The 120,410-nt window shown below is 33.6% G+C and overlaps 7 protein-coding genes across 17 annotated transcripts; 4 read left to right on the forward strand and 3 right to left on the reverse strand.

Moving 5' to 3' along the window:
* Positions 1–12,930: 12,930 nt before the first annotated feature.
* On the forward strand, positions 12,931–55,289 carry kcc (solute carrier family 12 member kcc). 5 transcript variants are annotated; one of them, XM_074143097.1, is made up of 24 exons: positions 12,931–13,067; positions 13,311–13,403; positions 15,099–15,249; positions 18,270–18,341; positions 42,752–42,831; positions 43,750–44,013; positions 44,125–44,310; positions 44,723–44,958; positions 45,039–45,229; positions 45,316–45,477; positions 45,569–45,725; positions 45,813–45,951; positions 47,389–47,642; positions 48,566–48,685; positions 48,761–48,954; positions 49,041–49,209; positions 49,591–49,780; positions 49,881–50,096; positions 51,948–52,055; positions 53,221–53,262; positions 53,502–53,606; positions 53,699–53,817; positions 53,892–54,031; positions 54,634–55,289. In XM_074143097.1, the coding sequence occupies exons 3-24, from the start codon at positions 15,192–15,194 to the stop codon at positions 54,723–54,725; spliced, it is 3,294 nt and encodes a 1,097-aa protein (XP_073999198.1). In that variant the 5' UTR covers positions 12,931–13,067; positions 13,311–13,403; positions 15,099–15,191; the 3' UTR covers positions 54,726–55,289. The 5 variants fall into 5 exon arrangements, with proteins under 5 accessions (XP_073999198.1, XP_073999201.1, XP_073999199.1 ...); XM_074143100.1 differs by lacking the exon at positions 53,221–53,262; XM_074143099.1 differs by lacking the exons at positions 12,931–13,067; positions 13,311–13,403; positions 15,099–15,249; positions 18,270–18,341 and adding exons at positions 28,779–28,920; positions 29,013–29,243.
* An 8,980-nt stretch (positions 55,290–64,269) lies between these two features.
* On the forward strand, positions 64,270–77,072 carry LOC141461779 (protein shifted-like). 2 transcript variants are annotated; one of them, XM_074143103.1, is made up of 8 exons: positions 64,270–64,520; positions 65,301–65,398; positions 65,494–65,638; positions 67,108–67,251; positions 70,949–71,149; positions 72,714–72,809; positions 76,370–76,585; positions 76,883–77,072. In XM_074143103.1, exons 1-8 carry the CDS (start codon positions 64,412–64,414, stop codon positions 76,939–76,941), a joined length of 1,068 nt encoding a protein of 355 aa, XP_073999204.1. In that variant the 5' UTR covers positions 64,270–64,411; the 3' UTR covers positions 76,942–77,072. The 2 variants fall into 2 exon arrangements, with proteins under 2 accessions (XP_073999204.1, XP_073999205.1); XM_074143104.1 differs by lacking the exon at positions 67,108–67,251.
* Coq7 (ubiquinone biosynthesis protein COQ7, mitochondrial) lies at positions 71,759–78,657 on the reverse strand. Of its 2 annotated transcripts, none has more exons than XM_074143106.1 (4): positions 78,498–78,657; positions 72,239–72,508; positions 72,028–72,158; positions 71,759–71,929 (listed from the first exon to the last, which is right to left on the reverse strand). In XM_074143106.1, the coding sequence occupies exons 1-4, from the start codon at positions 78,538–78,540 to the stop codon at positions 71,783–71,785; spliced, it is 591 nt and encodes a 196-aa protein (XP_073999207.1). In that variant the 5' UTR covers positions 78,541–78,657; the 3' UTR covers positions 71,759–71,782. The 2 variants fall into 2 exon arrangements, with proteins under 2 accessions (XP_073999207.1, XP_073999206.1); XM_074143105.1 differs by having other exon boundaries at positions 72,233–72,508.
* A 64-nt stretch (positions 78,658–78,721) lies between these two features.
* Positions 78,722–79,470, reverse strand: LOC141461781 (cytochrome c oxidase subunit 5A, mitochondrial-like). Its single transcript, XM_074143107.1, has one exon. It carries the CDS (start codon positions 79,334–79,336, stop codon positions 78,866–78,868), a length of 471 nt encoding a protein of 156 aa, XP_073999208.1. The 5' UTR covers positions 79,337–79,470; the 3' UTR covers positions 78,722–78,865.
* A 2,815-nt stretch (positions 79,471–82,285) lies between these two features.
* Positions 82,286–94,546, forward strand: LOC141461783 (casein kinase II subunit alpha). Of its 3 annotated transcripts, none has more exons than XM_074143110.1 (9): positions 82,286–82,595; positions 84,150–84,339; positions 86,020–86,131; positions 87,102–87,314; positions 88,363–88,557; positions 90,003–90,205; positions 91,874–92,022; positions 93,263–93,337; positions 94,324–94,546. In XM_074143110.1, exons 2-9 carry the CDS (start codon positions 84,245–84,247, stop codon positions 94,347–94,349), a joined length of 1,068 nt encoding a protein of 355 aa, XP_073999211.1. In that variant the 5' UTR covers positions 82,286–82,595; positions 84,150–84,244; the 3' UTR covers positions 94,350–94,546. The 3 variants fall into 3 exon arrangements, with proteins under 3 accessions (XP_073999211.1, XP_073999212.1, XP_073999213.1); XM_074143111.1 differs by lacking the exon at positions 82,286–82,595 and adding an exon at positions 82,880–83,033; XM_074143112.1 differs by lacking the exon at positions 82,286–82,595 and adding an exon at positions 83,025–83,199.
* A 139-nt stretch (positions 94,547–94,685) lies between these two features.
* On the forward strand, positions 94,686–98,374 carry LOC141461785 (leucine-rich repeat-containing protein 56). Of its 2 annotated transcripts, none has more exons than XM_074143113.1 (7): positions 94,686–95,828; positions 95,905–96,053; positions 96,128–96,307; positions 96,946–97,106; positions 97,879–97,956; positions 98,058–98,158; positions 98,240–98,374. In XM_074143113.1, exons 1-7 carry the CDS (start codon positions 95,727–95,729, stop codon positions 98,360–98,362), a joined length of 894 nt encoding a protein of 297 aa, XP_073999214.1. In that variant the 5' UTR covers positions 94,686–95,726; the 3' UTR covers positions 98,363–98,374. The 2 variants fall into 2 exon arrangements, with proteins under 2 accessions (XP_073999214.1, XP_073999215.1); XM_074143114.1 differs by having other exon boundaries at positions 97,915–97,956.
* A 671-nt stretch (positions 98,375–99,045) lies between these two features.
* On the reverse strand, positions 99,046–112,270 carry S1P (membrane-bound transcription factor site-1 protease). 2 transcript variants are annotated; one of them, XM_074143108.1, is made up of 18 exons: positions 111,916–112,270; positions 111,323–111,474; positions 108,879–109,149; positions 107,774–107,994; positions 107,086–107,270; positions 106,544–106,660; positions 105,762–105,899; positions 105,505–105,681; positions 105,258–105,435; positions 104,935–105,149; positions 104,724–104,850; positions 102,930–103,171; positions 102,638–102,840; positions 102,417–102,557; positions 101,879–102,017; positions 101,229–101,348; positions 100,931–101,134; positions 99,046–100,830 (listed from the first exon to the last, which is right to left on the reverse strand). In XM_074143108.1, exons 1-18 carry the CDS (start codon positions 112,082–112,084, stop codon positions 100,764–100,766), a joined length of 3,066 nt encoding a protein of 1,021 aa, XP_073999209.1. In that variant the 5' UTR covers positions 112,085–112,270; the 3' UTR covers positions 99,046–100,763. The 2 variants fall into 2 exon arrangements, with proteins under 2 accessions (XP_073999209.1, XP_073999210.1); XM_074143109.1 differs by having other exon boundaries at positions 112,115–112,262.
* Positions 112,271–120,410: the final 8,140 nt, after the last annotated feature.

The raw sequence follows: 120,410 nt of genomic DNA on the forward strand, positions 1-120,410 counted from the left end.
TGAAATATAGTGAGTCCAAAAAAAATGGTTGTTTTTAAGTTTTAAGATCTTTAATGACCTCTGAACGGAGTTTACTTAGCAGAGAAAGATAATATCTTCATCCTTTTAACTTTTATAAATTACTATTAACGAATAATTAAAAAAAAATTCTAATCAGTCAGTTTTGCATTTTCTGTTTGTACTCGGAAATTCTATGAAAAGAAATGTTAGTGTTTTTCCAAGACTGTTGGAAAAGGAATGATCTACTGGAGAACAATTCAATAAAATTTGTTAAATTAACGGGAAAGAGATGTTAAAAAAAAAAACTGTTGATGATGATGTCCTGAACTTCCGTTTCGAGGAAGCGAGTATGTAAGATAAAAAAGGTTTAGTAGTTAGTAAAAGTATGCTACATGCTTTAAATAACATCATGCAAAGTATTTTTATTTTTTTATTTTTTCACCTGTTATTACTTGGATTTATTACTAAACAACTAATTTTAATTAATAAATGAAACACAGGGGAGGGATTAGCTATGTGGTTAGCATACTCGATTCCCACGCGGAGGTCCCGGGTTCGAATCCAGCTGCTAACCCTTAGATTTTCTCTTCCTAGGAGCTTCTTACAGCTCACTGTCCGGTGATGGACAGTGTTGTCTGTAACGAGAGAACACTGTCCGGAGGCCGGCAGTGCACTGAAAAAAGCTCCGAGCGCTAATAACCTCAGCTGTTGATGCGCTAAAAAAAAAAAAATAGAAAAATAAATGAAACAGATGAGTGAAAGAATAAAATAAAACTATAATATAGTATTATAAGTAATAAAAAACGGTAATAATGAAATATATTATGTCAATAAAAAGTAGTAATATAAAAGCAAATAATTATCCCGGTGAGTCCATTTTTTATTGAAATCAAGGTAACGACAGCTTAGTATTCTACAACTGTTTTGTTTAGAGTGACAATGCAGTAAGTTCTTAGTGCACTTATTGGCCATCAGGAGAAGCACAAAGTTTTAGTACTTAATCAAAAGCTCATACTGTTGAGAATGACAGTGGCGTAAGTCCACCAGATTGTTTATTTCTTTATGACTGTTTTCTTGGTGAAGTTTATTGTCGTGTGGTGTTAATTAGTAAATTGTTATATGATTTTAGTTAACTAAAAATTAAAAATAAGCCTTAGTGTTGGTGTTATTAGTTAAATTTTAATTTTAATTTTTTTTTTTTACTTTATTTACTTTCACAACTGCAGTATATTTCTGCAATAAGTGAAGCTGATACAACATGATAATAGATAAGTACATGAATAGCATAAGGGGAGAATTCACTCATTCCCAAAGAAAACTCCCAAAGAGGAGTTCACTATTGTGCACTGGCACTTACTTCATTTAGAAGATCGCGTGGCCACCTGAGCTTAAGCCGTCTTTGAGAATATTCAGGCAATGCAGTAAGTTGGGATACTAGTGGATTAGGATGTGAGGTGATTAACGTGTGGAATTTAATAAAACGGGTTCTTACAGCTTTTGAAACATAGGGTAACACAGGAGATCTCGGTGCAAGGTAGAGTTAAGGACATAGTAAGGAGTGTTTTGACTGGAAGGATTGGATTCTTGTAGTTATTGGAAGCTTTGGCTAAGCCCCAAAGTTCCATTCCATAAGTCCAGGGGCAGGTTTCAGTATCATTGTATAGGATAAATCGTTTATTCTGTAATATGAGTTTACATCGCATGTCCGAGAAGTCTAAAGAGAAGTTTGAATCGTCTGTTCAGTTTATTGGGAGAGAGATGACTGTTGATTGAAGAGAATTGGTAGGATTAGTTAGGATCAGATTGTGTTGAAGGCAGTTTTTTATTAGAATTGCAGTGACCCCTATGGGCAGCATCATCAGGGTGATCAGTTCTGTGGATAGTGTAGTCGGTTATGTTGAAATAAGATCTACTAGTAAAATGAGTCTCTGTGATGAGTCTTCTGCATTTTGAAGCATTAGTTTATGAAATAAAACCCTTAAAATTGGTTTTAAATGCCGTTTTGTTTAACCTTACGCCAGATATGTTGAGAATGACAATGAAGTAATTCAGATTTTTGCATTTTCTAAAATAATTTAAATTCTCATTACATTCTAATATGCAACAATAAAATTTAATTCTATGTAATAATAATAAAGACAAAAACAATAAAGCTATTTTTATTATCTGCATTTTTTTTACAGAGCATAACACAAAACTCGTTTTATCTCAAACTGCTCAAAATGGACTTAGGCCACTTTCATTCTCACCGGGACAATTTATAAGTTATTAATAATAAAAATATAAATAGTCTAGAAAGAAATGTGATCATATAGAAATGAAAACAAATAATAAAATGCACCGAAGCAGTAACGATATAGAAAATTAATAAATTTTTAATTTTGTTTCTAATATTGTACCATCGCTTATTATGAGACCATATTTTTGGAGTAAAACGGTATTATGAACAATCTGATCTATTTAATTTACTTTTAATCGAAGTAGCTACGATATTTTCCCGTGGCCTATGAGTGTCATGGTTAATATAAAGGATGACCCTTGATTAAAAGTTTTCCATTAGGTTAATTTCCATTAATTAATTCTTACACTCATTTTTCCGAGTTAGTGGACTATGCTTGGCTATTTCTCCTGAAACATAACAAAGAGGCACTGTTGAGAACCAAACTGATACACATATCAGTAATCAAAGTTTATTTCTTCGCAAGCTTATCCATAAGTTCACGGCTTTTTTTCTTTTCAGAAATGTGTCTTTATCCACTGCAGATTTAACTTTTGACCCGTTTCTGTCTTTAAACTCTTTAGTTTCAATCTGCTTTCATTGGCAGTCCGGCTTTTGATTGGGATGGTTTCTTTACAATTACAGAGACACTTCTCTATCAGTATTAATAACAGTAATCTTAACTTCTTTATTTCTAACTTCTCTAGCCATTCTACAACCTTAAGAATAGCAAGAACTTTAGCCTGGTTATTCTCAAACCGGTCAGCAAGATTGAATTTTGTTTTATATGCTGGAATCTCCTCTTCTCTGTACCAGATTAATGCTAAATCAACACAGCCATCAATTCCGCTATCATTCGTGTACAACCTATATGTTACAATTTTTATGTCTATTTTTTTGCATATTAATGGTCATAGTTACCAGATATAGTTTTATTATTTTAATATCGAAATATAACAATTAATAGGGTCGATTCCAGCCACTAACATCGCAGATTAAAATGATGTGACATGAAAAATCTTAATGATCCTTACAGCCATTTTTCTTTGAACACTTCTATGCTTCAGTATATTTAATGGACGAGGTCTTAAATTAAGTAGAGACTGATTTTTTAAAATTGTTTTATTCAAAAAGAATTACAATTCTATATTGTCACCTTCAAAATAACTTCCTTCTGAAGTCACACAGCGCTGGAGACGTTTCTTCCACTCCTCATAGCAGTGCTCGAACTCCGATACTGGAATAGCCTTCAGCTGGTCGGTTACAGCCGTTTGAATGTTTTCAACTGTCCAAAAATGAGTTCCCTTAAGGTGATTTTTCAACTTCGGGAAGAGAAAATAGTCACAAGGACTCAAGTCAGACGAATAAGGAGGCTGAGGAGCCACAGGAATGTTTTTACTGGCCAAAAACTCGTTTATTGAAATTGCTGTGTGACAAGGAGCATTATCGTGATGCAACACCCACTTGTTCTTGATGTTTGGTCTCACACGAATGACCCTTTTTCGAAGTTTTTCAAGAACCTCTCGGTAAAAGAGTTTGATTGGCCGTTTGACTTTGAGGTAGAAACTCTTTGTGGACGATTCCGTGGTTATCGAAAAAACAAATCAGCAAGCATTTGATCTTCGACTTCGCCATCCTTGCTTTTTTGGGCCTTGGAGAGGTTGAAGTGTGCCACTCCATGCTCTGGCGCTTGGAGTTCTTGCAAATTTGGTTGACTGGTGTGACATTTTTAATTAACGTATCCAAATATATGTATATATGTATATTTTAAATTAAAGCTGAAGTTGAAAAATCACCTTAAGGGAACTCATTTTTGGACAGTTGAAAACATTCAAACGGCTGTAACCGACCAGCTGAAGGCTATTCCAGTATCGGAGTTCGAGCACTGCTATGAGGAGTGGAAGAAACGTCTCCAGCGCTGTGTGGCTTCAGAAGGAAGTTATTTTGAAGGTGACAATATAGAATTGTAATTCTTTTTGAATAAACAAATTTAAAAAATCAGTCTCATTACTTAATTTACAGACCTCGTAATAGCGAAGAATTTAATTGGAACAACAAAGGTTAAAATAGGTAATAATTCAGAATGAACGTCCAACGCTTCCCTATTTCGCCACCTAGTTCGCTAGTTTCGAGCCAGTGCACGAATGAAGTTAAATGTCTCTTTCTCTTCACAATTCATAACTACTCCAGGTTAACACAATTGAAAACGTTTACAAATCAATGCAATTTCATACTTCATAAACGTTTACAGCTTTGTTTCCAATACCCATTCCTTTAATGGCTGGCGAGCTTTCTTAGCCAAAGACTGTACTATGTCAAAGTCAAGTTATCTCTCTAACTGTGTATTTTGAAGCTAAATCAGGGTTCACGTTTAGGTCCAATACTATTTAATCTGTTTATACATAACATTTAATCTGTTCTTCCTGTACACAGTTGACGTTGAAATATTTAAAGCTTTTGCAATGAATAATAATTGTGACATTGTGCAACAGAATCTTGCAAATTTGGTTGACTGGTGTGACATTTTTTATTAACGTATCCAAATATATGTATATATGTATATTTTAAATTAAATTCAATTTCGGAATGAGTGCTATTGATCTAGATTACGGCAACCTTAGAAATTTTCTAAAAATAATCCCAATAGATGGATAGAAACAGATATTTTTTGCCTTTCAATAAAATTTTTCATCTTTCAACAATGAAATTTGAAATTATATTACGCATTAATTTTTTTGAGCTTAATATAATGGTTGGAATAACATAAATTTAAGGTGAATTTTGAAAGATAAAATTGCATAAAACATTCAAATATATGAATAAATTTTAACAAATTTATTAACGAAATTTTTACATGAAAACGAATCCTCTTTATAAACTGATATTTAAAAGTAATTTATGATATTTTATTGTTGACTACATTAGTTCCTTTTAATTATAGCTATCACCATATTGTACATAATCATTGTTTTCTATATTTTATAATTAAGTTTCTATGATTACTTTTTGTCAAAGTCTTAATTTTATTGTAAAGTAATGATTTTAATGGGCGATTGCTATTATGCATGAATGAATGAAACGTCTATCGAACCACATCCAAGTAAGTTTCGATTCTTGTCTAAACGGGATAGATTTATCCGCAAGGTAAACACGAATTGGATTTACACCTATATAATGAGTAATATGTAGTAACTGCGATTTCTCAACCGTTGAACTGTAATTTGTTTTAATTGGACCTTTTTTCTGCTAGATTCATAGTTTGATTTGAACAAAATTAAAATCACCAAATCATAGTGCAAGTGAATGTGAAAATTACATATTGATAAACGTACATAGTTTATACATAAATTGCCCGGAGCCCTGCTTTGGGGTCTCGAAATGTGTTAAGTCTGCGGCCATTAACTTATGGGTGCAGAGTAGGGCTCAGGAGTGATGGCTTGCCACCACTGGGCAGAGACAGGTGAAGGAGTTTATTAAAGGCTATTCGCCGAGGCTGACTGCAGAATTAGCCCGTCAAGGCCGTGGGGCTACAAGGATAATTGTAGGCCTATTAACTGGCCACTGCAGGCTCAGAAAACACATGCATCACAGGGGCCTGGCGGATGATAGCCTCTATAGGTTCTGTCAGGAAGAGGAGGAAACGGCACTGCACGTGTTGTGTCAGAGTGAGGGGCTTGTCCTGGCTAAGGATGTTACTTCTCGGGGAGGAAAAACCAAGGCCCGAGAGCTTTACCCAGGAGTCACTCACCAGAATTAAGAGTCTGATTAGACGGACGGGTCTAAAGGGTGAGCTCTAAAGTCGGGGAGCCACAATAGATCCAAAGGGGTCGCAGTAGCGTAGGCCTTGGTTTAATCTAATCTATTTCTATTTTTATACATATACATAAATTTGTATTTAGCAACACTAAAATTTTCTACTTATTTTGAAAAAAATAAAAAACAAACAACTTTTTATCAAGTAAATTTATTTTATAGATAGATAGATAGATAGATATATAGATAGATAGATAATGTCTTTAATAATAACTGAAATTTGGGAACATATGTATATACAAACAAACATATTAACAAAGACCTACGCTTGGTCACTGTCCGTCAGCGGAGTTTGTGTGAAAAATAAATAAACTAATCAAATATAAATGTGGAGTAAAGAATTTAATTAAGTATAGCAAACAAACAAAATATTTAATATATATACTCATAAAAAAAATATATATATGTTTTTAGATTTATTTTATAGTAAAGTGATTAATAAGCCATTTCACACCCTAGATCCAGTTCAGACTTTTCTAGAATTTGTTCTTTGACAGCGTTTAGATACCCTAACAGACAATGGACTTCAAAACATTCGGAAAAATTCGTAAAACAAATGATTAATCATATTTTATTTTTTTTTTTTTAAAAAAATACAAATTGTTATTTGGATGCATCCCGATTCTGTTTGGAAAAATGCCGATTGCGCAGAATGCCAGAAATATAAGAACAAGTTTTGAGCTACTTTTAAATCGGGTTTAATTCGAGAAAGAGGTTGTGTCTTACAGCTGCTATAAATGAATTATTTGACATTCTAATAAAAATAAAATATATTAATTATGTTGAATTCATAAAACATAGATTAGTGACAAAAATATATAATTAACAGCTTCTAATTCAAAAATTTGTAAAGGGTTGTCTAAAACGTTAGGACAATGTTGACAAGTTAGAATGTACTGGGTGTGATTTAGATTAATGAGGGAACAAACATTAATGATTGGGAATATTTTATTAGCAACAAGATTCAGTATTAAGCATATGTTAGTGAAAAATCATTTTGTTTTTTATTGTATACTGGTTCCTATGCTAATTCGAACCAAATGTTTAGCTGAGTGTCTTCCGGTTATGATCTGTTATAATCTGTTACGATAGAATTTGATTAGTATTAATAATGGTATAATTTCATTAAGTTTTAGTGTAAGTTTATGCTGATACATCCTATTTGACTGTTTCGATACAAGAGTAATTTTGCTCAATTCTTTTGATTCTAGCATCGGAACATTCACCTTAGAAATACAAAGCCGTGTAGTTTATTAAATTAACTGATCTATGAAAAATAAATGTACTTTCTATTATCTTTATTTCATCAAAATGGAAAAACAAAATGTTTTGACTTGTTTGGGGGTGGGCGCTTGCCCTACTGGAACTACCAGAATGTGTTTGCATCATGCAAAAGTACCCACCAATAACATCTAAACTGGGTGATCCCAATTTTCTACAAAATTTCTTCACATCATGGGTAAAGAAAAAAGATAGGTGTATACAATTTCTTTACGAATTACTGCAGCACTAGCTATGCGATATTTAGATTGCTGAAAGCTACTTGTAAATCCACTAGGTGAGAGTTATATCAATCGAATTGCCACTTAAGATGTAAAGTGGCGTAATCGAGATTGTTTAAGACGTGGCCAATGAGCTCAGACCGTTTGAAAACATTGTCATGTGAAAAAAAAAAATCGCAATGAGAATTATTCATTTAAGAGTATAACAGGTGGGAAAACCATTGTTTTACTCATTAATTGTAAATAACTAGAACATATTTCTGCAGCTTTGGCACAGAAATATCCAACAGCTCATAGAAAGATGAGTAACAGCAGTAAAGATGAGCTAAGATTTATTTTAACTTGAGCATTAACTTGTTATTGATTGGTTTTATAAAAAAGTAACATTTCTATAGTAAAACGATCATTTTTTTTTGCTCCTCAATTATTTTAATTAACATTGAAAACAAAAGCAGGTGTTCCGAAAATGATGACCCTGTGGTTAATTTGTTTACACAACAAAAAAAGCAAACAATATTAATTTAAAAAAAGATAATATATCTTTTTTCTTTATATGTTTTTTATATGTTCGAAAAATAATGAAAAGATAAAGTATAATAATTATATCAATTATTTCATTCGTTATAGTTTGCTGTTTATTGCTTTCTGGTTGGTTTGAAAAGAGGTATTAATACTTTTGTGTTGCAGGCCTTTGCCACCTATCGGAATTACGAGGAAGTAAGCGCTCACAGTAGTAAGTCGTGCAATAATTGGGAAGAGAATAAATTTACTTTTTACAGTGAAAACGATCGGTTGTGTGCTAGCGTTTTGCCGTTTCTGTGAAAGGTGCCAATTGTTCGATCATGTCTGAATTTCAGGACAAGAGAAGAGTCATCTCTTACTGTTCCAGATTATTAAATGGCAGAATGTTATCACACCGTTTCGAAAGAAGAGTAACCGTTCTATTTGATATTAAAAAGAAAACGGCATTTACACCTATATCGTAATTACTGACCACTCCTAGGTTAGAATAGCTTCTAAATCTAAAAGTCCCTCAGGCAGTTAGCACGATGGTATCTCCGATTATAGCACGAACGAATTCACCGTAGATGGTCAATTTTCTTCTCACTAATTTGGTGATCCAATCTGTGATGTTGGATTATAATCCAAAACCGGTCAAAGTGGCAGTGATAAAGATATGAAGATATAGGAGTAGGAGAAGCTTAGGCCCCCAAATTTAGCATGGTTACTTTTATTAATTATTTAGCTTTCATTTTCAGCTATCTCATTAATGAGTATAGGATGTAAATTGTATAATATTGAATTAAAACTTAATAATACCAATTAAGTATTACAATATTTTCTTTTTAAAAATTAAAGTTTCTTTACACTTAAACCATGCATTTTTACTCTTCATCTTATACACATATAAATTCAACTATAATAACTTTATTTCTTTTAAATTCGTTTTGTTTTTATACTCTCACCTTCATATACGTAGTTTTATGCTACACTTGGAGAGGCTGCGGAATTCAAACCAGAAACAATGCCTAAAGAAAAGAAGATTTTTTTCCAAACTGCGGAAGAATATTCTTTAATTTGTTTTGTAAAATATCTGCTTAGAAATCAAAGGGCAAACAAAGGAAAAGAATGACATCAGGAAAGTGTAGTGCTGAAAGATTGTTTGGTATTCTCAATTTAACCTCGGTGTAAATAGAAGGAAAATTAACCCTGAGTGATCAGTCAATTGGAAGAAAACGTATTGGTTAAATGATTTTTGGGAATATCGAGGTGCGGTCATCAATAAATACAACTTTTTTGGTTTATACCAATGTTTCGGTAATTTTTACTACCTTCTTCAGGTCTGTACGAAAGGAATATTACACTAATGTAGATATAAATTGAAAACCATAAAAAAATAATAAATAACTAAAAAATATTTCTAAAACGAAATTAAATCGATTAATAAATATTTAGAATGATTTTCATTATAAAAAAGTTTGTGAAGTTTAATGTAGAGCTGTGTTGGTTAAAGTTATTTTGACAGGAAGAATTAATACCACATTAATTGAAAGCTATCCTTGTGTATTTAAAATTGTAACGGTACACCTTAATTGAAATGTGAGAAAACACTAGATTAATACAAAAATATTTTGAGTCTAAGAAAAATAGATAAAACCTTGTAAAAAAAAGAAGAAATGTTAGCTCTCAAAATCCTTTTTTGATGACAAAACCTTATTTTCGGGCCAACATGGGGTTCTAACAGTTTTCCCGCTAATTTTCTTTTATATACTATATAATAAAGGGGAGCACTCAAAAATTGTATTCGGGGTGTTTTGGCACGAGAAGTAAATGCATTACTTTTTCATTTTAATTTAGGATAAAACCAAAAAGATAACTTCTGAGAATAGGAGGTCTATAAACTGGGTAATGAGACTGATTTTTTAAAAAAAATGTATTCAAAAAGAATTACAATTCTATATTGTCACCTTCAAAATAACTTCCTTCTGAAGCCACACAGCGCTGGAGACGTTTCTTCCACTCCTCATAGCAGAGCTCGAACTCCAATACTGGAATAGCCTTCAGCTGTTCGGTTACAGCCGTTTGAATGTTTTCGACTGTCCCAAAATGAGTATGTCCTCGTATGTCACTTCTCTTCTTTGATATATTTTTACAAACACCTTAAGACCTTTCTGATGATGGACGTAAAGAGCGAAACGTTCTATAGACGTTTGTAAAAATAAGTTTAAATAGGGTCTATTGATGTTCAAATTAAATTTTTCTGAAACTTGAAATTTTAAAAATGATTCAATAACTAGTAACAATCTGATACAGGTGATATCCGAATAATAATGTCGCTTACTTGTTGATCTTATGTTTTCCTTGTTTTTACTTTGAACTCTGGTTTTTGGGAGTAGGCCTTTCTTCTTTCTATATTAGCGAAATTTTCAGCGCCGGGCGTGTGATCTGATCAGTGGCTGATATGATATGGAAATGGTCTAAGTGAGAAGATTATGATGAATTTTGTGGTTATATATTCTTTTAGTTACAACTAGATGAATGTGATAGCGTTAATTGTCGATGTCTTCTTGTTTGAGATTAGATTAAATGGTTTTTGACAAAGATGTTTCTTTTCCAACTCTTTTTTTACTTTTGGTTTAAGGTGTCAATGGAACCTGGAGCCTTGTTATTCTTTAAGCACTACTGGCCTCCGTTCAATGTTCTCTTGCTGTGGAGAACACTGTCCATCACCGCACAATAAGCTCCTGAGAAAATCTAAGAGCAGCAGTCCTGGGTTTGAACTAGTGTTCCTCTAACGTGGTAGTCCATCGCTCTACCATCTGAACAAATTTCCTTTACAGTTTTTGTTAAATAAGACAAAGTTTTATGTTGATAGAAATATTTTATAGGATGCATTATATTTATTATTAATTACTTATATGAAAACATGTTATCAAACACTAATTTAGAAAATTATTAATAGAGTAAAACCCAGCTGACTCTAAAAATTATTTGGTGATACCTTTTCATGTCGCTTAATTTTCATAGGGATCGGGATTTAATTTTTTTTATACAATCCAAATGTTATTAATTTTCCCACTCTCAGATGTTAAATAATCTGGCTCCACAATCACAAGAAAATGTTTCTACAATTTTCGAGATTCTCGCTTAACCAATTTTTCAAACTTTTAATTGTTAAACATATTTAATTTTTTCTGACACTATCCGGATTCTAAAATATCTGAAATAATGCTTTTTATATAATTCACACTCCTCAAAATGCCCTAAAACGAATTCCCTTCGAAAAGCTATTAAAATAAATGTTATAGATCAGCGTGTATATATATTATATATGAATTTTAGTTAAGGACGTTGCAGTCATTAACAAATACTTAGAAAAACGAGAAAGCTTCTTTCAATAAAGTTTTAGAACAAAAGTTGACCAATTAGTGTTCAAAATTGAAGTAAAATCTTTGGAGCTATTTTTAAGAAAATCTCAAAAAAAATTCTAGTAAAGTAATATTTTTGATTGAGATTTTTGTTAACAAAGTAACAGTCGGGTCCTCTGGTCAGACCCAATCTCAAATCTTTCTTAATGAACTTAAAGACGGGTATTTACAATGACAATTTAATTTCAGGAGTTTAGCATGATTGTTAAACTTCAGATGTTATAAGTAAGAGAAGTGCAGCGATAGTCGTCATTCTAAAGAACCAAGTTGGAACAGTGCTCGATTTTACCACCTATATAACAACATTAGGGCAGAATTTGTCTAAAAGCAAGGGTAGAATTCTAAATTTGAAAAAATCAGTTGGCCGGTAGATCACCTTTACAGAATAGATTTATGAGATTTATTTTTTGAAAATAGGACCAACAGTATATAATAAACTTTTGTTTATATAATAAGCTACCACTTTTATTTAAAACATTTTTTGAAGATAAGTTGGTTCAAGGTCGTAGTCAACATATTTTCCTAATTTTTTCTATATCTACATTTTTTTTCTATTTGTAGGCTATAGAAACTGAATCAAAATTTATTTTAAAACTATTGAGGAAAAAATATATATTTTTGCCTTTATTTCTTAAGTGTAAAGACGTATTTAATTTTATTTTATCTTATACACTAAAAATGTTTTTGGACATACGACGGTAATTTTGAAGATAATTTTTTTTACGTTTTTGCATTTATGAATATTGTTCAATAATAAACATTTTTACCTAAATCGTTCCTCTTATTTGTAATCTACATATATTATATTTATTTACACTAAATTCATACGAGCTCCGTTTGGCGTGTTAAATTTTTTCAAGGTTTATTCTACATTGCGACTTTTATTAGATATATTTTGCCCTTCTCTAGACCCAAGTAATGAAACAACTCAGCCAAGTGCTTTTAGCGAAAATTTATAAGAGGAGAAATGGGAGCCAGCAAGGATAACTACACCTTGGAGCCGAATCACTCTTCCTCTACATTCCCTTCCTTAAATATTCTGAAGAAAGCTTCCCCAAGAGGACTCTAGGCAGCGTATATTTCTTTTAACAACTACATATATCCTAAATAACTCCCTAGTTTCCCTAATCATGGGCATTCCTTCGCTGCGTTCCTTTCATAATAGAAGCTGTCAGTCTGTACAATGTAACACCTAGTACCTTTAGTAAAATAAGATGAGCATTGTAAAATTGGATTTCCATCTATGGCGAAATAATGTAGCGCTTACGCTTCCTGGAAAGGGGTACCGAAGTGACTTTTGAGTTAGTTTTTCTGAAGCAAAGAAATTTGTTATACTGACAGAAATGGAATGATAAGAGAAATGTCGAGTAAAGTCCTCTTTAGTAGTACCGGAGGAAGAAAGTTAATGAGTAATAGCTCTTTTCTAGAATTAAAATTGGTCTCAAACTAAAAATAACGCATGCGCAAGAGTCACGCTAACCTAGTCTGTATTTTATTTATTATTTGGGCCAATGTTGAGGTTACACTTTCATAATATTTTTTGTTTTTATTTACCTAATTTTGATTTTTATTAATATTTACTAGGTATATTTAATTCTTCAAAAGGTAATTTTTTTTTGTTTTTGTTTTTTCGTATTTAAAAAAATTCACCCGAAAAATACAATCATTTTCATAAAACTGATGAGATCCAGTTTTAAATAGGGTTTCTAGCAAAAATTAATGCCCTAAAATTTAAGACTACATATTTAGGCAACTAAATAACTTAAAATTTCTATATTTATAAATAACCTTGAGTATTACTATTTTTATTTAATGTAATTAATGAAGTAAAAAAAAAAAAATTTGCAGTGCCTAAATTTAGAATAAATGTTACAAAAGTGTTATAAAGAAATTATTTAAAGGAATAACGGAAAGTTACTAACAAGAGTATTGGTCCTAAAGGTATGTACATTTTTTTTATTCATATAATACTAGGGTGTAAGAGAAGTTCGTTCGTTTTTTTACTCTTACACTAGTTCACGAATGGCTTTTTTACACACCTATTGAGCTTATTGCAAGAAATATAGGCTTTTTATTTACTGTTATTAGAACCTTACATGATCTTTTACCCTTAGGTATCTTTGCTAGCGAAAAGTGCTGTGAAAACAGCATTAAAATTGGGTCAGAGAGAAGCTTAAAATTAAAATTTTTCAACACGTATTTACGAGAGTGTTTGACCTTTTTAGGGCTTTACGAGTTGTTGACACAGTCTCTTATTTAACCGAAACGGAATAATTTTTCAGGCTGAAATCTTTTTGCAGTGGTATAAATATATAGTTTTTGAGAAAGCGATCATTCGACCATTTTTTTAATCTTTCAAATTAACGGCATTAACTCCCGATGGGTTAAAAGCCTTAGCAAATTTAATTACACCAATCGAAAGAACGTATAGTTATCCATAAAATGATATCATTTTGCCCTTTATGATAAGAGAAGGTATCATTGAGAGATAAAAATAAAAAAATATCAAAATTTGAAATAATTTTTTTTTTTTAAATAAAAGTATTTCGGACTCAAGTGATTTCCAAACTCGATATCGAAAATTTGACCAGTTCGCAATACTTTCCCTCTTTCTAATGAGGGAAGAGAAAGAAATTATAAATAATTTATTATATATATAGAAGTTAGAGACAATATCCATTGGACGGAGGCAATGGCAATAATCAAACAATATTTAAAAGGATGAAATATGTATTCTTAAGTAGTGAATTAAGAGGAAAAAGTGTAAAATAAATATTAAAAATAAAACTAAACTTCAACCGATAAGATAGAAACACATGTCATTCAAATATTGAAGCATTTATTTATTTATTTACACATTATTCATACTGTTGCGCATTAAAAGTAGGAAAGTTGAATCTTCTCAAACTTTTTTTAAAAAAGGTTCTTATTAGAAAAAATATACACTTTTTTGAAATAACATCTGCTATTTACTTATATATAAAAAAACGAGTGAATTACTATTGTTGTCTGTGAATACAACTTTACTTAGTGATTTTTCAGTTATTCCCTATTTTCTGAAATATCCCCTACAATTTTCTCTATTCTTCTAGTCCAACAAGAGTTAATACAATAAACCACTTTATCTAAATTGCCTGGGGTACAGTACCCGTCTCTCTTATCTGTTCTAATCTAATCTAATCTAAATGTTATGCACCTGTGCTTTGATGCACTTGTGACATATTTTGTAGTGTCATAAAAGGTTGAGGACATAAGATTATCCAGAGCCAGGCTCTCTACCGCTCACCCGTGTGTCTGAATGTCCGCAAGACCTTGTTTTGGTAGTCAGTGCACATTCGGATTATGACACTACCTATGAAATTTCCTCGAAGTACTTGATAACCGATAAACTTCTTATGTGCAGCTGAGGACTCTCGAAGAATTGCCCTGTTATAAACATGCTCCGAAAAGTGTTACTTTAGTCTGAAGAAAAATACGATTTTACATAAAATATTTAAGCGATTTTAAGCGCCACAGTAGCGAGCGTTTGAGGGGGGATTTAACTGGGGGGGCTTTAAAACAAAACTTAATTAATGTTTATACATTTTTAAAATATTATGTTACATTTTTAAAAAAATATTTTGTTTTATGTTTCAGTGCTAAAAAAGACTTTTTTATTGAAAATACATTTGATGATTATTGAGGAGGAAAAAATCATAAATAAAACACTAATTTTGGTGCAGCAAAAAAATGTCCGAGAAACGTTTGAAGAGAGCTGAACTGTATTCCTCAGATGATGAACAAGTTTGTAAGTATTATTTTTTGGGTAAAAAAAATCAGTAATGAGTTGTATAAAAAAAATTATGGCTTTTCTTCTGCAGATGTTTCACGATCCTCAAAATTAATGCGTTTCTACATTCTATGAGGCCATTTGCGAAATGAAAAAGAATAACCCCTGAGAGCTGAAAGTTTCTAACAATAAAGAAAATTTTAAAAGGAAGAATATCTTGTTAATTAAATAAATAAGGCCCTTAATCTGATTACAAATGTCACTTTAATTTATATAATTTAATCATCTACTCACCTTAAAAAAATATTTAAATATTCAATAGGACGCTAATATAATACATCGGAAAAATTTTTGTTTCTCTCAGTTTATTAATTAATAAATAAAATAATATTAATTAATTTATTGTTTCTCTCGGGACTGCTTGAGGTCCAAGGCTCCAACGGCGATTTCCCCCTAAAAAGTCGTTGCTAACCAGCCGTCAGACTTGCAGATGAGAAAATTTGCGCTGAATACACCCACCCCAGCGTCTCCACCTGCATTGAATGCAGCACCGTAGGTGTAAATGTGGTGTAAAGGGGGATACATTCTTTTTTTTTTTTTCACTGAAGTTCTTATACCGTAGTCAGGAGTATTGCTCCTCTGAGATACATTTTCTATCAGCTTAAGGCGTCCTTCAGCTTGGAGAATTTTGGGTTCATAATTGTCAGTTTCGGCAAGAGCTTCCGTCAGCCTCCTTCCAGCTTGTATTTTTTGAGAAATTCATTTACTTTGTCTGTAAAGCTGGGTTGATTTTTTAGGCGCTGCTTTTTTAGCTTTTAGGCGGGTATTTACGTTGTCAAGCAGTCATTGCCTAGTCATTATATCATCCAATTTAGTGCAATCACAGCCACGTTTCTCCTTCCACGAGTTGAACGTCGGGCATCTAATTAAAATCACCTCTTGGCTAACTGTGAGGTCTATTAAGGGATCTGGAGATTGATAATGTTGGCAACAGAATTATTAATTTCTTGAAGAAAGTAATTTACCTGGAGAATAGTCGGTGAAGAAAATGATACCATTCTGCCAGGCCTATAAAGATTACATTTCACGATGATAGTCTTTGCGTCTTTTTTGTTTTGCTTGGTAATGAATCCTCTAATTTTGATGTTACATAAATCTAGTCATGGGCTCACGCTGAATGGCGTTAGAGAACCAAAAATCTCCTTGGTTTTTACTACGATGATTTCAAATTGTACGCCAATTCACAAGTGCAATAAAAGAATATTTATGCTTTAGTTTCAACCTTCAGTGAATAAATCAGAATGACTTTGACAAAGCATTATGTCCGGAGGAATTGATGTTGAGTTGCACGGCAGTATATCCTAAGTTTAAGAGAATCTGAAATATGTAAATATCTGGTGGGATTTTTTTCTGAATCTCGGAACCGTAGATGGTAACATTTTCAGTAAATTAAAAACGGAGAGTCAGTCTCTTATTGAAAAAGAAACTCATCGGAATGGCGTGCATAAAGACAATAAATGCATGGGCTATTTCAATTTAGATTCATAGACTTGCAGCCTCAGAACTCTGAACTGGTTAAGTAAACAACTGGAAGGGTTGCGCCGCCCGTTTGTTAGGACAAAAATAACGTGACCGAATGGATCGCCCTGATACTTGCTGTAAAAATAGTATTTGCCTCGGAAGGTAGGGAGGACGGATAATAAAAAATCGACTGTCTGTGTAGGAAGTAGGATACTTGATTCAAAAAGTATTTTAGAAGTCCTGAATCTCTTTTGATGAAGGCAATCTATCGATTTGATGAGAAATTCTCAGCGTTGGACTTTTAAGAATAACAGTAGGGCTGTTGTAATAGGAAATGTGAAACTCAGCAAGCTTCTACCATTGAGATGTGCTTATTAAGATTGTAACTTGTCGCTGAAATGATGGACTTAGCCAAGCTGCATCCTGAAACTAATGGCTTTTTATTGGTAAGGAAGTTTTGTATGAAGTACTCCTTCGAGATGACAACGCCGCACGCGTCACCCAAACGTGCTCACTATCATATTTATATTTTGATCATCCCCTTGACTAACTTACTGCCTGGTTTCCTATGTTTACTCCTTTGTACATTCCATTTTTTACGAATATTTAATTTCTTTTTTAGTATTTTCTCTGCAAATTATAGGTATAGTGGTATAGAAAAGGCCATGGAACTATTGACTCAAAGATGGGTGGGTTCAAGTTTTGAAAACGGGTGTCTATATTTCCAAAAAGAAGCTTAATAAATAGTTAAAAAAATTTTTGATTTGTGAATAACCCCTTTTTTTCAATCTGAATTGCTTAATCCGAATATTACACTTTAGGTACTTAGCACATTTTCTTTCGGTTGTCACTGCTGGCAGAATGCTAGCTTTCTACTGTCGTTCACAATAAACCAGCAGTAATACAATATTCATAAAAGGGCATAAAATATGTTTTTCTATTGAAGATCGGCCATTATAATTTTTTTTATACATCCCATTATTGTATGTATTTATTTGTTTACATCTTGTTGAACAATTAGTATATAACTGCAACTTCTACCCTACGAAAGTTATTGTGGTTTCAATTAAGAGATAAATGGAATAAAAAGTCATATTCCACCCAATCCGACAATCTGTTGCTAAGTATCTGGGTATAAATATTTTACTCAGAAAATATTTCAGGGATACCCTTATTATTGCCGTGGGGAAATGTATCTTCTTAATTGAATAACATTTGCGTCTTGTCCCATTTCCAAGGAATTATTCATGAATCTCAGATCTTGAACATGTCAGGTACCAATCAAAAGGTTAATTCTTAAGAACATTTGACGTCCCTTTGGGCTAATTTTTGCGCCATGCAGACGTTGTTCATTCTCATTTAGACAAGGGACAAAGAAAGGGTGCGATACGTCCAATCCAAAACAAATATAGGGCTTTTGGTGGAAACTACTTAATATATTATCGTAGATCCATAGACATAGGCACTTTGTTCTACTTCAAAATTATAGGCGCATTCTGCTTTTTGGCCCTTTTCAGGTGATGCAATGCTGAAAAAGCATGATCGTAACGAGGAACCCTCAAGTTGCAGTCCATCTTGCTATAGATCAGGTATGTCGAAACTAAATATTTGTCTACCATTATCTGAATGCGAATGAAATCGTCTATGACAATTTTGGTCATATCCAAAATAGATGAAAGGATTTGCATTCTACCTTATCCCAAGTTTGGTTAAAATAATTCTTAAATCGTTTAAGGTGCAATGGGTAATGCAAATTCTTTCTGCTTAACTAAGCCATTATTATGGGACAGAATTGGTGATTTGGGATATCTCTTTACAAAATGAGCTTGAGGACTACCATAAATACTCTACCAGTACGTGTAATATTGCTGTAGCTTGACTAAACACTCTTAGTATCTTTTTCAGACTATGAATGTGGTCTCAGTTCCTTCTCATACAAAACATGTGACTATGTGCTGTAGTTCAGAGAAGTGTGACACTACTTACTATAAACCCAACCAGTTAGATAGAGATGGTGTAAATACTCTTTCGGACCGTTCAGACGTCTGAATGTGGTTCTTTTAGATAAAACATATGATGTAGTCTATAAAATAGTGACCACTAATAAATTTTTACTTACTATTAACTCCACCAGTTTGGAGGAACATTGGTAGAGCTGGATTGGACACTCCTTTAAGGACAGTTCAGACGTTTGAATGTGGTCAAAATTCCTTCTCGTATAAAACATGCAACCATTTGCTGTAGTCAGAGAAATTTCATTTCACTACTAAATCTCTAATTTCCATAAACTCGACCTGTTTGAAAAGCATTGATAGAGCAGTGTAAATACTCTTTTTAGGACTGTTCAAACCTTTGAATGTGGTCCCAATTTTTTCTCAGACAGAACATGTAATCATATCCTAGATTCCAGAGAAGTGCGAGCTTAATAACTAAATCACCTCTTAACTAATAAATTCGAAACTAGTTTAAGGAACATTGATTAGAGTTACACTAAACACTTTGTTAGGCTTCTGTGAGACAGAATGATATATTTGGTTAGCATTTATAGATTTACAATGGATTGCATGATATATGTTATGTGACTAACTCAAATTTTACTTTCTTACTGTGTGGGAATACTTTGGTTAACAAGGATGTTTTCTGTTTTAATGTATATCTGGTGTTGGGACATTTTTGGTGCATTTCAGGATTGACTTTTCGATATTTTTGGGTTTATAATGCTACTGTTTGAAGCTTTGGTACTTAAGGTTAATTTGGATTTACTTTTGCAAGGGAGATTCCTTGGAGATCTAAAAATAGGCGAAGTAAGAATCGTGAAGATTGGATTGCTTCTTCTCAGAGACTTCTAAATTAAGAGCCTTTAACTTATCCTACTGAGCCTTTCTCACTCGGCACAGAGTTGTTTGCTAGCCACTAAACTAAGGCAATCCAGATTCCTTGTGTTTGCAATCTTGGTCATTAACTCAATATGCAGCTACAGAATGGCCTAGAATGCACAGCCGTATTTTTCTGTGGACTACACTAGCCTTTTTTCTTATTCCTTGAAGTATGGATCACTCTTAACCACAGTGCATTTGTAAAGTTGCCCTATTAACGCACAGACACATTGCCACGCACACTTGCCATAAAGGCCCATTTACTGGCCACACATCTAGTCATAGCACTTGCGAAGTAAGCAATTCTGGGCCAGTGAATAACTGTCTAGTTGAAGAGTAAGAACCTACCACCACACTGCCTTGCAAACTGGTCAGTGTTATTGCTGGATTCTTGCTTTCCAGATATTTTCTAAGATCTCCTTGGAATTTTCTGTATTATCTGTCTTGTGTTATTTATTTTATTTATTTATTATTTTTTGATTCGATTTGTTTGTTTGTTTGAAGGAAATCAATTTTTGTGTGGATTATTTTTTTGGAATTTGGCTGTGGAATCTGTTGTATACTTGGAGCACAAATTTCTGCCAGACACTTCTTTAGTTTATTTGATGCGTTGTTTTCTGATGCGACTCATGGTGAGGCTCAAGCTACATTGTGGTTGTTTTGTATTCATAGATGTTTTTTGAATGTGCTGAAAAAAATATGACAATTTTTTGGTTTCATTTCTTACAAAACAGAACTTTTAAGAAATGGTTTCGTATTCTTTTGAAGCCAATCCTAAGAAAGTGAAATTGGTGAGCTAGATCCAGATCTCTTTCTTATTGAAAGGACGTATTAGAGAGCGAGGGCAAAAAATCAAAAGTTTTGGACTTGAATAAAAAAATCAATATTTGATTAATTTTTTATAAATGTTATAGTGTTAGAAGCTATTCTTCTGGGGTTGTTGGATCCCTCGCTGATGCCATTCCTAGGCTTTGCTGTTTTTTTTTTTCCTAAAAAGAAAAGAAGTTCGCATTGTGGTGACACAGCCTATTAAGGTGAAAACTCTGCACCACGATCCTTAAATTTCATACTAAGTACTCCTGTCACTCTTTAAAAGTAAAACTCGTTGAGTACCGTTGAGTATTCCAGTTCTTGTCGAATTAGCTCCAGTGGTTAATAGATAAGGAGCGCGAATTACCTAGAAGTTAAGGTCACTCCCCTCAAAAATACTCCAAACATCTCTTTCCATTTATTCTGTATTTTTAAATTTTTATGTAAGGTTAAAAATCGGTAATGGTGCGGAAGAAGTGTTAAGCAATTCATTGATAAACCCACGAGCCAGGAAATGGACGCTATTCAGTTACCCCATCTTTGGTTCGTTTGAAAAACTCTTTAAAACCCATAACAGAATTTTGAACCAGATTCATAGATCTCCAACAACTCTAGCAGCTTTTTATTTGATTGTGACTTCTTAGCTTGGTGGTGCCATTTTTGTTTTTTCATTGTTGGATTTTTAATCTTTTCTCAAATCAGCTTAGGTTTCTCAACCACACAAATTTTTTTAGCAGCACGCAGTGTGTACTTAAAGCTAATTTTATGTATCTCAAGTGATTACAAATAAACAATTTTTGAAATTCTGTCTCATTTATTTATTACAATAAATTGGGTCATAAGACTATTTTTAAGGCAACATTTGCCCTATTCAAAGAGTTGGTAATAATGTTTGCCAAATTAAGCTAGTTTTACTCGTAAGTTTTCTGCAGTAAGTTTGTGACTCAGCAATATTTAAATATTATGGCAAATTTTACTAGTCCATAAAGAGGTTTTATTTTAAAGAAAACCTTTCTCTAGTCTAAGTATACATTTCAACTTTTTATACAATAATTTTACATACCGTTTCGATCATTTTCAAATTCTGCAACATACTAAACCTATGTTTGAGACTGATTTTTTTTTATTTTAAAATTTTAAATTGTTCTTCTTATTGGTTTTCAAATTAAAAATAAATTTGCAGTGCAAAATTTACAGAAACTACTTGAAAAACTTTTTTTTTTCAGCCAAACCTACTTTTTTAAGATCATTATCCACAGTGAAAATTTATATATGCTTCAAATCTAACCATCTATAGAACATATGTCAATAACTCTTTAAATAATCTGTTCAGTAAATTTTATTATTGTTATTATTTTAAATACTCAAGTTATTCTTCGTTGCATCGTTCTAAACAACTTTTTTATTCAGGTATAGTAGCGTAAGGTTGTTAATTTAGTTCGAATAGTCCGAGGTATTAGGGTATAATTACGTTCCAATATTATACAGTAAAACTTCTTCTGAGAGACAACTCTAATATCGGACTCACTGTAATTTAAAACTGTACTTTTAACATTTTTTGACATAATTGCTAGCTTTTACTAACTTTTAAGGCTACTACTCTTTTAGGTCTTCAAAAAATGAGCTAGTACAGTTTTAAATTATGCAATCGAACTAATGAGAAATTGTAATTAACCAATTTAAGCCATGTGGATGACCTGGTCCCTAGTAGAAAGCTTGGCTAAAATAAATAATAAGTAACTGAAATTGGCAATAATTTCTCTAGTTTGGATGAATCAGACACCAATAAAGATGAATCGTATTCAACAATGTGCACAATTTATTATAGAGGACCTATTACGAAAATAGCATCTAATTTTATTCTTAAAGAAAAGTGTCAATTGGCAAATAATTCTCAACTTGACGATGCTAGTCCTGAACCGGAGATAATCTTCTCCCAAGCCCAAAGTACTAATAGATTTGTACAGTAAAATATACCGCGATTATGTTACTGCGGCACCTGAGTTGTAGAGGAGTCTAATCCACCCCTTCTTTTTACAGAACTGCCCTAAAATGCATCTTGCTGGGTATATGTTCTAAACTTAAGGAAAAAAACGAAATTTAATGTTGTAGGTATAAGAAGTTGAAACGAAATAGTTCGAGCCCTAATCAAGAAACTAGAAAATCCGTTCAGTAAAATGGTACTTCTAGTCGAAGATTTTGATAATTAACACGAAGTTAGAGAGTTTATTCTCATATTATGTTAATTAGTTCTTACGATATTTTTCTGATATTGTTTTTCTTGATATTAAGACAAGAAATGAAGATTGAAGCTAGGATTCTGCCACGGTCTTTTGTTTACAAGCGAAATAAATAAAGTATATAGTTGAATAAAGAATCTGGAATTACTCTTTTTTTACAGGCACGATCGGCTCAGAATAAACTCCAGCCATCCGTGCGCAGGCTGTTACAGCCTGAGAAAACTGTCTTATATCAGGATTAATTGCGCGCACCGTTAATTCTCGATATGAGATACCCTAAAAGATCCCTCAGAATATTGCCCAAATCTCCCAGACAAACAATCAAAGTATTTAAGTCCGTGTATACGCTCTCTTTCACCAGGATATTCATCTCATCGTTGGCTCTACCCTATTCCCTCTCATCTCTCTCTCTACCCCTCTTTCAGCATTCTCCAACCTACTTAGTATTTCTAAGATGAACGGTCTGTTACATCATCTGGAAATCTTAACCTTTAAAATGCACATCTTGCATCGACCTTTTCTGCCTGGCCTAAATCGTTTCAGGTAGCTCCCTCCTGCGCATATACACTAAAGCAATATCTGGTTGCCTGTACTCTTAAAAGATAGCGAATAGATCATGGTGCAGCCAACTCCTTATATGAAATAAATGTACGTGATGGCTAGGTGTTCTCTGATCCCTTTGTTCGCAAAATTTTTCTGTTCGTCTTTTATTTTATCATATATATCTAAATGAACAAAATGAGACATTGTAAAGGCTATCTTGAAAGGTAGCAATCATCTCGACATCACACGCAAAGCTGTCAGACTAGAATGTCTAGACCTAGATAGATGATTTTCTTGTTAAGTTACTGTAGCGAATTGAAGAAAAACTAAGTCTACTTCAATCACATGTTTTTTCGAAGTTACTTAATTCTAGCTGGCTTCGGTAGACAATTAGACAATATCTGAAAGCTAAAAAAGGAACTTTCAAGAAATTTACTCTTCCAGTCAAGAAACTCTCTTTAAACCCAGAATTTCTTCAAAATATTTAATTTCCACCAATATTACTTGGGTGGTAGTACCATACAATTCATGAAATGACACTTTAGAAGAAAGTCTACCCCTACCCGCCTCGCGGAATTACACAATAATTAATTTTCCTGGGAAAAACGTTCCAAACAAAAGTTATATGCCTTTCGAATGAGTGATTAATGTCTCAGTTTAAGACTTCAGATGCAGGAGCATATTTGAGAAAAGTGAAAACTCTTCTGGAAGTTCGCACATCCGTGCACGCTAGTTTTTCATCGCTGGAATTTGAGCAGAATATTTTAATTTTGTAAGTAGAAAGTAATGCCGTAAATTGAACGTGTAGGAAAGGAAATATGTCTAGTGACACTACTCATTCTTATGAAAACTGTCGGAAGCAGTTTTTTTAAAAGAAAATTTCGAAAATTCAGAAACTTATTCTATAAGGTCAAATTTCCAGGGTTTACCGATTTCTTGTAAATTTTTGAAGTTTATCATTACTTTTAGCGCTCCTTTAATTTCATATAGCTTGTAAAACTATACTATATACTTGAGTATGAGTTCCTTGACTTGAGAATCCTAAAGTAATTTTCCGTTGTTGCTGTTGTTAGCAAATGTTTCAAATAAAAATGGTAGACTTTAGCAGGGCAAAAAATAATTGATGAAAATCGTTCCACATTTGTTAAAATGGGCTCTTGCGGTTGACGAATTTCGGTCAAAACCTTATTATCCGAAACGACAATAGAATGTACTTCCTGAGATTTTTAGTTTTTTATATTCTGTTTCTATATACTGTGCGCAAATTTTTACATAATTCAGTGGTGTCCAAAACATGTATTTCCAGTAAATACTTATCTTCGAAAATTTGGCCAGCTCGCAGTAACCTTTACTAGGATTAAAGTAAAGTAAAAAGTCTAGCTCGAATGCCTACTTGATTTTATCCTGCCACAGTTTAGGTAATCTTTTTTTTTTTTTGAAACTTAGAATTTATACTACCAAATTTTAAGCTTCTTTTAAGTTAATAAAGTAAAGTAATGCCTAAATTTTCAGGCACTTTACGTCCAACTACCAAGTTAGGCTTTGTGGACGGAGGCGACTAGCAAACATACTTTGTACAACATACTATGCAAACATACTATAAATTTTTTATATTAAACCATTAAATAAAATGAAGACCTAGTCGGGAATCGAACCTAGTCTTACAATACTTCTTGGCTTTGAGTGTCTCGCCTCCAACCTCTCGGCTATCGTGGTGACTTATTTAAACATCTGTATTATACATTTTCAGTGAGATCTCACCAAGAGATTATGTCATGGAATATACTCTGTGGTTATAAAACAGCTTATTGTGTGCGGCGATAGTTTACTAGCAGATTATTGAGGTAAGGGTGTGCTAGACAGCTAAATGAGCGCTTTTACCGCTTGGATGAGTCGTGGTCACCGGTCAAACCAAGCCCCGGTGCTACCGTGGAAACTTTATTGAGAATTTCATTACTTTTTGCAATGTGAAAAACCTGGCGGTGAACGTCTGTTACTAGAATGAACGGACAGTTTTGGGCGATGTGGATGTGGTCATTCTACTGTCTACGCGAGATGATTTTAAAAGTTCCAAATTCAAATTTACTTTCTGACAGTGATGTTTGGTTTTGATATTTTTGGCAACGTTAGGTTGCCTTCAAGCGAGATCTGATTAACGATGGGTCCGTGTGGTGTACCTGATGTTTACAATTACAGAAAACTCGAGAAGGTAGTAATGGAAATTCATTCATTTATTACTTCGGAATTTTGTCTCTCATAAATCTGTAAGAACCGTAGAAATATACAGCACTATAGAGCTGAATTAAACTTCTCCAAATATTAGTTCTGGCCAAATGGGAAGGCTTTACTAACTAGAGATTCAGGGAGACGGTACAATTAGCCACTGTGGCTGTAGTGCCTTGGTGGAACAGGTCCCTACCCGTGTTCTAATCTAATAATCTATCTACTACGTACAGTTAGGGTCTCTCGCTTTCGTACAGTGCTGTTTAAAAAAAAAAACATGAAAATTTTTTTGGTTAAAAACTACTTGGTTCTGTATAATTACTTCAAAAATATAGCAGACTATTGGGATATGAAGATATTGTAATCAATATCTAATGATAATAAAAATTCATACTTTTACTAGATTAATATTGTAAACTCTAAATATTAAGAGGTATCCTTATTTATTTTTGTTGTATCTATGGTCTTTAGTGCAGTCAAAAATTATTATGAGAAAATGAGCCTACAGGGTTAAGAACTGGGTGTTTCTTAATTCAAGTGAGAAACGTTATAATTGCCAACATGAAAAATTTTCACTTGAAATAACAAAACTAAAAACAACAATCGAATAGCAAAAAAATAGCAATATTAAAATATAAATTATAAAAGAATGGAAGACATTCTATAAGTATAATAAAATGCAAAAAACGTATCAAAAGTAAAAACAAGATTTTTGTTTTTAAACGAAATATTTTTTTAACATTTATTTTTTTCTAAATAAGCTTAACAATATGAGCAGAAGGGTGTGCAGTCAAACTAGCGAGCATTATTAATTTATAAAGTTTTATCGAATCCGGCAAAATGCTCTAGAATTAGCATCGATGGATGGCTTCTAGCAAGAGAAGAAATGTACCTTCGATAACGATACACAGTAAGCTCACTCTGGGAGCCAGGATACAATGGTATGTGGGGAATGAGGAGGTGGACTAATTGGACAGGAAGATTCCATACATGGACTCTTTCTAAAGTTAACGGCGAATCTGCTCAGCCAGGGCTTAGGAGCTCTAACAGACAGTGCGTTTGCTAAACCTCTCATAGGCCAGGAACGTTTTGCAGGCGTGCCTAGGCCTGTAACCAAATTAGACTAAAAGTCCTGAATTTGAGGCCTGTGCTACAATACCAATGGCCAGAGACATGCGAAAGAGTTAATACATGGACTCTTTCTAGGGCTGAGGGGCTCTGACAGACAGTATGTTTGCTAATTGGCACTACTGGCTAAGAAGACAAATGAAGCTGCTAAGCCTGATCGACAGGCCAACAGTGGTCATTATAGATTTTGCTTTGCTGAGGAAAAAAACCGCACCAAATCCAGTGCTATTAGGAGAGTATGGCAGGAGTTTGGTTCTGTAAACTGGGTTAGAAACGCCCACGGTATCACGCTATACGGAGTCTCCACACTGCATTTTGAAAGCTTAAGGTTTGCGTTTAAGCGCTGACCTACCGGGATTTTACATTTACGTCTTATTGGTACGTTATGGTTCATGGCGACTCTTGGGCCACTGGTCCACTTTCTGTCTTAGTTAATCTATTTTAACAATACATAGAGCTCTCAAAAAAAGAGTATTAAAACACAGAGAAACAAAAAATTTTTTTGGGCAGAGTAAATGAGAAAGGAGTTTTTTGATTTTCTTTCAGTTTTATTTCTTCCATTCAGATGTTTTAGTTCTGCCAACAAAATTCCTTTCCAAAATTAAAATCATAGGTAATAAATTTTTTATTAGACTCCAGATTCCATTACTCTGTTCTCAAGTGATTTTTTCAAAGCGGACGTACAACTTAACCCAGCTTAGAAGACGTTTGCGACGCTAATTCTATAGCCTTTGAACCCGAATTCATTAAACTTTTATAATCAAATACCGCATGTCAGTTTCACTGAACACCCTTCTGTGCATAATTGGTAGACTCTTTTTTTCTCTTCAGATGCGTTTTATCATACTGCGAATTGTATAATAACTCCTGTTTACCTTTTGCTATTTTTTGTTTTGTTTTTTTGCTCCATTTTCCTGTTTGCCAATAATAATTTTCTCATTTGAACTGAAATTTCCCTTCCAACTTGTTCTCTACACATAATTTTTGGATGTACTACGAAGTTAGAAATTACACTAAATTTTGCCCATTTTCCGTCTTCTACAGATTCTATTAAATTTTATAGAAACAATATCTCATATTTTTCTATTTAATTACTATTTCTTAGTTTTAGGACGTGTTGAAACATGTACCATATTTAAGGAATTAGTAGCATTTTAAATATTAGCACATTTAAATGATCAGTTTTTTTCGGGCGCATCAACTGCTAAGGTTATTAGCGCTTTTATGCCTTAGGCACCAAGCTGATGTGAGTTATCAGTTTTACTTGAAATTATTAAATTCGTTTAGCACTACAATAATATTGGATGAAGCTGTTTGAAACGCAACGTTTGTCCTATTTAAAGGACGTAGTCATTTATAAATATTACAACAAATTAAATACGTTTGCTTCAGGATTTTTCTTCAGTAATTATACAATAACTCGAGCCATTAAGCAATTTTAAATTCCACCCTATTTAATGATTGTCATATCAAATTATTAGGGCAAATTAAGTTAGTTTTACGTTTAATGTATATATATATATATATTTTTTAACTTAATTCATTAATTCTATGATGAAGGGGCCATAAGGCAATTTTAAAGTCCATTGTCCTAAATTTAATTTTAATATCTAAACCGTATTTTAAATATTACAGCTAATTAATCGAATTTTACTTGAAGTTTTCTTTAGTAAGCTTATTCTGTTCTAAAATGACGTGATATATAAGTCAGTTTTTAAGGAAATTTTAGTTTAAACTTTAAATACTTGGTCATATTTTAAATATTAGGGCAGAAATTAAAGGGTGGACTGCTTTTTTAAAGAGATACATAGGTGTATTTGCACCATTACAGTGTCTCTGCCAACTGTGTTTGTGTCTGTGTGGTGGGTGGTACTTTTGTAAGGAGGTCTGTATTGAACCACCCCCTATTTCTGGGTGGCTAGCGTTTGTGGGGTGGCGCTTGTATAGCCTGGCAGCTAGGCTCTGATCAAATCCCCAGCATCCTTTGGTCCAGGTCTCTGCTAGTTTTCAATCCAAAACTGCCACAGTCCAGTCCTTCTACTTTAGGGGTCTTACATTTATTATCATTTCGTTTTAGATTTTTAAATGCTATCCAGTGTTATAGTGCTTTATTGAAGTCTACGGTTATTGACATATATTTTTTTCTATGTGTGTGTGAGTGTATGTGTGTGTGGTGTGTGTGCGTGTGTGTGCTTGCTCGCTCGTGTGTGCGGGTTTTACAAAATTATACGCGAGTGATTTTGAGTGCGTAAAGGCTAAAATTCCTGACTAAGCCTAATTACAAGTAGGTAACTCAGCAGCTTTTATCCTTTTAGCTGGACCAAGGTGTTAAGTGTGTGGATTCTAAGGTATAATAATTCACCTATACCCATTTAAAAAAACTAAGCACCGTTAATTTTTTGGTGCTCACTGGCGCGCTTGCCCTTTTTTCAACCCTCAGATACCCCGGGCACACATAGACACACACAGTCACACGCTCACACACACACAAACTGAGAGAGAGTTATTCAGTGGAATATCTATAGCATTTCCTAGTAATTACCGCAGCCTTTAAATCTTACGATGGAAGGGACAAATGAGGATACAACAACACAAGATGGTACTGCACCGTCAGCACCACCAGCTAACAACGACTCATCACAAACGCCTGTCACGAATACAACAAAAGAAGGTAAGACTATTTTAAATATTTGCAAAAAAAAAAAAATTGGCGAGGTATGTGGTTTAAAAATTTTGAATAAGTTTGGCACTGAATATTACTATATAAAAATAGGAGAATTAAACCATTTTGATAGCCTAGCAGGAAGTTAGTTTAAGCCTAAATAATTCTTGGCAAATACAGAAATGATATTTCTGCTTCAGACTCCTGTCCTAATATTCCAACAGGATTGGTGTAAATCAGAATTATCTTGTATTAGCCTAGGTATTACTCTTACCTTCAAATACTACTCTTAGAAATGTATCAGAACTAGTACAGATCATAATAATTGCCTTAATCTATTTTGCAGAGCTAGAATAAGCCTAGTATAAGCCAATTACTATCTAGTGTAAAGCTCAGTTAGTCCTAGTCCAAATCTAGAAATGTTTTTGGGATATGAACTCCATGAAGAAACATCCAGAATAATCCTTCAGTAGTTTTCGTCGAAAGCTAGGAAAAATAATATTCCGCTAGGTTTTTTCTTTAAAGCTGTAGTATTAACCAAGTAATATCCTGTAAAAGCCTGATAGATCTTATCAACTCTAGAAATGTAAACCTGGCTTAAAATATGCCCTGTATCTGTAGCAGAACTAGTATCATTCACAGCTATGTACGTGCCTTGTATTTAGCAAGACCAGAGTAGATATAGTTTAAGACTAGCAGTTTCAATATAAGGCTAGTAGGCGTGGTAGTTATCGTCCAAATCTGGGAAATGTAATCTAGCCCTAGATTTCTGCCCTAATAAGGGTCAGAGCAACTGTAGTAGAGTCAGAAGGAGGCTAGACTAAGCCTAGTAGTTCTTGTCTAACTCTTGAAAATCTACTCCTAAGCTTTCTAAGCTCTGGCCGTAGAACTAGTACATATCAAAATTAGTCTAGTAGTAACAGAACAAGGTTAGTAGTTATCGTTTCCCAATAGATTTTCTCTACCCATAAATTCCTAATAAAAATTAAAATTACTGTCAGGGAACAGTAACTCAAATGTTGAACATTATTAGCCCGTGTTCAGTCCCTAGTGGGAGCCGTTCTCTTGCGCGGTCTATCTGTCTAGAATAAGACTATTAGTTCGTGGCCAAATCTAGCAAAACTACTCTTGGGCCCCTAGAATAATCTCATGTTCTAGAATTGTAGCTCTTGTACAGATTTAAGTTACTTTCTTAGGTCTTTAGCTGGGCTAGATTAAGGCTTGTAATTATCTTGGTAATATGCAGTGTAAGCCTTATTATATTTAATAAATTAAGGTCTTCATTGACATAAATGAAATTTTACACAAATATAAAAAGTTAAAAAAATAGACTTTATTAAAAACCAACCTAAGAAACAAAAATTCTGGTACTACAAAAGGGAAGGGATTAGCTCAGTTGGTAGCCAGGTTGACTTGCAATCGGGAGGTCCGGGGTTTACTTCCAGAGTTGCTAGCTTCCTCTACTAGCCTTTACTTTCCCAGCTCGGTTGTGGGTACAGTTATCTGAAAAAGAGAACTTAGATATAGACCCCCCTACCCAAAATTTAAATTAATAAATAAATTATATATATATATATTATATAAAATCGGGTGTGCACATAATTCGCATTTTTTTTCGAACTTTGAAATTAATTTTTGAAAGTAACTACTAAATATTCACTATAATACTGGGACTTATGAAGGTATCACGGCATCTAAGGGTACCCTCCTTAATATCAATTTAAAAAAAATAATAAACATAGCAACAAGCTTTTAAAATACAAATTTTAGCAACCTATTCAATTTTCACATTGTATGACAGGATTGCGTCCAGTACGGAGTTTCTGTTTTTTCCATCTTTGACTACCGGTTTCCTATCTTATTTTTCGTTATTTTGGGGAGCCATCATCAGAATATCTGGAGAGTGGTTACCAGGTTTTTTTAAAAGGAAATTTATCGTGCCTGGAATCCTCTTCTTCCGTTGTATGGAAGGCTCTGGTGGTAAGATAATAGGGCCAATGACCTTAGGCGATGGCATCCTTAAATTAAAAAACAAAATAATAAAGTTGGAGGTAGTATTGAACAAGTGAGTAAAAAATAACGTTAAAGTGAAGCCTAGCCACCCTCGGATAAAAGTTATTATTCAGTAGATAAAGTACTAGGTATAGCTGAAACGGTTTTTTTTTGTTTTTTTTTTAAAGAAATCAGGAAAATGTATCAAAAACGTTTGGGAAATTCGTATTTTCTTCCGGTCCTATCATTTTCTTAAAACTCGTCCGAATTTTAACACGTCATTCTTAAAATAAAATTTAGGAGCAAATGGCGACAATGTGCAAAATAAAATTATTGAAACTAAAGAACTTGATTTTTTGGTCTGGGGATAACTGTGGAGAAGGGTTTGTGGGCACAGCCAGTAGTGATTCCTGACTGCCCTACTTAGAATTGCCCAGAATAACTCGGTAAGTGGTCAAGTGAGTCTAGGGTCTAATAGATATATTTTGGTCATAATGCAGCACGCCTCGTTTATGAAAAAAACCAAAACATAAAAGCGTTGATGGAAAGAGTACCAAATCATGTTTGCAACACTTCTGCTTTAATAAAACAGAATATAGTGCTACTGAAACTTATACTGAAGCTTATGCTTCCTTTCCTGTCTACGACAGTTTGGTAGAATAGAACGTTAAGCTCCGGCTAAAAAATTGACAATTACTTTAATTTGTGGTGTGCCAGTCTGAATGTCACATAGAATTTGGTGAGCGGCCGTTTGAAAACGTTGCGCAACATTTGTCTAGGGGGCAACCTAACCACGCCTCTCCTTCCTCAGAAGATCCTTTATTCGAATTTCCTTTACAGTGGTTTCGAATAAAAGTTATAATATGTATTAAGGATCTATAAAGAATAAATTAAATAGTAAGAGCCATTTTTAAAAAGCAAAAAGGTATTCAGAAAAAGGAAATTTCCGGGTGTGATTGATTTTGACAAAAAAAAAAATTGGATCAAAACAAAATATCAAATTACTTTTGATTAAAATTTGTTTTTTGTTTTTATTTATTAAAATAACCGCTGTCAGCAAACACCTTAATGTACAATATAACACTCAGAAAAATGGGTACTTACCAAAGACAAGAAAAATAAAAAATAACTTTTTGTTTTATTTAACGATATCTCACAATCTTACTTACATCGAAAGATGTCTCACTTGTTCATTCAAATTGTTATTTTTTTTTTATAAGGACAATTATTGATACAGTTATTCCTTAACTGTAAAATAAAATAACCGGTGTGAACACTCACACGTCTGTCTACTGCTGCAAGTTACGTAATTGAATTTTTCTCGCAATTCAACAAAAATTTTTCAGTAAAATATTTTGTTAACTTTAATGTACAAGTTTACTGCAACTAAATATTATTAGTAAACGAAGCACGATGTCAAATTCCTCCTGAGTTCTGTTCACATCAAGATTTTTATTTAATCAACTTTTACATAGATCCAGTATTGTTTGTAAACCAGTTTCCAGTTTACTAATTGTAATAAGACATTTTATGAATAGAGGCATTCTGCATACACCAAAGATTAATTTAATATGGTGCATATATGTAAATACCAGACGCCTATGCAACAGTTTTAAAGTCCCATGGAACTTTTTAAATTCTGAAGAAAATAAAAGGCTTATATAAATACTTCTTAACAAAAACTTACAGTTTAAAATGTTAAGTATACATAAGTATAATGGTTGATTAAACGCCAAAAGGTACACAAATCACCATGTACCAATTTCATTAATACTTCACTGATATCATTTTAGTAATTTTACTGCATTAACTTTTCATTAATATTTTTTAGAATTTATTAGATCCTTATGCTGGCCAGTTCACTCATAATATTTTTTTTTGTTATAAAAATGATAAAATGTAAATTACAACTTCATAAATAAATAGGGACTTTATTTTAACTCAATTCCAAATGATTCTTCTGATATATCTTTATTTTACCCTTTATTCTCAGTCATGCACGTTAAAGTAGAAAAAGACAAAGTTAAGAGTTGTTTACTGTTGAAATTCGAATCATGGAGTTAAAACAAAATTTGAATCTTGAATTCGTCTTACAAAAGTATTCGTGAGCACAAATAATACAGAGCTATTATACAAATAAATTATTCAACAATAATTATTCATTTCTCAATTGTACTTTAATGTAGTCCCTTTAATTTTACTTGTAGTAAAATATTTGAATAATTAGCTCTCCTAAAAATATGCATATCTTATCTATTTTATATTCCAAATATATAACATTGTGGGAAGAACACCTAGATTAAGAATGTAATTGAAGAAAACTATATTATTTAATATAAAGCCAAATTAATTATTACGTATTTTTAATGCTTGACTACTACATCAAGTAGAGTAACAATCAATTTAATCGGAGAATGAACTTAAATTGGACGATTTTCATTTAAAAAAAATGAACAAAATCATTGATATATGTTGGTGTAAGCACTTTTTAAAAAACGGTTTTTGAATTTTTTAGCCTCACAATATTTTTGATTTTTTATAAAGTTTTTCTTGTTAACCTGTGATTAATAGCTTGATTATTATAGATCATTAGATATTACAGTCAGTCTAAGTTAAATGGTGTGCTTCTTGATCAAATATTCTTTCTTGAAAAAGAAAAATTAAGGTGCGTTTACAATACTTCTCCCTTAAAGGCAAAGAGAAGTTCAAACATCAAATACGTACAATTGCAATAGCTCCCTTTAGCAGCTGTAAGAGTAGGATGGCGCAATAATGTCACGCAGTAAAACCGAACCACTTCTTCCTGCCAAATTTTATCAAAATTGATCGTAGTTATTGATTATTAAGACGGGCCTTACTTAAGTGGAGCAAACTCCATTTGTAATTTTAAAGACGACGAGATCCACAAAAGCTATGTCCACATGAATTTTGATTCGAATAAAAAATAAAATAAAGGTTCAAATTCATTGACGTAAATCAGTACACGCGTCGATTATTCGAAAGATTGCAGTACTTTCCTTTTGTGCGTGTAAGAGCATGATGGCACTTAAGAGTCACGAAGGGAAGCTTCAATCACTTCTTCGAGCTGAAGTTTAACAAAATCGGACTAAGTGTATTAAAAATATTAGTAATAATAGTTTTAGAGAGGGCCTTACTTGCGTGGGGCAAACTCCCTTCGTTATGAGGCACAAGGTCGAGATTTCTAAAATGCAAATTTGTACAAGATTTCGATTCGAATGACGCTAATAATTTTGGAGCGGCCTTACACACATGGGACTAACTCCTCTACGCACTTTTAGGCGCTATGTTGTTTACGAAAAATGTAACAAGAAAAAGAAGGAAGAACAATAATTTTTGAAAATGCAGTTTATGCTCATTTTCAGCAACTTTTTTTATCGAAATCTACTAGATCTGGGTTGTTGCAAAAAAAAAAAAAAAAAAATACAGTTACAAAGGAGGATTTGCCCTATATTTTGAAGGAAATTTGGAAATTTTATCTTTTATAGAAAAAGAGAAAAAAAAATATTTAAGTTGGGTGTTTTCCTACCGGGCAGTTTTAATTATACTCCCCATTAATATAAATTAAAATAATAAATATAAATACTCTTTAACAAATATAAAATAATACTATCTATTTTTGCTCTTCTATCTTGCAGTGTCGAGGAGTATTCAACATTAAATTATATGCAGACAAATTACACGCACATATGATACATTATGAGTACATTTATGTATGAAAAACTTTTTCTATGCAACATATGTTGTATAGAACAATAATTCGATTTATACAACTTTCTCTGTACTACAAAACGTTAATTATATCTGAATATTATATACTCGTACTTATCAATTTGTTATATACCTATTTAAGGCCTTACTGACTAGAGTACAAGTTCAAATAATATTAAATAAAATTGCATCTTTTTAAATGATAAAGAAAGTATTGCGATAAAATTTTCCACCGGATTTTGAGGTTCCTTAGTTAGAAAAAATTGCTGAAAACCAAAAATTGCTGGAAGATACTTATATATTTCGATTTGGCCCTTTTAGGAGAGCCGACTATAGCTTAGCGATCAAAATCACTCAACTTACGATTAGTGCAGTGGTTATGAAGCGTAAGTAAGAGATTCCTAGCTCAAATCCCGCGTTTAGACTTTTTTTTTGTTTGAAAAAATTTTAATGGTAAAGCATGTACGTACTTCTGTCCCCGTCCACCAACACCTAAGTACCACTTTGCTGTATAGATTTTTCAATTTTTTTTTGATATTCTCGAAAATGGTTTCAAGGATTTTCTAAAAACTGTTTATTATACAGGTCTCTCTTACTTTTTATTTTAAAAATTTCCCTGAAAAATTCTATTAAAAGCTTTTCTAAGAGTATTAGACCACCTCATCCATCAGTTGGCTTTCCTTTAAAGTGCATTTCAATGTAATGTACGGTTCTACTAGTTATCTCAAGCCTAATAAACTCAAATTCTATTTAAAGGTGATAAATGAAATTCTGAGTTCAAAGAAAATCCTTTGTATTGGAAGTACGACTTTACTTAGTGAATTTTTCACTTTTTTTTTTATTTTCATGAAAATGGCTTCTTAGATTTTCTTCAATTTTCGTATCTAAATTTCACGTATGGATCCGTATCTTTTATTTAAATAATTTTTCATATGAATGCGGTTTTGGTCAATTCTGGTGAGGGATGGGTTGACCTTGGTCTACTGTCCAAACTTCGTACGTGAATAAAATTTGAAGGTTTGAACTACCTTTTTGAAATACCTTTAAGTCGCGTTCAATTTTTAATCATATTAAAGTATCAAAGATAAGTATAACTTTGCGTGAACAAGATCTTTTTCTATGTAGTCAGTGTGTGGTCTAGTGGTCAAGAGTGTGGCTTTGCAAGTGGGAGATCCTCAATTCGAATCCCGCGTATAACTACTTTTTATTTGTTTGAGAAGATTTTTTAATAGTAAAGTACGAGCTTCTGTCCCCGTCCACAACACCTAGTTGGTAGTTGGACGTTAAGCCCCGCCTGAAAAAATAGGCGATTACTTTACTTTATATAATTGAATCGCAGTACAACTTCCTAGAAATATGTTGGTTTTCACAGCAAAAAAGTTGAGAAACGCTGGGTTAATGATCATTTCTCCCAGAAGTAGCCAAATTAACTGAAACAGTCATTAAAAAGGGTTTTAATAGTCACTGATAATGTCTTCGAAACAGCATTATGCCCTGAGTTGTTGTGATAACCGGTAGAAAAGTAACAAGAAAAAAAAAAAATAAAAACAATAATAGCAGGCTTTTATCATAATGAAAGCCATAATGCGTTTAAATATTCATAAAAATATATATTTATTTATTCATATATATTATGTATGCATGTGTGTGTGTTTTCTTTGACTTTAGTGTGTTGAATTAGTGAAAATTGACAATGAGGTTGGTGTTAATTTTGCATTATTGATTATTTATAATTTATTGAATGTAATGGATAGAGAAAACAATTTAACAATTATAAGAGAGACCATTCCGAATTAGCACAATACCAAAGAAACGAATTATTTATGCCATATTAAATTCTTTCAAGTTTTCACTTCGAGCATTATTAAATTCATTCATCCTGAGGTGCTTCTTTTTGTAGTTTGTATGTGCAGTTTAGTGCGACGAAACTAGTTTTTATTTAAAGAATAGAACTTAATCATATTTAAATTAATTCATATGAATAGATTTGATGTGTGAAGAGTACCTCACAGTTGCCGTGCGATCAACCGAGTCGGAAAATCCATTACTAACAATGAGGCGTTAAAGAAAGACCTAGTCATAGTGCTTAAATTGTCCAGTTTTTTAAATCTAGTGACTTTTTTTCCTGTTTTCATCTGTGGCTTTATTACTTGGATCCGTAATAGCAAAAGTGAAAAAAACCTTCTCAAGAATACCAATAATATTGGATTAATTATTCCATATTCTTCCAATATTGGATTTAAAACATGACAGTTCTTTCAGTTGGGCTAAAATTGTTTATGTCTTGCGTTTATGCAGAACTGGAAGGACGAGAACACTTTAAGTAAAACTATGTTAATCTCCTGTAAAGTTGCCTTATGCTGAGTTTTTGCGGTAGTTTTTCTTGAAAACATCCATGTAAAACAAGTTTAATGTAATTGTTCTTTACAAAAGAAATATATAATTTTGATAAATTAATTCGGCTGAAGTTGCGTTTAACGCAGCCTAAGGCATTATTGTACATTTTGTTATTTCGTACATTGTACATTTCGTTATTGTACATTTCTCCTCCCTTGTGAAAACTTGTTAGTAAAATTAGTTGAATTTACAGTAACTTTTATAAGTTCTGCTCGTCTGTAAAAAAAAAAAAAAAACCTATCTTACCTTTAAAATAGCTGTATGGCCGAAAGATGTGGAGAATGTGATTTTTCTTACGGGTAGTAGTCTGGGTGTGAGATTGTCTAGAATTCAAAATATCAAGTCACTAGAGATTAGGTGTCTGTTAGTGTACTCGTCAGATGTCGAATTAAAGTTTCATTTTCATCGACTTGTGCCAACTTACCTCCTGGGAGATCTATTTTGTTTAGTATTTAATTCCATGGATTAAAGCTATTTCTAGATGTACTACTTTATTTACAATTCAAACTATAGAATTCTATCGTCAGCAGGTTAGGAGATAAAAGCTCATCCAATTACGGGATTTGCACAAGCTAGACTATACACTCCTTTAAAATTTTTCACAGTGTCATTATGGCGACAATCCTCTTCCTCCAAATTTGTGACCATACTATTGTCCAGTACAATGTGAGCACACTAACTAAATCTTCATCTAACTAGTAGACTTAAACGCAGTTCAGGAAATTTTCAGTTTGAGGCATATTGCTGGCGCCGGACTAAACTTTCTTTTAAGGGATGTCACTGGCTGTGAAAGTGATCTCAAATGTCTCTCAAAAAACTTGTGAGCATATACTTTAGTCCAGAGTAGTTGATCTCACTAACTATAAATTCATCTAACTGATAGGGTCAACCAGTTTGAGAAACATTGCTTGAGCTACACTAAACACTCTTTTAATGACTGACACTGACTGTGAATAGGCCTCAGTCCACCATTAATGTTATTTTGGATTATTATATTGTTATTGTTAAATTATTTATTATGATTTTAAACTTACAATTTTTTTTGTGTAAAAATGTTTCAGATAACGTTTGTCAGTGAACCAGTTTGAATCTATATGAATTGTTTTTGGGATTATGGGTGGATTAAATTTATGAGAAAGATTTTCATAAGATTTTTGTGTGGGATTTAATATTTAATAAGATTTGTTGGGTTAATATGTTATTTTAGGAAATTTATTAAATTGGGAGAAAAAAATTTGATTTGACATTTATATAGTGTACGTAGAAGAAAGGAACAATTTAGCGTCATGGAGCCTGAAAATTTATCGATGTCTCGATAAATTAAAATTGACAACCTTTAAAATTTGGTATATTTAATAAGGGATGATGCCTAAATTCACTAAAGGTTGGTATTTGGTAGGTTCATTTTTTCATTATTGTTTCTTTCATTTTGCTGTTATTTTAATTTTAAGAACTGTGTTATGCAGAGGAAGATCTAGCCAATTAATCCATATTTTCACCTTGGCACATCTTAGGAAACTGCTTACATACATATTGTAGGAACTTAGCTTATGGAACAGGGGAAGAAGCTAAGGGTTTATCTTTGCTGTCCTATTTGTGTTCTGATGAAACAGACTGAAATAGATCTGCACTGACATTTATCAATAAAAAGCGCCTGATAGCTCAGAAGGCAATCTTGAACCTGCTGAAATTAAGATAAAAAATGGAATATAATTGAAGTTCGTATGCCATGCTAATCCATAGAAAGGTTGGTAGACCTTTTTTCAGCAGGAGAAAACTACTTATCAAAATGAAAATGGTTTTGAATCAAATTACGATACCGCCAACTCCAAAATACTTAGATAAGGCTTTGCAGGTGGGAGAAATTGTAGGCCTCGTAAGCTATTTACTTGAGGTCTAACCAAATGTCATGCAAAGAACCGTGGTTTGAGCTTCCGGTGATTCATGATTTTTTGAGACATGGTTACTTACGAGGGTCGTTTGAAAAGTCCGTGCAAAAATAAAAACTACTTAATTTTTTGGGGTAAACCTTTTTTATTTTTCAACATAGTCTCCTTTTAGGCTTATACACTTCGTCCAACGCTGCTCTAGTTTGTTGATCCCTTCCGATTTGTCCAAGTCTGAAAAATAGCCATTCGTTTCTGCAATCACCTCCTCGTTTGAATAAAATCTTTTTCCCGCCAGCCATTTCTTCATATTGGGGAACAAATAGTAGTCCGGAGAATAGGGGGGATGTGAAACGAGTTGGAACCCTATTTCCATTAATTTTGCGACCACAACTGCTGAGGTGTGAGCTGGTGCGTTGTCGTGATGGAAAAGGACTTTTTTGTGGGCCAATCGTGGGCGTTTTTCTTGCAGCTCTGTTTTCAAACGGTCCAATAACGATGAATAATATGCACCTGTAATAGTTTTACCCTTTTCCAGATAGTCGATGAGGATTATTCCTTGCGAATCCCAAAAGACAGTCGCCATAATCTTTCCGGCCGAAGGAACGGTCTTCGCCTTTTTTGGCGCAGATTCCCCCTTGGTAACCCATTGTTTAGATTGTTCTTTGGTCTCAGGAGTGTAGTGATGTATCCATGTTTCATCCACAGTGACGAAACGACGCTTAAAGTCCTGCGGATTCTTCTGGAACAGCTGCAAACCGTCTTTGCAACACTTCACACGATTTCGTTTTTGGTCAAGCGTGAGCAATCGCGGCACCCATCTTGCTGATAGCTTTGTCATGTCCAAATGTTAATGCAAAATATTATGTACCCGTTCATTCGAGATGCCCACAGCACTAGCAATCTCACGCACCTTCACTCTTCTGTCATCCATCACCATATCATGGATTTTATCAATGATTTCTGGAGTAGTAACCTCAACAGGGCGTCCAGAACGTTCAGCGTCACTTGTGCCCATTTGGCCACTCCGAAAATTTTGAATCCACTTATAAACTGTTCTAATCGAAGGTGCAGAGTCACCATAATGTTTATCAAGCTTCTCTTTAGTCTCCTGAGGCGTTTTGCCTTTCATAAAGTAGTGTTTAATCAACACACGAAATTCTTTTTCGTCCATTTTTTGAAAATCACTCGACTTCCTCGATTCAAACGAATGCCAAACACAAAGAAATAGACCGATCTGGCTGAAACTTGGTGTGTGTTCTTCCAAGAGATGCTACTAACTAAACATAACCTCGATACGCGCCAGTAGTGCTATCTCTCTGACTTTGCACGGACTTTTCAAACGACCCTCGTACCTACAGATGGACGCCATTATTGTGATGATTACTCAATATTTATTTTTTCTTATCTTTGTAAGTAATTAAAAATATCGAACGAAAAGAGAAATCCAAGAGCAGTTGGGAGGGATTATCACTCTACAACTTGTAAAGTCCTTGAAGTGCTCTAGTGGCACTCTTAGCTACCATTGTCTTCTCGTGCTTCAATTCCAAACAATAGCACTATCATGCCTATGTATTATTTTGGATTTCTCTTATAATAGAAAGCAGATTTTCTCTTACGGGAATATACTTTCTTTAACGCCATTATAGTAAGTATAGTTTTGAAAAAAATGACGTTTTACATTTTTAAAAAAGACAATTTTTTGCCTTTTGTGAATGTTTTAATGTTAAAAATATCCAATGTGCTTGATTGTTGTATAGGCATCTTTCTGTAAGCTGTAGGAAATTCCTCGCTTATCCCCATGCCTAGGTCAGACAAAGAACAAACTGCACGTCAGTTTCAAGAATCCATGTAATCATTGTGTTATTTTAATCCTACTGTCTCAGTATATCCTCTTCAATCATGTTGTTGATAAGTAAATGGGCTTCGGAAGAATTTTAAAGTTTTCATTGGATCAAAATATAAGCAAAAATTGCTTAAATCTTAGTTTGGATGTGTTGAACAACAAAATTTCCTTCATTTTGATAACATTGAAGATGATTAGGTTGGTTTTCGTGGTATGCAGCTCATAAAGCTTTTAGTAAGACTTAAGAAAGTATTATCTAAAATAAAAATGAAGTCTTACTTACTAAAGTCGAAAATGTTGAGGTTTAGAAGGAATAGAGGGACAAATGAGATTGTAATGAATATTGCAAACGTTGGGGTGAGTTGCTTCAAATACTTTGATGTTCACTTAGAGATGATAGCACAATAAATTCAAAGAAGTAAAAGAAAATATGTGTGTAATTGAAGTTTAAACTTCGTTATTATAAAAGAAGTGTTCTAGAACATCAAAAAAGTAGGTGCAGAAGCAATGTTTGTTCTCACCGTCACGTTTCCAGCGAGTCATAGATGTGGGCAGCTATCTAAAGCCCCATATAGCTTAGCAAAGAAATAAATAAATCCCACCCACATGAGTCCTCACTAAGTTCTAAGACTCATTGGTATTCGAGTGAAACAGACAGCAATTGCGGGAAAAAGAATAAGCTGTTTAAAGGACTACCAGATCCTGACCACCCATGCCCATGGCGGACCCAAACATAAGCATGAGAGAGGTTAAAGCAAGACCAAAGAACAGAGTTCCAGACAGTCTCCTATCAGAATCTTGCTGGCAACCCACTGATCTTATCCACAAGAATTATTGCGGCAAAACTATCCCGGTTGCTCGACGTACTTGTGTGGGTAATGACACACCAATAGCATGCTTGGATCAGTGAAAGGAAATGAAGTGCTTTATTGGCCAACCTATCCACTTCCTCATTATCTGCAATCGCTATATGATGTGGCACTCCAATTAGAAAAACATTTTAAATGCAATATAGTTTTCCAGTCCTTTAATTAATACCACTTTAGAGGCGTCGACACAGAAATTCAGTGCGATCAACGCTATTTTGTGATTTATTTTTCTATTTATGATTTTGAGTTAACTAGGTGTTAAGGTTTACATGAAAAGCGTGCGCAGCAAAGAAGTTCTGAAAAGTAGGCTTGTTCAGAAGAATTGGTTGGAAGAGCAAGAAGGATGGGTCAGGCACTGTAAGAAGCAACACTTTTATCTTCCCAGCAGTAGATTACGAAATAGATGTAGTAGACTCTCATTATATGTCACTGTTCTTGTATAGAAGAGCGGTGCTAAATGGATTGTTTACCCTACATCTCATTTCTACTTATCTACAGTATTGAGACGGCCAGCTAACCTTGTATTTAATCACGCCAGTTCTACAGCAATTGCACCAATACTTTTGTATTGGGTGTTGGGTTTTGCCCTTTCGAAAGTCTTATCTTCAGTATTAAAGTTTTGAAACCAACTCCAAGAGTTTTTAAAAGGAAGCGATTTATATAATTTCTAAGGTTTTGAAAAACTGTCATTTTTTTTATAGATCCTACACACAAAAGTTCATCAAGTGTATTTGAGTGCATAAAAGTTCATGAAAAAAAAAATTAATGCAATGTTTAAGTGATTTTTTTTTTTTTCAGGTGATAGTGGAGATGCCCAACCATTTGTACCTTCGAAGGACATTCTGTCCGGCTATGAGACCAATCTCTTCCTATATTCGGTTAGTCTTTATTTGTGAAGTTTATTTCCTGAGTAAAAGAATTCTTTCAGAGTAATTGCTTTGTAGCTTCAAAGCATTTAGGGATTATTATTTGTTTAATATTGTGCATCAAGCTCTGAAATGTTCTGAAAATTTGGAACTACATAAAATCTGAGTATGTGTTACTTTTTTTTGTGGCTCGGGTTCGCTGATAATATTTTGAGAGAAAACAAAATCTGACAATCATAAAAATCTAAAGGTCATTTTCAGTGAGAATCCAATTATTTAGAGTTTGTTGCGTTTAGCTTCAGCTCAAAGCAGGCATTATTCGAGAACTTGATGTGATTTTAGAGTACGGCTCTGAAAGTATTGAAACCGTGATAAAAAATGTTGAAAGTACCTTGGCTTAGAAAAATCTCAAAGGCAAGACAAATCTATTATTATTTTTTTATAATTGCTCGTAGTTATTGCAAATATTTTTCAGAGCTGAAAATTTACCGATTACAACTAACTCCGAGAAAGTTTTTTGATTGAACATGTTTCTTCAAATTCAATTTCAAAGTATTTGTTGGTATTTTTATGTACCTGGTTGTAGAGCTCATAGGATTTTTTTAAATTCCGGTCTATTTAATTCAAAGAACGGCTCAAAATATATGCTATACAAAAAATGCCATGGCTTATAAAATCTGAAAATATTTTTCGGTTTTTCTGGGCACTGAAAATATTTCAGCTCCGAAAAATGTATTTTCTTAGTTAATATTTTAATCTTTGTGAAGGGTTCATTTCTGGTTCTAGGAATACGCTCGTTTGGAATAGTACTTACTTTTGTTGAAATTCCCAACTGCTTTGTTTGATTTGTAAATACTTTATGTGAGATCAGCTCAGCTTGGTATGTGTTTGTTACGTTGATCATCTCTCTCTCTGCTTTATATTTCACAGGAAGAAATGGAAGACCGTCCAAGAATATCCACGCTTATTAGCTCGTTGGCCAACTATTCCAATACAATCCCACCGGCGTCCAGCGATCCGGATGCTAAGCCAACTGATACAAAAGGTGGTGCCTCGATGGGAACATTGGTTGGCGTCTATCTACCATGTATCCAGAACATTTTCGGCGTCATCCTATTCATAAGACTTACTTGGGTGGTTGGTACAGCTGGTGCTGTTCAAGGATTCCTGATAGTGCTCTGTTGTTGTTGTGTGGTAAGTTCAAGTAATAAATCCTTGCATGTTCTTGCATTGATGCTTATTCCATGGTTTCTCCAATAAATGTGTCATCTTTTTTTTCCTTGTTACGTTCTAAAACTCTTAAAGACAATGTTAACGGCTATCTCCATGAGTGCTATAGCTACAAATGGTGTCGTACCAGCTGGTGGATCTTATTTCATGATCTCGAGATCTCTTGGGCCAGAATTTGGCGGCGCTGTGGGAATGCTATTTTACACTGGTACTACCTTAGCGGCAGCCATGTACATTATTGGAGCTGTAGAAATTGTTTTGGTAAGTACTGCAAATTAATCCTTAACTAAGCAAAGCCTGGCTTTTTCCAGGCTAGATTAAAACCATAACATATAACATAGCTATTAAGCTGAAGTCAACCCAACTGTGAAATTCCTCAAATAGCAAAATATAGAAAATCCAACTATTGAGTTTTAGTCTCCAAATTATACCTTATAGACCTGTACTAATATTGTTTCCCAGATTCTATAGTATTCAGTGCAGTGAAAAGTAAGGTAATAACAGTCTGCCAGCTAAGAGGTTCCTTAATTAAATACAATATTCTCTAGACCATTTTCGACCAAATAGTCATCGAAACTAGTTCATATAATAACTATCGTTCAATCTTATGATAGTTACAACACAAATACAAACTATTTTTTATTTAGTAATAACCTAATCAAATTTTTCACAGACATATATGGCACCCGGCCTCTCCATATTTGGCGACTTTACCAAAGATGTGGAGATAATGTACAACAATTTCAGAGTTTATGGCACGGGCTTATTGATGGTTATGGGCACCATTGTATTTATTGGCGTGAAATTTGTGAATAAATTCGCTGGCGTCGCGTTGGCTTGTGTTATCTTGTCAATATTGGCTGTCTATGCAGGGATATTTGTCAATTTCTATGGGAATGAAAAGTTGAAGTAAGTTTTGGTTAAAGTTTATAATGTACTTTAAATTTTTTGTTAGGAGTGACTTTAATTACTTTGCGTTATGAGTCTAGAATGTGTGTACTTGGTACGAGACTATTAAAGGCTGTCGACTCCAACAATTGTACTAAAGAGGTTGGAGGTGCAGTGTACGAGATCTTCTGCAATGTGAATGGCTCTAGTGTGATCTGTGATCCATATTTTGAGAATCATGAAGTAAGCGTACGCAATGGAATCCAGGGATTAGCATCTGGAGTATTTTTTGGTACGCATAGTTTTAGTATAAGTGTGATCAATTGTTTTTAATTTATAAGCAACAGAACTAATATCTCTCTTTCTGTTATGTCATAGACAATATTGGCGACTATTTTTTGAGCGAAGGCCAATTCATTGCCGTCAGCAAAGATCCAGAAGAAATTCAGACTTTGGATCGACCAACCTACAATCAAGTGGTTGCAGATTTGACCACAACTTTTACCATTTTGATTGGAATTTTTTTTCCATCAGTTACAGGTATATTAAGAACGTGGTCATATATTGTAGTGCAAGGCATTGAAATATACTTCTTAACTTTAGTATTCATGGATTTTATTTATTTATTTAGGCATAATGGCTGGCTCAAATCGTTCGGGTGATTTGGCAGATGCTCAAAAATCCATCCCGATTGGCACTATTTGCGCTATTCTAACCACAAGCACGGTATATCTGTCTTCTGTTTTATTGTTTGCTGGTACAGTAGACAATTTATTGTTACGTGATAAGTAAGTATTATCTAGATTCAATTAATTTCTTTTTTATATTATTACCCACAATAAAATATTTATTGTGCTTTTGATTTTGTGCTATAGATTTGGTCAAAGTATCGGCGGTAGATTGGTTGTAGCGAATATGGCATGGCCAAATGAATGGGTAATTTTGATTGGATCTTTTCTTTCTACGCTAGGTGCTGGCCTGCAAAGTTTAACCGGCGCTCCCAGATTGTTACAGGTATGTCTTTTCTTTTTTCCTTTGGTTTTAGAAACAAAAAACTGTAATCGAAGAAGGTGGGCTGTAGAACACGTGTAAATAAACTTCAATGCTATCAAATTCTTACATTATTTATTTTTAACTCTTATTAGGAAGAAGCATTACAGAATAGCTTTTTGATTTTTATTAAATATTCTCGGGAAAGCTTGAACAATTTTTATTATTCTTTGCATGTTAACTGCTTGTATTTTATTTCAACATTTCTTCCGGAAAAGGATATAATATTAGTGGTTTTGGGGGGGCGATCGATGTAACTTGAAAGCAGACTTCTGTTTTCTTCGGTGGTGCTGCTAGGCAATGGGATTTTTATGTGTGAAGGTAATTTGTCACAAATGGAACACCTTAAAACGGTGCCGGACCAGATAAGTGCCACGACCCGATCTGGCTTTTTTTTTTTTACAGGTGAGAGATATTGAATGAGGACAGTGATAATTTTTGATATAATAAAAAATAATAAGATGGTGAGCTAACTGAAAGGAATACTAGTTTGTAATTCCTGAAATTCAGAGGAGTGGGGGATGCCACCAACGCTTAATACACCAAGAGATTTTGACAAGAAAATTTTTCTATAATTGCAGTTAATTCAATTGAACAGAAACACAATTGGGAGGTCTGGACCATATAAGAATGTTTGAATGACTTACAGTTTTATGTTCTCCTTATAATTAAAACACAGACTAACTTGTTTTTTTTACAATTTAGACCCAGACTGACATATTCTTATTATAATTTAGACATAGACTGACCTTCGGCACTTGACTTGGAAACTTGCTGAAATACCTTGACTTGTACAAATTGCTGGCAGGTACCATGGCTGTTGGGCCCAGACAGACGCGGACCTGACGCGGAACCGACTGCACATGTTGTACCTCTCTTCCTACAATGGCCACAGCCACCTAGTAAGGGGAGGATGACTTGTTGACAAGGTGGTGCCAACAGTTTTAAATTCAAACTTGTTTTCAGGGACTGAACAATAGGGAATGGCAGATCTAGAAAATGACGCCCCAAAGTGAGTTTAATTAAATCAGAGCTCCTTTGCAGATTTTATCAGAAGAGAAAGAAACGGCTGCTTGTTTGATTGCTGTGCACTCGCTACTTTACGATATGTGACTTTTGGTTAAGGCAGCAGAATTGTTTTGCAAGATTGACAGTTGGGAAAAATAAAATATTACGAAAAAAGAAGGTTTCTTCCATAACCATAATAAGCTTAGTCATTTGGCTGTGATATCGGAGAACAAATGCCGAGAAATTCCTGATCAAAGATATCTTGCCCTTCGATTTTTCAAGAGCTTAGTGCAGCTTCACTTGCTGAACACTATTTACTATTTGGAGGTGGACGTAGAGACACTTTACACTGTCTAAGAATGAGTATGTATAGTATCTTATTTATTTTTGCAGGCAATTGCTAAAGATGGAATAGTGCCATTTTTAGCACCGTTTGCGGTGTCTTCATCGCGTGGCGAGCCAACACGAGCTCTACTGCTGACGTTGTCCATTTGCCAGTGTGGTATCCTGCTCGGCAATGTAGACTACCTGGCGCCATTGCTTTCCATGTTCTTTCTAATGTGTTACGGATTTGTGAATCTTGCATGCGCCTTGCAGACCATCTTGCGTACTCCAAATTGGCGTCCAAGATTTAAATATTATCACTGGTAAGTCCTCGGCCATTTTTTTTTTTTAAGGAGGTCTATGAGTTCACTAAGTCTTCCAGTCATCCAGATCTAAATCCTGTAAATCAGTAAAACTTCCTATTATGTTTTATAATACCTTCATAATGACCTTAATATGTCTTTCATTTCCAATCTGATCACGTCTTGATATAGGTGACTCTGTTCTAGCGTTTTCACTCATGTCAGTCCTCTAATATCCTCATTATCCAGCTACCATCCTCCCTGAAAACAAGCACAAGTGGCCTAGAGATCATTTAGTGTAATTTAACTTCTTTGAGACCACAAGTAATTAAGGAGGCACACTCTTGGGTGGGTGCTCATTAGGTGACACACAGTAATTGTTTGCTCAACTTGATCCAATTTACTATCGGGAGCTCTTCTAATAGTGCCTACAGCTCCCTGTTGTGCCTACGTCGCCAGGTCGTGCCTTCACGTACTGGGCCATAAATCTTACGAAGCAGCTTTCTTTCGAACACCAGCAGACGGTTTTCGTCCGCCTTTGAGATGGTCCATGTTTCCGAGGCACACACCAAAACGGGCCTAATAAGAGTCTTGCAGAGCCTCAGTTTAGTACCTCTCGTCAATAATTTGCTTTTAAAATGCTTACTTAGACCATAATAGCATTTATTCGCTGACATCAATCTCCTTTTTACTTCCTGTGAAACGTCATTCTCCGCTGACACAAGGGATCCCAGAAAACGAACTCTGTGACGGTTTCAAATTTGTAATTTCCTATTTGTAGGGGCTCTTTCAGTGTTGAGAAAATCTTTGAGACACGGAGCTCTTACCAAGTTTGTCTCACTCACAAGACATCTTCTAAATTTAAGTTGAGGCCTTCATCTTTACTCTTGTTCTTAGGAACTAGAAGCTTGCTCTGTTCTCATAGGGATTTAATTTGCTTTTAGGTCTCTATCGTTCTTAGGATTGGCTCTTTGTATTGCCGTAATGTTCATGTCAAGTTGGTACTATGCTCTAGTCGCTATGGGCATGGCTGGACTCATCTACAAGTATATCGAATATCGAGGGTGAGTATTCAATAAACTATTTCTTCTTTTTTAATCTATTTTTTGTACTTATTCGAGTCAGTGTTGTGTTTGCAGTGCGGAAAAGGAGTGGGGCGATGGAATTAGCGGCTTGGCATTGTCTGCAGCTAGATACTCGTTGCTGCGCCTTGAAGAAGGACCACCGCACACAAAAAATTGGCGTCCACAGATTTTGATCCTCTGCAAGCTCACAGAAGACTATCTGCCTAAGTACCGTAAAATCTTTACGTTTGCTTCACAGTTGAAAGCAGGTAAATGTAGCATATTTCATGGCCTTGGTTTAGCATTGCGTCTGATTTTGCACCCGCACTTATTGTTGATTTTTTTTTCTTCGCAGGCAAAGGACTGACTGTGACTGTGTCCGTGGTGCCCGGCGACTTTAGCCAGTGCAGCGGTGAGGCAATGGCCGCTAAGCAGAGTCTACGCAAGTTGATGGATGAGGAACGAGTCAAAGGCTTTGTTGATGTGTTGGTCGCTTCAGACATCGCCGAAGGAATCTCTTACTTGTAAAATCTAAGCCTTATCTTATTTGTACTTTTTAATTTTATTTTTTAATATACTTACTAAATTAATCAAAATTAAGTCATTTTATCTATTTGTACATTTTAAATCCTTTTATTTAAAATCACGTTTCTTCCATCAAATTAAATCTTCTTTAACCCAAATTGATACAAATAAAATTTAAACATCACTCAATCAGATTAAACGTTTTCCAATCAAATTTAACCTTTAAATTGAAATCGCTTTTTCATTTCCTCTAAACTAACGGAATTTTTGAAAACTGAAATTCAAGCTTTTTCAACGCTTTTTTTCTGCCATTAAGCATTTAATAGTAATTTAATCTTAAATTTGAAGTTTTACTATTTTTTTGGTCCTTAATTGAGCAGGATCCAGACGACGGGACTGGGCGGCATGAAGCCTAACACTGTAATCCTCGGTTGGCCTTACTCCTGGAGGAACTCTGAAAACGAAAGGACATGGCACACTTTCTTGAAATCAGTACGGAATGTGGCGGCAGCCAGAATGGCATTGCTCGTACCTAAAGGCATCAACTTCTTTCCGAATTCCACGATTAAGGTAAGTAGAAGAGACCTTTTCTGATTTCTGAATTGTTAAAGACGCCAATGAATCAATTTGAGGGGGTTAGAGTGTAAAAAACCTGCCTTGCAAATTGCAGATGACCGGCAATATTGACATTTGGTGGATTGTACATGATGGCGGTTTGTTGATGCTGCTTCCATTCTTATTGAAGCAACATCGCACTTGGAAAAATTGTAAATTGCGCATTTTCACTGTGGCGCAAATGGAGGACAATTCCATTCAGATGAAGAAAGATTTGAAAACCTTCCTGTATCATCTGAGGATTGAAGCTGAAGTAGAAGTTGTGGAAATGGTAAGTGAAATTTAGTTTATTTAAAACCTAATATTTGTGGCCAAGGATTTGGCAGGATATTTGGTGCTTTGGGCCTTTAGACCTGCTCTACATTGATAGCAGACAAACTGATTTATTGCTCCATCTGCACAAAGGGCTAGCAGTTTAAGTCCTATGGCTGTTCTTCAACTGACACCTAAAACACCCTGTGTGAGGTTTAACCTAGGTACCAGATTCTAGACCCGGATATCTGTGAGCACTAGTAAGCAGCCCTAGGCTCTACTTTATATTGATAATAAATAGACCAGTGTAGAATTGCATTCTGCCGTAACTACACACAGCAAAACTAATGCGTCTAATTAGAATGACATCGTTAAAGTGATCAAACTTGGCTGGCTCAGATGGGCGGGCCACTTAGTTAATATGTCTGATTTGGCAGTGCCTAAAAGGCTCATGGATGAGGATGCTTCCATTGCAGCTGAAAAGGTAGGACTCCATGAAAAAGAAAATAAAAGTCATTATTATTATTATTATTATTATTATTTTATTTTTATTTTTTTTTATAGGGGCGGTCCCCGAGCGCTAGCTCATACCCGCCTCACGTACACACCTCTTCCGCTCAACCAAATGACCACAAAATGAGCCCTCAACACACACAAGTCCCGGCCAACAAAGCCAACAGGCACAGACAATCACAACAACAACAACAACAACAACAACACAACAACAAATCATCAACAACAATCACATAATTACAATTAAATAAAACAAATAAAATCACCCACTCGCACACACCCAACACAAACTCGAAAAACACGCACCAAACCAAACTCCCAACAACACCCTCCAGCCAACCAACCAGATCTACTTCATCTACCAACCACCGAGGTCATCCGCCCCATTATTATTATTATTACTTATTACTATTACTTATTACTATTACTTATTACTATTACTTATTACTATTACTTATTACTATTACTTATTACTATTACTTATTACTATTACTTATTACTATTACTTATTACTATTACTTATTACTATTACTTATTACTATTACTTATTACTATTACTTATTACTATTACTTATTACTATTACTTATTACTATTACTTATTACTATTACTTATTACTATTACTTATTACTATTACTTATTACTATTACTTATTACTATTACTTATTACTATTACTTATTACTATTACTTATTACTATTACTTATTACTATTACTTATTACTATTACTTATTACTATTACTTATTACTATTACTTATTACTATTACTTATTACTATTACTTATTACTATTACTTATTACTATTACTTATTACTATTACTTATTACTATTACTTATTACTATTACTTATTACTATTACTTATTACTATTACTTATTACTATTACTTATTACTATTACTTATTACTATTACTTATTACTATTACTTATTACTATTACTTATTACTATTACTTATTACTATTACTTATTACTATTACTTATTACTATTACTTATTTATTACTTTTATTATTATTATTTATTTATTTATTATTATCATTATTATCTACTCACTCTCAGAGTAGCCAAGTCAAGTCTGAGCTTCTTAATCTGTTTCTTACCTAATATCTAAAATGACCTAATCTGAGGAGTATCCCAATATGTAGGCAAGGCTAGATATTTGGCCAGCTCTAATAAGTTGCGTAGGTCCATTTTGAGGGCCAGTCCAGTGTAAATACACCTGTCTGCTCCACCCCACACACCTGTCATACACGCACACTCAATGAGAAAAAGAAAAAAAACTGCAGTCAACATCTCTCATAGGATCCTCGGACAAAGTTCTAGCGTTTGCATTGATGCTCAAATATTTTCACTCTTTCACAGACGGATAACGACATTTCAGCCTATACTTACGAGCGAACATTGATGATGGAGCAAAGGAATCAAATGCTAAAAGAACTCAGATTGAACAAAAAGGAATCGATGGGAATGGTATGGTCAACAAATTTATTTAATTCTTTTTCTAGAACTAAAATATTGAATGAAAAAATTGTCTCAGAAATTGACTTTCTCACTTCAATTATATAATATATTATATCATATTATGAACTACTGGTGATCAAAATTAGTGCACCACTTTGTTTTTCAATCAGAATTTTTTGAAAAACTGGTCAAGGCATAAGAAAATTATGTGTGTTTGTTTTTGTGAATGCAAAAGCGCTTTTTGAACCTTTACCTACCGACATTTTTTTTTTAGCAACCCTTTTTATTTCCAGGTAATGCTTGTATCAGCTAATAGAGAAATCTGTGCGATTAAGAATAAAAATGAATTTCTTAGAAATTCAGTTCAAAGAAACGTTATGCGTCTAGCATATGTTAAATTTAAGTAGGAAGATCTAAAAAATCATAAGATGTTTCCGAACAAATCTCACAAAAGTGAAAAATTCATTCAGTGAAGTGGTAGTTCCGGTTAGGGATTTTAATGCCTAAGTTACTGTTGGGTCTCTTGTTGAGCGTGTAGGATGAATATTTCTTATTGGTTGAGGAAAAAAATTATCCACCGAGAAGACAAGGCATCTCAAACGTGTTCGCTAATATAAGATTTTTATCTTCTTCCCTACTCAGTTTTCATTGCAGGCATGGTACCCTCAGATTCCCACCTCTATCGCTCCATTGTCCACTCTATACAGGTTAAAAATAAAAAAATACGGAGTAACTGAAGAAAAACTTCCAAGGTTTTTGCCTGCAAGGATAGTTGGGGAATAGCTAAGGAACGAAAGTATTGGCGTTACATTAAAAAGATTTATGCTAATATTTCCAGCAATAAATTTGATAGATAAGTAAACAAGGCATTTTATAGTTGTAGCAAGAACAACGCACAACTTTTCTTATGCCAAAGAAAAGTTAAATTTTTTAAAATTATACAATAGAAGAAAATTTACAGTCTGAAGTAGAACATGTTCATAAGAACGGGTATTAATCAATCAATAGTAAAACTGACATGAAATTCCACAATTATGACAAAAAAATGCGCGTGGGTAATATACAAAAAAAAGTGCGGGAAGACTAAAAATATGGCATTATTTTGCGCAGATGACGAATCAATCCATAAGGTTTTAAATTTAATAAATTTGAATTCATTTTAAAAATGCCATAGATTGCCTACAACGAGATACCATCGGAAGAGAATATGCCATTGGTAAAATATCTTTATTTAATATTATTAGTTCTATTGTTTTTCTTGCGCTGGCATAAACACTGTTTTTAAGAGCGAACCCAGACTTCATATGGTCTCAATTCTAACATTCAAATTTGGCCATATATGGTAGTTAAGAGCGAGTGATTTATGGCAGCTCGGTTTTTTTCTTTCACGAATTTTATTTTATTATTATTTTTATTGGCAGTTGAATGGTCCTAAAAATGTTATGCCCTGCACAGGTACAAGCAATTGTTGACCAACATCACGATATGAAAACTGCGACTAAAGTCCGTTTTCAAGAGCCATCAAATGGGAAAACACCTGGCAATAATAAGGAGAATTTGGTATTATTTATCATATTTTTTGCGACCGAATTATTTGTCTTAGTTCTTTTAGTTGTAGTCACTCATTTGTGGTTTTTTCCTCCCAATTTCAGCAAAACGAAGGCAATGATGAAACTACTAAAAAATGTGATACTACACAAGCATGCAATAAATCCTCACCACAAAATGTACCTCCAACAGTTCCAATCACTGAAAAGCCAAGTATTACTCCGTAAGTAAAATATTCTTTCTTTTTTTTAATACATTACATAATGATATAAAAATAAAAAATGAAAATAATTGCAGCGATAAAGGTAACGTTCGAAGAATGCATACAGCCGTCAAACTGAACGAAGTTATTGTGCACAAGTCAAGCGAAGCACAGCTTGTGATATTGAATCTACCCGGGCCGCCGAGGGATACAACTTTTGAAAGGGAAGCTAACTGTATCCTTTAAGTGCCAGTGGATTGTATATGAGGATTGACTTACTAGACTGCGAAATCGTGTTTTTGAACCACAATTTAAACCATTGTGATCAGCTCCTCAATAATTTTGACCAGTAAATCCTTTTCTCATCACATCTTTAATTTTCTTCTTTAATCTTCCTAAAAGCCATATAAAATAAGCAAATTAAAACCAATAAAGTTAGGCAGTTCTCTACCTTAGGATTTCAATATAGAGCACTGCTAAAAACGGTTTTACATTGTTTAGGCTGGCTAATTTTTTTCAAGAAAATTTATTTTAAGAGGATTCCTTAAAAGTTATTTTACTTTAGCAAATCTATATTTTTGCCCACAAAGTAGTAAAACTATAAAGGTAGGAGAAAACAATGAGAACTTTAATTAGAAAAAGTAATGCGGTGTTCACATTAGTTTAAAAAAAAATAGGGAATATTACTTTTCTTAAAAGTCTGAGTTTAAAGTTCTTTTTTTTCCGGCGCATCTACGTCTATGGTCATTAGCGCCTTCATTTTAAAGTTCTTTTTTCATTAATCAAGTAACAAAACCTAAAAAATGTATATTTTCCTTAACAGTCTTCTTTTCTAAGACATGGAGTTTTTGGAAGTGTTGACTGAAGGTCTGGAACGAGTTTTAATGGTTCGCGGTGGTGGCCGCGAGGTTATTACAATCTATTCATGAATTGTTATACAGTATATTGTTACAGAGTATTATAATGTAATCTTTCCCTAATGTAACTCATCTCCATTACAGTCTCTTCACTATTATAGTAAACATTTTAAGCCTGAATGAAAAAGTAATTTGAGTATAGTGGGGATTTCTTTGTGGGCAGGTGAGTTTACAATATTCATGAATCTGTGGTTTGAATAGTTTTTTTTTTCAGTCTCAGTCTAATTAACGATTAAACGATTAGTCTCTTTGCGTGGAATCACTTTTTAGCACTATCTTGATTCAAACAAAAAGGAGTGAGCTAGCTATTATTTGCGCTTCGAATCACAGCCGCAGTTATTTTTTTCTCTTAAAACAAAACTGAGCTAGCTACTATCTTTGTCTCTGCTCATAACAACTATTCGGTATCTTAATAAGGAATCAATCTCTGATTTAGATCCAGTGTGGAACTGAGTGAGTATTAGAGTTTGTCTCAGTATCTTCTAGCTAAGAAATAGTTGAGCTAGCAGTAAGAGTTTATTCTCAGTCAATTGAATGCTACTTAGGCTCTAAGCAAGGAATAAGACTTAGCTTTAATTTAATTCCCTAAAACAAGAACTGGGCTAGCTAGCTACTTTTCAGTCCCTCAGTTCGTTAACTCCATTTCTTAAAACGAAAGGTCTCCGGTTGGATTCTTGGCTTCTATAGTAGGATGATTTGCTACTAGCGTTCAGTATTATTTCCTTGCAGCTGTTTAGTCTTTACAAGGAATCAGTTCCTTATTTTGTGATTTAAAATAGTGTATGGCTAGATAATCGGTGTTCAGTCTCAGTCCCTGAAAATGTACTTAAACTTTCATCAAGGAATCAAACTTAGCTCAATTTTCGCTACGGTACAGTCACGTGGTATCAGTATACTTTGGGAACCTAAGTAGTTATTTAGACTCTTAATAAAGAATCGGTCTTTGTTATTCTCTCACTACATTGGTCTAACTGCTAGCGTTCATTCTCAGATTCTTAGCAGCTACTGAATTATTTTGAGTCAGTCTCTTGTTTTGACACGAAAGAAGAAGAGGACTCTTAGCTACTTTGGTGCAGACCCAATTCTCCTTAACAATCACTCAGTCTCTTTTAGAATACAGTCTCAGTCCAATTAACGATTAAACGATTAGTCTCTTTGCGGAATCACTTTTTAGCTCTAATCTTGATTCAAACAAAAAGAGAGTGGGCTAGCTATTATTTGCGCATCGAATAACTGCGTTAACACTCCAGTTCTCAGTATTGGATTTCTCTTATTTTTGTTCCAAAATAGAAGTGGGCTGAAGCAACATTGTGTTCGGTCATTTTCTTTGTGAGAGATTCTGCCTTGACTCTAATTTTGCTCTTTCAATGAAATCTAAGACAACTATATAGAGTTTTAGTTTCAATTGAAGAAATCTTAAATAGAGTTCAGTTTAAGTTCCTAAGCAGCTACCTTGTCAATTGCTGTAATCAGTCGCTGCACTGATCTAGTCATTAAAACTGGACTGGGCTTGTCAAATAGGCTGGCTAGCTACAAGATTTTAGCAACCATCTCTGTTTTTAAGCTAAAATATCAGTATCATTTCTGATGTTGGCTCCAAAAAATATAACTGGACTAAATAGTAGAGTTCTTAGCAGCGAATCAGTCTCTGTCCATTTTGGCTCTTAATATTCATAGATCCTTTCACTAAATCTTGTGGGTCTTATTTTCTTGAAAGTAATTTCAAAATAACTTTTGGAAGTTACTGTAGTTTCTGCATAAGAAACGACTTTATAGCACAATTCAATCAGGTCTCATATTTTAAGGCCTCATCTTGTGCACTTCAAAACTTAAATTTATGACCTCTAATCCCTCTTAAACTAATTTTGAGGAGCAATTTTTGCAATCAAATAGTAAAATCTAGATTGTCTTGAATTTTGAAGGATCTTGGGCATGCTAATCTTCTTAGCGCCTTTTTTCTTTAGCGAAATTTCAAACTTCAGAAGAGCTCTCTGAAAGGTACTAAAGGATTTATTCTCTATGAAGGAATCTAAATTCTAGGTCCTTTTCTTGGAGACTCTGTGGACTACCTTGGGCATTAGATCTAGGATAAACCATTTTTCATAAAGAACAGAAAGGTAAGACTTAATCTTTAGTCAAGAAATTCAGGTGAATATCTTTTAGAGATTTCAGAGTCATCTACCTACTGGACTTCCTGTAAGCTATAAAATATATAGGCCTAACAGAGCACTGGTGACTACTAGGGAACTCTTTTAAAGTCTTTTCAAGCCACGGAGAGCCTCTACTTTTTCTTCAGTGAGACTGGTCTTAGTTGAAATTTTGAGTACAGCGTGAACTATACTTGCCCACGGAAAATCTAAAGAATTTTGGGAAAAGGGTGTCCCTCTCTGTAAAACTATGACAACTCTTCTTTCATGTTTTATCCTAGGAGAGATTCCATGGAAGTCTTAAGGCTGTAACATAGCCTATGACCTCAAATAATGGTCTCTCTCTCTCTCTCTCTCTCTCTCTCTCTCTCTCTCTCTCTCGGGGGAAAGGACTCACAAAATTTCTCCAGTCAAAATCGGTCTCTCGGGGAATCTATGGTAAACTTTTAATTCTCCTAATCTAGAGCACCTTATTTAGCATTTCAAAGCCCCGTTTAAATATTTACTCAGTATATCTCTCGTTGTCGGTGGTGGGGCTGTAAGGTTATCTGATGCATATAAACTATGTAAATAATACTAAAAATAATAATAATAATAATAATAATAATAATAATAATGGTAATAATAATACTAATAATAAACTCACAAACCATTATAGTCAAAATGTCAATTTGTTCTGAATATAGGATTCTTAAGTGCACAATGTAATATCTTTACTAACAAGTACATTAATAAATATATTCACAACTGATATAATACATATTCTGTAAAAGCAAGAAACATTATTACATAATATTATTATTAGATAATAATATTATTACAGAATAATACATCCAAATAATGTATTGTGTAAATAGATAAAACCAAAATAAATTTTTTGTACGATTATACCATCGTGATATAACTCAAAAAAGTATGTATTTTTTATTATGTATGTATTTTATGTATTTTCTGTTTTTTATTATTTCTTTATTTTTACCTGTGACAGAGGGGATTGAAATTTTCATTTGTGTCTGATGATTTTGGAATCTATTTGAAGATTTGATTGGATTGTGTGCTGCAGAAACAATGTTTTGGCACCCTCGAATTGTGGCTTTAAAGTTATAGAGTGTAAGCTTTAAATGAAGAGTGAATTTCAGTATGTGTGATTATTGAAACCCATTTCACTGATCAAAGGCTGATGATAGAGTGCTCCGAATAGTGAGTTCCTAGTGTGGTTCTAAATCAGATCTGAATTACAGTCAGTTTCAGAATGAGGATGCTGTCAATATATATGAACACCGGATTTCAGCCTGTTTAAATCTGATGATTGAATCCTTGCAAGCTGATTATAGCCAAAAAAAATAGACTGTCTCAATTTTTTTTTTATATTCCAGTGTTCTGAAAAAGAATTATTTCAGCCTGTCCCTGAGGACTAATTGCTTTCCTGCTGCCCTGAAATTCAGTCTGAATGAGCTTGAATTTCAGTACGTATCTGTTTGAGGCGTGATTTATCTAGTATTATGTTACTTTTATTTTGATTGAATGAAGAATAATAACTACCTTGTCTGAGCTTCAGCTGATCTGAAGGGGGAATAAATTTCGTATTTTTGGATGATGATTAGATCCTGTTTAACCTGATTGAAGCCTGAAGTTAGACTGTCTTGTCAGTTGTTCCTTTAAAATCAAGCATGAATGAGGCCTTAATGTCCAGTTGTACTGAATTTAGCGTGTTTGATTAAGACATTATTTTCAGTTTTGGAACCCCTATAATGCATTATCTAAGTAGGCTTTAAAGTTCCAGCTTGGTTGATTTAGGGCTATTTTTCAACGAAACTGAATAATAATTTGTTACTGCCTGATTGTAGGTGTAACCAGCAAGTCTATTTGAGGAATAATGTGATACTTAGAGAAGAACAGTACGTGAGCATGGATCCAGCAATCTTTATTTCAGCGAATGCCTATATTCAGTTGGAATGATTGAGATCTGTGATAGGAAATGTCTGAATATGACAATTCCGGTAATTTTGAAGAAACAAATTTTCTTAAGTTTAAGCCCTACGTGCTCATTGTTGAGCTTATTTAGTGAGTGAGTTTAATGTAGATTTCAAGGATGTCACTCAAACTCTAAGAAACTTTATGCCATATTGAGCCAAAGTCTTGTTTGCTTGGATTATTGACCCACTTGGTTGATTTATACAAGTTTGTTACATTGCAGCAGCATGCTCTATTCCAATCCTCTGTTGCATAGCTGTGCAACAAACTCGATGACATGAAAGTTATCCTCTCCTGTTGAGTCATAAATGTGATAACCCCAGACTAGACCCTCTTAGTTCTATGAAACAAATAGTTCTAAGAGCTCTCACCTTGAGCTCTTAACCCAGCTTAGAGTCATAGACCTCATTATCTCCCAAAGTGATAGATCTACTTGGATCAGCCAGTTACTCAAGACCCTCGCATAGTACATTTGACCCATGTTGTTTATGTTAGATATGCTTATCCCCAAAAGAATTTCCCTGTGTACACTTTTAGACCCTTGAACCTCACATCAGCCGAGTTAATGTACGAGTTTTCACTTGTAAACTTGTCCCACTTGAGTCTTAAAAACTTGCTTTCCTTAACACCCACCACCAAAGAACCTCATCAATCATAAATGGTTCTAAGAATTTGGAACGATTTAAAGCAACAATCATGCATTAATTTATTTTATATTTTGGAAAAGGGGGCAATCCTTCTTCCTCATATAAGCCCCTAATACATTACATAGCTATAATTAAGCTCCTTCTGTTCAGAAAATAAATAAAAAATACATAAAATATATACTTACATAAGTTTGCTTTATAAGTGTTTATTAACACTGTACAAGCTACGAATGGCGTAAATTTATACTAACAAAGTAAACTAATGTAAAAAAACAAAAATACCACTTACAAATACTATTAAGTGTAAGTTCTTCTTAAGTTTATATATATAAGTATATAGCATTCAAAGTTTATAATTAAAAACAATTTTGAGTAAAGTGCGCAATTTTATTAGAAATGAGCTATATAAAATGAGCTATAATTTGTTTTTTGAAAATTGTTATTTTAATAAGATTGTTATTATAAATAGAAATATAAGTATTGTTATACTAGAGCTATGATATTTTAAGCTGATAGGATTTACTTTTGAAATATATTAAGAGGAAATTTCTATTTTGTTATCACATTGTACAGGCTTAAAAAGCCTATATTTAGCTTATTATATGTAAGAATGGTATATATTTTTTTGTAAAACTTCATTAAAATAATTATTCTGAAAACACCTCTGCAATAATGACTGCCTCTGCAAAATTTCCACAATAAACTCTGCAAAAACCACTACAGTGACTGACTAGAAAAATAATGCTGCAACTGCAAGATTCCTACAATAACGGATTTTGAAAACTAAGTACAATGACTGTAACTAAAAACCAATATGACTGACAAAAAACAAACAAATGACCAAATCTGAAAGTATATCAAGAAAAATTACTACAGTTACTTACTGTAAATCTCAACAGCTCTGAAAACTATATCGGGCACTTTTTTACTTAGAATTCGCTATATCTGGCTCGCTCATTTGATGAAAAAAAAGTTATTTCTCTATACTCTAAAATCCTGATTTCCCTAATTGGACTATCTATTCTGAATACCCCTTTTTGAATCTGTAATTATAATGAATGTACTCCGAACCCCTTTTATACAACTAAGTTATAAACGCTCTTGGAATCCTTTTGAATTCATATTTTATTGTTGCTCTAAACCTTAGCTATCTCTAAAACGATTGGTTATGTACTTAGAATTGCATTTTACTAAAACTCACATACTAGGAAGTGGGACAATATGTTCTTGGCTTAGTTTTTAACTCGTTTTAATGATTTGCTCTCTAAACTCTAACGCTCATAACCGGTGATGTACTTAGAATGGATGTTAGTCTTGAAAATATCTTCGATGAATTTTCATCATACTCTGACAACCCATTGTCTGAGAAATTTGTTTATCTGTCTATGACTACTTATTTTATTTCTAACATGTACTTTGAATAAATGGCGTTGTTACTCAGAAATGCCCTTTATGCAGTTGTCTTTGTACTGTGGCCACTCTTTTTCACTCATGTTTATTGACTTTCGCTGAAATCTGATTATCTAAACAACCGGCCATGTACTTAAAATGACAATCCATTCTGAAATTCCTCTTAATCTAGTTGTCTTTATGAACGCTTTTTTGACTCATTTTATTGATATACTATAAATTCTTCATCTCAATTAAGTGTTTCTTTATTCAGAATTGTACTCTAAACTCTGAATTTCTTTATGACTCATTTTGTTAATGACCATACTCCTGGACTTACACAGGCTAAAGTACTTAGAATATTTTGCTCTGAAAACTACTGAAGCTCTAAAAATCTTAAACTCATCATTCCGAAATTTCACTACTATTGCTTCTCTATTTCTAAAACTTGTTTTTCAACTAACTTGACTTTCTTAAGTTAAAAACTAGTTGAGGTTTATAAAGAAGATTTATAATTTTCTGAAAATTTTTCAACTCTGAAAAGCTACACAGACTAAATAATAAATGAAGTCTTGAGGATATAAAGTTCTGGCTAATTTTGAATTATTGTAGAGCTCTTCTATATAATTTTAGCTTTAATCAGACTTTCTATTAATTTTAAATGTTTTTGTTTAAGTAAGACTTTATTAAGAGTCATTAATTAAAAATTTGCTTTCTATCAATAAAGTAATTTATATTTTGTGTACATATATATAAATATATTTTGAGCTGATTTAAGAAACAAGACTTGATCCGGGTCTTAAAATATAGGTCACTTAATAAATTAAAGAAACATGGACGTTTTACTTCAACTTTTATATTAAATGCACTTTACTCAAAAAAAAGAAACAATTCTTTATGACTGCTAGTAAGAAAAAATAAAGTCAAAGTAAAGTAAAAATTAATTATATTGTAAAATAAGAAAAAATAATTACACATATGTCGCTTAGATTAAGATGAAATTTTCGGTATTAAAATTCTTTTTAAGGTCCCATCAGCCATAAAATAGTAATTATTTTGTTCTGTTTGTTTTGGGACATATCTTTTATGATTTATTAGTTTTTTTTCCCAACCACAATTCCCTTCAGAAGTTTTCTCCAGAATGTTGAAACTTGTAAGGAGCCTTTACATTTTGAGGTTAGGGTATCACATTTCGAGGGCCTGTTGGAGTAGCAGCTATAGAGGTGTGCTGCTAGATAGATGTACGACACACTTATCATTAGCTTTAGGGTCATATTTGGGTGTGATTGCAGCCTGTATGCCTAATTACGGATGGCTCTTTAATTTAACATTGAGGCCACATTATTAGGGGATTTTTGTGGTAAAACTGAACTCTGCATACCTAATAACAAGTGGTATTTTATTTAGCTTTTCAAGCGGCCTAGTGGAGGTCCATCTTTTGGGTTTATTGAGGTGTGTCACCTACTATATGGGGCTCTTATGTTAATTAGCTTTAGGGGGCACCACATTTTAGGGGCCTACTAAAGTAGTAGCTTGGGTACGGTGAGAAATGTCTCCTAGAATTTGTAGCTCTTTTATTATTAGCTTTAAGGACCCACCAAATTTCAAGGGCCTAGGTCCAAACATACCACTTTGATTTTCTGCAATACTGTGTTAATTTCCAATCTATAAAGCCAAAATTTCAATGACCAGAATAAAATAAAAGCTCCCTAATTGAAAATAAATTTAGGCTGTGTATTTATTTACCTAATTGTGAGGCAAAACTAAATTAATTATATGGATTAATTAATTAATAGTAATGAATAAATTATGTTTATTTATTAAAAATTAACATAAAAGTGATAGGCCTTTTCTTTTTGCTTTAATTTTATGATTGAGGGAATTAATTGTTCAGTTGATAGCGAAGATAAATACAAAATCAGTTACCAAGTAAAGATGAATAAATCTATATTTACAAATTTATTTATTTTGTTAGAAATATATTTACACAAGATAAATAAATGGAATACAGAAATAAAATAATAAACTGTAAATAAATTAATTAATTAATAAATACATAAAATTAATTTTTTATTTTATTTGAAACCCTTGTACATTTATTTTATATTTAATCTATAATAACATTCTGATAATATTAAATTTTCTGATAATAAAATTAATTCACTAGAAGTCGCTTTTAAACAATCAGTGTACACAACAGAATTATGTGAGATGGCCCAATTCGGTCATTCCTGGCGAGGCAGCTCACAAATCACTGTCTTCTCAAGACAAACACTTCATTACTTAGGGTATTAGGCAGTGTTTTATTTATTTATTTGTTTGTTTGAACTAAACAGTACACCCTGCACACTAATTTCTGTTCAGAGATGTAGATCATAATTCATCTAATTCTCCTGAAGGCAAGCACTTCATTTCTGAGGGTTTTACGTGTTTATTCAATCTACTATTACAGATCTTCAAAAAAGACGCTCCTAAATGTAGCAAGTAATGCGCCAATTCAAAGTGAATGTATGAGTAATCCCTCAATTAATTTGGGAGAGGTATTGCTCAGTTTCTCATCCGGTAATCTTACTGATTTCACTTCCTATGTTCCTTCATTTTTAATATTTTTTTACTCTCTATTAAATTTCAGGATTCATAGTTTAATATCAGTATTTTAATTTTAAAAATGAATTAACGCAATATATTTTAATTTAAATACAGTCACTTTTTAAATTTCACAAAATATGTGTACATTATATATATTGTCTAATATATATAATATATATGTATATGGCGTATAACTACATCTACTCCGTTTTTATTTAGAATGCGGCTTCCCTATTTCTTCGATTGTGTTGATTAAAATAACCGTTTTGGGGGGGGGGGTTAAAAAAATGTATCTTTTGAAAAGCCGAACGTACAACTACCGTCTGTTCGCCTTTTTAAAAAATAATAAATACTGGTATTTCAGCTTCATTTTTGCTGAGACTATCAAATACATATAGTTGTTCTCATTTGAAGCAAAACGAAATCTTAAGAGTGTCGCAGTGAGATTACGCAGTACAAAAAAATTTGGTATATGAAGAATGTCGCCGCTACGAGGGACACCCTCTGTGTAGACTTCTCGGTTTACTGGTTGCTAACGCATTCAGTGAAATTATCCACATCTGACCCTAGCACGAACTAACACGTCTTATACCGTCTTTCTACTGTAAAGATTCACAAGTTTTTAGCTAAACAAAACTCCCAGAAAAATTTGTAGTTGTACTGTATTACAAAATTTTAATCAATGTGAGGAAATGTTCACAGTGACTCTGCTTCACGGTTAAAAAGTAATATTACTTTCAATTGATTCCAACTACACCAAAGTTAAATCGATTTCCAACCATTATAACCTCCGTTAAAGATAGTAATTTTATAGTGCAGGTTACGATTTTTCTTTCCACCAAAATTTAATTTTCTATTTTCATTCATTTTTATGAAAATTGTATGAAAATGATAATTTTATGCCATTTTTGAGTGAATGTCCTCAAAAAAAAAAAATACTAAATTTTGAGTCATGCGAAATTTGATTTTTTTTACATTCTTTGTCTATATTTATGGTAATCCAAAAATTGAAGGCGATCTGTCATTATGGATAGACGAGCATCAAGTCAAATTGTTCAGCGGTAAGTTGACTAAAGTTAAATAGATTTATTTTATTCGCATATAAGAACCTTACAATTCAAAAAAGAATTGTTGACTCACATACTGCTGGAATCTTTGGCACTGATATACAAAAATTTCTAAATAAAGCCAGATGTCAACAATTTCTTAATAATTTGTATTATTAATGTTATTACTATTATTATTGTTGTTTTTTTAAATTGGATTATTGATCCCTTTTTTATTTAAAATAAAAATATAGTCCAACAATCCCATGCCTTTCCTACAGCAGAGCAGAAATGTGATTAATCAGATTGTACCAGGTCTGGGTTGTTAGCTGGATTAAAGAGGAGCTTCAAAATTAAATCGTGCCAATATTTAGGAAGTTAGGTTGCGGCTTCTTGTCTTGTCTCTTTGCAAGGAATTCCTTGTGGTTCAGTACAGCAGAGTTCGCACATAATCGCAAGACCGTTACCAAAGTAAACTATTCATTCTTACTTGCACTATTCGCGCAGCATTTTTTTTTTTTTCTCAAGTCTCTCTTCGTGATTAGATACTTCAGTTTGGCCTGAACTAATCAATATTATTGGAATGTACACAAAAAATACACTTTCCAATCAAAAATAATTATTCTTAAGATTATTAAAACTCGGGTATTTTAAAAAATGTTTTTACCGACTTAAATTGTGGTGGTGCTTAACATTGATCTCAGCAATTTCAATTTCCTGAACTTCCCATCAACTTCCGCCAGCCTTCTCTGTCACTATTAGTGTGGATATCATCATTTAACGTATTTTTTTCAGGTTACGCAATGGAGATTTACGCAATAGTCGATGGTAAAGTCTTGCCATACATTTTAGATCCAAATTTTGAAGAACATCTCCCAGTAATACCATCAGAGGTAAAATTCTTCTAACGTACATTTACTTAAATAAGTGAATAAATAAAATCTTCTTTATCCAAGAATATAAATTACATTTTCCATCAAACTTTCAGGTAAATTATGTAAATTTTACCTGGAAAAGTGGTTTAAAGAAATACTATTATAATTTCGATCGTTTACAATCATTCGATGAAGCCATCTTGGATCCACCTGTGATAACTATTAAAACTAAGGGTCGTATTCCAAGGCGACCTAAAGGTAACAATCCAAAAGTTTTCACCTATGGGAATACTCTAATAATAAAAATACCAAAATTATAGAAAACTTAATGCGGTATAAGTTTGGTACTGTAAAATTTGTTATAGATTCAATATTAATCGAGATCTGAGCCAAACATTTTTAAAATTTCCCGATGCCCACTTTGTCTAAATTTTTTATATCCGTTATCTCAATTAGAAATATTACTAGCTAAAACTACAGAAGTACTATGTAGACTGGTATCGCAGAAGGATCACAATTTTTATTCTGTATAATTTTACGTATCATTAGTTAAGAGTCCATGGCGGTTTAGCATATTGAATGTATTGAACCTATGCCATGCGACACAGAGAGTCTATTAGGACTCCCATTAGTTAGAACTCCTCTTTAAGTCCTACCTCTTTATTTAGACTTAAGAGACTCCTGAGGAAAGTATGAAGCTTGAGTAGTTTTTCTTCTCCGAAGAACTGAACTATGAGCTATACCAGCCTTCCGCACAGACTCAACACTTGCCCTTACCTCTTACAAAACCTACATAACCCAAAAGGACAAACTATCCGTTGACAAATCCATCCAATACATGTGTTTCCTCAGGAGGCCTATAATTCGGCCTTTTCATACCAGAGCTAATTTCGAATGAGGTAATAATGAACTTTTTTGACTGCCTCTTGCTTGAGGTTTCATTGATTCTAATTACTGTATATCCATTCATTGATATCTGCGTTAATCGGAATTTCGCAGTGCCACAAGGGTTTAGGCCCTTGAAAACTCCGAGACCCCTCTTGGACCAAGCGATCTGCCGCCTCATATTCCAGACAAGAAAGATCTTTGTTTGGTTTCAGGATCTCTAAGCAGTCCCATACTACCCTTTAGCAGACTTTATATGACTTACGTAAGACCGCCTGGATGTCAGAAAAGATGACTTTGGAATGATTAACCCTTAAATTGGATCTCAGTAGCACAAAGAAGCTAAAATACGTTAGCAAAACTAACGCTTGAAAAATTATGGGTATCCTGTCCAAGCTTAACAAGATGTGAAACTTTTGATTTATTCCATGTACCCAGTCCACTTCTTACTCTGTTTTGGAACCGTCATGTATCATATGAACAGCGTCGGTCCACGCTTCCGAGTCTTTCATCTGAACAAGATCTTTGAAGGGCTAGTCAGAACTGAATTTATGTGCTGTTCTATGAGGAGAAACCCAAACCTGATCTTCTCAAGCTTCTCACATAGTCTTTATATGCTTCTTCCTCTGTTTGATAGGAAGCTTGTCCACTCAGCAGCCTGTTGTCATGGTTTTATCGTACAATTAATATTAATTATATGAGCCTTTTGAATCCTTTTCCAGTACAAGCTTTAGGGCAAACTTGGATATGTTTATTAGTTCCACATTTATAACTATTCGTCGCTAAAACTACTTTAGAATGTAAATTGTGGTCAATTCAATATTTATTTTTGTTCTTTCTAGTTTTTAGCGTGCACCTTCCTTGTTCCGGAAACAGTTCCGGCGTGGCTTCATTCAGTATCGGCTTACTGATAGAAAGCCGAAGGGGAAAGCCCTTACCGGGTACTCCGCTTCGTTTAAACCTGAGGAAGGAGTGTGCTCATAGAGGTAAACTTAGTTGGCTACTTAGACTTAAATGTAGTGCTTACCTCAAAATTAGTGCTTATCTTAAAATGAGATGTCTATCTCGAAATATCATATCTGTCTCAGTACATTGATTATCTCACAATGTATGTTTCAAAAGTAGTCTACCTCAAATTGTATGCCTGTTTCAAAAGTACTCTTTGTCTCAAAATGTATGTCTATTTCAAAATTTAATGTCGATCTCAAATAGTACATTTAAGTGGGGACTATTAAGTTATTAACCTATGATTCAAATTCTACAAAATCTTACGCACTTTTTCATTATAAAAGATTTTCTGTTTAGCTAGCTCACTGCTCTTTCTGGGAATTTCCTAGAGAGGCTGAGTAGTTATTTGGCGTTGGTGAGGTATATCCTTGCCTAGATTCTTTTCAATCTTCTTCAAAGTATTGGGAAGAGCTTTGAGGAGAGAAGGGTTGTGTTGTTACTGGGATTCATGGTTGCCGGCTCCCCGTTCTTTCTAGAACTATCCTAGCGAACCTGATAGAGTTATTTCATCATCTGGGGGGCTATAGCGTGAGTGGCCTCACTGGGCATCAGTAGGGGCACAGTAGATTTATTTGTACACACATTTATCAAAAAATTGAAGTAGGTTCTTTAAAAAGAAAACATGTTTACTATCTTAATTTATGTAAACAATTCTTCTGTAGACACTCACGACTTTCTCTTTCTACTACCAGTTTTAAGATCCTTTCTCAAATTTTCTTTTAATTCTGAACCTTTCAGTCATAATAAATTATTACTAACATTAAACAGTTTGTAAAACCGTTATTCTGAAACGTTACCTTACAGGGAAGCCCTCTCCAGGACCTACTCTGAACCGAATTTTTTTAGAAAAATGATGAATAAATCTATGCGTATACAGGGTGATCCATTTAAAACGCACCAATCGCAAATAACTTTTTAGGTAAGCGGAATTTCGAAAAAATCCACGAAGTAAACTATATGTTTTTTTTTGTCTAGTTTTCAAATTTTCAATATTGTCAAAACCAGTGGGTTTTTGACCGTTACTCCGCAAAAAATAAATATACAGCATCGGGGGTGAAAAATTTGAAAACTAGACCAAAAAAAACATATAGTTTACTTCGTGAGTTTTTTCAAAATTCCGCTTTCCTAAAAAGTTATTAGCGATTGGTGCGTTTTAAATTGATCACCCTGTATATACTAAGTTTAAAGACGATTTTTTGTAGGCTGTACGAGAAATCTAAAAAAAAAAAGCAAACAAACCCATTGAGTAAAGACTTACTCCGATTAAGGATTTTTTTTTTTTTTTAAAGGCTACACAAATCTCAAAATGCCAAAAATCTATTTAAATAGCAAGGGCGTACAATTAATAGGAATGGCACCTTAGAACTAAGTCTAATCACTCTCTCTCCCACAAGTGTTCTAATCGAATTTTGCTGGGAAAAATGTTTCAAATAAAGTCAGAGATCTAAAAGTATGCAACTAGTGCAGAGTTTAAAGAAAATCGTGGGAGCTTTTTTTGAGAAAAATAAAAAAACAAATTCGCAAACAAATCTCCTTGACAAAAACTTGCAGTTTAGAAAAAGTTGAGTATAAAGGTTAATTAAACGACATCAAATTCAGCAATAAGCTAATAAATACATAACCATTCTTTTATTTATTTTTTTTATTTTTTTTTCGGCGCATCAACTACCGGGTTATTGGCGCCAATTCATTTTTTTTTAGCTTGTAATTTAAGCCAGATAGAAACGTTCAAAAAGTTTATGTTTCTATGTATTATGTTTTCAAAGGGTATGTTTCTATTTAATTTGTTTCTTATTTTAATTTTCCTTTCTTCTGAACTTATTTCTCTCACTACTACTAGAGCTTTTAACAATCACCTTTGAACAGAAAATGTTAAAAAGAAAAATCCATTAACTTTTGGAAATTTGACTGTCATCATTTTAATAATTTTAATGCACTATATTTTCTTTTTTTATAATTTATGAAATATCATGAAAATCTGTTACTGGTTGGAAATAGGAAAAACTATTACCAATTACTATATATCGTAGGAAATTACATGCGCACAATTTTGATTCATACACGTTCATTATTAGGCAAGAGTCCATGTCAGTTTCGCAGAAAACCTATGCCAATGCGACACTAACGGTATATTGTGACCCCTATTGACCTCACAAAACACGTCCTTCAGTCCTGTCTATTTAATTAGATTTGGTGAGGGACTCTTGAGCGAAGTTAAAGGCTTGAATTTTTCTTCTCTGAAAAACTGTGTAGGCTAATAATAAACTTTTTTTGGGTTTCTGGGTATCCACCCACCACTCTGCATCTTACTGATTAAAACTGTCTGGTATGACAGTTGTATAAGGGTTAATGGTCAAAAACTGCACGAAAAAAGAATAGTGCTGAAAAGCAACCAACTTAAACCATTTTTTAAATATTTTTTCCTATAAATGATAAAATTTCCAAATTTTCTTTGAACGGCATATTCCTTGATTATACTTTTTTTTTTCTTCTTTTTTTTGAACTCAGAACCAAGCAGATTTTGAGAAGTCCGTTGCCGGAAAACGCAAAAATGTCACTTTCAAAAATTTTTACTTTTTTTGTAATCAACGTAGTTCCTAAACACGTGAACAATTTTCATGAATGAGTTGTCATTCGATTAGGACTTTTATGTTGGTGTGCGTTTTGGGGTCTCGTACGTCTTTTGGGAGAGGAATCAGCCCCATGTAAGTAAGACTAAGACCCTCTCCAAAACTATTATGGTAATCTTAGTAAATATAAGGGTCTATCTGAGACATCTAGTAAATTCTAAACAATATTAATGAAAATTTAATGCCGTAAAATTGGTTGATGTTATGAATTATTTTAACGAATTTCCGAAAGCACAATAGATTTTTATGTGTTTTTAATACCTTTTTTGAGATTCATGAAAATATTGCTTAAAGACGGAAGTCGAAGTACAACGAAGGTACCAATAGTAACAGAAATCAGTTCAGAAATTAGAAACAAATTTGAGTAATAATCTTTTTTGAACGTTTCTAACTGGCTGAAATTACGTGCTATATGAAAAAAAAAATGATGGGTTCTTGCTGATTGTTGTGACCTTCGTCAACTAACCAATCTTTGTATTTAACTTTTTAAACTGCAAGTTTTTGTAAAGAGAGTTCGTTATCGTGGAACCTATCAGAATACAACTCAATAGCTTTGACGTCAGCAACCTACTACTTTCTAAAATTTAATTTTTAAAAAGTCGAATAAAATATCTTTTAAAAAAAATCGCATTAATACCAAGTCAAAAGGTTGAAACGCTATCCCTGGCAAGTTAACAGAGTAACTAACTAAAAATATTGGTGGTAATTGCCAAGAAGTCAATGTTAAATAATTAATAACTAAACGTATCTAACATAGGTATACACTGTCAGACAGATTAGTAATATTGAAGTTCTGTTAAGCTAACGTATTTTCATTCATAACTCATAAAATATTGTTCACAGAAAAGACTTCTCAAATAAATTTCAAATTGATCTATTTCTGTCGTATCTGTTTCGAAACGGGACCCGAAAGTGGTTATCCTCTTTTCTTTACCATTCTCTTGTTCTTTGAAGCCTACCTTCTCCAAAAAACATTTCCCCTAGATATATCCTGCAAATATTTGAGACAACAACCTACCTTTTAGTTTTCACTTACTCCTTGCAGGACCAGATCCTGAATGTGACAAAAAATGCGCCAACGGTGGCTGGTGTAACCATGACAAGATGTGCCAGTGTCGCGAAGGCTACATGGGCCAATATTGCCAAACGGCACTTTGCTATCCGCAGTGTGTTAACAATGGCACTTGTACAGCACCGGGGACGTGCACCTGCCAGCCAGGATTCCAAGGAAGACATTGTGAAGGAGGTAATATCTATTTTAAAGTCTTAATTTCGTTAAGGTATTGCATTAGTCCTATGAAAATTACTAAAATCAAATAAATAATTAATTCATACCTTTATTTATATAGTTAGAAAAAGTTAGTACAAAACATGGTTACCTATCTACACCCTGTCATTTTTACTGCGTTTTTTGATATGAAGGTGCACTTTTTATTCTTTGAATGAAATGTGAAAAGTGCGTATGAATTTGAAAAGCAATACTTATGAATATTTAAAGAGTTTTGACCTTTAATTTTATAAAACTCACTTCAATTTGAGTTTCCTGCCCCTTTTTTAATATTTCTAGATTAATGCAATATACTTTTCCTGTTTTGGTTTGATTTTTTTTTTTCAGTAATATCTTAAGGCGTGGTGTCATATGTGTAAATGTAATTCTTCCGCATCTTCTAAAAAAAGTACTAAATATGAAGTGTTAATAACAAAAGTTTGGTTCAATAGATTTTTAGCGTAATTAACGGCGATATGAGCCCAATTTGAGGAGTTTCCGCGGGCAAAACGTGGTAATCTTCCCTCCATATTAATTTAGGAGTAGTTTTATCTAAAACTACCTGAGGATATAAACTGCAGTTTACAGTTAAGCTAAATTTAAAATTTATTTCTAAATAATTTTGGACAATTCTATAGCAGTCTTACATCCAAATTTTATAACTTTAGTTATAGCTCCATAAAATGGCGCTTCCAAGGCGCCATATTGGATTCCAGCGTCGTGATGTTCTTGTTCTTCATTGCGAAATTGTTGTATAGTCTGCAAAGAAACATAAAGCTAATGAATCATGTTCGCCTGTTTAAATGGAAACCATAACCTTATCTTATACTTATCGAATGTGTCAGTGGTTTACTTACTTCAAGTAAAGTACGGTCCACATTTTCCTTGCGTAACAATTGTCTAATTTGTTCGTTATAATGTTCAACTATGACGCTTTCCACAGCTACTGTACACGCCATGGCACCTTTTGAGCCGAGCAAGGCTGAGCCTGTGAATCAATCATTAATTAGAGAGAAGACAAAACTAGGTTCTGATCCCAGGCACCTGTTAACCAATGTTTACCTGCACCTAAAGCAAAACCAGCGATATCCCAGACAGGCAGTAGAGCTGTTGGGCGGGCACGGTGTTTGTTGATTAACTCCTCAAATTTGGCTCGATGTTGCTTCTCCTGCTCCCACATTTCCTTGATCTTCGGCCCAATCGTTGAGTTGCCTAGAATGGCCATCTGCCCAGCATAAATACGATCTGCGGCAAATTCGCCAGCATGATCCACTCGTATGATTTCGTCCAAGAGTTTGTCAGGATGGCTAGTCGATGAGTGTAATCTTCTAGGAGTCACTGTGAATATAAAGTAAGGCGATTTTACTTACAACAATCTCTGCAACTGTACATTGTACTGATTGGGGTGCAGTTGCACAATGGTACAGGTTGGAAATGTTGAAGTTGTTCTCAATGAAGGTGGTTTGAAGGATACTAACTTGATACCTACTTTGAAAACATACTAAACAATGAATTTTCTTTAAAACCTGCGTTCCTGTTACAGGTATCTGTTCGCAGAAATGTGAAAATGGTGGCAAATGTGTACAGAAAGATACTTGCGAATGTTCGAAAGGTTATTATGGACTTAGATGCGAATTCTGTAAGTTCAGTTAAAAAGATCATATTTCTAAATTTAGAAAAGGTTTTATGAACTGTTAGTGATAAAATTAATGCAGAAACGTCTGATGTTTACAAACACTAAGTAAACAAGCAGGTCCTTGTGTAGAGAGAGTAACAAAAGCCTGTATATTTTTAACTTAAAATTCAAAAATAGTTTTTTATTAAAGCTTACTGCCGGTGATAATAATAATACAATATTTATTGAGCTTTTTATGCAAATACAGTAAGGAAAAAACGTGGACAAAGATTCCATCTGCAGAGTTTTACATAACATACATAAATGGCAGTGAAGTCAATGCGCTTACAACAAAATAAATATATAATATAGTTATATATAAATCTCACATGTCTGCGCCCCATAAAAATAAGCTAAATTATTTATTAAATAATCATTTTGGATAGAACAATGGCAAAGTAAATTTAACGAATAAAACTAAAATTAACTTATACAAAACCAGCATTTGCTGTAATTAAAAAAATTCTACAAGCCAACGCTTGTACTGGCAGAGTTAGAAAATTTATTTAATTTATACCACTTAGATAATTACTAAAATCATATCTTTTTAAAAACTTTTTACCTAAACAAATCACTCTAAATTCAACCATAATCGAAGATATAGCAAAATCAATTAGGGCGGGTGTTGGACTAGTGGTCAAGAGCGTGGCTTTGAAAGTGGAAATCCCCAGTTCGAATCCCACGTATGACTGCTTTTTATTTGTTAGAAAAAAATTGTTTATAGTAAAGCTTCCGCCCCCCGTTCACGACACCTAATTGGTAGTTGGACGTTAAGCCCCACCTAAAAAAAATAGGCGATTACTTTACTTTAGTAAAGTCAAATGTATCTTCTACACCAGCCCTATTGATTAAAACTGTCCGATTTACGTCATTGAATTGTTATTCGATCCGAAATTTTATGTGGATACAGCTTTTGTGGATCTCGACGTTTTCAACATTAGAAACGGAATTTGCCCCCACGTAAGTAAGGCCCGTCTCAATAACTACGACGAATTTTGATAAAATTTGGCCGGAAGAGTGGTTCGAATTTTATTGTGTGACATTAAATCGCCATCCTACTCTTACATCTACTGAAGAGAAGTATTTCAATCGTGCGTGTTTGAACTTTAATTTCTCTTTGCTTTTAGGGAGAAATACTGTAAACGAACTTCTACTTTTCTTACTCCTCTTCCTAAAGGAAGTACTGAAATCGCAGTTTAATTTTTCTATATTCGTACAAATACCTTCCAATCTTATTCGTAACGTATTCCCAAGAAAATCGTTTTTGTGAATTCATTGGGGACCGCAGCTCGAAACATTCTTTTAAAAGGTATCTTCAGTGGTAGATACGGTTCCGACTTAACACCATAACAGGGTATAATGAAAGCATTGTTTATTCCAAATGTAAAAATCTATCCAAAAGGTACAAAAATCGCCCTAACAAAAACTTACAGTTTAAAAAGTTAAGTATAATGGGTTGATTAAACGACAAAAGGTACACAATCTAGCAAAAATATTCATACTTTTAGTATCATATTTTTTAGAATTTATTAGATGACACAGTCACTTATGCTGGCCATTTTCAAATACAAAATATTTGTTTAGTAAAGTGTAGCACTCATTTAATTTAGACTGATTTTAATAGGAAGTGTTGCAACTATTCATGCACTTGTTTAAAAAAAAAAAAAAAAGTTAATGAAAAGTTACATATGTATATTTTAATTTATAATTAAAAATAAAATTGTTTTGACGTTAAAAATTAAAAATGCATATACCAACGTGCATACCGATTGTTTTTGGTTTTTGTTTTTGACATCTGATTTAAGTGCAAGTTTAGTGCAACAATAGAAAGCAAATATTGTTTGGTTTATGTTCAGTCTTCGATTTAATTGATTGTTACTTCACTTTATCAAGTGGTTAAGCGTTAAAAATAATAGATTTACTATTAATCTAGATTGTTAATATTAAATGTTAAAGTAGTTTCCTTTAATTAGATTCTTAATCTAGATTTTCTTCTCACGTTACACGAGTATATGTGTAATATAAAATAGATAAATATATGTGTATTTTTATTTGGTATAAAACTTATTTACAATAAGTACTCAGTTAAAGGGACACATTAAAATTTGAAAATGAATGAATTCTAATTAAAAGTATTATTTATTTGTTATTAACTGTGTGTAATTTGTGCGCTCGTATTCTGCTGAAAGACGAATTCAAGACTGAAATTTTGTTTTAACCCTGGTGATTCAAATCTCGGCAGTAATAGACCAACACTAACTTTCCCTTTTTCTTTTTCTTTTTAATGTGTGAGTATTCACATTCGTGATGAATATTCAGAGTAAAGATAAATCACAAGAATTATTTGAGACATCTTTTATTAATCTAACATAAAAATATTTACGGATGATAAAAAGGCCAGTACAAGGGTCAGTGGCATCTAATACATTCTAAAAAATATGATACTAGAAGTATTACTATATTTCTGATTTGCGTACCTTTTCTCGTTTAATCAACCCTTATCTTTAACATTTTAAACAGTTAGTTTTTGTTAAAAAAATTATTCATTATCAATAAATTGATCATGTCTAAAATATGATAGTTTCACGAGGTCAAACTGAAATTATTTATAAATTCTGTGTTTGATACAACTTAATTGCTTACACAGTTACTTAAACTCAATTCAAATGGGCTGTTTTATCTGAACCAGTTTCAAACTCAGCATTTTCACAATTATATTTGGTACACATACTTTTAACTGTGTCACACCAAAATTATTTGTACTAAATTGCTGCTTGAGATATAAATCATCGAGTTATATAAGTTGAACCCATTAGTGAACCCATAATATACTAACTATCAGCTGGGTCAGGGAGAAGTTCAAATTAAAAATCTTTCATTGCTAAACACTTTTTTCCACGTTTTTGATGGTTAGCATTGTCTTCAGTAAGTTTGATTAATGAAAATCACTCGGGTAAATGAATAAGAGTTTTTTTTGAAATTCAAGTGAAGTTTGCAGCTTGGGGTGTAAGTCGAAATAAAAAGCTTCTTGGAAGCATGATCGCTGATTATAGTTGAGTGAGACATGTCTAATTCATCTTCAGGTTTTCCGGTTTCTTATGCAAATATGCCTACTTTCTACGCTCAGCCTCTCTGAATTGTTTAAATATACCTCAGCAGCATGAATAGAAGCAGAGCTTTTCCATCTCTACATCATTAATTTTGGAAACGGTGTTTGCGACATTACAGCCACTATAAAGCATGATCGCCCGAATTTCTAGATTATTTTATTTTTTATTATTAACTATATATACAATACATATTTGCTTGAGCATTCAGAGAAAAAACGCAGACTTCTGCTGCAACTTAAGATACAGTTGTTGCAGCTATAAATACTTTTAAGAATTTATGAAATACTTTATGTGATATCCAAGAAAAAGATGTTTGGTTTGCTATAAAAGTTAATTAGTCAACCTGATAATTGCTTTTAACTTCTTTTAAACAATTTTTCTGGGTAATGCAATTTTACACTTATTTTGTTCCAGCAAAATGCATCATACCATGTTTAAACGGTGGGAAATGCCGTGGTGTAAATAAGTGCAGATGCATCGCCGGTTTCCGTGGCGACCATTGTGAAATTGGTAATGCAAATCTATTGCATAAAAAGAATTCTTGCAATCGTATGTGCAAACATGGCACTTGCATAACTAATAATATATGCATCTGTGAGACTGGGTGGACGGGCAAACATTGCAATTATAGTTGAGTAAAATTATTTGCATTTATTCTATTCATTAGTAAAATTTAAATTTAGCCACTATGAATTTCATAATCCCTCTTCATTAACATACAGTGCACTAACAATTTTTTTTTTCCTGAAAACTATTCACAAGCTCGACTTTAGATTACAGTATAAATTCACCCATTTTGTTTGAGAATTCACAATTTCTGAGAGTCGACTAAAAGTGTTGGCTGAAATTCAACCGACTTTTATTAGTAAGTAATAAATAAAATATAATAAAATTTTGGTAATATAAACACTTCTTTTATTATTGCAGGAGAATCAAAAATTGATTCAACATTTGATTCCGAAGAGTTATCAGCATTTGAAGTGTAAATTGCTGGAAGAAATGTAATCAAAAATTAGAAAGGAAAATTGTGCCATAAAATTTTTTAGATTAAATTTTAGGAAGGGACGTATAATAAAAGAAAATTTATGTACCAAAATAAATTGTTTATATAAATGAACTAGAGATTTTATTTTAAACACCTATATTTTTTAGGTGAATTTTAAAAAAGTATTAAGTTTCTACTGGGTGGTCACTCCAATTACAAATTAACCACCTTAATTCAGAATTAACGCTAATTAAGTAAACTCACAACATTTATACAAGATACTATTTAATACAATATGAATAGTATACAATTAAAGACTCCCGCTAAAAATGTACGATGCTACAAATAACTCCGGACCCCGTAACCACTGGTACTTACCGACAAATGCCCGCAATTCAAATCAATCAAATACCAATACTAGGCTACAGCTATTTAATAACCAGCCTGCAGATCACCAAGGGAAACATTATTCTCCAGTAGCAGTACACTCACCAAACAATGACCTCGTGGCTAGACAGTAGCCCAGCTATATACATCATGATGACCCAGAGCTTCTCACCACAATAGCCTGCACTTACGTCATTAGAACACTGTCCCCTTACGCTAACAAAACTTAGTTTTTCTTCACATTGAATATTCAAGTGAATTACAACTATTAATCTTTCCAGATAGCTTACAAGAAACTAACCTAGAGAAATTACAAAATAAAGCATCTCTAGTGCCTGTCAGGAGTCATTTAGTCAGGCTCTATTGGTAAGCAAGCGGAGAAAGATCAAAGGCTGATTGTGGCCAAGATTATGTTATGGGAAAGAATAAAATGATACGCAAATATACTTGCAATTCAACAGGACGCCATTATAAAGCAAATTTGCCAACTTCTCTTTACCAATCCAAGCACAAATACTGCTGCACTTACGGCATAACTGTCAAGTTTCTAGAAGCACATTTAGGTGACCACCTCCAGGAAAAAGGAACAGTAATATTTACGTAAATGTAGGATAATGGGGCATAAATACATACTAGGCGATATCTGAAACAATCTAAGACAAGTAAGTGAACTCTTGCTAAACAACTGCCCAAGACTTTTGGATGCGGTTAGCGGCCCGTCTCCAGACTACGAGGAAGGTAAAAAGAACATGCAAGAACCTAACACTTCAATAAACCGCGTCCAAAATGCATACTTAGACAACTTCTTTAACAATCCAACGTCCAAGGCCAAAACTGATGAATAGAAAATATTGGATCGTACTATACGAACCTATATCTCAACAAGCCGCCACCTTAATTCTCTCCTGTCAGTAAAACGAGCTCCTAAACAGTTAGTTGGCCATTGTGCTAAAATTGGAAATGTCTTTAAAGAGTTAACTAAACACTATTCCCTGTACTTTGAGCATTTTTAAAAAATCAAGAAGCGCCCAGGTAATTTTTTTACTTTTCTCCCCTAAAACATCACACAAATAAGTATTAACACTTGTACAATAGACTTATTAGTTGTCCTAATTTTTTTTTCCTCGTTAGAAAAGTAGACAAAAGAAATTCTATTATTTTGTATCTTACCTAGAAGTTTTTTATAGCAATTTCTTAAAGCACTACTTGTCATCTTTTTTCAGTGGTGAAAATTGATGCATCTGAGATGTCGAACACTATGAAAAAAAAAACAGAATTCTGTCAAAGAAACCGTAAGAGTAACCTTCCTTACTTTCTTTTCTCATGGCTTCCTACATTTTTTAGTGATTTTTTTTTTTTTTTGGAAAGAGGGTATTGAATAAAATTTGAAAACGTTGGGTGTTTACTTGACAGCTTTAATGTTAATAAGTTTAATCTACAATGTAATGGTTATTCCTATTCTAGAAAATTTGCCCATTCTTTCCTGATGTCCTTATGTCAATTGAGGTTCTATTTTCGTCCTTTTGTAAAGAAGTTTTTCAGTGCATATTATAAACACTAGGTAAAGATAATTCTGGTTTATCGTAACCTAATTTGTCCGGTGTATCTATGCCTAATTCGTCCAAAGTTTTCCTGATTTCTTGAAGTATATAAGGATAGATTTTTTCCACGTCGTCGCCACATTTAAAGTGTACGGCTTCTAGAAATCTAACAGCTAAAGCATAATCATTTACTCTTCTACAAGCTTTCAGCGCTGCTTCAATAATCTTAGGTTCCGGTACTAAATCCATACCGCTGAGATCATTCATAGCTTTACGTACATCCCATCCATCAATATCTTTACGATTGAAAAAATCCAAATATCTTTTATCAAATTCTTCATCAGTTTCTGTGTTATGGGCTGACATTGAACGTCGTTGATGTAGAATTGTTGCAGTGGTACAACGTAATTGGTTGGCAGAAGCACGTTTGGCTGTTTTGTTCATCAGAGATGTTAATGATCGCAACATGGCTGGTTCAAAACGATAGTACTTACTCAACAACTGAAATCACACCGCACTAACAAATCCTCAAAAATAGCTGCGCAAGAAAAAATCTTACCACCCCAATTTTAACAAACCAGGCCACCCTTTGCTCAGTGTTGTCCTCTTAAAAACTAAAATTCCTCTTTCCCTAAAGATCATTTATGTTACATAAAGTAAAAATTTGAATACAGAATCTAACTTGAGCATTTAAAAATTGCAGCAATTAAAAATGGTCCACTATGAAACAATTTAATTATATTAAACAAGCGAGACGCGGCCTCCACCCAATGAAATACAAAAACAATTATAGTGTGAACACAAGACTTTCTCTAATTTTCTTAGAACTCTTTAAATTAATGATGTTATAAATAGGTAGTGGGGCTGACGCCGATCGGAGGGAGGCTATCGCTCCCAAAATAAGTTTGAAAAGTTTATTTATTTCATTGGAAGAAAGTAAAATGAAAATAAACTAATAAGTATAAGTAATTGCAATACGCTTCTCGATGTTATATTTCTATAGAAAATTTCTGGAGACTAATTCAAGAAAATTAGTTAAAATTATATTCAATATTGTAATAGTTAGAAGACATCTCCATAAATTTTCGCCGAAACCTAACGAACATTATTTTATTAATAAGGAAGTATACTTTATTAAATGGACCAACATTTTATGTGAAAAAATTTTTATTTTTAACCGCCAGTCGTAAACTGAGGTTTGTTTGCTTGTTAAACCATCGGTCTACGTACATAAATAAGATTATGTTTTCCAGTAGAATCATGTTCTTAATATTGAAAATTGAAAAACTTTTCCTCACCTTTATTGCGCTATTAATAGGAAAAACATTTAATTATTCAATATTCTCAATCAAACCCCATACGTATCAACAGTATAGAAAATAATTAGGTTTCCATACGGTAGTATTGATCAAACTAACATCTGATTACCAATACATCTGGCTTCACTTAAATACTTATATACAGTGACTCACAAAAGTTTTCATACACTCTGGTTTGCAGAATTAATGAGGCTATAATTTCAAAATTAATAAAGTGAGGAAAATGTAATTTTTCCCTCTAAAATTTAAGTAATCTCAACAAAGAATCCATTTCGAAAAAATACATTCACTGAAATTTTAAGCGGCTAATAAATAAAAAAAAAAATACCAATTTTACCTCACAAAAGTTTTCATACATTTCAGTAATATGTCAATATTTTTAATGTATGACCTTACCACCCAAACAAATCTTTATTGAATCTTAATCTAATGAAAGCAAAAGTTAAAATAAGTAAATAATAACAAAAATATTTTCTCAATTGCCTTACTCAAGTGCCCAAATAAAGATGAGCCTGCGTGGTAAAACCGTTTCCCTCGAAATAAGAAAATTAATAATTGAACATTGGGAAAAGAATGAAAGCTACCGAAAGATCTGTAAAAATGTCAATGTGCCGTTTGCTACAGTGCAGTCCATATTTCAAAAATTTATATTAAAAAAAAAATTAATGACAAACCTAAAAGTGGCCGGCTTAAAATTTTATTTCCCATAGTGAAAAACTTATTTTACGGAAAATTGAGCTAAATCCTCATATTAGTACCCCTAAAATAGTTCAGAGATTGATATGAATTAAACATGATAGTGCAGAAACTGTGAGGAAGGTTCTGCGGAATGCAGTATACAATGGTAGGATATGCCGCAAAAAAACATTTATTAGCAATGAGAATAAAAAGAAAATAATTGATTTCGCAAATTTATACTTGGTAAAGGAGTAAAAATTCTTGGATGAAGTGGTTTTCAGTGACGAAAGCAAATTTAATATTTTTGGCTCGGACAGAGGAGGATAGGTTTGGAGAAGAGTGAATAAGGAGCTCGAGACGAAGAATATTAGAACAACCGTCTAGCATGGTGGTGGATCAGTTATGGTCTGAGGTTGTATGTAGTCCTTCGGTCCAGGTAATCTGCATTTTATAGATGGGCTCATGGACCAGAATTGACATTTAAAAAAATATTAAAGGAAAGTGCATCCAGAATAGGTACTCTGGAAAATGGGAAAATTTTTTCAGGACAACGACGTAAGGCGTACTTCACGCTAATGGCTCCTATAAAATTGCCCGAAAGTACTTGATACTCCTCACCAGTCCTCGGATCTTATCGAACATTTATGGGACAATCTGGAACGAAAAATTAGAAATTTCCAAATCACCAGCGTTTCGGTCCAAAAGGAAAAATTAAAACTAGAATGGGAAGAGATTCCAACAGATTACACAAAAAAAAATAGTGTCTTCGATGCCAAGAAGGTTAAAAAGTGTAATTGACAATAAGGGAGGGTCAAACTAAATATTAAAAATATTTAATTGTAAATAAAATGTGCTTACCACGCACATTACATAAGTGTAAAGTTTAATGCATAAAAACTTTTGTGAGGTGGCTTTCGGTTTTATTTTTTAATTATTTTTAAATTTTGTATTTAAAGTTAAAAGAAAAGGTTGTTTTTTTTAATAATTTGAATAAAGAGAGCCTACAGTTTATTTATAATTTTTTTTTTTTCGTTAAACATTACTTCTACAGGATCATTTCAAATAAATTGATTGCAAATAAAAACCATTTTCCTCTAATTCTCTCCACCGCAATTATCTGCTTTATTTTTATTTTTTATTATAAATATAATGTTTGTATTATATTCCACTAAAACAGTCAGCAAATTAGGAATTAGTTGTTTAAGTTTATGACTTTCAAAATTCTTATTGTTGGGGTGGGTAAAACTTCTATTTTTTTTATTCTTTGCTACATTAATTTTATTAACTACTTATTCAAATATATACTTGATTTGAATGTCATGCAAGTTTTAATTAATGAATTTTTAAAACAAGTAAATTTTATAAAACGACTAGGGACAGATTAAATTATGGTAAGATAGTTTGGCCATATTGCCCAGAGATTGTAATACAAGCTAATTTGCCTTTTTTTTTAAGGTTGTCTTTATGATTTCATTTTATTTTCATTAAAGCCAATGTATCTACAATTAATATTGTGTTATAAACAATAAAAGATCATTAAAAATCATTTTATTAGATTACAATTTTAAACATCTTTGTGTGATTAAATTAATTCAATTGTATGGTGAATTAATATCTGTTGGAAGAACTATCTGTGAGGTGTGTGTTTTTAAAAAAGTGATTTTTTGCCACCGATGGTGGTGTAAAGTATAAGTAAAAAAACAAACGCAAAATTTGCAATGTTATATTAGGTGAGTTTTATTTTTATTTATTTAAACTTTATTGTATTTTATTCATAAAAAAAAGCTATAACCCCCCAAAACATTTTAGGCAGTGTCCCCCCACACTAAATTTTATGAAGTTAACATAACTTTTTAACGTTTGGTTTTATACTGAAAAATTTAATTTTTCTTTAGCCCAAATAGAAATTTAAATAAAATTAAGTGAAAAGTAAAACAAGCAATTTATAGAATTAGAAAATCCAATACCAAGATCAGGTTATGTATAAAAATGTGTTTAAACTTCAGAAGGTTTCAATCTTAGAATTAAATTAGTCGGTATACAGTTTTCATTCCTTTCCGAATTTAAAGATAATTTTGCCCTTTTTTTTAGTTTTTGGAATAAGCTTTTTGATTTTAAGGCTTGGCATTACAATTTCTCCAAGAGTTATAATAATTTTTTAGTTGGTGGTATGAATTTTTGAAGTTTATTTTTTATTTTTTATTATAAAGTGTTACTGTTACAGACCTCTGTAGGATTTAATCTTAGTAGAGGTCTAATTTAAAAACATTTATGATAGTGCAAATATGCTCTTAAGTTATTTTATATGTTCAAATAACTTTTTAGATAAACTGAGTAAGTCTAGAATATGTTCCTTTTTTAGGTTTATTTTCAAAAAAATAAAATAAACCCTTTATGCTCATTTAAAAAGTTGGCTTGCTTCTGGATTAATAGGCAGTCTAAGTGCCTAGGTAGTGCTTTTGTTAAGTCCACAATCTTTACATCATTTAAATGTTCCTCACAGTTAGCCCTGAGACGTAAAGAGCGTCTATGTTTCAGTTCCGTTTAATGACTTAGTTAAAATGGATAGCCACAGCTAAGTAACCAAATTATTAAAGTGTCAGCCTGTTTAGAGTTAACTTATACTCAACAATGTAGCAACAGGCGTGAAAGTATGCTGGTTATACTTTTGTTAATGGTAGATGCTTTCAGGCTAGTACTCCCAGAAATGAGGTGTTTGACAGTATAAGGTGTTTAGGTTATATCTCAGTGTTGAGAGTGTCCAGGATGTTCTGTTAAAGTGACAGAATAAACACAATGGCTGATAACCATAATAAAGTGTTGGCTTTAAGAATTAGGTAAAGGCCCACATTTCGCTTTAAGAAGCAAGATTCGATGCTGTAGTAGCGTTAATGTTACGGGGGGGGGGCAAGCTCACTGGTTAATACAATATTAAAGCAAAATGTTCGTTGAATTAAGATGCCTTCTGGCCCATAACTCGACTACAGTCGTGGAAGTTTCCAGGCTGTGTTTCTGTAAATGGTAGAACATCCATATTGTAGCAAAGAATCCGTCTTCTGGGTGACTTGTGGCCCACAACTTATAATTTAATCTGCAGTTCATTTATTGTTAGATGGTAGGAGCACTGGCTAATACCACAGTACTGACGTGTTGGAACTTACGATGATTTTCTCCCACATCTTAAGCATGAAAGTATCTAGTACAATTGCATGTTAATGAAATGAGCGTAAAACTTTCTTATTGAATTTGGCTCTGCGGTTATTTTACTTCGTTTTTTGTTTCAGGCTCTATTTGTTCAATAATTGTTCAATAGGCGATTATAGCCTAAAAGAATCCCATATATACCTCGCAGTTTTTAAATTAATATTGAAATAGGACTATGGCATTGACCAGTAGAGCTCGAGTGTACGCTGATGTTAATTCACACAAACCAAGAGAATATTGGGATTACGAAGCATATTCCGTGGAGTGGGGGTAAGTATTGTTATACCTGATGGTGAAAAAAAGTCTGCGCTACCTTCCCTTTAAATGCTCTTTACTAATATATCTAGCTATATTTACTAATCTATATTTATAGCAGCCTGTTAAGTGATGTATGCGTTTTAAAAACATGACGGAGTTTAAAATTCATGAGATTTCGCATCACTTTTTTTAATAAAGGAGGCTATAACCTAAATAAGGAGGCAATTTTGACCTAATGAAGTAGTAGGGGAAAGGCTTTGTTTTTATTCGGACTGCTCAACATTTAGAGAGTGTGATATCGGCGTGTAAATGATATTGACGCAGAACGTATGTAGGTTGTCTATAGATTCAGTAGTACCCAAAAAGGTGAGAGATATTCCCTTATTTATTCTTCACCTCAATTACTAGGAGCTAGTGGTACGATAAAGTTGATTATTATTTTGCCACAAGATCTCAGCGTTCGGCCATTTCCCAACTGCTGCCACAATTATATTCTTTACGCTGACTGCCAATTTTTTTTTTACCTGAGGTCTTGCCTCAAGTAATTTCAAGATATCCCTGCTCTTCTTAATTTATTATATCTGCCAACCATCTCAGCTGAACTTTTCCTAAAATTTGTATTGGAGGTTTATTCAGCTTTAAGAGCGAATTGTGTTTCTATAGATTTACTTTAGATATCGCTGGATGATTTTACATAGAATGCCCGTTTTTAGATCATTGAGTTCAAAAAAGTGGTTTTAAGGAAATGGCTCGTGTGTGTGTGTGTGTGTGTGTATGAATGTGTGTGAACACAGCTCACAAACCAAAGAAAAAAAAAAACACCTCTCTTCCCTCAAGGTCATTTTCGCTTTACGTTTGGTCCTATTACTTTTTATTATTTAGAAGAATTAGCTTTATTGTGAAATTGCTAAGTTCATAGAAAGTTCCCAAACCTAAATAAATTTTTCACGTATATATTCTCTTCAATTATTTTCCTAGGAAAATTCTTTTCAGGCAAGTTCTAAAGGTTGGGATGGGTACACTTCCCAGGCGCCACGGTAGCCGAGCGGTTAGAGGCGAGACCTACAAAGCTAAGATGTATTTTGGTTAGTGGGTTCGATTCCCGGACTTAGGCCTAGGATTTTATTTAATGGTTAATAAAAGAAATTTACAGTAAAGTGTGTTTGCTAGTCGCCTTCGTCCACGACACCTAATTGTTAGTTGGACGTAAGCCCGCCTGAAAAAAATAGGCAATTACTTTACTTTACTTTGTGGGTACAATTCTCTCTGAAGTGTCATTCCTGCGGAATGTATGGTTTTAAAAACTGGATATTGTTATTAAAAAGTAAATATGTTTCAGAGTTTGTGTGAGAAGTTTGTGAATTGTATTAACAGAAAGTCGTGAGTGTGTTCACACCTGATTTTTCGCGTTGTACTCAATTTACAATATTTATGAGGATTGTTTCGGTATTTTTGCTTTACAGATAGCTGGTGGAATAGGTAGGGTTTGGAATTTTTGGCTACAAGATTGGTTTACGATTTAAGATTTTATTATTATTATTATATTTGTTTCTAACAAAAAGTCCAGTATGTTAACGAACATTTATTTTGGGGAAAAAAGCATAGTAGTTTGTTTCAACTCCAGTAATTTTTTACTTAACCATTTTGTATCCTCTTGCAAAGGAGTAATCCGTAAATTTTGTTTTTTAATAGGCAACAAGATGACTACCAGCTTGTGCGTAAGCTTGGTCGGGGAAAATATAGCGAAGTATTTGAAGCAGTGAATATACAATCAAATGATAAGTGTGTGGTTAAAATATTAAAGGTAAGTGCCCAATTTATAAAAGTAATTTTATCTACTTGAGCTAAGTAGGCGATCAGAACTTAGTAGGTTAAGATTGTATCCCTCCAGAGTACACCTCTTTTAGACAGCCAGTTTGCTCTAAGGACTATCAAGTCTTACAAAGTCAGTTGATGGCTAGTGTAGGATTGGATACCTTGGATTAGTTTTGGTCACTAAAACGAGGTCTAGTCGTCCAAGTGGCTAGAGGCATCAGGAATTAGGAATATTGAGGCGTCAGATTGCCTTATGAGAGGGACATTGAATTCTGTTGCGGCTTTAGAAAAATGCTTCATGATTGTATGCCATTAAAGCATGGGTACACAATGAGACTCAAAAACGTTGGGGGGGGGTACCCTGGCCATTTACTGAGTTCTCATTAGCTTATTGCGGAACTACTCCAAAATGGTGCCGGGCAATGGTTGGGTGGTCGTATTTTTCTTGAAAGCTAGCAGAGTAAATACTTGTATCACAAGGTCTGACGGGTAACCTGTATACATTTTGTTCAGTGACAAAGGCTTGTTTGTCTGAGAATTAACAAGGAGCCTCTCTTTGATTCCTAAGTCTAATCAAACAATTAGATAAGATACTCTAACTTAAGGTGTCACAATATATCCATCCCTTGGTCGCTGTGGTGTAGGATAATAGGCCAACCCCCACGAAATCTCCTCTCCTAGATATATTATCTGTCATTATATTCGTATCATAAATGAATTCAGTAAACATTGCTTTGTTTCGTATGACGAAGGTGTTGCACCGTATTTTTTCGTTGAATGACGTTCTATGATAGCTACGATATGTCGATTTTTCCCAGCAACAGGGTAATTGACGTAAGACGAATACATTAAAAGGCCAGTAAGCTGTAGCTCGGCTGAATTAACAGTCATACTGAGTCTTTCTCACAGTATTGATTGTCAACAAAAGCTTCTTAGTCCATACTTCTAATGTTTTGCAGCCAGTCAAAAAGAAGAAAATTAAACGAGAGATAAAGATCTTAGAGAATTTAAAAGGTGGAAAGAATATAATTTCTCTACTAGCTGTTGTCAGAGATCCAGTTTCTCGAACGCCAGCCCTAATTTTCGAGCATGTTAACAACACGGACTTCAAACAATTGTACCAAACCTTGAACGATTATGACATACGATATTATTTATACGAACTATTAAAGGTAAGCTTAATTATTCAAAATTTAAGAGAAGTTACATTTTCTTCAATTTATGTTCTTAGTAGTTTTGTCTAGGGCTTCTCACTATGAGTTATGGCCATTAAGTTAGGATCTGTGAAAGTATCCTCGCCACTTTTGGCTCATATTTACGCAAAGCTATATTCCAAAGTTGAACAGTATTAAATTTGTTATAATTAATATTCTATGAATACTTTCGGCTCAGAGTACTTAGTGAGTAATTGGGGCTTAATATACATTCAGTTGTTAACTCATAGATCCGCAATGCTGAACATAACAATGATTTTGTTTAAAGGTGTGAAAAGAAATTTAAGTTACTCATATAAGGTGAAATGTTAATGGAAAGTTCAGGTTTCTTTATATGAACTTGATGAATTAATTCCTGGAGATACATCTGTACATGAAAACTTCGCATGAAATCATTGATAAAAGTAGCCAAGTTTTGCTCTAATCTGGGGATACTCTTCAAAAAGTGAAGCAAGTCTCGGTTAATATTAGCTGTAGGTAAAATTTGTTAGAACCAAAGTAATGCAGTCAATAATTTACTGAAATTTATGTTGTATATAGTTTCGCTAGATTACTTCTAGATTAGACATATGAGATAAAAGAAGCCAAATGCGGCAAAAATTTGTTCGATTCATAATTTTGGCTCATACCTCGTTCAATTTCATTTCTATGAAAAAAAATTGGAAAACTAATATTTTGCAGTATCAAATTTATATTTTTGATTGTAAGTAATTTTGTATACTGCTGATTGAGATTTTGTTGACTAAAGATTTCTTAACGTGTTCCGGAGAAGATATCGAATTTTGCTAGGAAAAAGATAATTTTGAGGTTTGATAAATCAAACTATAAATTTGAAGGTTCTTACTTGTTTCATTTCTTTACCCTTATTTTGGTTACTTTTTCTTATTTTACCATACAAAAACCTATCATATCAGCTAATGCTATATAGAACCAAAATTATGCTGTTGATACTAGGTTAGTTTTGCTTAGGGCTCCTCTAACGTGAATTATTGTGTGTTGTTTGCAGGCCCTTGACTATTGCCACAGTATGGGCATCATGCATCGAGACGTGAAGCCACATAACGTTATGATTGATCATGATAATAGGAAATTAAGACTCATAGATTGGGGCCTGGCCGAGTTCTACCACCCCGGACAGGAGTATAACGTTCGAGTGGCCTCGAGATACTTTAAGGGACCTGAGTTATTAGTAGATTACCAGGTAAGTGGTGCTTAAGTTGATTTACCTTCTAATGAGCTTTATTAGGCACTAAAGGTAAATCAACCGAATATTGAACTGTAGCCTATTAAGATTGTCTGTGGTATGACAACTTTCAGCCAACAGTTGGATTAATCCCTTTCTCTCATCCATTCCTTGGTTTTCCAATCAATAAGTTCCTGAACTTTGATTTCAAAATTTGAAAATATTACTCAGTTTCATCTAAAAAAAAACGTGTGCATAACCAATTGAATGGGTAGATAAAAGAATTCGATATCGATTTTTGATATCTTTAACTTTGATGGTTAGCATACTGGCTTGAACTAAACTTAATTATTATTTAAACCTAAGATGGATAACGCTGGGCTTTTTTAAATTTTTTATTCCATCTAGAATTTTATTAAACCATTTTGTCCATCGTTCTGAAGTAAGCTCTGCCAGAAAATCTATTTTTTAACAAATGTCAATCACAATTCATTTGTAGAATCGTATTTAGGTTGATGTTTACTTTCTCTTTTTCCACTAGAAAGGTATTGTAATTGTGCATATTCTCGATCGATTTTGAGATTTCACCGGAAATATTTGTTTTAAGATTTCCTGAGTTCGAGAAAGTGGTTTATACAAATAGTTTCCTCTCACTCTCGCTCTCTGAATATATATATATATATATATTTTACTCGTATGTATATACTATGTATGGACCCGCTGTAACTCAAAAGCGAAAAATCGCTGAAAGTTGAATTTTTAGACATTTCTCTTAGGCAACAACTGATGATATCACAATATTGTTTAAAATTGGAACACCGGAAGAACTCTGAATCATTTTTGTTTTAGATTTATCGGAAACGACTCTCAGGATTTTTATTAAACTTCATTTACTAATTGTATAGGTGAAGATCTATTGTAACATTTATTAGAAATGTTTTTCAAGAAAAATTCAATTGTATGCACATTCGGTAGAGGGGCTATTTCTTTAGTTTTCTATAGGTTTCTTTTAAAATGCTATGCTATCGCAACTGGAAGTACTTCTTTTCTCAATAGATCGTTTTTTCTGTAAACTTCGTTTATATATAAAACTTTTTCATTTTTCTGTAAAAATTCGGTTTGAGGCAGTTATCGGGAAGGAATTAGGGTACGTTGTTTTGTTTTGTACTTTTCAGTGAAATGTTCGTTTTTAAACTGTATAATGTTTGATTGACAAATATGGTTTGAGATGCCAGCCTGTTGAGGTGAATGTGTTTGCGTCATTATCCTACGTCTCCTTTTTACCTTTTCCATATCTGGAGTTATTCCACTAACCATGTCGTTAAGTACTAGGTACTGCACTTAATTTTTTGGATTTGACTCGGACAGCTTCTTCATAAAGCCTACCAGATATTACAAGATAGCTGCTTAGAAACTGTCTTGCGTGATGCAAAAATTTAATGCTATTTCTGTTTCTTTTACAGATGTATGATTATTCCTTAGATATGTGGTCGCTAGGCTGCATGTTAGCAAGCATGATTTTTCGGAAAGAACCATTCTTTCATGGGCATGACAACTATGACCAGCTAGTACGCATCGCCAAGGTGCTCGGCACCGAAGAACTATTCGAATATTTAGACAAATATAATATAGAACTAGATCCTCGATTTTCGGATATTCTGGGCAGGTCAGTTGGCTAGTTTATTTACTATAGACCAAGGGTCTACAGCTTTTTTTGGTTGTAGTCAAAGCTTGTGTAACTCAAGGATCTCCAAATTTATTTTAAATTTTGTTTTTTAATTGTTTGTAGTCATTAATAGAGCTATTACCGAACATTTAAAATTTATTGAGTAATTTCAATTTTAAGCTAGATATTCGAGTTGAGCAAAAATTTCGTAGAGTTCTGAAAATTACAAAGCTTGAAATAGGACAATACAAGATCATTAAGTTTTAACTAACACCTTATTCCACCAGTGAATCTCCAATATTGATATTTCTTGAAATAAGATTTAAATGGAAGTAGTCCTTATTAAAACTGTCCGGCAGGACAGTTATATAAGGGTTGATCGATAAAAACTGCACGAAAAAGCGTAACATTCAAAAATACCAAACTTTGACAATTTTTTTCTATAAAAGATAAAGTTCCCAAATTTTCTTAATAATATTATATATGCAGGGCAAAAATTGAGTAAAAATTTATTGAGATCTGAAGAATACCAAGTTATATAATATATTGCATATATTATATATATGCAAAGTATAAAATTCAAATTCTATATCTACTTAACTATTTTATCTCTGTCATGGATATTTATTTCAATTGCGTAGTAACTAGTTTTTAATTGAGCCATATTTACGATATCGCTACTTTAATTTGAGGGTTGTGGGATTCGTAAATTTCAACGACCTACTTATCCTCCGCTTATGTATCTCTAATGTTGGTGTAGTTGTATTTAGGTATAGCCTTCATCACTTGAGCATAACAAGAGACTGTATTTCAAAGTGGTTGAACAATCTAATATACAATACATTTAAAAATGTGTTAATATTACCATGAAAATTAGCATAGTGTTCATGAGTAAAAAACCTTACATTAAACCTTAAACCTTTTGAAAATACAGTTTCAATTTTTGAAGAACAAGATACGATTCTAATAAAAAGCAACTATACAATAAGTAGTTCAAAAGTTTAATTTATCCCATATTTTTCCGTCACACTTCCGTCTGCACTTCAAAAACTCTACATTAAACGGATAATTTACCTCTGTTGATGGATGAAAGTCCGAAGTCGGTCAGGACTACATCAAGCGTGCGTGTTACGACGGATAACATCAGCGATATTATGGAGCTCTGCGGACCTAACCACATTTTCACTGAAACCTTTACTTGTAGTTCAGTTACTTCCACTTATAAATTTTCTAAAAGTGTGAGTACTTAAAAAAAAATTTAATACAATCGATCTCAAGTGCGCAGTTCGGCGAAATTAGACGTGTAACTGCGTTGTAACTAACGGTTCGATATCTGAGTTAAATCTTGACCTTTTTTATTGTTTGCAAGCAACTAAATCTGTGCTAGTTTTTATTGAGTGCATTATAAAAATAGAAGAGCATGAGCCACTTGTGGCCCATTGCTCTAGACGTTGCCTGACTAAATCTTCAACTTCGAGGGGACGTTGGGCTCTACTTGTGAGCATTGAACTTAGAAGTGTTCTGAGCCATCGGGTAACGTTGATTTTAACCAGGGAATGCTACTTTTAGATGGAACATGGGAATTGTGGATAGTTTTGCTCACTTACATAGTCTTATTTACTCTAAATTTTTTATTAAATTAACTATTATTGCTTTGCTTGTTCTCAGACATTCAAGGAAGAGATGGGAAAGGTTTGTTCACAGTGAAAACCAGCATTTAGTTTCACCAGAAGCTTTGGATTTTCTGGATAAGTTATTGCGTTATGATCATTACGAAAGATTGACTGCACGAGCGGCAATGGATCATCCATATTTCCGTGAGTAGAAGCTTTGCATTTTTTTTTTTGACAGCCTGTAATTTTAGGCTAATTTAAGAAGTGCAACAAAGCGCGTGTTTTTTTTTTTCTAAATTCTTAAGCATTCTTTATGTTGCCGGTTATTAAGTTTTTAAAATAATAAACTTCGATGCGCCCAGAAAGGAACAATTATTCGTTTTAGGGCATGTAGTCATATGTATAGAGTTGAGCAAAGTACGAAATTGTATCAAAAATCATTGCAAGAATGAGGGGGAGTATGTATATAGATTGTATAAAGTTCAAATACTGAATTATGAAATATAAACTATAAACCTTATTGTAGTGATAATATTGTAACGAAGTAACTTTGGTGCCATCTCTTGAAAGAAGATAGAAAGAAGATGGCTCGTTAGGAAGCCACTAGGAAGAGCTAGCGTAAGTTGGAAGTCTAGACTTGACCAGGGGCAAACAGAAATGCCTAGCTTTTACTGAAAGCTTCTGGCAGACTCCAGAACATTCCACGACCGTATAAAACCGAAAGAGCGGCTCCAGTGAGTCAGTCGAGTGCAGTGAAGTCCAGTAGTCAGTCTTTATAAGTAGTTTTTATTGTGAATTTATGTAGTGTTTAACAGTGAACAGTTGTGATTTAGTGAATTTATTCAGTAAATAGTCGTGTTGTTAGTAAATGTTATTTACTGTGCTGTGTAATAAATTAGTTTTATTACAAGTTTAGCGTGTTTTATCATTTACGAACCTACTTATTAACTAAGGCAGTCACTATTTGAAGTAGTGGTCACATAGAAGAGACATTTTACAATATTATATTGAAAACAATTTTTTAAACAGAGGAAAGTAGAATAAGCATTTCATGATTATGGACTCTGTCCGTTTGTCGAGTTTGACAATAAATAATTAAAAACTACGTGAAAACTAATTAGCTAAAGCTAATTGTAAAAGGAACGTTAGTTGAAAATGAAAAGGAGAAGAGTAATTTGAGGGAAAAAATAAGTACATAAACTACACTTATAGATAAGAGAAAATAAATTTTAATACAAATAAAAGAAAGGAAAAACTATTGTAAAACAAAAGAAGTCAGATAACTGCAATTAAATAATTATTAATTGTGATTAAATTCACTCATCAAGAAATTAGTAAACTATTTTTAAATTGTAAGGTTGAACAACGCACAGATCTTTCTTACACCCTACTAGTATTTTTAGCACAGAAATGAATTCAAATCAATTGTTTTTTTAAATTACAGTGCACGTAATCAATGAAGAAAGATCACATGGAATGTCGCCCACGCCAAATCCAGTATCAGTTTCAGGACCTTCAGGTAAGGTTTTTCAACTTAAGTTAAAAATCATTCTTTATAAGTGGAGTGTGTATAAGAAAATATCGTGAAAGAATCCACACGACTTTCCCTTATGCAATTTAAATAATAGGCCAAACCAGGCAATGTTTATTGTATTTAATAATTTATTAATAATATTTTAAGTTTACTAAAAAAAAAAATTATGGCTATTGTGCGAGTGTTGATTTTTTGCGTATAGTTCTTCGATGCAAGAGGTGTGGTTTTTAATCTGTCATGTGTCTGAGAGCGGCTAGTTGATGTTGAGCATGATGGTGGGGAACTGTTGTGTTTAATGTCAGTGGACGTTGGTTTTCTGTATATTCCGAATTCTGAGTTGTCTTTCTTGCAAGTGTAATATCTAGGAAATTAAGAGTTGTGTTATTTCCATATTCGTATGTGAAATTTATTTTAGGGTAAAGGCTGTTTAGCTTTAGTTTAGTCAGTAATTTTCATATGTGTACATCTTGTCTGACTGTGAGTAGTAAGTCTACTTAGCATGCAGTAATACGTTATACTGAATTTTTTCTTCTATTGTAGAAGTAGGTGTGATTTTTTTTTTTTTTGGCGCATCGACTGTTCAAGATATTGTTTGTATAAATATTTCAGACAGAGCTGCGGACGTGGGGTGATCCCTTTCTTTTCCTTCATTAGCTAGGTAAAAGTTATTTTTAAATCCGAAGTAATTTTATTTGATGGTAGTTTCGGTTAGAGCTATTAGTTGGTTAATGTACTGTTGTGTATTTTCATCTTTTAGTTTCTGTTTCATAATACTTATTTAAAGTGTCTCTGTTAGAAATAGAAATTGTAATTGAAATTGAATAGGCATTTAGCTTTCTCTCTTTCTAAGGGTGACAATTTTGTATTTTTATATACACTCGGCTAATAATTTTGCTTGTGACTTTGTATAAATTGTAGTACATAATAGATAAACATTAATTGGTAACTTATTTTTACTGTTTTGTCCACAGGTAGCGCCTCAGTAGTTCTAACATGATAAAATCTCCAGCAGCAGTTTTTAATTTTTTTTTATGGGTGAGAAATTAAATTATAAATTAAATCTACCAACATACTTTTTTGTGAGAGAAAAATGGAAGAGAGTATGAAAAAGTAAAATAAAAAAAAAAACAGAAATTAAGTTTTGTGAATTTTTCCATTATTTTAAGTTCTGGACAAAAAAAAAATAATAATAAAGGGCATGGAAGAACGAATCTTTTGTTGATACATTTAGGGCAAGTAAAGTGATGAGAAAGAAATCATTATACAAATTAAAAAGTAAACTACAAAACATTAAAATAGCTCATTTTGTATTTAAATTTGGAGATAAAAAAAGTATATATAAAAAAAAAAATAAAATTATTAAAAAAAAACGTACTTTTTATTCATTACTTAGAATACCCTTCGTGTGAAATTCACGCGACAGTACAAAATTGCTGTTACTTATTTGTAAGTGTAGCTGGGGCATTTTGGGGTAGAAGGAAATGATACGAAGAGGCAAGGCCCCAAGTGACCTCTGATAGGCGACCCAAAACTGAGGAGCTCAGGAAGAAGGAGGAAGTTCTCAAGGCTAAGCAGCTTTGGATTTATTTCCCAGGATTGAGGCAAGTAAATATTGCCCAGACAACTGTAACCGGTAGGCATCTGAGGCATGTTTCGGTCTGAGTGAAAATCGGCCCTGCAAGATGACAGGTTTCCTTATGGTGCATTGTTGACTCAGAAAGCACTTGAACAAGCTGAGCCTAAAAAGTAATGTGTAACTTGCGAATTCTGGGGGAAGAAGTATGGAGACTCCAACGTACCTAACTGACTCCGACTCCATTTTTCAAGGAAAATTAAAATGCTTGGTAACTAGGTGTTGGAGGAGCCTTCCCCGATTATCAGATGTCATACTTAGTGGGGGTTCTATAAATATATTACTTACGGTGAGGACCTAATATATCCAGAAAGGCTGCAATGCGTCGTAACCCCTAACTAGTAAACTCAACCATTTTGAGAAACATTTCTGGAGCTAAACTAAATACTCTTAAAAACGGCTGTCATACTGTGAATCTGGTCTCAATTCTCAGTAAAAAATCATGTGAAGAGTATTCTATTTCAGTGTAGTGTGAGATCATGAACTAAAACTGCTTTAACCAACAAATTCAAAACTAGTTTTATGAAACATTGCCACGGTCGGTCTATTCAATCGTTCTTAATCAAAGGTTGTCTGTCCATAGCCGCTTGTGAATTTTAGTCTCAATGCTCACACTTAAAAAACATGTGATTGTACACTGTAGCCCCAGGGCGCATAACCGTAGCAACCATAGCTTGTTAGGTCAATGATAGTTTTTTGAACAGCATTTTTCTCTAATTAGCATACTTAGTTGTGTCGATAATGAGGGATGGAAATTTAATTGAAGACGATTATGACAAAGTACAGAGAACAGTGGATAATTTGGATACGAATACATTACATTTAAATATTGTAGACTTTCTGGTAAGTGGTTTTTGTGTTGTCTTCAACAACTTTCTCCAAAATTACTTAAGCAAAATTTTTAACGCTATTTTTGCAGACACAAGTTGCAGATACTAACGACTTAACATCTATTCAGTCAATCAAATTAAAGCTAATGACTAAAGACTTACCATTGTATAATATGAATCTTCATTTACCTGGTTTGAAAGAATTAGATTTAGAATCGAGTAACATACATTCGTTAAGGTAGGTCTCGAGTCCACATGAATCAGGTTTGGATTCAAATCCATTTGGTTTAACATGCCACCTAATGATTACAGAGAACTAGGTGCTAACATGCAAAGATTGCACGTCTTACGATTAGGGCGGTGCAAGTTATCTTCTCTAGATGGTATCCTATCGTTTGGCAACCTAATTGAATTCTCAGCTCCAGAAAATGTTATAACTGATATTGGACTTCTCGGCTATTTGCCTAAAATTATGATTATTGATATATCCAGGTAAACAAATTTTGTTCTTGACCGATAGGAGTGAAGTTCACTTTTAATTAGACACCCATGAGATCTTAAAACATAGTTTTTGTTTTAAATGTAACGAAAAATCTTTCAAAAAGAATTCAGTGAAGAAGCATGCCGACTGCTCGCAAGAGGCGCTTTATAATTGAATAGGGTACACCTATTTACCTGAAATTTTCTGGTGCAGCCTCGGTGATATTTTCTACAGTTTAAGTCAGAAGTCGTAAGATTCTTGTTATCTTCTAATATAAAGCGTAGATTTGCTCGCAATGGAGCCGAAATTCTTGAAACTAAAAATAGACACCGCGGGCCAAGCTTAATTTCCATGCTCACGTACCTTCTCTAAATTGCTTTAAACCAAATCGGAGCATCCTGTTTAGAGGTAGGATTTTTCCCCCCTCGGCTCTGTTAATTTCGGAAAAGACATTGTGGTGTTTAAGCCTTTTTTTTATAAAAATGATGCAAAATAGCACTGAATTTCTAGTTTTAACTCAACCATGTTTTGATCGCAAGCATCTCTCCATAAGTTGATACAAGCATTAAGTAGAAGTTTTCATTAACTAAACTAAAACAAACCAGCAATTCAGCAGTAACATAAGCTTAGCTTAGTTTCCTTTTTATAGAAATCATATCAAACACTACGACAAGTTGTCTTTTCTGCAAAATTGCGACAGCCTCAAGGAACTCTTTTTTCAAGGCAATCCTGGATGCAAATACCTCAACTATAGAGCCAATGTCAGGAAACTTCTTCCTCAGTTGGAGTTATTAGATGGAAAATCAATTCGTAAGACTATTTACATCTTTTATGTAATCTTTCAGCTTGCCGATAGATCTTTGCAATAGTCGAAGTTTTAACTTAATATTTTCAATCATAAAATGTCTAACCAATCATTTGGGTTGGCTAATATTTCTACAGGCACACAATAATAAAAGTACATATTACATGGAGAAGAGTAGCTTGGCCAATTCCCCTCTAACATGGTTCACAGGCGACGTTAAAGTACTTAGAAAGTCCAAATAGTAGTGAGAGAAGTCAGCTTAGAAAAATGAGAAAAAAATCGGAAACAACTTTAAATAAAACACTTACTCTTTTTCGAACGTTTTTAACAATTTGAAATTACGAGCTTTTAAGTATGAACGAATGTTGGTTACTTACTGATTTGTTTACCTTTTGTTTTTAAGGTACCCTCATACTTTCCTTACCTTAACGTTTTTGTTCAGTTTTGCAAAGGATTAGTAGAAATATTTCAAATATCCATAAAACATTTGGTAAACAAATAAAATTCCACAGTATATTATGAGATAGAAAAACAAATTTAAGGAATGAGAACCTTGTACAATTATTTTCTTGACTTCTCTATAATTACATTAATTCGTATAACAAAAAAATTAGTCAACATCCTTTTAACATTATTTAGGAGAAATGTGTATTATTTAATTTTGACAAATAAATTGTTTTTTTCTTTATATAAAACAATTTTAATACACTTCACCAAAAAAAAAGTAATAATAGAAAAAATTCACTTAAGATTTTTTCTTACTCTTATCGCTCGCAGGAGAAGGCTCAAAAAATGACATTTCCTGTCTTACAGATGGTTCAGAAATCATTGAGGAAAATGGTACTGAGGACAAAGGTAATAAATAGAAAATAATGAATTTATAGAAAGAAGTAGATTAGAAAGAAAAAAAAATACTTTGATCGATATAAGAATTTCATTTTGTTTTAAATTTTCAGCTGATGGAATTAGAGTCCGGAAAATTCCGTTAGGTTTGTCCTCATGTGGCCGAAATATGTCCATGATTTTGGCAAATCTAAGTCGAGTACAACCTGAGCAGGTAAAGGTATTAAAATTCGTTGTACTCGTATATGTGTGAAGAATCCGTTAATAATGAGTGACTATTCATTAATTCTTACAGGAAGACTTTGAAGATTTACATAAACTTTTTAAACTGGAAAAGCTGCATAATCCGAAAAATTTGCTCAAGGCTGCAGAAAAATGGAGAGTTGATTTTAAGAACATATTAAATAAAAGAATTTAAATAGCTACAGCAAACCACTTGAATTGAGATTTTTTTCCCGAAATTTTTTAGTAATAAACTCAAACCCAGTATGTTGTAACATTATCTGGACTAAGCACTCTTATAAAGGCTGTCATTTTAATGTTCATCGAATGTGTCGTCAATTCATTCACACAAAACATGTGGCCCTACACTAGTCCAGAAAAGTGCGACCTTATTAACTAAAATTCCTCTAACATAGTCTAACCAAGGTTGAGCAGTGGCTAGATCTATTAAAAACAGTGTTAGCTCATGAGATAATTTATGAAATTGAAAAAATTGTGCAACTTCTTTTTTTTTATAACGTCTTTTATTACAAAATAGAACAAAAAAATTCTTAGGAAACATAAAAAAATAAAAAATGACAGTACAATAATTTCTGGTAAGCACTAGAGATCGAAACGTTTCTTTGTTTCAGGATAGGTCGATAAACCTTTTTATTAGGTATCAGAATTAGTTTTTTCCTAGTTCTAAAAGGATTTTTGAAACATGTATTTAGTAATTTACAACCTGTATAAATATATACAATGAGTAACTAAAAAAGTAGTTAATATAAGGTGCGTAAAGAGCAGGAGAAGAGAAACTACCCAGCGGTAGCACTCTCTATAGGAAATCGATGTGGTGATCTTCAGACCTCAAGAAAGTCTCGGGGACGATTCAGTCGGTGTGGTGGATTGTGAAAGAAGGCAAGAGACTATACAAATGGATAAGAGCAATTAGAGAGAGAAGTAAGGAACTATTGATATTTTGTCTTGGCAAGTTGTTGAATGGATGAGATCTTGAGGTCGTTATGAAGAGTAAGGTTAGTCACGTAGAAAGGAGTGTCAACTATCAGTCGAAGTAGTTTTAATTGGAATGTCTGTACAATACATACGATTGTAGGATTGGCCAAACACCACAGTAGTCCGTATGTCAACATAGGTTTGAGGATCGTATTATATATCAGCCGTTTGACTTCTACGAGCAAATTGAAGCGTCGACCAAGTAATCTGTAAAGCAGCTTTGCATGTTTTGCCATTGCTTCTCCACATAAATCATTTGTCTATGAGGAACCCAAAGTAGCGCACCAGATCTGTGCAAGGAAAATGATTGCTCTTGAAGAAGACAAGAGGACAGGACCCCCGACGGAGAGTATATGTGGCACGCTGGCATTTTTGTAGGTTCATTTTAATCTGCTACTTCTTTGCTAAGTGTGTCTGTAACAAGTGTGTACTTGTCGTTGGTATGTTTGTGAATGCGAAAGATAGGATCGCTGAATGAGGTAGATGCTGAAGGAAGACTATTTTTTCTGTTTTTTAGTTTGAATAATAATCCAGGATGCCAAACACGATCGAAGGCCTGGATTACGTCTAAAAACGCCCCCGAAACATACTGTTTTCCCTCCAACTAGCCGGTGGCATTGTTGAACAGTGCTATGAAAACTCCTGAAGCCAAAATGGTGATCTGGTATAACACCAAACTCCGACAATACGCTTAAGTAACAATTTTTTAAGAACTTTTCCAGATTCGGCAAGAAGCTGATTGGCCTGTAGAATGTGGGAAAGTAAGCAGGTTTACCAGATTCCGGAATCATTCGCACCACTCAATTCATCCATGATAGCGGAAAGTTTGTTAGTACTCGAAGGACCGAATTAAAAAATAAAAATATATAATAAGCAAAAGAATCAAAGCAAGGGTGATCCTAGAATAATTTATGCGATCCCAGATTTGAGGTTAACTGGAACTGCAAATAATCTGCTAACATATTTTCTGGGATCCCAGTTTAGTTATAAGAAAATACTACTATAGTATTTACTAGTCATCCAGGGCTGAAAACCTCGCAATGGAAGCGCCGAATCAGTATGCTAGCTTATATGGCATTCAAGAACTTGGGGATTGTTTGTGCAATAATTATTCCATGAACTGTCAGGTGTACCTTGGAGAATGAAAAACAGGTCCGAGGAAAAAATCAAAAATTCGTCTTTATCTCTCCTTCAAGCTAGTTCAAGTTTACTGAAATTTAGTTACTGGGGCATGAGGAAGGGAAATACAAAGACTAAATGGATTAAAAGTCTTACAATGGATTGCCAGTCATGTGGCCTTATACCAAGGAAATTACTGTCAAAGCAAGATTAGCTATTATTTACCACTTGCTGAAGAAGTACGTTAGTTTCATTGTTGTTACCCAGGCATGCCTGGAAATCCAAAAGAAAGCTGTTACCATTACAAAATGGGAAGATAAGATAACCTTACGTTTCTGTTTCAACTCTAAATTTAAGGGATCCAGGTTAATGCGGAATAAGGTAAATCCGGGCAAAATCCTTTACAAGTAATATTAATACTTATTCACATCTTTCTAGTGCTTTCACAATACTTAATTTCCAAAGTCTTCCAAATAGGGACTTCATGTAAATAAAGTTGGGAGTCGTAAAGTCCGTTTACGCCGGGGCGAAGTCCTTATCAATAAATATCTGTAACAGAAACAGTATATGATTCGATTTTTTGGTGATACTGCATGCCTCATGATGAATCCAATCCAAAAACGACAAAAGCGGCAATTTTGCAAAATACCTAGTAAATATAAACAAGGATACTAGAATCAAAATGATTAATCCAAAAATTGGCATTCCATCATCGTCATTTGGATTAAAATCCGAAGCATGAGGTACCCAATTTCCGGCAACACCATCTTCATTCTCGTTTCTTTCGCTAACGAATACTGGTAATTCTGCGTCGACCTTAATCGACAACAATTTGGCAGATTTGTACAGATTTCTATAAAAAAAAAAAAGAAAAGAAAAGTAAAGTCACCTCCATCTTGAACCATGGATCAAAAAATCTAAATCTATGGAGTTGCGAACAGACTTACGTTGGTGCGGATTTATTTAACGGATTCGGTTGTGCCCAAATAAGATGTGGACATTTAGGTAAGTCTCGGATCATTAATTTACCTGTATCTTCTAAATGGTTCACTAATACTTTGGAATATCTGTAAAAATGAATAAGATGATAGATAAATCGTGGCAAGTACCTCGAGATTAGGAAGTGACCGGAGAACAAAATAAAAAATAACAAAAATTATCTTGAGATGAATATTACCGCAAAAGCACAAAATTTGTAATGGGCAGTACTCAAATTTAGAAATCTTGAACAACATTATCTTGTAAAACTTCTCGACACAGAAAACAAATACAAATTTTGAGAATTTATCTAAAAAATGTGAAGTATCTCCAGGTAAAAATATTTATGAAAAAGATCCTTCTACCTTCTCAACCACCACAAACCAGTTCCTGCAGAAGGGCACCAAATGTGTCCGAATTATCAAACATTTAAGAAACTTTATTATTTTTGGCCCAGCCAACCATTGAAGGTTGTAAAAGATATTTTAAAAGAATTATCCTAAGAATAGAACGAAGTTTGTCCTTCAATGCATGAAATCTCGAAAAATTAATATATATAAAATATATTATACATATATATATATATATATATATGGAAGACCTTGTTTGAAAGACTTACCTGTACAAATGGTTACCTTCCATACGTTGCGGCAAGTTATGGATAATGTTGGTTAATTTATATTGATTTTGCAGAAATATGGAAGGCACGTGAGCATTTGTTGCATAATCCAGCAATGCATCCATCAGCCAAAAGCAATCTGTAACATTACTTAAAATTTCACCGATTTTTTTTTTTTAACTGGTTGGGTAAGATTCTTGAAAACTCTTCTTCCTCTAGTTGCCAAACATTGTGTGCCTTAATCAATGGCTGATATGATACAGCAACATGTTACGTGAGAAACAGTATTGCGTTCATGTAACTATGAAAAATATTTTCTGTAGGTTGTATTTATGTATCAAAAAGACAAGAATTAAGGAACACAATGAAGAACAGTCTTTCATTGAAGTTGAGATAGCTAAATAAAAAGTACTAAGTTGGAGTTACGCATACTACTTCTTTTATCAGTAAAGTCCTCAGAGAATTAAATTCCCGGTTTAATCATATTACTACAAAGTAAGTCACAACAATGAAACGTTAGTCACTCCTCTGCCCTTACCTCTCTGCAAATGACTATTGTCAATACAATTTGAATCACCATAGACAACAACTCGCCCACTTTTAGTGCTATCGTGCGTTTGTAGAAGGCCTAAAATTGGTACTTCATCCTTGCGGGGTTTCCCTCCTAACATTTCCGCACCTACAAACAATAACTGAGCGTAAACGTAAAAGCGATGATCGAATTTATTAAACTGATAAGTATTCCATAGTTAAATAAACCTTGATCGGATAGCTTTGCCGCAAGGATTACCCCATTCGACGGAAATCTAGCGATGTGGGTACCAGAAGCATACGTTATCGTTTGCTTCGATATGGAATATTCACCGTCATAGACTGTATCGCCTAAAACGATACCCCAGGAAGACAATAGATCGTTTAAAGCAGGTACATTGGCACCACCAGTGTCAGGCATCCACCATTGCCTTGAAAAAAAGCAAAACACATGATCTTTAATTCGTATACATCTATGTTCCGTGCTCTCTTGAGTTCACTTTCTTACTTAAAACCATACCTTGTATTTTCATCGAAGAACTTCACTTTGCGCATAACGGTCACATTGTACCAATCAGCGAATATTATCAGCGACAACCCGTTATCGATATCTTTCTTGAGCTTCGCGATCTCTTCTGGAAAGAATTCCTCTTCAGGATCTACAATAAATACGGCACCATAATTGGAAGCTTCGAAGCATGTCAAAGGTGCACCGAGTACTTCGATGTAATAGCCAGCCGCACGTACATGCCCATACATATCCTGTAAAATATGAGTACATAACGTAATAAGAAAAATATCTTAAAATCTAATATGCCAAACTGAATAAGAATCGATTATTGATTCTAAGTCTCTCAGTCTCAGTCGGAAAAAACAGAGTACGATATTGCTTGAGTTGACTAAGTTAAAAAAATCCTCTGAGAATTTTTCGGGAAAAACCTTCAAGAAATAAACACTTTCATCAACTTCTTCACTCTCAAAAATTTAGCCAATGAATCCTCTAATTCATGGTCCAACCCTGTTGTTACGGTGAGAAAACCAAACGGCACCTATTGCTTTTGCATAGATTTCCGCAAAATCAATGTTCTTTCAAATAAAGATGTATACCCAAAGGTATATTTAGCCAAAGCTAAATATGACTTCTTTATTAGATTAGATGAAAATCTGTCGATAGACATCAAAGTTGGATCTGGCCTAAGCCAACTTACGAATACCTCTCGCTTCGGAACTTAGTAAAATAACTCCTTTAATTGTAGGGGGAAGTGATCTTTCCCATATAAAGAAGATGACTTCTGAGCTACATGATGCCGCTACTTTTCAAAGGCCTCTTTATTTAACTGTTGGACCTGACAATTGTTCTGAACCATCTGCCTGGATCCAATCACGAATTAAATTACTTAGAACCTTAGTTAAAAAAAAAAGATGATCTCGAATTATAAATAATCACGCTTTTATAATGTGCAGAGGCAAAACAGATCTACGCCTTCAAAGAAGAGGAAGTATAACCGAAATAACCGTTGGATTGCATAGGCTGTATTAGTGGGCTATATTTTATTTCAACTTTAAACTAAAGGATTCCCTAACTGACGGTTGGGCTGCAATACTCCATGAAATGTTCATCGTCAACAATAAAACTTTGCGCACTTGCTTAACAAATATTTCTCATTGGGTTCTTATTATTTTGTATACAATTTCATTTAATTTAATGTTGTAACTAATTATTATAATAAGAATTTTATATTTAAGATTTATTTCTATTTTCTGTTTCCGTTGTTTTGATTGCATTTTTCTTTTAGTGTTTGTTTCAGTTAATTCTAATCTAAGAGAGAGAGTTTTATTTTACCGACCTAACGCCTACGTTTTTTCTATTACAGGACCCACCCTTCTAACCGAGAGTTATTCCATCTTAGGTGCCATTAAGGGCATATTTATTTGGAGCTGCTTAAACCACAGTTCTCGTGTAGCCTCGGCCGTCAGGCGCCCCGAAAGGTCCCTCTGGCTAGTGACTACTATAAAGATGGCATTGTCAACACTTCTACACCCGACATCTAGCTGAAAACTGCTTTTATCTGCAAGCAAATAATTAGATAATAAAACTGTAATTTAAATCCATAAAACTACACAGCACAAAATTTTGGATTAAATTCAACAGTTTGAAATTTTTTTTATGTTTCAGGTCACTAAGCTCTGAAGCTTAAAGATTTTTTGGTTGCATAGTTCCAGAATAGAGAGAATGATTAAGAGTCTTTGCTTCGTTTGCTGCCAGTTAAGAGATAAATTTCATTGTTTCGCAACAAAATTGATTCTTACTGACCTTAAAATTAGTATGAATATGATCCGCATTCCAATCCAATGGATCCGCTTTCATGCGAAGATTATCTCTGGGGAAATATCCCGGTGGATATCTTAAATTGTGAAATTGATCCCATAATAGGCGTTTCCTTTAACAGAAGGTTAGGACTAATTAGAATAAGTCCAAAGATATTACTTCCAGATTTTTAAAGAAAAGACCATCATTGGCTTACCTCCTTGGAGGAGTTGGGATTATATTCGCTCGGATTGGCAGCCGTATGTAGGATCTCTTCGGAGCAGAACCTCCATCATCGGAAGGTGACTCAATGATGAGCTCTACATGGCCTTGAGCACTTCCGGAATAAGCCATTCCTGCCGAGCTGACGGTCAACGAAACACCCATCCATCCGGACCAAGGCCACAGAATCTTACTATAGGTTAACGATACCTGTAAGGATTAAAAAAAAGAAAAAAAAAAGGTTAAATGGCTAGGGAACTTCGTCAACTTTACTAAAACTAAAAAATAACTGAACATAAAAACAGAATATAGAAGTACCTCGAGATAATGCCCATTTTGAGGTACATATGGATACCATTTTGGTTTATCCACAATCCGCCCGGAAACGCCGAGTCCATTTAGTATGGTGACATTGATTATGGTAGGTATTGCACTGTAATACAATGGCTGTGTGCAATACGGCCACATATACTGGCACTCGCCGAGATCTATGTAACTGTAATATGGATGAAAAGACAATCCAAAGAAATGACTGTTGTACTTATTTACAAATTTGGAGACTTACCTAGGACTAAGACTTGCCTGTGGTGTGTAGCTATTAAGTATATGATAGGCTTTGAGTAAATCTAATTTCCCGTGACCTTGCTCGAACATGTTTATGCCCGGTAGCCTTCTGGCCGATGCCATCAATGCTTGCTTCATTGATGCAGGATTTATGGCGTTACCCCGATGGAAGACGCCGCTTAATCGAAAAAACGGTAGTCTGTAAGTTATGGATTCATTGGAATTTTTCACCCAAAATAGCCATGTTTAAATAAATACCTGGCAAGTAGAGCCACAGCTCCAGCAACCACGGGCGATGCTACACTTGTACCTGATAAGGTGCGACATCCGCCTCGAATGCTAGAACCACGAACTGTTGAGCCATAAGTTACTATGTCTGGCTTCACTCTTCCATATCTGGAATAGATAATGAGCTTAAGATTCGATGCGTGGAGATTTTTATGGCGTTCCCAATTCGGAAGAATATCTGTGTGTTTTTCTAAACTTTTGAGTTAATCTGGAAAGTATATTGCAGTGTTTCCATCAAATTTAATAAAAAAATAAGGAAGGAGTGGATACAGGCAGAACTTTTTCTGAAGTCCAGAATCACCCTACGACCCAGACTAGATAAAGAAACCATTGCTTGGTACTGGTCTTCACAAGGCCTCTAAAGTGAGTTTCAAGGCCTGACTTTATCCCGTAGAATGAGATTCATAGAAAACTAAGTCTCAGGTTCATCCTTCTAGTAAAGGAACGGTCCTAGTTGGATAAAGAACCCTTGTTTTAGGTTAAAGAGGTAGAAATAATAAAGAGGTTCAATATTAACACAAAGTCTAGATTATTAAAAGACTCAAGACCACTTTTTATGAAGCTTACAAGAATCTTTACCTCTGAAATTTTTCTTTGGAGTCGCTTGTACACAAGCGAAACAAACACAGATGGGTTCTGAGCTACCTATTTTTTGTGGGGTTTGAGGAACCCAGAAACAGTAAAGCAGGGGTCACCTAGATGTTCAATCAAGGTTCTCTTCAAACATGACTTAAAGACAATTTTACACTTACCCTTGAGGTAATTCCCAAGTAGTCATACCTCTTGATGAAAACTTAGCGATCTGATCATCAAAATTGATGCCACCAACGCCAATAACGTCCATTTGATCAGCTGGATTATTTAGAGTACTAAAAAGAAGAAATAGACGGATTATTATGGGTTAATATAAAACATGGGTAATTTAGTATATATAGGTATTTATACAGCTCCATAAAAAGCTTATAAATTTACTTAAGATCTCAAAATTAAGATCTCATGAGGTGAATTCGTATGATCACTCTGTATCAAACCTACTCAATTTAATTCAAATATCCTAAGATTAATTCAACAATAAATGCAAATGAACTCTGTTTTGATTGTCAATCCTTATGACATACCATGGAATAATAATTCAGAACTCTACACAAAAATTCACAGAAACAACAGTTAGGGTAGGGATTTTATTAACGGAATCCTCAAATTAATTCAATAATAAATCCATACGAATTTGATTTATTCTTTTTTGTAGCTTATGATTTAACGGGTTCTTGATCAAATTTGATTAGAAACTTACCCATACAATGGACCATCGTTCCCAATCGCCGAGACCATAATCACCCGATTAGCCGTCAATTCCCACACTTTGTCTACGAACGGGTGATCCATAAAATCCGGACCTCCAATACTCAAATTAAGTACATTGATTTTTTTTAATATGGCATAATTGAAAGCATCCAAAAACCATGATGTATATGAAACCTAGAAGACAGAATAAATAAAAGAAAAATTAGAACAATAATTAGAAAAATAAAAACAATGCTAGAAAACTTGTATACTGAAAACATATCATTACAGTAAATTTAATGCTCTATAATTTTGTTCCATTCAATTGCATCATAGAACGAATATTACTTGTGAAATTGTGAAATGAAAAAAATTTAGATCTTCCTCCAAGCTTTGTTAAATTTGACTATCTTTAGTCTAATATTCACTTAAGCGTAGTCCTAGCTAACACTGCTACAGAACATATTTTTAGTACATTTATTACAATTTGGATCTATACAATTTTATTATGGAATCAATTAAGTGAGACATGAGCTAAAAATTACGATGCTCCCTCGGAGCAAAATTTGGTCATACCCAGTATCATATTTAAGTAGGTGAAGTCCTAGCCAAGGAACCTACTTGAGACATAATTTAATTCTACGTGATTTTCATTGTCATTTTAACTTAATTTGACAAAATCTGATCCACAATCTTACCTGATTATTTGTGAACACACGGAATATGTGCAACTGGGCATCGGGCGCTAAGCCTAGACATTCCTTACTGCTAGCGATAACTCCAGCCACAAATGTACCATGGCCTAGTCCATCTTCTAGGCTTTTCTCGTGAGTCCAATCCGAACGTTCGACAACTCTTTTAAAATGTGGATGTCCTTTCGATAAACCGGTATCGAAGACGGCTACTTTGACACCAGAACCTATATTATTTTAAGACAAACAGAGCATGTATTTTACGGAGTTGATCCTGAGAAGACACTATGCTGTACCAAAAATTGTGGATTTATTTTTCATTTTGTGACTTTAATTTAAAAAGGCTGCAGCGCAACTTCTGAAATTAATAAAATAGAGATAGGGAGGCTCTGTTTCTATACATACAGGTTTGGTTCCAAACCAATTTTCTGAGGATTGTATGGGCTAGTTAAATAAGCTTTGTTACAGGGTTCACAAGAAAATAAAATTAAGATTAAAGTATTTTGCCGCCAGATGCTGATCCATGCACACCAGAACCAAAAATTTTCAATTGAATTAGACAAGTCCCACTCAACCATAACTATGCAAGACCGTTCAAAACCCAAGCGATGTTTATGCTACTAAAAGAATTATTACTTGCAATTGAAAAGTCAATTTATTTCGGGCAAGCCATTCTGAGCTGGTTAACCATTCTGGTCAGTCAGGCGATTACATCAAATTTTACTCTACTCAGCTGTACTCTCTTGACAGTACGAGGGTATCTGTAAGAGTGTTTTGGATAAGACAATATACCTCTTTGGTTAAAGGAAAAAGAGCACACCTTAAAGAGAATAACACATGGCCGAACTCGTCAATCAGGAAGTGGTTTTAAAGGAAGATTAGAATTTAGAGCTTCTCCTTGAACTTCCCACAGCCCAGACCTGGAATCCTTAATATTCGGTCGGCAAAAGTAGGTGGTGTTATAGGGATTACAAGGGAAATGTTCACTCACAATTTACAGAAGGTGATGGTCTACATTTACAACATCAAACTTAATAGGTACGATACAAATAATTTTCGAATTGTAAAAGTGATAAAATGCTCAGGCTTTTATTAATCTTAGGTAACTTACCCGTAATTCCCATACTCCATAGTGTATCCGCTTGAAGGATACTCGTAATTTGCTTGTGGGTTGCCCTTAGAAGTACTCGCCCAATACGACGTCCATTATTAGGCGGCTCCCAAAATTTCTTCAAAGGCCTCGAAATTTTCGGGCCATCCGTCTGTTCGGATACGTTGACATACTGAAGATTACGGAAGACAAGTCTTTGTGGAGTTACCCGTTTCACAGTAGAATACTGTTTCAGTTTTTTTAGGCCACTACCAGTTGGGCCTTCTTCTACCTGTAACAGAAAAAGAGGGAGAGGGGGTGATAAAGCAGTTATAAGCATTCCTAGTACAGAGCAGGGTACCAAACATTGCCTTGGTTAAATTAAGCAAGAGTACGAGAAAATAATTACTCTTTAAAAAAATTGCTACTGTTAAGCTTACTTAACTTGCTAATAATCTCCACCACGGTTAAAACACTTACGCCGAACACATTGGTACTGTAAGTTTCTTTTTACTAATGGTTTCTAATAATAATTATTATCGCCCTTTGGCGATTAAATTTTTTCTTTCATCACTTTTAGTGTTATCAGATAAAAGGTAAGAATTGCCAGCTCAGTAGGCATCAATTAGTTACTGACTTCAAGGCGGCGTACGGGAGTTTTTATAGATAATAGCAGGATAAAGAAATGATGGGCTCTTTTCCTACCAAGTTGGTACGTTTGGGGGGGAATGACATTGTAGAATGCCACTTGAGCAGTGAAGGTTCAAACGGATATCTCCCTAAACTTCAACCCAAAAAACAGAAGAGCGCTTGTCTTTTAGTCAAAATTGCCCTCGAAAAAGTTGTTAGAAAATCAGGGGTGAACCAGGGGGCCAATTATCCACTTATGCAGACAATTTGTCTGCTAGATCAGCTACTGCGACGAAGAAAACCTTTCAGAATATTTACTTAGGCCTGCTAATCAATGAAGAGAAGGTCAAGTACAACCTTCTCAAATGTTAGTGGGAGTTCTATTTTCATTTGTAGCAAGCAATTCTTACATAAGAGTAAGAGAGTTTGTCAACCTAGGCTGGCTAGCTACGCTGACAATGAAATCTAGTAAGAGATTAGTATACGGATATTGGTAACTTTCAGATAAATGCTTATACAACCCGTCCTGGCTAATGGTCCGAAACCTTGACCATGACTAAGAAGATCAAAGAGCGGCTTTCTCTCCGCATATCTACAATCCACCTGCGAAGGTACGGTCTGGAAACAACAAGACATCAAAAAATGTGCATCCTTTTAAAAGAACCATCAATTACAGCCAATGAGAAGGGTTGGCCTCGTAGCTTAGATAATAACCAAGGCTGGATTTGATCGCTGAACACTAATGTCACTTCCATTTAAGGCTGATGCGATGAAGTATTCTCTTTTGTTTTGCCTATAATAGTCCTTAAAGGTGACTACGTATTCTGGAATGAAACAAAAAATTACAGAATAGATCAGGATTTGCTCACCACGACGCCATATTGACAAAGGAAGGTGTAAATAGTTCTACCTAACTATGGCGCAACAGTCCTAAAGGATCCAGTCTCATTCACAAGCTTCTGCCCCATTTCTTACCAGGCCTTTATTCACCACAGTTTTTTGTACGCCTATTGCCTTTAAGTCGTAACTACTTTTAAAAGTAGTTACACCTACCTTTGCACCATAGTTTGGAGGTAGTAAACAAAACTAACCAGGGCAGTACCTACACTTACTGGAGGATTTAACGTGGCAAAGGTTAAGTAAACCAACGTAAGAATCTATTCAAGCGTTTATAAGAAAGTCGGGACTTCACTTGTGTGAAACATTAGCAGTTTTAAGGCACATATTAGGAAGAGTTCCCAGATGTCCTCAACTAGAAAAACGTAATTATGTGTGCACATATACGTGCCTAATTTGAAAAAAAAAGTATGAAATAAAATATCCTATTTTTATAGGAACTTTTAATTCGAGAATAAAATTTGTAAGTACAAACATAAAACGCCAAATATCTTACACTATAAGTTTTCTTTTTATAAACTAAAGACATATTTGATACTACACACATATTTTTAATGTAGCACTACCATACAAAATTCGTCGTTCTAATAATTGAGTTAACAAGAATCAACATGTCAACGCTCTACACCATCTCTTCTATTATTACAGTTTCCCAATAACTTGATGGGGAAGTTGATACTTCAACTGTATGTATCTTTCAACTATTTATCTTCAGACTGTTGTTATATCCTCTTATTGTATAATTGTATACCCATTTCAACTTTTTTAGCATTGAAAATACAAAGTAAACAATGTTCTTTTTTTTTAAGTCCTTTGAATCTTAAAGATATATAAAGTGTTTGTGAATAATGAAAGACAGCTGAGAAATTTAGCTTATGAAGATATGGCATATTTAAAGTTGAACTTCCTCTGGGAGTAACTTAATCATAAATACTTACAATGACTACATCGAAGTCGCTCGGATAATTTGACGCTGGATTTGATCGCTGAACAATTCGCCATGTTTTAATGTCACTTCCATTTAAGGCTGATGCGATGAAGTATTCTCTTTTGTTTTGCCTATAATAGTCCTTAAAGGTGACTATGTATTCTGCAATGAAACAAAAAATTACATTAGGATTTGCTCACCACGACGCCATATTGACAAACTGTGCCTGAATTTCAGCGCTGAAGAGTATTATTTATAAGAGACTTTTAAAGTCTCCAAATAAGTAAAGAAGGATGCACTGTATTAGGATATAAACTGGGGGTACTTCTGCTGGAACTCAAATACTGAGCTGCGACCCTAACATAAGCTTAATGCCTACAACGTAACAATGTCACACTGCCAAATTGTGCAAGAGTTACAGTGCTGACGAGTACTCAGTCAGACGGGTGAACACATATTAGGTTAAGGTGTACTGTGTTATAAATATAAACAAGGGATCCTATAGGGCATTAATAACTCAGGCCCAGATCTGAACCACTAAGACTTAATGCTGTACACCAATACAATATCACTTTTCATTAAAAATGAATGATTTTCGCTCACCATTTTTAACCACTCGGCTGGTAAAGGTGACTTTAACATTTTGTAAATTAGTTAAAGTACAATTTCCATTTCCCACAATATGATTGGTTGGTAAATCACTATTTAATTGAACTACACTATCTGAGAGGACCGCTAAGAACAGGCATAGAAATGCCTCTGTTAACTCCATGACAAACAAGATTTACAAACTATTAAATACCTCATTTTTAAATTTTTTTAATTGCCTATTGAATTAAGCAGTTTAAATTAAAGCATTTAGTTAAAATGAATAATGCTGAATTAAAATTTAAACGTCCCCTTTTTAATTTAGAAACATAACAGTAACCTCCACTTTTGCAATTATTCAGGGTTGAGAAATGGTTCAGGTTACCTTGATTTTTATAACTTTACCAACATTCTCCTGAACAAATTTAAATAATAATTAGTTACTCAAATTTTAAACCAATTTAATTAATTTTAAAATTAAGTACTGGGCATCAAGAAATTTTCCCATAAAGGCCGTACATATTTGAGCAGTTCGAATCTTTGGTGGCACCTTCCCCTTGAAAACCTTATAAATTTATCTTTTAAAGCAGGGGTGGCCAATCGGTGGCTCGCCTTAAATAATTTTATGGCCCGTGAGATACATTCTAATTTTACAAAATTGGTTTATAATTTCCTAATAGAACTGATCGAATAATAAACTAAAACACTTTTTGAAACATCAGAATCAAAAATAGATTTTTATAACCCTTAAGTCACAAAAAAAAATGTATTTGAGAAATTTGGCGCAAAAAGTTATCAGCGCATTTGGATCAACTTACACTGCAAATCGTTTTTTACGAAAATGAAATTTACCAAACATAAAATTACACTGTAAACTCTCCGCAAATATGTACATTTATAGTAATCATTTTCCTTTAAATTTTGCACAATTGCAGCTTTCTAGTTGTATTTATAAATGAGATAAAAAAAATGATAAATTTTGAGAACATTACATTTCCTTCCTTTGCTGAATCTAAATGCTAATTGAAATGTATCTCCTGTCCTATTGGTGTAATCTCTTGTAAATCTGGGCAATTACATTGCTTATTTACTTCTTCACTTGTGTTCAAGTGCAGCTATCTAGCTTTATTTATGAAGGAGATAAAAAGGTGATACATTTAGAATAATTTAATAAAATAATTACTGTTTATTATTTTTGGTGACTGATTCATTGTTGATGTAATAAATTAAACTTTACATTTCCTTAATATTTCTAATCGCTGTATCTCCGGTTCTATTGGAATAATCTTTGCGAAAATATTGACAATCATAGTACTCGTTTACCTCTTCAATTGTGTACTATGGCACCTTTCTACCTGTATTTATAAAGGAGATATAATGTGATAAGGAGATATCTCGAGATATAACGTGATAATGTGAGAAGTTTACATTTTCTTCATATTTCTAATTGCTGTATCTCCTGTTCTATTGGAATAATCTTTGCGAAAATATGGACATAGTACTTATTTAACCTCTTCCATTGTGTACAATTGCAGCTTTCTAGCTGTATTTCTGAAGGAGATATAAGGTAATAAATTTTTGGAGCTTTATATTTCCTCGCACGTCGTTGCCGAGCCTATGGGTAGTGAACTATTTTTTATTTTGTCATACGGTGAACTGGTTCCACAAGTAGAGTGCTGCATTGTGCTGCTATCTTTCGATACTTTTTACTGATAGAGGTGTTTTGACATTGCGAGCTCTATTTGAATCTTGCTTCCATTTGAAGTTGGCTGACTAGTTTTACTTTTTGATGACGACGAACAACGATGTTTTATGAACTTCAGGTTGAGATAAAACCAGAAAGGCTTTTAATGCAGAAGAAAAACAAAAATTAAAGATCGATAAAAACCATGACATGGGCGTTTTCTTATTTAGTTGCGTGTCTTTTTCTACCAAATTTTTGTTATCGAACGCGAAGACTCAATGAATAACCTATTTTAAGAGAATGAGTTAGAAAAAACAAAATTAAAAAGCGTTTTTGGATCAAATCCAACGATAAAAGATATACAATATTTAAAAGAAAGCACCCCCACAAATGTTTATAAAAATACTTGATCTTATTACAGTCTAATTGGAGCCAATTGCGAAAAAATTTGTAAAAAATTAAAACATCTCAATAAAATATCTTTTTCCTCAATCCCCAATTCCTAAAGTTTTCTTCAAATTTAGAATTTTGGATACATATTTATTTCCTAATATTATGCAAGTGATGCAAGTTATGCACACGTATGCAAATACTTCATATAACGAGGATTAGAGAAAGTGAATAAAATAATGTTGAAACATAAAATAAAATGCTATTATGCATAATTATTTTTTAATAGTCTTTCGCAACTGAGTTATGTTAGAAGCATACTATAGATAACGCCAGAGTAGAGAGAATACCTTTTAACTTTACCGCTAATCCTAATTTTACCTTTAGTATTTGTAGGTGGCAGAACCTACAAACTATACTATACTTTACTATGTTTTCGAGCAACTTTATTCTCTTTGAGAAATCTTTCCATTGTTTATATCATAAGGAACTCATCAATTAGAGCTCTCAATTGAACTTAAGGGTTCATTTCACTGGATTTAGAATAGGCCCCGGCGCGATTCGTTCAAGCCGAAGTAAGTATACATTCTTGCAACTTGGCGAATTGGGTGCTAAATGATCTGGTACGAATTCTTTGGTCTTACCTTTGAACTAAGCTTTTAGTTAAGTTTCAGTATCAAATACTTATTCGATATATATGATTCTCTGTCCTGAACTGTATTTTTAGTTGGTTAGCTAAGCAGCTTACAATTTTATATCAAAAACAACCTGAATTAAAATTAAATGTTTACTAAACGTTTTTCATTCACTGTCCTTTTTTTACTTCCAGATTATTCTTCAAAGTTCATCGAATGATCTAGGCTATTTTTTAAAAAATAGGCGAGTACCTAGAAATAGGAGATTGGCAATTTCATTTAGAAAAGCTTATAAACTCCCCTAGTACATCGAAAATGGTGAACTGGAGGAGTAAGGCTCTTTTCTGCACAGGATTTTCAGAACTGGTTCAACATATTTGGAGAAAGTGATATTAACATTGAAATGAAGCTTCGTCCTTGGTCCTCTATCCTTTCTTGCCAGCAGCTGCAACCCCGCATCCCAACAGAATAAATAACCACTTACTTAGAAATTTGAAGGGTTAGCGATGCTATTTTAAAAAAGTTTGTATTCACCAATTCCGAAGTCAATGAATTAGTGAAGTAAAGTCGTTTTCTATAAGGTTTTCTCAGGTCTGGTTAAAAAAAACTTTTGAGATCCAAAAATGAAGAAGCAGATCCTTACGCTGTCACCATCTGACTGCTCCGGTTCAAAAAATATAGAGAAAGTGATTTGAACGGGAAAAATAAGCTTTTATCAGGCTCTTCTAAACTTAACCCTGATATGTTTAGCCTTCTGACAATGACTGACGACGTTATCCTTTTCACTAGCACCAGAAAACTTTGTGAAAAATAGGAGTGTGCCAATATTCCACATCATCTCTTTAAATATATTAAACTTTTTCTTAAAAGTTTTAAGGTTTATGTCGTATTTTCTATATTCAGTTATTTTGGGGTTTAATTTGCTGTTCCGTAAAATAAAGTTTGTTTCTGTTAAATTTAACATAAGAGAGTGTTATTTATCTAGCTCACGTGCCACTACCGAACTCTCTTTTTCTACAGACACGCTTAAGCGTATATTTTTATTTGAGGCTGGATAGGGTTACCTTCTGGTATCTGGTACCCTAAAAGATAACGTCCTTCCTACAGGAACCGAAAGGACGTACTCTTACTCCTAGCCGGTCAAAAAGTCTTAAGAAAATTGATCTGATGTCCAAAAATAAGAATTTATTTCCATTTTGTTTATTTCTGTTTTATTTTATTTGAGGTTTACTACAAACTTATGCACATATATTTTAGTCATTTACAATATTAAACCCGTTGCCGCATACTTTTAATTTGATGATCGTGCTCAGAAACACACTTTTTTTTTCTCAATTGTTTATGACTGCCAGATGGAATCAAGTGTAAGTTGTATGTTTGGAAGTAAAAATTATCACATTTGGCCACAGTTTTTCCAAAAAAACTCTCGACGGCTATAACCGTCATTTGCTCATCATGTCATTTTTTCTCTTTCCAGAGCAAATGACGGCTATGACCGTCGTGACGACTATACAGCATTTGCTTTAATTAATTAATTTATTTATTATAAATATTTATTGTTATATTACAATTATTGGCATTAGTAATAAAAGGTTGGTTTGAAGAGGTATTTAATGTAAGATTTGAATTTGAACTGGTGGAAGTACTAGGGAGTGACTGATTAGCTGAGAAGTGGGGTTGCCCTTGTAGAATCAGCTGTGCAGTGTTCTGTTTGGCGGCCATGGATCTTTCTATCTAACCTTCTGCTACTGTTGAACTTTTCCAACCTCCATTTTTTTATAACTTGTATCAAGTCGCCTCAAATATTTCGGAGCGATAAGGCATGCGAAAACGCATAAAAAAACAATTGATATGCTGTCTGGCATGCTGTACCTTTTTTTTAAATGTATTATTCAATAATTAACAAGCGTATGCGTTAGTACACTTCGTACTAACGCTGTACTTTTTTTTTATTAATTAAAATGTGCACGACGGCTATAGTCGTCGTTTGCCTACATATCAACAAAGATCGGACGGCTATAGCCGTCATTTGCGGCAACGGGTTATGCATAAAAAGGCTGCAGTTATCAATAAATAACAGAAAATTGCCAAATTCAAGAACTAAGCAGTTTTGCTGTCTATTTCATGTAGCAAAAGGAATACGGTCCGTGGTAGTCATAAAATTATGGAGGCCATCGATTCCGGTTTCTAATATGTGGTGATTAAAGGTGGTAGGCAACCTTTAATTGGCAAGTGAAAGAAAGTTTGGAAGACAAAGAATTTAATGTTTCATAATTTCCTAATCATTTTTGCGTAATTTAGGAACAGTATGGAAATAGATTTTAGGAGTATGCTATTGCCCAACCAGTGAATTTTATTTTATTTTTTACCAATGTTTTTAGCTACCAAGTATACATTATACATTGAAGCACTTATTAAAATAAGCCTCATAGAATTATTAGAGCAAAAAAGTTGGTCTCCAGAATAATGGAATGTTGAAAATCTTATATTAAATAAATATTTTACAGACAAAAATTTTAAACTTACATATTTAAAAAAATGCTGCATTCGAGATAAAATCATTTTCTTGGTTTCATATATCTGTGTGAATCTATCATTGTTTACACTGTGAGTGTCATAAAACCAAATTCTTGATTTTGTTCTCGAATCACTGGAGCTTATTTATGACCTGAAATATTTTCTTCCTATTCTTCTAATTAAAATGAATTGGTTTAAGTTATGCTTTGCCCTAGATCACCCTGATTTTGAGAATATTTTATGTAAATAACATTTCCATATTGTTTACTTTGCATGTATTATTTGACATGTATCATTTCATCAATGAAAATTAAATACATATTTAAGAGATCTTTATAAATTATTAAATGGTCTTAACAATAGAAGAAGAAGAAGAAAGAAGAAAAAGTCTTTATTTAAAATAAAATCAACAACATAAAAATACTTTTTTGTAGTAAATACAAAGCAAAACAAGAATACCTTTCTGTAAGACAACAACATGGTCATTGACCGTCCGTGGAGTCTGTTTCACAAAAAACCAACCAAAATATTTACTATTATACAACAGAATATGTATATACAGATTTATTTCTTTTTTCATTTATTTTATTATTATTATTGTTATTACTATTATTTATTATTTTATTTTATATATTTATTTATTTATTTTACATAATTTTTCAAACAAGTGGTGACTAACATACATTTCATTTCATATTTCAAATAGAGCGCGCTCAGTAACAATTATGTGATCAAAATTAATTCCAATCTATATTCGGCGAGCATAAGCCGCAATACAGTAATTCACTAGCGCTACCCAATCTTTACCATTCAGGTACTCTACCCAACCGTCTCTAGAAAGATTCGAGGAGCCAAACCAAACCCGGCGAAGTTCACCCAATGCTGGACAAACAGCCAGAAAATGGTATAAGTCCTCATTCTCTTTCAGGCCGCTACTTCTGTAAAACCTGCAGTTCAACGGTACAAGATCACCTCTAATTTTAAATATCCATCTCAACATATAGAGGGGTTGGTCATCTCTGATATAAACATTGTTCCCAGATTATATTCCAGCTCTTTATAGAGTGGATAGGAAGTAATATTACATAACTTCGATTGGAGATTACTTTTGAAATCACAATTCAAAGATTCAGTGATAACTTTAAGTGTATTTTTCCACAAAACAATATTAGTACAATTATCCAAATTTAAGTTGGTGTCAAGATTAAATTTTTGAACATACTCTTTAATTTCTGAAAACCATATATGTACTATTTTTTTTAATTATTTCCTTGGCCAAAATTTTAGGGTATCTGTTTTCTGGGAGTTCAAGTGTTCTGATAAGATAGTTATAATGTAATTTCATTGTATAGAGAAAGATGGGTGGTAATTTAGTTTCAAAATGTATTAATGCAGATGGTGTGTGTTTAGGACAGCTGAAAATTTTTTAATGAAAAAATATAAAAGTCTTTCAACGTCATCGTATCTCCTCCATCCCCAGACCTGGGCTCCATAACAGATCACGGATCTACTGACAGTATTAAAAATACGGATTTTTGTGGAGTACGTGATATTCTTATTTTCAATAAATTGATGCCATACTGTATTCAGCGTCATTTTTGCTTTAGATAATTTAGTTTTAAGTTGTTTGGTCATGGACAATGTGGGGGTAAGTATCATTCCAAGATATTTATATTCATTAACCACCTCGATCCTCTGAGCGCCTAAAGCCCATTTTTCATTCTTAGACGATCTTCCACCATTCCTGAAGACCACAACTTTAGATTTGTCTAAATTAATTTTAAGTTTCCATAATTTACAGTAATCATCTAGAGAATTTATCATTAATTGCAGAGATAATGGGTTCGTGGCCAACAGAACAATATCGTCTGCGTATGCCAGTAATTTTATTTTGCAAACTTCATTCACCATTACGCCCCCTCCCAGGTAATCCTCTAGGGGTGCGTTCCACTTGGCGACCACAACGACCACGACCACGACCGCGATTTTGGCCGTTCCACTTGCTTGTGAGCGTTGCGATCGAAAACCCAAGTGGAACGGACTGTGGGCGTTTTAACCGTTCATGTAAACATTGCATATGGCGGCCTCGAAAATAAGTTAGAAGCTTGAAGAGGTTATTTTTTAATTTAAACCCCATTTATAAGCAGTTATAATAAACTTTATTAATTATTGGTAAAGTTGACTTATATTAAAAGAATATATATAATTCAATTTTTTATATTACATTTTAGTGGAGTATTTATAAAATTTACGTTTAAATAAAATTAAAATGTCTTTTGTGGCAACAGTTGGATATTTATTAATAATACTTTAGAAAGTTCTTTATCTAGTTCCGATTAGAGTGGAATGTAATTTTACAAAATCGCAATGATAAAAAGCGAAAACTTAGGCCACGTATTATTAGCTATCAGAGTAATTGATCTTTATTCAAATGAAGAATTTAAAAGTTATTTCAGGTAAATGATTTTGTGTTATTCAGTGATTTAGTGTGTAAAGGGATAAGTAATTATTTATTTATTTATTTTTTGTAGACTTTCGAGAAACACATTCTATTATTTACATGAAATAATACTTTCATTTACATGAGATAATTTTTTCGGTCGCCATATTTTGTTTTAAAAATTGCGCCAACTCTGAACGCCCACTTCGACCCAGCTCTATAGATGGGGCGTTGTGGTCGTTGTGTGGGCGAAAATAATGACGTCATTAGTGACGTTTTCGCCACGACCACAACGACCGCGGTCGCCAAGTGGAACGCCTGAAAGTATGTTTTGGTCGTTGTGGTCGCCAAGTGGAACGCACCCTAGGTCGTTAATGAACAGGGAAAATAAACAGGGACTCAACAGGCAACCCTGTTTCACTCCAGTTTCAGTAGGGAAGTTCGGAGTAAGGCCATCTTTACACATTATGGAAGCTGTTGTATTACTGAGGAGATTCTTTATGCTTGTTACAATTTTCGCGGAAAGACCCAAGGAGTGTAATTTATAAATAAGACAAGGGGTGCGTTCCACTTGGCGACCACAACGACCAAAACATACTTTTAGGCGTTCCACTTGGCGACCGCGGTCGTTGTGGTCGTGGCGAAAACGTCACTAATGACGTCATTATTTTCGCCCACACAACGACCACAACGCCCCATCTATAGAGCTGGGTCGAAGTGGGCTTTCAGAGTTGGCGCAATTTTTAAAACAAAATATGGCGACCGAAAAAATTCTCATGTAAATGAAAGTATTATTTCATGTAAATAATAGAATGTGTTTCTCGAAAGTCTCCAAAAAATAAAT

The sequence above is a fragment of the Rhodnius prolixus genome, unplaced genomic scaffold, assembly GCF_049639745.1.
Source record: "Rhodnius prolixus isolate KJV_2025 unplaced genomic scaffold, Rpr scaffold_12, whole genome shotgun sequence".
Taxonomy (NCBI): domain Eukaryota; kingdom Metazoa; phylum Arthropoda; class Insecta; order Hemiptera; family Reduviidae; genus Rhodnius; species Rhodnius prolixus.

What these genes read in the sequence shown, in the direction of transcription:
- S1P (XM_074143108.1), bottom strand. Translation starts at nt 112,084, where the DNA reads ATGGAGTTAACAGAGGCATTTCTATGCCTGTTCTTAGCGGTCCTCTCA. An exon ending in ATGGAGTATGGGAATTACGG is followed by an intron (nt 107,995 to 108,878) that starts GTAAGTTACCTA and finishes AAAATAATATAG; the next exon opens with GTTCTGGTGTCAAAGTAGCC. An exon ending in TTCTTCGATGAAAATACAAG is followed by an intron (nt 102,841 to 102,929) that starts GTATGGTTTTAA and finishes CTTTTTTTCAAG; the next exon opens with GCAATGGTGGATGCCTGACA.
- LOC141461783 (XM_074143110.1), top strand. Translation starts at nt 84,245, where the DNA reads ATGGCATTGACCAGTAGAGCTCGAGTGTACGCTGATGTTAATTCACAC. An exon ending in ATTTATACGAACTATTAAAG is followed by an intron (nt 87,315 to 88,362) that starts GTAAGCTTAATT and finishes TGTTGTTTGCAG; the next exon opens with GCCCTTGACTATTGCCACAG. An exon ending in ATCAGTTTCAGGACCTTCAG is followed by an intron (nt 93,338 to 94,323) that starts GTAAGGTTTTTC and finishes TTTTGTCCACAG; the next exon opens with GTAGCGCCTCAGTAGTTCTA.
- LOC141461785 (XM_074143113.1), top strand. Translation starts at nt 95,727, where the DNA reads ATGAGGGATGGAAATTTAATTGAAGACGATTATGACAAAGTACAGAGA. An exon ending in TAAATATTGTAGACTTTCTG is followed by an intron (nt 95,829 to 95,904) that starts GTAAGTGGTTTT and finishes CTATTTTTGCAG; the next exon opens with ACACAAGTTGCAGATACTAA. An exon ending in AAATGGTACTGAGGACAAAG is followed by an intron (nt 97,957 to 98,057) that starts GTAATAAATAGA and finishes TTAAATTTTCAG; the next exon opens with CTGATGGAATTAGAGTCCGG.
- Coq7 (XM_074143105.1), bottom strand. Translation starts at nt 78,540, where the DNA reads ATGACAAGTAGTGCTTTAAGAAATTGCTATAAAAAACTTCTAG. An exon ending in TGGTTTTGCTTTAGGTGCAG is followed by an intron (nt 72,159 to 72,232) that starts GTAAACATTGGT and finishes ATTGATTCACAG; the next exon opens with GCTCAGCCTTGCTCGGCTCA. An exon ending in TGGACCGTACTTTACTTGAA is followed by an intron (nt 71,930 to 72,027) that starts GTAAGTAAACCA and finishes GTTTCTTTGCAG; the next exon opens with ACTATACAACAATTTCGCAA.
- LOC141461781 (XM_074143107.1), bottom strand. Translation starts at nt 79,336, where the DNA reads ATGTTGCGATCATTAACATCTCTGATGAACAAAACAGCCAAACGTGCT.
- kcc (XM_074143097.1), top strand. Translation starts at nt 15,192, where the DNA reads ATGTCCGAGAAACGTTTGAAGAGAGCTGAACTGTATTCCTCAGATGAT. An exon ending in TATGGGAATGAAAAGTTGAA is followed by an intron (nt 44,959 to 45,038) that starts GTAAGTTTTGGT and finishes TTATGAGTCTAG; the next exon opens with AATGTGTGTACTTGGTACGA. An exon ending in AAGTATATCGAATATCGAGG is followed by an intron (nt 48,686 to 48,760) that starts GTGAGTATTCAA and finishes TTGTGTTTGCAG; the next exon opens with TGCGGAAAAGGAGTGGGGCG.
- LOC141461779 (XM_074143103.1), top strand. Translation starts at nt 64,412, where the DNA reads ATGCGAAATTTGATTTTTTTTACATTCTTTGTCTATATTTATGGTAAT. An exon ending in GAAGGAGTGTGCTCATAGAG is followed by an intron (nt 67,252 to 70,948) that starts GTAAACTTAGTT and finishes TACTCCTTGCAG; the next exon opens with GACCAGATCCTGAATGTGAC. An exon ending in AGGAAGACATTGTGAAGGAG is followed by an intron (nt 71,150 to 72,713) that starts GTAATATCTATT and finishes TTCCTGTTACAG; the next exon opens with GTATCTGTTCGCAGAAATGT.